General features: G+C 40.3%; 1 protein-coding gene across 1 annotated transcript; it reads right to left on the reverse strand.

The window, feature by feature from the left end:
* Positions 1 to 13,999: 13,999 nt before the first annotated feature.
* LOC121233027 (excitatory amino acid transporter 1-like) lies at positions 14,000 to 93,172 on the reverse strand. The gene is made up of 10 exons (XM_041121609.1): positions 93,001 to 93,172; positions 91,138 to 91,412; positions 75,340 to 75,477; positions 34,861 to 35,065; positions 33,432 to 33,474; positions 23,878 to 24,173; positions 21,970 to 22,203; positions 19,651 to 19,845; positions 18,058 to 18,192; positions 14,000 to 16,592 (listed from the first exon to the last, which is right to left on the reverse strand). The coding sequence occupies exons 2-10, from the start codon at positions 91,316 to 91,318 to the stop codon at positions 16,388 to 16,390; spliced, it is 1,632 nt and encodes a 543-aa protein (XP_040977543.1). The 5' UTR covers positions 91,319 to 91,412; positions 93,001 to 93,172; the 3' UTR covers positions 14,000 to 16,387.
* Positions 93,173 to 144,179: the final 51,007 nt, after the last annotated feature.

A 144,179-nucleotide genomic window follows, 5' to 3' on the forward strand; every position in this document is an offset into this window, starting at 1 on the left:
TGGGGAAAGACTTCATGGGAAAAGCCTTAGGAGTCCCTTGCAGCACAAGATGGGACATCTTGGAACATGGTAAGGCTCAGGTTTCCAAGATAAGTCTCCAAGTGGTCTGTATTCTAATGATTTAGTATGTCTGCATTTATACGTTCTATCTCCTGAACATCTCTTTTGATTATCACATATGGAATCATGGGATCAAAATACTTACCTTGTTTTAAATGGAATTTTGATGAATTTGTGGGCAGGCAATGTTACGTGGCTGTTCATCCACTTCAGAGAGAAAATCTCTAGATTTCAGTTCCTGCTTCAAGCTATGTTCATGTGTTTGTATTAATTGACTGATATAAACATGTAAGTGTGTGTAGAGGCCAGAACACAGCTGCATATCTAAATCACCAAATGGCAGAATGATGATATTTTTATCTCAGAATCTTAAATTGTTTTCCATGTAGCAGTACAATTTTAAGCAAAGGAAGAGACCATAGTATACCCATATGCCCCCATCCTGAGAGCTTGTTACAGGGCCAACTCTTTCCTCCAGGGCAGGTGCACCCTCTGCAACTGTGTAATGTAAGGTACTTTCCTTCTGCTTTATCCAAGAATCAGTTGAGGGGAGAGCAGCACCCTTTTGCTGGCAAAATGAGTGTAGCGGAGCAGCAGCCATTTACAAAGATCTGTCTCTTCCAGAGAGAGTAGGGTACTTTGTGACCAGACAGGTAGTCACCACTGGATTACCCTGTGATGAGTTCTTGCAGGAAGACTGGGAGTGGAAAGTGTTGCGTTAAAGAGTAAAGAAATTTGGCAGAAAATAAACCCCCTTGTGTTCCAGCTTATCCTCAGATGTCAGAGGGGCTGGGGGCGGCTAGGTTTAGATTACCAGACTTAGGGAGTTTGGTTGCGTTAATGAACTAGCACAACTAGATTAATGAGCGGTGCAGTTTATTAAAGCAACAGTACAAGTTCTTTTGGATTGCTGGTGATAAATACACTGTCTGCAAAGCAAATAATAATACAGTCATCTACAAGCGCATTAAATTATGAAAGAAAAGAGCTCTAAAGAATTCTAAGTTTCCCGGGGAAGCACTCGGTACAGTCGAGTGTTTGAATCTCACCCAGTAGGCATCCCTATGGGAGGGGAAGCGAGGTTCAGCCTGTCAACTGATCCCAGAAGTCAGTGATGTCCTCCCGACTTGTCTATGATGGTATCTTCCCTAATAGTCCTCCTCTCTTTGGGCCTTTTAAGTGGAGCTTGAGTGACTCTAGTCATACATACCTTTACTTTGATTGGTATAAAGTTCTCTCGCTTTGCTTTTAAAGGTATATGCTAGAGAAAATTCAGAGCGCATACTCCATAGGGGAGTGGTCGCACCTTGGAGGTGGGTAGCTTTGGGATAGAGGTGTGTTTTGGTATTATAATGAGATGATAATGAGCAAAGTTCACCCAAAGGACATCATGTTGTGTGTCAGTACCCCAGAACTGGGCATGTGTGATATAAATCAGAAGTAGGGCATTAGGTTGACAGAACCCCTATTATTTTACCTCCTTGCTTCAGTGGATTCAATGCAGGGACCTACCATTCTTGTTCCTATCGTTCCAGTTCCCTATCCCTGCGATCACAGAGCCTGGCCGCAGCATCTCCACTCTGCTCCACCCTCCATGTTACTTTTCAGAGTCAGCATACCAAGCTAACATCTAAAGTTACAGGTTATGTTGCTTAGGGAACTACCATGGAACCGATTCTTTACGTGTGCACTGCGTTCCACCCTGGAGGTTCACCTTCCCTTGGGGGGGGGGGGGTGTCATGTTGATAAGTCACCTCCAGCAATCATTCCACAGAAAGTTACATATTGACTGAAATTTCATTTGAATATTATTTGAATAGTTTTGAATACTGTAGAAACTGGTAGGAATTTTGTGCTGTTCTTAGACTTAACAAACGTATTCAGCTGTCTTGGGTACTCTTTACAAAATGTAGATTTGTATGTGTTAATAATAATTCTTTTGAAGTTGTCATCAAAAACAGTAGGCGTGAACTCTGTAGAGAGATTGAAGTGACTTAAGTTTCTAAGTCTGTAGGATCAGGGCTTCAGATATGTAAAGGAGAGTTAAAAAAAATACTTTGAATGGGCAGCAGGTGCATCTATGTGACTGATACACAGTGAAACAATGGTTACACTGGTTACCAGGCTCAGGCAGATCTTGTGTATATTTGTTTGTACAGGCACATGCATGCCATGTACACATTGCACAACAAACACTCACTGTACCGGTTACCAAGTTTCATTCATGCTTGAAACAAGAATTACAGGTTTGCAGGGAAATTATACTGTAAATTATAATGAATAGGTTAGAACATATAATAGTTTAAATATTATTAAATAAAATGGAGAAAGTCCCAGAAAGAATGAGAAGAAATGTAAAAGGTTTGTAAAACATGCTATTAAGACTAAGGGAACTGGGTTTGTTTAAACTTCAAGAAAGACGACTGCAAAACAGTCACAGTCTATCCATATAGCAAGGCTATTATAAAAAAGGAAGGTGATCAATAGTTTTCTGTTCTGTGTGGGAAAAGAGCAAGAAAAAAACCATCATCTTTTGTTGCAGAGAGGGCTTGAATCAAACAGTAGGAGATACTTCTAACTGGAGTGTAACACTGGATATGGTTAATTGAAGATTTTCACAGCCATGTTAGTTTTCGAGAGCAGGTTGGACAAACATCTGTCAAAGATAATGTTGGTTGTACCTGATCTTGCCTCTGCACAGGCACTTAGGCTGTACAGATCTCTCTGAAGCCTCCATTGCTGTGATACCAGTCTAGCCTGAGTTTAGTAGAATGTAAGGACATGGCAAAAATCAGAAGGAAGTGAGATGTGGGGAGTAAATAAAATGGGATAAAATGCAGTGTGGATTCACTAGATGTAGATCAAGCCAAACTTGCTGTATCATTTTCTTTATAAATGCAACTAATTTTCTTGACAAAAACAGCTTACTAGATCTCATTTATTTGTTATTCAATCTAGTGTTTGGTATGATGTCTTGAAAAAAATTATTAACTGAATTGAAGAAGATGGGTTTGTATAGAACCGCTCAGGAGTTTGAGGCACTGGTTAAAAGAGAAACAGACAAAAGTAACATTGAAGGGTGGGTTACTAGTAAAGTTCCTCACTTGAGATAAGTCTTAACAATTCTATTAATGACTTTGATATAAAAAGAAGTCAGGTACTGATTAAATGCAATGAAATTCATTTGTGCAAAGTGCAAAGTCATTGTATTTAAGGACTAATAACAAGAATTTTTGCTGGAAACTGGGAGGTAATTAGTTGCAAATGTTTAAAGGATGACTGCATAGAGAGAATGAGATGGTAGTAAAGCAGTAAATGAGATCTTGGGATGTGTCAGTGAGGTATTTGGCAGCTATTAGGAAGAATTAATATTTTTGTGCATCCCTAACAATCTGAAATACCATTAGCAATTCTGGTCACTTATATGCAAGAAGAGTAAGGGCTCAAGTGAAGAAGACTGCAAAAGATTTACTTTTAGTCCATCAGAAAGAAGGCTGAGAGGGAGCACTATAACTGAACATGTGAACTAAAAGCTACTTACATGCTAGAAAGTACCTGGACTAAGGACAAATGGATATAAAATAGTTTTATAAAAGTAGGAAATAAACAGCTTCCCAATTATAGTAATAGAGGCAAAAAGCCAAATCCTAATTGCTTTTAAAATGGAGCTTGGTAAATTCATGACAGGAGATGTATGATGTAGTATCAATGATAACAGGGCATCTGCCTCACAGGCTCTTGCTTTCTTGCCTTCCCCTCCTCCAGTAATAAACATACATGACTTTTGCTTTCACATGCTGCTGCGGTAATTGGGGACATGAGAACTATCATCCTGGATCATGTGATCTAGCATGCCCCAGGTGGATTTTCCTCCTACTCATCACACAGAGACTGGTGGGGGTGCCCTGAGGCATGAGAATTTCTGTTCCTTTTAAAAATTTGTATATGAATTTATCTGATGTGAGCATGAATGTTCTCATTGTCTTTATAAACATGGAAACTCTTCTGGATTCTGCTGAAATCTTTGCCTCAATGTAATCTGAAGTAACTGTAATGTGTGAATTTTCAGCTGCTCATTTCATGGACTGCCACTTTGCTCCTTCATTAGAAGAGAGCATAAATGGCACATCTTTCCACTTAATGGAGATCTTGGATGCTTAATGTCTTCTTTAATAGCACTCCAACTAATCTTACTCCTTTTATGCTTCTTTCATCTGGAAAGTTTTCCATGCTTCTAATATAATTTCTCTTGCCTTTCTTGGAATTCCCTTTTGCTATTGCATAAGTAAAGAGCAAGGTACATAAAATCCAAGATGAATTTCCACATATCACTTGTACTGAGCGCCATGTCTAAAGGTAACATTGTTATTCTGGAAAATCTGTAATCTGACTATTTTCTTAAAATAGGGCGATTGTGTAGCATAGTACAGTTATTTCACTTATGTATCAGAGCTGTTCTTCTTTCACAACATGCATGTACACATGGGAAAGACCCATGGCAAGCTGATTCTTTTGAATATTGATTGACAACCCTATACTTTTAAAGTTTTTTGCTTCACTTGAAAGGTAAGCAGAATTCAGATTAAAATGCTGATTTAAATAATTTTCAGGGAAAAATACTAGAAAAGGCCACATGCCCTCAATCTGAAACAGTAAAGTTTCACATGATGTTCAGGCTGAGTGTGTACTATCCAAACGGGAAGCTTGAGGAAAAAGTCCCGAGTTACTGAAAATGTTTCTATTTAGGACCACTAGATGTCAGGCTGAACGAAGAATTCACACTGCCTGATTTGGGGTGAATTTCATCCTCGTGTAAGGGATCACTGCAAAGCCTGTGAATCCACTTGAGGAAAGGAGGAGGAAACAAGGTCACAGTCCTTGGACTGGCTTTCTCTGCAGGATTGTATGCCACATCTATCGTTCATTCTTTCTCTGCTTTTTCTCTGTTTGGTGAGTTCTGCCCTTATGAAGGTTGAAATTAGATATTGTAGGGACAGGCATCTTCTGGACAAAAGCACTCTGCTGAAAGGGCTTTAAATTTCACTAATTTAGTGCAGCTTTTAGATGTAAAATTTCCAGTGCGTGGGAGCTAACAAATTCTGTGCTGCTGCTTGTCTCAGCCAATTTCATGATATGAGGATAGATGGCCACTGCCCAGTCTATGAGAGGGACTTCAAGGAGCCCCCCCCCCTTGCTAAACAGGCAATGTATATCAATGTACAAAAAATGCCAATCCTAGCTCCAGAGAGCAATAGGCATGAGGGAAAACTGAGTAAAGAAGGAGAGAGATGAAAAGGGATAAAAATAAAATGAACACAGCTACTATCCTTTACAGTTTGCTATAAATATGTAATTTATTCTGTGATGTCAGCTGAAGGAATGTTTAATCATGGCAGAAGTAGCTAATCGGGCCAATGAATGATGACCCCATGATTGGGTTATAACTATTTACAACCCTGACCTGTTAAGGGAAGGAAATCACGAGTCACGTATTGCCCTCATGCTTGACACACAGGTTAGAATAGAAACATCACATTATATCTGAAGCCCCCAGGATTTTACTACTAATGATATTTGTGGCTATCATGAATTCTCCCAAATAAATGCATTAGAGGGGTTCAGAATCAACTCATAAGTCTGATTTGACATATGATGCAAATCTTTTGCATACTTTTTTTTCAGAACTGCTTTTCAACACAAAACTTATAATGCTCAGTGCCTTGCAGGAGAAAGAGAAAACTTAGCAACTTCATAGCATGCCATTTCTAAATACCCTTCTGCTGGGTTTTCTAGAAAACTTGCTTTTAATAAAATGCTTTCATAGATTTGCTAACTGTATTGGGTTTGCATGGCAAGGTTTTGGTAGCGGGGGGGGGGGGGGGCTACAGGAGTGGCTTCTGTGAGAAACTGCTAGAAACTTCCCCCATGTCTGATAGAGCCAATGCCAGCCGGCTCCAAGACAGACCCGCCGCTGGGCAAGGCTGAGCCAATCAGTGATGGTGGCAGTGCCTCTGTGATAACATATTTAAGAAGGGGGGAAAAAAAAACCTGCTGCGCAACAGCAGCCAGAGAGAGGATTAAGAATATGTGAAACTGCAGACACCAAGGTCAGTGAAGAAGGAGGGGGAGGAGATACTCCAGGCGCCAGAGCAGAGACTCCTCTGCAGCCCATGTAGAAGACCATGGTGAGACAGGCTGTCCCCCTGCAGCCCATGGAGGTCCATAGTGGAGCAGATACCCACCTGCAGCCCATGGAGGACCCCACGCCAGAGCAGGTGGATGCACACAAAGGAGGCTGTGACCCCATGGAGAGCTCACGCTGGAGCAGGCTCCTGGCAGGACCCGTGGAGAGAAGAGCCCAAGCTGGAGCAGGTTTGCTGGCAGGACTTGTGAGCCCATGGAAAGGACCCACGCTGGAGCAGTTTGTGAAGAACTGCAGCCCGTGGGAAGGACCCACGTTGGAGAAGTTCGTGAAGGACTGTCTCCTGTGGGAAGGACCCCATGCTGGAGCAGGGGAAGAGTGTGAGGAGGAAAGAGCAGCAGAGACAATGTGTGATGAACTGACCACAACCCCTGTTCCCCGTCCCCCTGCACTGCTCGGGGGGAGGAGGTAGAGAATTCAGGAGTGAAGTTGAGCCTGGGAAGAAGGGAGGGGTGGAGGGAAGGTGTTTTAAGATTTGGTTTTATTTCTCATTACCCTACTCTGATTTGATTGGTAATAAATTAAACTAATTTCCCTGAGTCAAGTCTTTTTTGCCCATGACAGTAATTGCTGAGTGATCTCTCCCACTTCTTATCTCGACCCATGAGCCTTTCATTATATTTTCTCTTCCCTGTCCAGCTGAGGAGGGGGAGTGATAGAGCGGCTTTGGTGGGCACCTGGTGTCTAGCCAAGATCAACCAACACTAACCAAAGATGAAAAACCATAAAACATTTTCACAAGAACATTTAAAATAATAATTTCTTAATTAATTGATTTTCTTTGTCTTAAAAATTTTTAAACTGAGCTCTTCAGTGATTGATAGTAACAGCAGTTTCATTAACAGATGATGAATTACTGTACTGTCTTTCTTTATCTATTGTTGCTCTCTCCAATCAAAGGAGTGGGATGAATCTGGAAAGAAATCTGTTTTCTGGAGTTTTTGTTTTCTCTTTCCCAATAATTCCCCAAGTTCTTTAAGAGAATATTGCATAAAGTAGCAGAAACATCACAATGACAAAAGCAGTATTTCAGGAAAGTACATGTGGATGAGCTGACGTCTCTGTGCTTCAGACTTTGAGCTTTCTGTGCATGAGTGGATTGGCTGGAAAACAGCAGAGTGCAGCTGTACAGCTTTGTATCGATACTTACCAGGCTACTCTGAAAGAAAGTTGGAATTGCTGAAATTAATTAAGGAATAGAAAAACAGGAGATGAGAAGATGTGACATTTTGTTCACTATTTCACCTGGCCTTTCTTGCATTGCCCAAACTGCAAAATGGTACTTACTGGGAGATCTAGGAAGCAGATCTTGCTGCTCCAGCTCTAGAAGAGACATCTGTGTCTAGGGAAGCCATGTCAGTTTTGTAAAAGATTTAACAAGGGAACTTTGTAACATGCTGCAAAGGAAGATAACATATCATACACATGAGCACACACAGCATTACAAGTGTGAAAGCAGAAAATAGCTCTTCTTGAAAGATGTTAACCATCAATTTCCAGCTCCATGGTTTGCAAAGGAAAAGCTCAGGCCCTGGCCAGATGCCACATAGTGTTTGCTACATCCAGCAGAGAGCAGCTGCATAGCTGGTGGATATGGCCCTGGAAGATCTCATCTGACTCATCTGAATTTTGACATAGAGATTTTTGAGGCAGATCATCAGCCCACCAGGAGGGAACACATGTAAGAAAGGTGCAGTGCTCATCCTTTGTTTGTACTCTGAGGGGCTCTGTAACTTGTTGGCAGGTTAGAGCAGTTGAGAACAGGAACTAGCCTGGGCCAGACTCTGTCTTAGGAGCAAGGAAACTTAAAAGTTTTGTATGTTCTTCTCTTCATCAGATGCTCTTTGGCCACAGCTGACACCCTGGATGATACTTTTCAATTAGGTGTTAATCAAGGGTTCTTGTAGAAAGACTAACATTTGGCCTGACTCTCAAGTCCCTTCAAAATGCATTATGTCTATGTACTGTCTATATGTGTCAATAGGGACAAAGTTCGGCAGGTATAGATTCCAAGTGTGGAAATCTAGCATTTTCATAGCACCTTGAGGAACAGCAGATTACCAGGAGAAAGCCTCTTCAAATCAAACCAATGAGAGTGGAAGAGAGATTAATAATTGTGTGAAGCTCCACAGTGTTAGCAAATTAGTCCATACACCACCATTCCCCCAATATCTAAAAGAGTGTTTCAGGAACTGTGGCACACATTTTCCTGAAGACACCTTCATCTTGCCTGAGAGATGCTCACATAAAGCACAGACAAATGAACACACACACACACACACACACACACACACAAAAGAATCAATATAAGAAGAATGCAGGTGTTCACAGCTGAACCTCTTTAAGGCTGTGCTGAACAAAGGACAAGATGAATGCGTATGTTCTTTATGTGACTAAATTGGATTATAATAATGTCCTGGTTTCAGCTGGGATAGAGTTAATTGTCTTCCTAGTAGCTGGTACAGTGCTATGTTTTTGAGCTAGGTATGAGAAGAATGTTGATAACACACTGATGTTTTCAGTTGTTGCTAAGTAATGTTTAGACTAAGTCAAGGATTTTTCAGCTTCTCAAGCCCAGCCAGCGAGAAAGCTGGAGGGGCACAAGAAGTTGGCACAGGACACAGCCAGGGCAGCTGACCCAAAGTGGCCAAAGGGGTATTCCATACCATGTGACATCACATCTAGTATATAAACTGGGGGAGTGGGACTGGGAGGAATCATGGCTTAGGTACTAACTGGGCGTCGGTTGGCGGGTGGTGAGCAATTGCATTGTGCATCACTTGTATATGCCAATCCTTTTATTATTATTATATTTATTTTAATATTGTTATTCTTATCATTATTAATTTCTTCCTTTCTGGTCTATTAAACTGTTCTTATCTCAACCCATGAGTTTTACTTTTTTTTCCCCCCTGATTGTCTCCCCCATCCCACTGGGGGGGGGGGGGGGTGAGTGAGCAGCTGCGTGGTGCTTAGTTGCTGGCTGGGGTTAAACCACGACAAATAACAATAACATTCTGCAGCTGAAGCAAACGTTAAGTATTGTGCTAAACTGTTCATCAGAGTATTTAACTTAATTTTTTTAATTGGAGGGAAAATGTTACTTGTAAAAACATTTGCCACACGATGGCAGCATAATCCAACGAGACAAAAGTTTTGGCTGTCACTACTGGGAAACTTTTTGCATTTTTTAGGAGCCTGATTGTTAGAGAGCCACAGTACATCTAAAAATGAAGCGTTGGCAGTATCTGAATAGCTCTTTTGCAGTGTGGAGGCTAAGTGGTACAGTGGGTTAGTACTGTAGTCTTTTTCTTCTGGAGACTCAGCCCTACATCCTGGCTTAGCCTGTAAATGAAAGCAAGTTGGGTGGTCTCATCCCAGTCCCCATTTGTGCATATCACAAAACCACCAGGCAATTTGGCATGGCCATGAGTTTCTGCCTGGGAGAGCAGCGGGATTCGAATAGGAGGGGAACTGCAGGTCATGAACAAGGTGAATCAGCACATCTGTGAAGGAAGATTTGTGTAGCACCTGCTCAGACCAAATGACAGTCACCATCTGTCATCAGTACTAATTTTATTCTGAATATATTTGCACTGTGGTTTATTCCCTGTGCATGAAATCCAAGTCAGATCTTTATTTTATCCTTCTCCCTATTGCTATTCATAGTTTTGCCAGTGAAAGGGGCCAGCAAGCACCACAGGATTTGGCCTGTTTTTATGTACAATGATGATGAACAAATTCATTTAAGTCTTGTTTTGAAGTGAAGGTAATATAAATTCTCAAATACACCTCAAGTATCTAGAGCACAGGACATAACAATACAAAGGTCCTATGCACTAGGGGCAAATCCTCAGGGTTTGGATGGTACACAAGACATGATCCAGGTATGTGTGTCATTTTCATTGTACACTCTCCACAATCTTGATTTCTCTGGAAACAACCCTGGTGCTAGGGCAATGCTATTGTCCCCATTTTACTGATGGGGAAACAAAACACAGAAAGGCAGAGAGTCTTGTCTAGGTTTATGAAGGAGACCAAGGGTACTATTGAGACCTGAATCTGGGTTTATGAAGACTTGCTGCAGTGGAGTTCTTGGAGGACAAACTGTAAAAATGAAGGTTAGAGCAGAGACAGAAAGTGGGATAGATGGAGAGAGGAATATGGTACTGCAGAAAATGGGAATCTGGTTGAGGCACTGAAAAAAAAATTATGCAGGAAATGAACACAAGTTTAGGAGCAAGAGTAATAATATTGGAAAAATATCAAGAAAGAGTTGTTTTTTTATCATTTTAAGGAGTTTTAAAAAACTATTAAAAAGCCAATGGTACAATGAAGAAAACATCTGAGCAATCAGGAAAAGCAGAAAAATGTGCAATGTCTAGAGAAAGGAAGTTGTAAAGAGCAAATAAAAAGTGTTCATATAAAAATATATTGCTGAAAAATGCAGTTTTGAAGCAAGTACTTGTGAAGCCATGCCAACTTCTGTAAATACAATTGGCTTTAAAGTGAGGAGATATTATAGAAAAGTTGAAATATTTCATTTTGACATTTTCCTAGCAAAATGGTTCAATATTTTATTTCAGAGTTACAGTTCATTTTACAGCTGAGTTTGTTTTAATTTAAAATAGAGTAAAAGCGATCCAGAAATGAGATAGGATGTTTCAAGAAGTGGAGAACGAAACATTTCATTATACCTGAAAGAAAGAGACTGTTCTTTTTTTTTAAGCAATAAAAAAAAATGTTTCATGATGCCCTGGAAGAATTATTCTCCCCAGTTTTTCAGTTATCTCACTGAAGTGAAAAATCAATTATTTGTGCAGCTCTAGTTGTGTAATGAGGCATGCTGAAGAAAAACTTTGGTTAGAGATGCAAGTGCTCCTGTACTAAAATTTTGGAATTTTAGATACCTCTGGGTATCTGAGAGACATCTAAGGAACCAGGTGGGGGAAAGGAAAGGGCTCACCATGCAGGATTATATCATCTGATTATAGCTCTTTGTTATCAGAAGGAATCTTGCTGCCTCACTGATTTTGCAAGTCTGGGTTTTCAGGTTGGCATGGAGCTGGAGAAGTCTTTCTCCATCTCCCTCTTTATTACTGCATACTTCCAGTTGTAGCAGTACAACCACACCCCCCCCCCCCCCCGACAGGAAATGAAACTTCTCCAGGCAGGGAGGAGAGGAAAAAAAACCCAAACCTTACAAACCCTAGAGGCCACAGGTTGAAATTTGAACTGACCAATCAAGATGCGCCAGGTACACTGAAGTGACCTTTTGGCCAATAGGGATTAAATGACCACAGATCAAATTCGACAAGGGTATAAAGGGGGTCCCGCTGGAGGACATGTTGGAATCAGTCCTCCTCGGAGCAGTGGGTCTGCAGTTGGGGACTCCCCCTTGCGTCCGGGCACCGCCCGAGGTAACGCCTCAAGGGAGAGAGCCCTCAGCTTTTAGTTGAGTGATATGCACATTTTGAGTCATAATTTTTAAATCTCAAGGATTCTTAAGTTGGCTGTGTAGTACTAATTCCCCTTACATCATTGAGCCTGTGGTTTATAAATGTTACCAGAGTTCTAACTAACTTTTTACTGAAGAATAAATCTGAGCTTTAACACCTGTTGGATTTGATTGTGCATGCCTCCGTAACACCAGTATAAGCCGACCTCTTAAAAAGATGACACAAACCCAGACAGGGAGTGATCTATCGGTTCATCTCAGGTTTTTTATCCTGTTCTTGGAAATAGTTGATCACACCAAGAGCAAGTTGATCACACACTGCTGATCACAATTAGCACAGTTGATCACACTAGAAGCAAGATATACTCTTCTGTACCATTTCCATTGTAACTTTATTAAACCAAGCATGTGTTACAGTGTCAGTTGAAAAAAAAAATGCCCTAAATTTCTCATCAGTTGTGCCTGCATTGGAAGACAAATGTCACTTGTGCAAATCCAGTCCTTCAGAAAGGAAGACAGAAGTACTTTCCTGTGCCAGTTGTTGATTTTCCACATGCATGATCACTTTGCTTTATACTGGCCACACACTGTTACAGAGACATAAATTCTTGCCTAGGAATGGTGTGGCTGTTTTGTACCCCAACTTCCAAATGAAAACACTGCTGAAAAATTATGGAATACCAGAGATCTTTATTCTGCATGGGGGCACAGAAGAGTGAGTGAGGCCACTGTGCTAGTAATACCTCCAAGTAATACACTATCTTTCTTTAGCTCTTCCCATCATGATAGTAATTCTAGAAATACAAAGATTGAGTGAATGAATGAGTAGATAACTAAAAAAAAAAAAAAGGGAAAAATATGCTTATGTGCTTTATAACACCATGTCTTCTCTGAAATTTAAAAAAATAATATGGTTGAACATATATATTGTTTTCACTCAAAATACCACAGACAAATTAATAGAAGTCATTGTCCAGTGGTTTGTTGGTGTATGTTCAGGAAGGCAGGACTTCTCCCTGCTGCCTGCATCTGCTCCAACTGTCCTGGTTTCAGCTGGGATAGAGTTAATTGTCTTCCTAGTAGCTGGTATAGTGCTATGTTTTTGAGCTAGGTATGAGAAGAATGTTGGTAACACTGATGTTTTCAGTTGTTGCTAAGTAATGTTTAGACTAAGTCAAGGATTTTTCAGCTTCTGATGCCCAGCCAGCAAGAAGGCTGGAGGGGCACAAGAAGTTGGCACAGGACACAGCCAGGGCAGCTGACCCAAAGTGGCCAAAGGGGTATTCCATACCATGTGGTGTCATGTCTAGTATATAAACTGGGGGGAGTGGGGGGATCGCTGCTCGGGGACTAACTGGTCATCGATTAGCAGGTGGTGAGCAATTGCACTGTGCATCATTTGTATATTCCAATCCTTTTATTATTACTGTTGTCATTTTATTAGTTATCATTATTATTATTAGTTTCTTCTTTTCTGTTCTATTAAACCGTTCTTATCTCAACCCACGAGTTTTACTTCTTTTCCCGATTTTCTCCCCCATCCCACTGGGTGAGGGGGGAAGTGAGTGAGTGGCTGCGTGGTGCTTAGTTGCTGGCTGGGGTTAAACCACAACACCAAACAACACAGCTTTCCAGATGCGATTCAGCTTGTGTCTTTCTTTTATACCTTCCCAGTACTTCTGACAAGACATTCACTTCCACTAGATGATAACTCTGCTAGCTGAAGTTGTTGCCGAATGAACCCTGACACCATCACAAACCACTTATGTGAGAAAAACAGTGGATTGTCTAGGATGACTGTAATGTTGCAACATTGTAATACCCCAGTCAATGGATGTATTTTTCTTCCCATGGCACAATGACCTTTTTGAGTTTTGGACCATCTAATTACACATCCATAATGAACTGGCAGCTTTGTAGTATCTGAATCAATGAAAATATAAATGCTTATTTTTTAAATATTTTGCTGATATCAATATGAATTTATATACTTGAATTTGAATGAGCTTAAGTTGGAATAATGTTGGTTCTTTTAATTTTTAATGGTACTCCCTCCCCACTTCCTTGCCTTCTTTTGTCAGTTTCACTTATTTATTTATTTTTGATCATGAAACCGTAAGCAGGTATTTGAAGTGAGGAAGCCCTGATATATCAAAGCCCTGCTGTATAAAATGGTCTGGAATTTCTGAAATCCCATATTATGAGTTTGTTTGCTCTGAGTTTGTGTGAAGCTTCTGTTACAGAGCCTTTGAAAGAAATCCTAAATTACAGAAAAGCAGTAATGTAAAACTATTTTTATTGAAAATACATCTACAAAGTAATGTTTCTCAATCCACTCTGGGTGCATACCAATGCAAAACCAATGAGGCATGGGGAAGGGAATCTTTCTATAATACCTAATTTCCATAAGAAACGAAGTTAGTATAAAAAAAGATCACATTCTTTGTGACACAATTCATTTTTCTCAGCTGATGTCATAGAAAGACAGCCATTTACATTGTCTTTGCAATGTATTTCCAAACAAAGTCTTAACAAAAATTAAATTGTTATACCATAAATTCTACTGTTAACATTTATACACACATTTTGAATACAGCATCTATATAAAAATATCTCTAATTATGTATCAGAAAATATCTGTCTGTATCCTAGATTTGCATTCTGTTAGCAAAAAAACCCCACCCCATACTTGTTTTCTTTCAGTCAGAGATTCATTTAGAGCTTTGTAGGTTTGACTGCTCAATACTCTGTATTAAATCCTGCTCACTTAATTCACTGGAGATTTCCTGCTCGTGTTGTCTGGGTTACTCAACTGGAGAAGACAGGCAGGAGTTTTCAGTCCTGAATAAAACAGTCTTGTCTCATTGCTCTAAACATGGGAAAAGGTTTGCCTTCAACCAGCATGCTGACATTTTCACTACAGTTACTTGTACACCATATTTATGTTCTTTTAGTGACAAGAGCAACATATTGAATATTTTTTTGAGTGGCAACTGGGACATTGCAAGGGAATCCTTAATTTCTATCAGAATTCTTTGGTGGGGGGAGGGAGAATGAAGAGAACTGAACATTTAAATAAAAAAGATCACTCAACACTATTGTGCCTTTGATTAATATTACTTCATTCCCTCAACTGTAACCGCATTATAAATCTTTCCAGTTTAACCTCTATAATAACACAAGGCAAAAAGGAAAAAATACATAATGTATATTTCTAAAAAACAGCTTCATCAGGGAATAACGTTGAAATGAACAAAAAAAGCTATAGGATTACAAGTGCATTATCTCCCCTTTTTCAGTCTTTCCTTATCTATTCCCTGAAAGACACCTACAATATTGTGCTTTAAAATCCTTTCTAATTAAAATTTCAACATTTATTATAGTATTTACTATTTCACAATTTATATATTTTTCCTAGTAAAAAGTAAAAAAGCACCCATTAGTTTTACTTTCTAAAGGGCTCTTTTTTTCTTTTTAAGATGCTGCTGATAAACACACAAGGATTTTGAAATTTCACATTGAGATAGGGAACCTTCTTCTCCAGATGGAAAAATGTAAATCCAGGTAATAGCTTTATAATTTATCAGTGGAATAGCCAAGCATTTGGGAGGTTTCCAATCAGAAAACCTCCTGTTGGTCTCAGGGATTCAGATTTAGAATCCAGTCCCTTTAGGTTCTGAGCATCTGGCACTGCCTTCTATTCTTATTATTGCTTATTAAGTAGATAATTAGTGTACCCAGAGCATGCTATCTTTTTTTTCAGAGACATGAAGACACTTTTTCTGTTCCAGAGTCAATACAGCCTAGGGCCTTGGTCCTACAAAACACACTTAGATTGTTCAACTAGGTTGTGATGTTGAAATTAAGGGGACAAATACAGAGTGGAGGTACATATATACATACGTAAACGTCTGTAAGTCAGTGGGAGCTGACTAGGCTAAGTTTTTGTCAAGATCAGCTGAGGCTAATGCAAAAAACTATGTCCAGATAAAATAACTTTCTCAGAAATATTTCAACTCAGCTGATAAAACTGCTCATTGGGGGTATTTTTTTCTTTACTTATATATCTTCTGTTTTATCCTTTCAATTAATGTCCTTCTTTTTATTGTCCTGCTAGTATTTAAACAAGGATATAACACTAGAGAAAAAAACATCAAATAAAAAGCAAAAACCCAGTTAATTTACTTAGCCGGTTGCAGTTATCAAGTTAGAAGTAATGATTGTGTGCTTTTAGATGTTAGGAATTTTGCAACAGGTATTTAAAAAAATAAAACCATTTTCAGGCTCTGTTATCTGTTTTTACTTTCCAGTTCATAAAAAAAAAAAAAGAAAGAAAGAAAAAGAATAAGATCACATTTACAGGACTGAGTAGCATATACACTGATTTTACTTTTTTTAAATTTAATTAACAATCTCTCTTTATTTATCCTCAGTTAGTACATGTCTAGCAGGACCAGTGTTGTTGCCTGTTAATTTTTTTTTTAAATGGGAAGCCAACATAAACCTTGATCACTGCTAATTTGGAATATATTTTCATTAATTCTTTCCATTGCTAGCATAAAGGGAGAAAACAAGGAATAAGTGAACTTGGTGAATTCAGGATATAAATGGTTGGAAAAAGCATGTGTTTTCCACACTTGTAGTGTTGGACTCATGTCTTCTTTACCCTACATCTTGGTTTCACTATCTAATGGTTTCTCAGTCCCATTTTCTTGTGAGATCAGTTGGTATGGTTTCTTCATTTCATTCTCCTCTATCACAGAATTACCCATCTCAGCATCCCTGTTCTTCAGCTCATGCCGTGATAAATGTTCAACAATTCCTGCTCCGATGGAGTCTCCCAAGACATTGGTAGTGGTACGGAGACGATCCCTAAGAAGAAATAGTAAGTTAGCCTTGACTTGGTCGCTTGTTCAGGGAAGCATGCAGACTAGCTGTTAAAATGGCCTTTAAATAGCTACTAGATGATTCAGCAGTTTTATGTATATTCATTTATCTGAACTGTTAATGCCATGATTCCTTCTACAGAAATTAACAAATATACTAGGATTTGGAGCTACAAAATGTGTTAATACTCTTGGCAGCTTCACAGCAAGAAACAGCTGTGTGATGATGATGAACGACAAAGGGAGCATGCGGCAGATGCTTCTCGGAGGCATTTCTATACTCTGGTCGTTTGGGTTTATATCCTCTGAACACGTAAGCCAATGAGAATCTACCTTGTTAGGGTCATTTCCCTCCTGACCCTAAACTATGGTCAGTAATTTAGGGTGGAATTCTGCTAAAATGATTCAAAGTAAACTACAACAATTCAGCCATCTTAGAGGGCTCTGCCCAGAAGATGTAAGAGGCAGCTTGATGAGGACTGACTGGCACTGTTATTCGATAAGCGTCCACCTACATAAGGTTATGGGCATGTGGTTAGAAAATCATAAAACCATAGAATCATACAATGGTTTGGGTTGGAAGGGACCTTTAAAGGTCATCTAGTCCAACCCCCCTGCAATGAGCAGGGACATCTTCAACTAGATCAGGTTGCTCAGAGCCCCGTCCAACCTGACCTTGAATGTTTCCAGGGATGGGGCATCTACAACCTCTCTGGGCAATCTGTTCCAATAGTCATTTGAAGACATCACGTTCTGATAATGACATGGGCAACTTCTTGCAGGGATCACTCGAGAAGACTGAAGGGTAAAAGCCTCTGGAAACTATAACTAATAGGGGTTAGACAAAATAGAGGTTGGAGGAAACCTGCCTTTGATTTAGTTCCTGGACCTAAGGGATTTCCCCATATACCTACAGGTGTCAGTTAGTCTTTTACAGACAGAGGAATGGAAAAAATGAAGGGCAATACATTGTGGTGGCTGGATGAGAGAGTTACATAACTGTTTTTCAATTCTGTGTCCATGGAGTAGACATATGAACCTTTCCTGGATTAGATAGTCAGCAGGGCTGCAATGAACTGGGTTGGGTCTGAACCAGCTCTGAGCCTGATTGATGGAAAGGTTTTCATTGACAGCTTACAAAAAATAGAAGACTAAAGCAATTCTTTGCTGATAGAATTACACTGTGTCTGAAAGTTTTCTTAGTACCCTAAGGATCCAGGTTTCTAAGTAACCCTTTTGCATGCAAGAGGAACCATCATTAAGTAACACCCCTCACTGTCTGCTCTAAGAAAATACATTAATCGCATGAAATTGTGATTCTTTTTAACACTTCTTTCCAACTGCCTTCCACAGCAAAAGTACACCACTGATCGCAGTATTGCCAAAATGTCCCTGGCTATTGCATTTCTAAATATGGTCTAAGCCCTTAGTGACTCCATAAAAATACTTACAAGAACCAGTCCACTGCAATGATAAGAGTGATATCATCTGTAGGCAAACCTACTGATGTAAGCACAATGACCATGGTGACCAGTCCAGCTTGAGGAATCCCTGCAGCCCCAATACTGGCAGCTGTAGCTGTGATGCTGTGCAAAGAGATGGCAAGAGCAATTAATTGACTTCCATAATAAACTCTCCTTATCATCTGGCAAACATTAAAAACAGATATGAAGCAAGAAAGCATTTGCTCAGTAGTAAAGAAAAAGATAAGCCCAGTCCCTAATCTGAACGCTACACAGCTGCAGGGGAGTGTGGATCTTAATCCAAAATGTTTACACTAAACCTTTATCCAGAACCCTGGAAACATGATTTTGTTAGATGTTAAATCCCTTACTAGATGCTAAGGGCCAGACAAAAACATTATAGCTACATGCCCCCACCCATTGAACAAACTCACTCCACAAGCTCAAACATGTTAAAAGAAAATCTGAGGAGGTAATTTTGTCCTGGCAGATCTAATGCAAGAACTTTTATTCTCTGTCCATCTCACTATAACTTCGTGTTAGGTGAAGTAGCTGTCCTCCAGCAGTTGGCATTCAGCCATCAGAAAACAGAAAGCTGCCAGAAACCCTGAATCATACAGTCTAGTAACTTGATAGAAATATGCTTGTTCACACCTAGTTTAGGAAGAATTTGTTTTGTCAGGTGATTTGGCAGGGAGAAACTCTAGTACTAATGAATGTGGAACTATTGCCTCGGAGTGTGAAGACAGAGTTTTGCCTTCTGTTGATGAATATTGAATTAAGCTGGTGTTTTTTATGGAGAGAAGCACTTCTGCTTGAAAATCTTCTACATTCCCAGTTCACCATATCTGAACTTTCAGTGTTTCTGAGTGATAAAATACCTGTCTCTCTGTCCTACAGTGTCCCCCTCTCCCCTTGCTGACATTTCTTTCTTCTGCACATGTACCCATCACCCTTTTCTCTTAAACTGTTTGAGTAACATAATAAATTAATGCAGATCAGTTATCATCTAGTGGTACTTAGTGGGTTGTTTGCTGTTCTATTTCAAACATGAAGGCTTGTGTGCTTGAAAACATACCCATCTTCTCTACCTCTATCAGCTGATGTAATAAAAGGTATTACTGCTCCTTACACAGCTTGCTCTACTTGTATCCTGAGACCATCATGACTAGGAAAACATTACCTCTCCTAGCATTAGCACTGTACCATGCCACTGTGATGCTCTTATGCTACTGCTTTGTACATGCATTAGAAACTATCTGGTACTGATTGCAAGTCTACAGCTCCCAAAAGCTGCATGAGTTCTTAAGAAAGAAAATTTAAAAGTTATTAAAAACTGTTCTTGTTGACTACTAAGTCCAGTGATAGGTGTATCATGCTACAGTTTTTTAAAGGTTCACCTAATGGAGAATATCTGCTGGGGGGCCTCTTCTGTGCAGAAGATGTAAATCATTATAGTTATTCAGCTGCTGTAGCAGTTCTCATTTTTAGCTCTAGATGCTTTTATTTAATCCCACATATAACGGCAAGAAGGAGTCATCACAAAGGTGCTTTTATTAGATGTAATAATGGCTTCTGTACCTGATTGTGATAATCTGTCCAAAGTTCAGATCAAAGTTGTTAACCTGTGCAATGAAAATTGCAGCCAAAGCCTCGTATAAAGCAGTTCCATCCATATTAATTGTAGCACCAACTGGGAGTACAAATCTTGTAACTCGTTTGTCCACTCCATTTATTTCTTCTAGACACTTAAATGTAACAGGTAGTGTTGCAGAACTGAAACAAAAAGAAAGAAGGTAATACATGATATAAATTCTACAAAGAGGGAATGAAAAGATTGTCATGCTTTGTGATGACAAGATAGATTGTTCTAATTGTCTTAATTTTTATGTGATCTACCAGAATATTTTTTAAAAAAATGCCAAGGCTGGATTTAAACACTTCTAATGATGGTGGTTCTCCTGATGCTCTTGGAAGGTTTTTCCAATGGTTAATTACTGTCACTCTCTATGTAGTCCCTAGTCTGAATGTGTCTAACTTCAGTATTTTGTCACCAGATTTTGTTATACTTTAGCATGCTAGGCAGAAGAATCTATTTAAAAATTACCACTTCCCGTTTTTGATGTCATTGAGTTATGATTGAATCACCCCTAAGCATTGTTTTCCTGAATTTATACACATTGAGCTATTCAACCCTTCAGTAAACAGCATGTTTTCTCATCTTTATTTGCTGGCTCCCCTGAAAAGGGCATTCTGATGGACGATTACATTATTTTACCACTTGTGGGTTAACCCCGGTAGGCAGCTAAGCAGCACACAGCCACTGCCTTCCCCCCCCGCCCCCTGAGTTTAATTTCTCTTAAACTATGTTGACTGGCTTTAGTTATATTATCTTCCTTTTAAAATCATTATTAATCAAATTCCCTTTTAGGCATTCCACAAATTTTCAAGGATTGACATTAAAATGTCAAATGTGAAATTAGTAATCATCCCTCTCTACCCATTAATATACTGGCATAATTTCTTAAAGTCCTAAAGAGCTTTTTCAGTGATACAAAACTTAATCAGATTCTACATTAATGGTCCCAATAGTGTCTCATCCACATCTTCAGAATAATCCCAAACACCAGGATCTTGAATTTAGTTATATGGAATGGCTGACTGAAAACATCTGTCTTTAGGAGATGCTTTTAAAATCTATTAAAATGGAAGGTGTTTTATGAAAGGTCATATGGTGTAGAAATATATATTTGCTTATGTCCTGGTTTCAGCTGGGATAGAGTTAATTGTCTTCCTAGTAGCTGGTATAGTGCTATGTTTTTGAGCTAGGTATGAGAAGAATGTTGGTAACACTGATGTTTTCAGTTGTTGCTAAGTAATGTTTAGACTAAGTCAAGGATTTTTCAGCTTCTGATGCCCAGCCAGCAAGAAGGCTGGAGGGGCACAAGAAGTTGGCACAGGACACAGCCAGGGCAGCTGACCCAAAGTGGCCAAAGGGGTATTCCATACCATGTGGTGTCATGTCTAGTATATAAACTGGGGGGAGTGGGGGGATCGCTGCTCGGGGACTAACTGGTCATCGATTAGCAGGTGGTGAGCAATTGCACTGTGCATCATTTGTATATTCCAATCCTTTTATTATTACTGTTGTCATTTTATTAGTTATCATTATTATTATTAGTTTCTTCTTTTCTGTTCTATTAAACCGTTCTTATCTCAACCCACGAGTTTTACTTCTTTTCCCGATTTTCTCCCCCATCCCACTGGGTGAGGGGGGAAGTGAGTGAGTGGCTGCGTGGTGCTTAGTTGCTGGCTGGGGTTAAACCATAACAGCTTACAATAATGTTTCTTTTCATCATAGATGCAAAGAGGTTTTTTATTCATATGAAATCCCTATGATTTCATCAACAAAGAGCAAAAATGGCATTTCTATTGCATTTCTGATATCCATCATTGGCTATCAGGATTTTGAGCACAGAATGTCACTTGCCAAGAAGGGTTCTCAAGCTCTCTCAGAATCCCCTCTGAACCTTCCTGTTTGCTGCTCCATTTTGCCATGCACAAACGTAAAACTTCCCTTGCCAGCAGCATCCTTTATCAGCAAGCCATTACAAACTACTTACAAATATCAAACACCAAGGCTAATCAAAGTCACAAGGGTTCCAGCCATAGTCTGCATCACCAAACAGACCTATTTCATCTCTGTTCAAGGGTTCTCATAGAAAATAGACTTCAAATTAATATAATGATAATAATCATCTCTGTCGGAGAGCAGTGGAACTGAAATAAAGTGCCCAAGTGAATATTTGAATATGGAGTTAACCAATTACATTAGGCAAAGTTGTTTCTCAAACCAATAATATTATAAAAACAATATGGCCTTAAAATATTGTATTATACCTGGAAGATGTTCCCAAAGCTGTGACTAATGCCTGGATTAGGCCTCCAATAAATACCCAAGGATTCTTATGAGTGATCAGGAAGTAGAGAAGAGGTAGGACAATGACAGCATGAATTAGCAAACCGATGATAACTGTTACAGTATACATGGCAAGCTGACCACCGATCACACCCGTATCTTCCATCTCAACAATTTTTCCAGCAATTAAGAAGAGGATTCCAAGTGGTGCATACCTGCAAATAAGAAATCAAATTAGTATTGCACTGAACAAAGTAGAAATCCACTCCCCCATCCGTACCTTTTGTGTTTATATGCATGCATGAATGTAGGATTTTGCTGGTAGGATGACTGTAATTATTCAGAAGCAGCCCAAGAGTTTAACTCTTTAACTCTTAATGGTTTAACCTGGATGAAACCACAGCAGTGAATGTTTCTTATAGGCTCTGTTGGTTTCAGAACCTGGTAAGGATTTCAAGAAGACGTATAACATGCCTTTCAGACATGTAGGGAGATGAGCTCCCTTTGGAATTCATGTGTCATTTAAAAGCTAGTTTAGCCAATTCTGTTATAATTCTGTCTGTATGAATGAAGGCTCAACCAACATAGCTGGAGACTATGCCAAGTGCCCAGTTCTATTATCTCTCCAGTGTTGTTTCCCATGTTGTTGGGGAAGGAATCCACACAGAAGGCTAACTTCTGATGATTTCAAGCTACTTCTGGCCATGCCCTATTTTATCCAGTGGGACACTGGAAAAATACTTTAGCATGAAGCCATCTGTATGACAGAGGTTAGCTGCATTGTGGGGCAGCAACAAAGGTGGTATAATCTGCTTTTTTCTATTGGTAAGCACAGCTACAGATGAAGAAGGAGCTAGTGTTGAGCATAAATCTCTAACATAATCCTGCTGCAGCTGGACTTTTGATACAGCCTTATTTCCATAAATGTCCCCTTGTCTTTTTATACTGAGTTACCACAGAACAAAATTTATCCAGCATATCTCAATTGCACTTTCAGCTATCAAATCCATGTAGAAATGTCTCAGCAGTAATAATTCTCATCCACTGCTTTATCATCTTAAGTGAGCTCATAAAGAAGGAGAAAAGATTTTTGCTTTGTGTAGATGTTTCCTGGCAGAATAAAATTTTACTCACTGGAAAAAATATTTTTAGTTTTGTATCTAGTACTACAACATATGTGTGTGTGCTCTTGGGTAGTTTTTTTACGCTTTTGGAGTTGATTTGTTTGGTTGTTTTCTGTAGTAAAGAAGGCAACAAGACATAATTTCTTTTCATAATTGACCTTCTACCTGACAAATAATAAATCTTCATTGTTGAAAAGACTTCATATCTAATGTTTGAAGGAAAAGGTATTGGTTTTATTTACCTGTTGAGCACAATAAAGAAAATAGCAAAATTATGTGTATCTGTAAGCAGTACAGCTACAGTGCAGGGACATACATATACACTACACAACTGCAGGAACCAGTTGTGTTGGAAACTAATGATAACAAGGTCTTGCTGTGTAGAAATAAGATTATGGGAGAGGTTTGTCATTTTCCTTTACTGAAGTCAGAGTAGGTTATAAGGAAACTTCGACAGCATACTGTTGTGATCTCTGTCTTTATGGACATGGAATGGCTCTGTATAAGCTTGGCAAATTCTGCCATATACCTTGATTTTTTTGTGTCAAAAGCTAAACACACTGAAACACACTGAAAGAATAGGTATGTTTGGGCAAATTATTGATATACAGAATTACAGTTCTTGGGTTCATTTACGAAAAAAGCTACAAGGTAGTTAAGATCTTATTGTCTGACTTCCTGCCAGACTCTTGCTATCCAGTGCATAACTGGGATGAAAAAATATTGTTAGTAACTTAATATAGAATTTATCAAAGAGGCACTCACCACATTATTAGAGCTACCAATCTCATGATAGCCTCATTTAAGCTATCAAAGAAGTCTTTTAATGCCTGACCTTGCTCCTTCATGCTTCCAATTACCAGGCCAAAGCTTATTGAGAAAACCACCAAGCCAAGGGCATTCACTCCATTTATAGAACCTGGAACAGGAACTACTTCCTCTTTCATTCGGGTGAGGGTTTCCATTGCTTCTGACACATTACTTAATATGGAAGCCACTGTGGATGTGTCATTGAATGAAATGTCTACTTTAAACATTCTCTTTTCATAGTTAGTTTTGAACTGGTAAGACAAAAAGAAAAGAAAGATAGGAATTCTGTGAATTATAGCAAACAAAGGTAAAAATCACACATTAAATTATTAATTACTATTGTAGGACATTTGAATTCTTTGTGTAATATTTGTTGGTAGAATGTACTGTTATGAAAACCTAGCTTTCCTGAAAGCAACAATAATCCATATTAACTTCAAGAGCTAAAGCTTCACCTTTAGCTTCCAGAACTTGCTTTCTCATAAATATGTCAAAATCAAAGATGCAGATTTGTCGTGCTCACGAGTTTTGTGACAAAAATATTGATTCTTAGTTTGCATTTTAATAAATTGTTATTTTTCCCAACAACATTTTCCCAACTGTTAAATAAATAGGCCTTATTTGGCTAGTTGAAATATTTTCATGTGCTCTGAAGTTTCCTTCCTTTTTCATCTTTTTGAATTAGAAAAAATTAGAGTGAAAGTAACTGAAATATAACATACCTCTTTTTTTCTTTGCTATGGCAAAGCCATTAGTTTTCTCTGCTTTGCAGTAACAAATCACCACTTTCCTTAATTAAAAACAGGATTCTATCTTAAATTGTTCCATTATGGATTGGGCAAATCAATTTCAAAATCTCAATATGCTCCTAAACGTCTACTTTGAAAACCAGTCTTTCACCACCTAATACTTTTCCAAAGAGAAATGTGTATCCTGAATATTTCTCTCTGTGCTCAAAAAGCTCTGCAGTCCTGTCCTGATTAAATTCTTTTAGAGCAAAGAATCCTAAATATCACTAGTAAAATGTTTCTAATATATCTCAGGATGCTAAATACCATATTAAAGCAATGGGATGCTGGTGTCAAGGTTATTCAGCAATTTTGGATTTTTATTCCTTTGGGCCTGCCAACAAAACTGCCTTAAATAAGTCCAGGAGCTGTAGTATTAGTAATATTTGGAGGTTGTTGCACACTCTGAAAATATTTGAGTGAAATGGAGTACTTATGACTAAGATGGGCAACCTGAATATCAGCATCTAGCAACACTGACCTAATTTTCTGTTATTTTCCAGACCTGAATAGTTTTGATGCACTCCTTCCGCATATTTGCTGTATCCCCTGAAGGCTTTAAGTCTTTCAGAACTTCAAGTAAAACTTGCTTAGAGGATATTTATGTAAAATTTCTGAATAAGATGTAGCAGAACAAATCTCCATGGAGTTTAGATATCCTTGAGTTTTAAATGAAATTTGCTAAAAAGTTTTAAGACTTGGGCTGTGGTTAGAGCAGACAGCTGAGCTGTTCCAACAGTTGGCTGACATGGAAAAGCACAGTTTCACTTCCTCACATGCTCCCATCCAACCTGTGATAATTTCTCCTCTGTGTCAGTTCTAGTTTGATCTCTCCATGAGTGAATCCTACTCTTTAAATTGGCAGAAAACTTATCAAGCAAAAAAATGGCCATTTTTTTGGTAAAGGCTATGAAGGTGAATCAGCCTGCTGAGGAATCAGATGAATGCCAGAGAGGGCAAAACACTGAGACTGGGACTACACAGCCAGGGAAGAAAGGATGAGATTGCCTCTTTAAGTGACAGAGAGGTATTAGAGTGGAAATTATCTAGAAGTTATCACTGAAGGGATTTTATTTCAGTCGTGACAGGAGTGTTAAAAGACTGCCTAACACTGTACATCAAACACTTTTTAAAAAAAAATGTGTGTGGGTATGATAATTGTATTATATGTATATTTTTATTACTGTTTTAAAGTAGAAAAAAAAAGTTAGGTAAAAATTCCTTAATACAAATATCTGAAGGGTGTAATTATGCTGGACTTGTGGGCATGCAGATTAGACATAAAAACATAAAAAAGCAAGATGCTTAATGAGGACTGGAATTAAAGCCTAATTTCCTACCATATTTCCTAGTCATTCCCTACTTTCCCTAGACACATCATAACTGACTTTGTCCTGATTCTCCTCCATTACCCTCAGGTCCTTCTCTCATTCCTACCTATTTGACTAGATCAAAAGCAACACATGATATGGCTATTAGACAGTGTTAGATGTGTGCTGCCTGGCTGAATGGCTGCTGCCTGTTGGAACAGGTTAAGAGCTAAGTCATAAACAGCTTTTCTTTCAGTGGCAGCACAATTTTGATTTCTCTGAGACCTGCCCCCCCCCCCCCCCCCCCCACCTCTTCCATCAAATTAGGTTGGAACTGGCCATTGGGCTCAAAAATTATGACAAGGGACTGAGAAAAAGTTGGGCAGCTACAGGGGAGAAAGCACAATCATGTGAAGTTTCTTACCTTTAAAAACCCAGTTAAAAATAATTTTAGGTTATAAGAAGCATATTCCTTCTTTTTTGTGCTGATTCTGGAATTCTGTCCCAGCAGGAGGATGCCTTTAATCCTTTATTAGTTAAGTCTCTTTAGGGATATAATATGGATTTTAGGACCTCACATAGCAAAGTCTGTTTTCATTTCAGCTAGACTGGTACACAGAGATGTAGATCTTATCTGTTGACTCATCCTGTTGTTCAGACTTAAGTATTCAGGAATGTTAGCTTTAGCCTAGGGAGAATAGTCTCTCTAGAACCCTTTCCAGAACAGTGCAGAAACAGTTTATTTAGAGTGACATTCAAAATGGCAATCTGAGCAACAGGAATCAGAGCAACTTTATTTGCTCTGAGACAGTTGTCTGAACTAGTCTTTCTTTCATTATTGCTAAATGAGGTTAAGGATAACTTTGTGGATGTGTCTGTCTTCTTATGCTCAAAGTTGTCTATCAAAAATCATGAGAAGGTTCCTGGTGAAGCAAAAGAAATAAGGGAAAACCAAACACGGGAAATGCAAGGGAGATATCTACCAAGGAAAAAGAGTAGGTTGAGGTTTATGCTTGTTAGTGCTTTTTCAGATGACACTTAAGGCAAAATACAAGATTGCTTGACCACCATAAAACAAATGTTGAAAAAGCCATGTATGGTGAAAAAGCCAACTGTTTATAGGAAGTGACAGGATGAAAGAGAACCTTCAAGAGGATAGGTGTCCTGGTTTCAGCTAGGATAGAGTTAATTTTCTTTCTAGTAGCTGGTATAGTGCAATGTTTTTGAGCTAGGTATGAGAAGAATGTTGATAACACACTGATGTTTTCAGTTGTTGCTAAGTAATGTTTAGTCTAAAGTCAAGGATTTTTCAGCTTCTCATGCCCAGCCAGCAAGAAGGCTGGAGGGGCACAAGAAGTTGGCACAGGACACAGCCAGGGCAGCTGACCCAAAGTGGCCAAAGGGGTATTCCATACCATGTGATGTCATATCTAGTATATAAACTGGGGGGAGTTGGCCTGGGGGGGTAGATCGCTGCTCGGGAACTAACTGGGCATCGGTCAGCGAGTGGTGAGCAATTGCATTGTGCATCACTTGTTTTGTATATTTCATTTCGTTTTATTATTATTATTGTTATTATTATCATCATTAGTTTCTTCCTTTCACTTCTATTAAACTGTTTTAACTCAACCCACGAGTTTTATAATTTTTTTCTGATTCTGTCCCCCATCCCACTGTTTGGGGTGGAAGTGAGTGAGCGGCTGCGTGGCGCTTAGTTGCTGGCTGGGGGTTTAACCACGACACATGTCTGGATGTGAGATTAACACTTCTGATCTCCTCTGTACAAATGAGTTCAGGAACAAATATTAATTTAAAATAGCTCAGAAGAAATGCAGTTATCAGATGCACCTTTCTAGTTCTTTAAGCTTCGGCTGGCTTCAAATTCCACCTATTCATAACATAATGACCCTCCTGAAATTGTTAGACTGATTCTCCTTCTCTTGATGTCCCAAATTCACTTGTGTTTCTTTTGGCTTTTGACATATCTCCAGAGCACAGCAGAAAGAACAGGGAGTTAAATGCAGTATCTGCCTAACAAGAGGCTGCTTAGAACTGCTTAGCCCCATGATAGATAGCATCTTTGAATTCAGCAAAGAAAGATAAATGAAGAGATAATGGTCAGAGTTGAAAGATAAATCCAAAGATTTATTTAGATATCCCTAAATTGCGGGTGAATATAGGAGTATAGAGAAGATTTTGAACAAAATAATCTAGCTTTAGGTAAGTGTGTAATATTTATCAGCAGTCAGTCTTTTCAGATTCTTCTGTTACTGATAACAATCACAAAAGCCCCCAAATGATCAGTGCATAGTGAAGGTAGCAACATATGTCATATGGAAATAACCAGTACCAGAAAGTATGTTGTTTGGATTAACAATCTGCTGTTTCCAGTGATCCCTAGCTGCCACTGATTTAATTGGAGGAGGTCCTGATAGAGACAGGGTGCCAACAGAACTTTGGTCTTTCACAGGGAGAGAGAGAGTAACTAGTGGAGAACAGAGTGAAGCTAAAGCCCAACATTTTCCAGATTATTCTTCTTAACCTAGTCTGCTAGGCAAGGGTAGCTCTTTGTCCCCCTACGCTTTCCTGGGGCATGGGGCTGAATGCCACCACCTCGGCCTGAATTGGTTTTTCCAGTTCTCAGCTGAAAGGTTTGAATGTAAGGATTTCCTTAGCTTTCCTGTGGTAGCGGGGGAGCTACAGGGGTGGCTTCTGTGAGAAGATTCCAGAATCTTCCCCCATGTCAGACAGAGCCAGTGCCAGCCAGCTCCAAGACGGACCTGCTGCTGGCCAAGGCTGAGCCAATCAGCGATGGTGGTAGTGCCTCTGTGGTAAAAACTGCTGCGTAACAGCAGCTGGGAGAGAGGAGTGAGAATATGTGAGAGAAAGAACTCTGCAGACACCAAGGTCAGTGAAGAAGGACGGGGAGGAGGTGCTTCAGGCACTGGAGCAGAGATTTCCCTGCAGCCCGTGCTGAGGACTATGGTGAAGCAGGTTGTCCCTCTGAAGCCCATGGAGGTCCACAGTGGAGCAGGTGTCCACCCTGCAGCCCGTGGAGGACCCCATGCCAGAGCAGGTGGATGTGCCTCCAAGGAAGCTGTGACCCCATAGAGAGCCCATTCTGGGACAGGTTTTTCTGGCAGGACCTGTGGCCCTGCAGGGGACCCACGTTGGAGCAGTCCATTCCTGAAGGACTTCACCCCATGGAAAGGGCCCATGCTGGAGCAGTTCGTGAATAACTGCAGCCCATGGGAAGGGCCCACGTTGGAGAAGTTTGTGAAGGACTGTCTCCCATGGGTGGGACCCCATGCTGGAGAAGGGGAAGAGTGTGAGGAGGAAGGAGTGGCAGAGACAACGCGTAATGAACTGACTGCAAACCCCATTCTCTGTCCCCCTGCAGTGCTTGGGGGGAGGAGGTAGAGAATTTGGGAGTGAAGTTGAGCCCAAGAAGAAGGGAGGGGGGGGGGGAAGGTGGTGTTAGTTTTGTTCTTATTTCTCATTACCCCACTCCATTGTTAATTGTCAATAACTTAATTTCCCCAAGTCGAGTCTGTTTTGCCCATAATGGTAATTGCTGAGTGATCTCTCTATCCTTATCTCGACCCATGAGCCTCTCGTTATATTTTCTCTTCCCTGTCCAGTTGAGGAGGGGGAGTGATAGAGCAGCTCGGTGGGCACCTGGCAGCTAGCCAAGGTCAACCCACCACACTTTCTTTCCTACAGGGGCTTCTCCTGGCTTCTGGGATCTACAATGGGGGGGCCATTTTGGAGGCAAAGGGGCATTTTGTTCCACCATTCTTCTTGTTTCTGGGGAAGAAAATGTGTAAAGAAGGAGAAGAAGCAGCAAGAGGAGGCAGCTTTGCCTCACGTACTTGCTGGGAAAGTAGAACAGGAAAGGGAATCCAAAGGACCAGAAGACTAAATGAGAAGCAGCAGAAAATTTAGGAGGATCCTTCCTAAATGAGTCCTAAGGTCCCAATCTTCCTTCCTGGATCTTCTTCTCCCAGCAGCAATCTTATAAAAGCTTTTTCAACTCCATCTATAAGCCCTTCCCACCTTGGTTACCCCTCTCCACACAGCACTTCCATTTCATTTTGCATGAGAGCAATTCCACATCCAGAAAAGTAATTTTACTTTACTAAAATGAATTACGCGAAGGAAAGCACAATTTTCCACATCTTAGTGTTACAAAATTTGAGTAACAGTTGATCTTTTGGGGTTAAAAAACTTTGAAATGATAGTTGGTCCTGTGTGTTAGTGGAGCTGCTTTGGCAGGTGCTTGCTCTTGATGGAGAAATAACAAGTTCAAAATTTGCTGTGAATCCTAACACAGTCACTAGAGGACCTGTCTGCTGGCCATGGTGAGAAAGAAAGAAAAACCTTCCAGTGGGTTCCAGTGCAGATCTCTGTCAGGGAAGAAACCTGCCTAAGGATGCTATAAGAGAGAATGTGAACACCTAATATATCAAAATATGTGATTTGAATGTGGAGTGTATATGCCAGTGATGGTTTCCAGGTGTGCAAAGCTGTGGATCAGTATTATGCCTTTGAGTGTGGACTACTATGAGGAGTGTGTTTTGTGTTTGGGCCAGCAAACACGGTGTTACAGAACCAGATTAGTGCCAGATGGATCATCCTTCTTCATAAATCTTCTGAGAAACATGAAAAACCTGATGTAAACTTTTGAAAAGAAAGTTATGGAGTCAGATGTACAAAGTCATCTGGATACCTATGAATCTTATACATACTTGTTTCTCCTTTTAAATGTTTTTAGTATAACAAATCTGGTTCAACAAAATAACTTATGCCTAAAAATCTAGGTTTTGGTACCTGATTCAAAAAGTAATAGTATCAGTATGACATTTAAAATCCTGGTGCTTCAGTAAGCGTATCTGCTGATGAAAGTCAGAAAAAACTTTCATTAAATAATTCCTGTTTTTTGAACCATTTTTAGGAGATCCCTTTAAGCTGTAAAGCACATGAGAAATACAATATACTTAATGTAAACAGAATCTATAGGACATCTTTAATTAAGAACATAGCTTTAGGACTGCTAGTCACTCAGTTGAGTTTCCTGTTGCTGTAGGATACTTTATTGAATGAATTTTTCAAGCCGTATCTTAAAACTGATGAGGTAGTTTGTTCCCACGACTCCTAATTGAAGATTTTTCCAGGACCTCACCTTTTAGGTAATGAAGGTTAAAAACCTTACTAATTCCCACTTCAAATTCAGTCATAGTGATTTCCATTTCTTCTGGTATAAACATTTTTCTTTATCTTATACAGCTCTGTTCCCACTTTGTTTTTTGTATCTGAATAGTTTTTAAAGCAAGCTTCTTTTTGCTTTATACACTGTGTTCTTTTGAACAGCAACTCCTCTCTCCATTGTGCTTATTTTACATTAATCTTCCTTGAATGTAATGACCAGAATATATCCAGTATTCCAGACAGTCACATTCCTCTCCAACTCTATTGGAGTTGTCACCTAACATACCCTAGAGCTGAATTAGAGGGGTTTTAATTTTTTTTTCTTTCTGATGGTGACTTCCTGTCTCAAAGCAGAAATTACAGTTAATTTCTAAATGTTTATTTCACATGTGATGAAGAGCTACCAGGAGATAACTGAACATACCAATGTCTGCAAGAGCCAATTCACTTTGTTCTTGTGATTTTATAGTGTTACAGTGTGCCAGGGAGATACTATCTTCTTTGGTGTTTGTTAGATATCATGATACAAAGTGCTTCAACTTTCTTGTCATCTGTAAATTTCATTGTGTGCATCTTGTGGTAATGTCATGTAAAAAAATATCAATTGAGATACACCCAGTCCTTCAGCAGCTTCCACTGCTATCTCCACAAATTTTACAATTCTCACAATAATCTTATCCCCTGCTCAACTATTTCACTTCCCTCATTTTAAAAACTGTTTTACAGAAGTCTAAAGAGATTAGTTCCATTGCACTTCTGTGGCACCAAAAAAAAAGAAAATAAGAAAATGAGCAATCTTGTGGAAGAAAGATGGAAGGTTATTCTGGTACAATCTGTTTCAGAAACCCGTGTTATTCTTTATCTTTTTTTTCATGTATTTTTCATTTTCATTTATTACTAAATCTTTACTCTTTCCTTCAAGGTACTTGTATCCTTTGGTACAACCAAGATCAGGCTAATGGGTTATTAACTGCTTAAATCAATTCCTAAATCTTTTTGAAATTGCAATTTGAAAGGCATTATGATTGCTTTCACCAGTCATAGATAAATAATTTCCCAACTTGACAGATTTATTAAAAATACTTGCTGCTAGATCTGTAACTTTATGCCCTAATTATTTCATGATTTTGAAATAAAAATTATGTCATTCCCTGACTTTATTACATTAAATTCTTTGAATTTTGTTTCTAGTTTAGATACAGACTTTTGTATTTCCATACTGCTCTTCTGCATCACTGTCCTTACTGAAAACAGAGGCATAGCATTTGTTGGTTTTGCACCTGGGACTAGTTTATCTTTAATCTTGACCAAATCTTTAATCTAGAAAGTCACTGCTTTTTGTTGGTCTCTGTTTATGTAACTAAAGAAAATGTTACTGTTTCTTTTCAATTCTTCTGCAAGATGTAACTCAGCTGGACTTTGGAAAGTTTCTACTTTATCCTCTTGCTTCTTGACCTCAACATTCCAGCTTTTTTTAATTGCTACAGCAATAACTGGTAAATAATATCAGTTCAAGATTGTCTGTGGGGTCAATATGAAGCAATTAGATTATGGCAATACACATTATAGGTTTCACTGAAACTATAATGTTCTCTTTTTAAAGGAGGAATGTAACTAGTTACTATTATTTTCTCCGTAGAACAGTTAAGGTTAAGAAGACCAGGCTAATGATAGAGAAATTTGGGAAGCAACATAGAAAGAACATTCCTGTGCACTCCTACCATAGGTAACAGGAAGTCCCCTAGTTTGATTTTGTTATTGATGTCCACAAAATTGTTGCCTCAGTTTCTAACCTATGCACATTTCCCACATGACATTTTTTAACATCTTCCAGTCTTTGTAGAGATGGTACATATCTCAGTATCTCCCAATTTAACATAACACTGTTTTTGAAAAGTAAATTCTGTATTGACTTTAGTGAAGCTTGCTGTAGACTTATGAATTTGACGTTTTGAAAAAACTTATTTTTTTATTTGCTGTGCCAGGTGTGTTTTCTTCACTTCTCATAGCAAATACTGAGACGGTATGATTGGAAGCAAAACACAGATTTGGTTGGGGTTTTTTTGGTGACAGCTGGCAGGATACGTAAGATTTTTGTTTCTGCTGTAAGTACAAGTACATGATATTTCTAAAGAAAATACTATTACATTTCAATTTCTTACTTTATTATATGTTTTAGTTGGAAATAACAAAACATTTTTACCTGTTTAAAGCAAGCTTCCACCAGATTTGGAGGAAACATATTTCTGTGAAAAAGAAAGAAAATAACATGAGAAGTAATAAGACTCTAGTAATACATTAAGTAGTGGTACAGCTAATAAAAGAATTGACCAGCTAATTTTCAAAGGAATCCTAACACAAATATGTAATTGTGTATACAGTGAATAGAGCTTTGCATATAGCATTGGCCTGGTTAGCTTTATCAGGACGAAATGTAGTAGGGTTGAATAGATCCTGTCAATTGCAATCTCTGTATCTAATATTGTATAGCAGGTCTGGTTATGGAGCAGAATATTAGCTAAATTACCAAATGAACAAAGCTCTGTGGATCAGTGTTGACTTTTAATTTTGTATTTATTAATGCTGTCTGAATCCAGATGAATAAAAGAAGTCATTAATATTTAATGCATTTCTACTTTTCAAACAATTTTTGCAGTCACGTAGCCTAGTACATCATGACATTTATCTCTCGATTTAGAGTCTCATCATGATTAAGAAATAAATATTTCTGAAGTTTGAGTATTGTTTAATAATAACACATACACATATAATTATATATGTGTGTGTATACTTGTTACATATGGGGATTTGCTTGTTTGCTTTCCAGAATGGTGACATTTCTGAGGGAATTAGAAGCACCATAACTGAATAAATCTTGATGACTCTGAATGCAAACCTCTTCATAGGCCTTTCTGAAGTCCCCCTTCCTGACAGCATGACTCTTGGAGGCCTTTATCCATGTCTCTGGCTTCTCCAAATGGGTTAGTGGAACACAAAATTTTGGTGGCTTTACCTGTGGAAAAGCTCCCAAGTTCAAAACCTCAGCTTCCCTACTCCCTGGAATACATATTGGCTCTATAAAAGAGGCACTGCAGAGTCTCTGAGCAAGGAGAAAACAAACTTGTATATTTGTGCCCCTCTATTTCAAGCATTTTACTTGCCTGTTCCTGGAATTTATTTCCCATCCATACAATTTAACAAGGTTGAGTAGATGCACCCAGACTGGCAGCTACAATTCAAAATTAAGATTAATAGCTAAATCAGGGATTCAAGTGAAGTGATAAAACTGTCAAAAGTTGGAAGTAAGGGAAAGCAGAGGAAAGTAAGGATTGTGCTATGGAAGGAGGGGAAAATACCCATGCAGATAGCAGAACAGAAGTCTGTCTTTTGTGCGTGAAAGAAAGAATCTTTTTTTCTTTGAATATTAAAAGCAGTTTCTTCCCTTGCAACAGCCTGATTTGAAAATAAATCCATGTATTCTTTTGTAGCGTTGTAGGGGTTAGAGATATTGGTAAGAAATTTGGCTAATTTAGGCATTCACTGTCTAAAATTCTCTACTATCCTTCTCACGTGAATCTAAATATCACTGTCATTATTATTGGTACAGAAAATGTGCAATATCATAGCCATACCTGATTAAATCAAGAAAGGCATCTGCTGCTGTCACTTGCACAATTTTGCCTTCTCTGTGCATGTTTTCTTTAGTACCTTTCCCAGGGTGGATGATGACCACAATGATTATACCAATCAGTACAGCAATGATCGTAGTACTCATGTAGTAGACTACTGCTCGGACTCCCATCTTCCCTGATGCTTTACTATCCAGGGCAGCAATTCCTAGTAAATTTAAGCACAAGGACATTCACCTCATACTGTTGTGAGTAAAGACTATAAACTCAGCATGATGAAAATGGTTTTGTGGGAAGAGTTTTGATGACCAGTACATTTAAAGCTACCCAAGGTAAGTTGGCCCTCTTTTGCAGCTTGTGCTGCCACTGTCTTCCCATCCCACCCCTAATGCTTGTAATTACATAATTTTCTATTACAAGAGTTACAGCTTTCTGTGCTTTGTTAACACTTGTTAAAAACAAAGATTATTGGTCTGATGCAGTGTGGCACTCCCTATATTCCAGTGAGCCAATTCATGTTTTTTGATTAGCATAGTTACCATAGTCTGAAAAATGTACCTTAGAAATGTGCTGCATGGAATTTGTAATGGTAAGAAAGAAAACAGAGTACACTCAAGTAATGTTGATAATGTTTGCTACAATTAATGCGTATGAAGAGTTTTCTTCAATCCCTAATGGAATGACCTGAGTTTACCTCTGTCCCAAGCCATGGGAGTTTAAAATAGATTAAATGCTGTTAGCTTGTTTCAGAAAATCCTTACTATTGTATGAATAAGCATTTAGAATCTTTTATAAGCTTTGCAAAACTTGCAACATTACTCCTAATTCTTGGCTCATCTTAATGCATCTGATCTAATATGAATACTAGGGTGCTCAGTATGGCATCTGCTAAAGTATTTGTTCATGAGATTGCACCAACAGGGCTGCATTGTGTTTTTTAAATGAAGGTGCAGTTCTGACAGGGAAAGAGCTCTGAATTTCTGAGAAGGAGTGTCTCATGAGGACTGCCAGAAATGGAAATGCTCTTTCTCTTTCCAAACAGGTGCAGTTTACGTTCCTCTCCTTAAAATGCCCCTTTGCTCCTTCTTAAAATTTCAGGTAGTCAATAACTTCCCTATACTTCATCTGGAGGGCTACACCTCCTGTCTCAAAACAGTGCTGGTGTTTCTTGTTGGAATCATGCTTTCAAAGTGCAGAATGAAGAAAGAGGTCAGGAAAAGATCTCTTTGCTTTATTATCTCCTCCTATGTACCTCTATATGGCACTGTCTAATCCAAACTTTTGCGGACTGCCCACATATTTATCTAGATGCCATCTTTGAACGTATAGAAGATAATGAAAGTTGCCCACCTTCCGTTCTGGATACTTATCTCAGAAGAGAAAGCATTTAAAATAAGGCAAAAGGACTGTGTGAATATAAATAATATGGAAACATAAAACTAGAATCATGGCCTGGCAAAACTAAATATTTTCTCAAAATGCTTATCACTGTAAATCTATCATACTTCTGTCTATCTTCTAAAGGAGGAAATATGTACTACTGGAGTCACAGTGAAACTACCCTAGATAGTCACTGATGTAACTGAGATCAAGGCCATGTTCCAGGCTCTAATCAAATTTTCAAAGTATAAAACCAATATCACATGCTTCATACTTACCCTTTCATTTCAGCTAGGACTTGCCTGTCCTTCTGGCAGAAGCAATTGGAGCCAGTAAGATTTGTACCCACAAAATGAATTGCAAAGGGTGATTATTAGATTTGCACCCTGAATTGCTTGATTTATATGTGCCATTGTAGTGGAAGAACAAAGTGTTACAGGCACAGGAAGAAAGTGAAAATGGAAATCCAACATTTGAAGCACTTCATCATTTCTCTGCTCAGCTTCTTCATCAGTAAAACTGGATGATAATGCTTGTGGTAAGTTTACACTTATGTTTTGAAATTCTGTGAGGAAAATGGTAAATGCTACCAAGTAATAAATAGTTATTTTTACAAACAGGAAGTAAATCCTATAGCCAGTCTTGTTGGTGGATGGAGTATTGCTTGGTTTTTTTAGAGTCCTCAAAATAATGCAAATGCAAATACAATTAACCAACGCATAAAAATAAAGTTAAGAATTGTTGGAGTCTTTCAGAGCGTCTACTGAGTTGTACAATGTTTATATCAGACAGCATTTGTTACAAATTTTATTTTTAAAGTATCAGTATATAACTTAAAAAGACGTGTAATTTAAAAAGTGAAAAATGAATGCATGCATTCTAGTCCTGTCAACTTTGTCTTTATATATTTTAATTGCTGTTTTATGTTCTTGCTATTTCTAAAGTAGCAGCAATGGGCTGTGTAGTTTTTTCATTTTAGCTAAGATTGACTTTAAACTTGGTTTACATCATGAGCGTGAAAAGGTAAATTTAACCTATATAGTTTGGTGAGAAGATTTGGAAATGCACAGATGTTAAATCAGTCAGTTCCTGGTATCCTGCCCTTGCCAGGTAATAGATTCAGGATCAGATGCTGAGCACTGTCAGTCTAGAGGGTTCGCAGGCATATGTGCTTACTGCTTTAACCAAGCCTAATTTTCTTTGTACTCCACACTTGATACTAGGTTGAGTCTCCTACACTCCAAAAATCACTAGGAGTCAGTGTAGGGCATACCTTACCACTAAAGATTGCTGTGTTGAAGGATTAGAGCTTGTGATCCTATTTCTTTCTTGGACTGATTTTGGGATTGAGTGGTGAACTGTGTGCCAGTGATATATCAGGGAGCAATAGTCATGCTCTTTTATTTATAAGCTGCTTTCCAGCTTGGTTCCCTATTATGTGTGACTACACAGCCCGCGTACTAGTTTCGGCTGGAATAAAGTTAATTTTCTTCCTAGTAGCTGGTATAGTGCTGTGTTTTGGATTTAGGATGAGAATAATGTTGATAACACACTGATGTTTTAGTTGTTGCTAAGCAGTGTTTATACTAAGTCAAGGACTTCTCAGCTTCTCATACTGCCCTGCCAGTGGAGGCTGGGAGTGCACAAGAAGCTGGGAGGGGACACAGCCAGGACAGCTGACCCAAATGAGCCAGAGGGGTATTCCATACCATACAACATCATGCCCAGTATATAAACTGGGGAAGTTGGCTGGGGGACACTGTGGCTCGAGGACTGGCTGGTCATCGGTCAGCGGGTGGTGAGCAATTGCATTGTGAATCACTTGTTTTGTATATTCTATTATTATTATTTTCCCTTCCTTTTCTGTCCTATTAAACTGTCTTTATCTCAACCCATGAGTCTTACTTTTTTTTTTTGATTGTCTCCCCCATCCCACTGCGGGGGGGGCGGGGAGTGAGCGAGCGGCTGTATAGTGCTTAGTTGCTGGCTGGGGTTAAACCATGACAGCTCCTTATTTTAGGTTGCTCAGTCTCATTTCTACCCTTGTTTATCATATAAATGACTTCTCAGCTTGAAAGTAGGGGACAGCAATTCCTCTCTTCTTGAGCTCTGCTTGTGGCATGTATAGCAGTAAGCATTCAAAGCAGAGGGATGACAGGCGTAAGTATGAACAAAAGGTATATGAGGAGGAAGCAATTTCTCACCTCAGAGAGCCCTTACTGGGGAGCTGCTGGGCAGCCTTCCCTCCCACTGACATTAATGGGAACTCAGGGAACTCACAAGAGGGACATTCAGTATCTTCCAGGGCCAAAACTGCAAAAGCTTCCAGCATACCAACAACAAGAATTATCTAAAAAATATTTAAAATCTGTTTTTAAAACATGAGAAAATGAAGGGGGTTGTTTTCTTTACATTTTAAGATGTTGACAAGATTTCTTAGAGCTGAATGGGTCTCTGGAAGGGTTTCATGTCAGGGTCTGGGAGCTTTCATGTATCACAGACCATTGTATCCTCAGCGTGTCCTTTCACAGCCAGCCAGCAAAACTCCCATTGTCCCGCGGGAGATGTATGTGCCCCTTTCATTCTGCTCGCTGCTCTCTCTCTCCTCCACATGGCTGCTGGCTCCAGCACCTCTGCCTCCTCTCTTCCCCTCCCCTCCCTTTCCCCAGGGAGCCTGGGAAACTTTGCTGTACCACCGGTCCTCACGCACATGGAAGCCTTGAAGTTGTCAAGGCAACCCCAAGCAGAGCGCCTGTAATTTCTCCCAGTGTGTGTGGGCACACAACATGAATGGGAATGATTTTTTTATGTATTGCTGGGGAGGGGGGGGGAGAGAGGGAGGGAGGGAGGGAGGGAAGGGAAGAAAGAAGAGTGCAAGTCTGTAAAACTGCAAACAAACCCAAGCCCTTATCCCTGTCCCCTCCCTTCACCTACTCTTTCTTTCTCTTGAGAAATAAGTGAGGAATCAGTCACACTGTGGGTGAAATAAAGACATAACAAGGAGTTCTCCAGAGCGTCAGGACAAAAAGCAAAGCACTATGTTGTTCTTTAACAAAGGCATTAGAGAAGAAATGAAAATATTTTAGGATGAAGGAAAGGCAGCAAGAAAGTTAGTAGGGTATTGTAAGAGAAGGAGAAAGAGAGAGAAAGGATGCAGGGAAAAGGAGAAAAAATCTAGTTAGGACAATTTGTTAAAAATGCTGAATTGTTAATCTGATAGTCCTGATTGTTCACCTGATTTATCATGGTTCTGCAAATTAGCATGAACTAAACATGCAGCAACTTTCTTGAATAGCTACTATACTGTTACTGGTTTTGTGCCAATTATATATATATTTACTGTACTTAGGTTTCTAGATTATACAGAATTCTAGAATTTATAAATCCAGAGTTGCTTCTATTGTTTTTAATTTTCTCAACATTGTAAGCATGCTGTACATAGTCTATGCGTAATCTTGGATTATACTAGGGCACACTAATGCAGAGGGATGATACTCCTCAGTAAGATCAAAGATAAAATACACTGAGCATATTCTGTTTAGATAACATTTAAGCCAATAATAGCTTGGGTCTGCTTGTTCAAAAATAAATTCCAAGGAATTATTTTAAAAGCCAAAAAGCAAAGCCTATGCTAAAAAGTCCTACAACTTCAGAACACTTTCTCCTTTTAATTAGCACAACTGCATCAACTGATTTCTTGCAGAACAGCCCAATGTCCTCAAGATATGTTATGAACTATTTAAGTCTGAGATTTGAGTTTAAGCATATATCTACTTTTCCTGTTACAGTACTTAAGAGTTTCTGCCTGTGTTTTTTTTTTAGAAAGGGATATACATATTTACATAATTAGAAGGAATATGCATATTTACAACAATGATAACTGGTCAGCAGCTGGTATGACTGAGGACCTCTTTCTGCATGTAAACCCCTAGTCAGCAAAACATTCCTGGACTTAAATTTGTCCTTAATGTTAATCACTAACTAATGTGGTTTGCCAAATCAGGGCCCATAACTAGCAGTTTTTAAATGGGATGTTTTTCTTTACACTCACTGACCTCAAATAGTCCCAACAGTAAGTAGTATGCCACTGAAGAACTGGGCAAGTAGCAAGATTCATTTTATTTTGCTTTTCCTAAAAAAACAGTCACTACTTAGGACTGATCATAGTACCCTCAGTGATTTTATCATTTGTCAGAGCAAGCAAGGCTCTGTCACTGGGGGCAGGGGGTGTGCATGTGAGTGTATACATATATGCATGTGTATAATTTCAGTTTGAAAAAATTAAAATGTTCAGCTACTGCTTTTAATGTGAGAAGTCCCTGTTTATGCAAGCTTTTTGCTGCCCTTTTGTCCTGGTTTAACCCCAGCCAGCAACTAAGCACCATGCAGCTGCGCTCTCACTCCCCCCCCCCGCCCCAGATGTATGGGGGAGAGAATTGGGAAAAAAAAAAGTAAAACTCATGGGTTGAGATAAGAACAGTTTAATAGAACAGAAAGGAAGAAACTAATAATGATATAAATAATAAAATGGCAATAATAATAATAATAAAAGAATTGGAATATACAAAACAAGTGATTCACAATGCAATTGCTCACCACTCTCTGACCAATGCCCAGTTAGTTCCCAAGCAGCAATCCACACCCCCCAGGCCAACTCCCCCCAGTTTATATACTGGACATGACATCACATGGTATGGAATACCCCTTTGGCCAGTTTGAGTCAGCTGTCCTGGCTGTGTCCCCTCCCAACTTGTGCCCCTCCAGCCTTCTTGCTGGCTGGGCATGAGAAGCTGAAAAATCCTTGACTTAGTCTAAACATTACTTAGCAACAACTGAAAACATCAGTGTGTTATCAACATTATTCTCATACTAAATCCAAAACATAGCACTGTACCAGCTACTAGAAAGAAAATTAACTCTATCCCAGCCGAAACCAGGACACCTTTAAAAACTTTTGGAAAAAATAAGAAGTTTATGTATTTGCTTTCCTATACTAAAATTTGTGTGTTTTGTGTAAGAGAATCTAACATTTTGCCCACAATATTTTAAACTTTTGGTTTCTTTAAAATTACTTTTGAATCATATTGATGAAGATTTTAAATATATAAAATGATGAACCAGTTCTGAATGAATGTGTAGAACAAATCGTCCATTCTGGTCCTTGTAAATATTGACTACTGGAAATAAAAAAGAGAGGCTTTCTATGATCATTATGAATTCTTTCCTTATTCATCATATTAGAACTGAATTGATAGCACTTCCTTACTAATGTAGATTTTTATATAAATTTCCTTTAGGTGTTTCAGACTCAGTCTTTAAAAACAAAACATTATGAACCTAACATCTTTTTATTGTTCATTATTTTCCTGTTTATTTTTATGGTCTCTTCATTAGGAAATTACAATCACTTGTTAAAGACTCCTATGGTGGAACAGCAATAATGGTAAGTGTCAATTCAGCACTGTTGCCCTAATTTTGTTTCTTTAAGGTTGTCTTTCACTCTCCTAATGAAGCAGTCTTAAATGGGCTATTCCCGACCCCCTACATCCACTAAGCACTGTGTGATGAGTAAACTCTCAGTATGAGACCATGAGAACAATCCCTTTTGTGTATGTTGATGAGGATCTGTGGAAATGAATAACACTGTGCAAGGTTACAATCAAATATGCTGATAGAAAAATTCTAAGGAAAAGCAATAGTTAGGTAAAGACAGTTGAAGTATTGCCTGAGTTTAATTAACATGATTAAGCTCCAGAGCTTTATTCTGATAGCTGCTCAGCATGTCCTGAGTGTTGCTGAGCATTCCCAAAAAACAAAATTTAAATAATATTTAAAACTTTGAAAATTGAGGCCTTCACAAGATCAGGTCTAAAATTAGTCCAAACTCTAGGTTATTATTTTTAATAGCAGTAGCAGTAAAAGAATAAAATTGCAAAGAAAAAAGCTAAGTAACATTTTCCAAAACTATATGCATTGGTGAAGTTAATTAATATTAAATTAATACAGCTAATGACTTCCTGAAGCCGCATAAAATACATGTCTGAAATATAGCTCTGTATGCCTTTTTGCATGAACTGATGGGACAAGCTGTCTCCAAATCTCAGTTTAACTTATCCTTATTTGAATATGGAAATTTAAATAATGAAATTAGATATTTTAATAATTTTTCCAGGCCTATTAAGAACATTGGACAAATATATCACAGGAAAATTAATAATTAGTAGTTGTATTTGATCCAAAATTATGTGATCGTGATTAAGCCAAGCTGACTAATGAAACCAATGGCTGGGATATAGTAATGCAATTTAACAAGCTAATTAAAATGGCTGAGTGGCTCCTAAAGGACTAGACCTGCCCCACAGCTTCATAGTCCTACCCCATCCCTTGCCACCAGAAAACTTTTAATTTTGGTTTTTGTAGGGTTCATTTTTCCTGTCAGTTTGTCATTCTGAATCATCTCAGAATGGTGTCATGTGAACACCAGAACTTGTACAAGGGAAGCAGAAGGACAGCATGTCCAGGAGCAGAAAACTAGCCCTTTTGGCAACAAATTGCCATTACTTCACATTGGCTGTATTGTTAAACTGCATCCTTTGCTCTTTGGTGGCAGCTAAAACAAGTTAGGCATTCCTTACTTTCCCCTGCTTATCTTTAAGCTGGCTCTGTTCTCACCACATAGCTGAGCAAACAGCATCCACCATTTGATGACAACGAGAGAAAAAAGGTGTGTGAAAGAGCACCTGGGCTCAGGAGAGCTCTGGAGGGCCATGGCTACTCAAACCAGCACTGCCTTCAAAAAAAAAATCAGCATAAAAATATACCCTTATGAAGATACACAGATGTTCCTGTTACATTTAAGAAAAAATCTCACTGCATGAGTGAATCAGAGAAATCACAGACCTTAACAGAAAGGTGGGACTTAACAACATGTAGAAGAGTCCACATAAGCACTTAAATAAAGTGGTGTGCCTTTCTTTGTGGATTCTCTACCACCACAGTTAGGAGAAAGGTTGTATATGATGAAAAAAACTTTTTATAGAGGATGCTAACCTAATGTTCCATACATACTTATTTCTGGTATTCATAGTGCGCTTGGTTTGAATTATACCTGAATGTGGACACTGGATACCTCTCAGTGATTCTGAAAGCTTTTGCACATGCAAAACTGATGCAAATTGAACATTGTGCTTTCTGTTGGTCCCATACTTCTTGATGGAAACAGTGTAAAAATATGCTAGAAAATAGGTGCAATGTGTGCTAGCTGCAAATTTTTTCCTCCATCCCTTTCTAACTCCTGTTGAGGGAAAATATTTAGTAACTGAGCATGTTTTTTCTTCCTTCATCCTCCTGGCTGCAAACACATGTTCTTCTAACCACAGCTTCGTCATTAGAAGGAATATGTTTGTGAAACCATGGTAAGATACTGTCAGAACATCACTGACTGGTGTGAATGGTAGAGGCCCAAATAATCTCTAGTGGCTTTACAGTGATTTTTACCTTTCAGTTAACCACAAATGAAAGACCATTTTGTTGTCATTCATCACTGATAATGCTCTTTCAGTGGAATAACATTACTTTAACTTTATGAAACTCAGCTTGGTTTCAGTGCACCAAGATTAGTTGTTATCTTATAAAAAAATATGAAAGCAATCTATGGTGGAAAGTATTTCCTGGGCCATCAAGTATAGTATTCTTATACAGCAGGCAAGTATATTATACAGTCTTGGTTATAAATGTATTGAGCTTGAGGTTCAAATCAGTTGCTATTTTTACCCTAACTATTTTCATGGTAGGGTATTCCACAGCCTTGCTCACTTCTTACTTTGTTTGCTTCCATGGTGCTTTTTTAGACATGCACAAATAACTTGATTTTCTTCCTTTAAAATTCTCTGTATTAGGACAGTGTCAGTCAGTGAAGGCAGGGAAAAATTCAGTAAAACTCCCCAGACTGTGCTTGTTGTTGCTTAAATAATTTATAGACACCAAAGTATTACAGCTCCATGTAAAATGAAATATGTAAATATGGTAAACTTAGATGCTGCATTTATTGAGTGTCAGTGATATTTGTGTTACTGCAGGAAACCTCTTGCAGGAATATGCTGTACTGTTCTGAAAAGTGTAGTTGTTTTACTTTTCAGGGTTGCAAGATAACAGAATGCATTTGGAGAACTGGTAGGAAAGTACATTTCCTTAAATTCACATCTGCCTGAGAAGGACCCTGCTGTGGGGTTGTTTAGATACCCATTTAACTCTTTGCATTATTCCATCTTTTGCTCACAGTATTGGAATGTGCCAAACAATATGCTTTTTGAAGGGAAACTAGGGAGCAATTTATCTTCTTTATGTGCGCTAAGCAGAGCAGGAGGGAGAAGCAAGCAGGGATTCACAGCAAGCCATGGAGCAGTGATTAGTAACAGCTGACAGCCTCAAACCAAGACTCTCTTTCTTTGATTACCTCATTGTAATAACAGAGTACAAAGGACTGACTGTCCTCAAGCCAAGAATCAGAGACCCAAGAACACAGAAAATAGCAGCTCACAATTTTTTTTTGGTAACAAAACACTGCTGCTACCTGCACAGTGCAATTCTAAAAAGACATCCTTTTATGTCCAGACATTTTGACTAACCTTTCCTGAAAATGAGATTCTTCTGTTGGGCATAAAGCTGCTTATTTTCTGTATCAGGAGTGAAACAATGAGCACAGAACATTTGCTTAAGAAAAAGCATAATGTAACATGGTAAATTATTTCAGTTTAATTAGAAAAAAGTTCATTGTGGTAGCTGATAAGCCAAAGCACATTAAGATACCTTGAATACTACAGGAAATGTTGCTACGAGACTGAAATAAATATGCTAGTAGTTGTAACAGACTTCTACCCTATTCCCCAAGGATGAAAATGCTACTTTTCACTTATTCTTAACATATTGCCAAAAATATCTACTTTAACCACGCATCCCAGCAAGATACCACTGATAAAGATACCTTTCCCTTCTGAATGGTGTTAAGCACATTACTTAGTGCTTCATAAAATCCATAATGCAATTTCTTAAAATACATGTGGAAGCTTTTAATCTGCTAAAACGCTGGTCTGAGTTTTGGCAGACCGTGCCTGGGGTCCTTCAAAGACATGTTTTTGTATGTGCAGCACTTATTAAACAACATTCCACAAATGTACAGTGCTTCTGTTATCTGACTGGCTGTATACCATGTGATGAAGCTGTAAACTATTTGCTATGCTAAATCACTCCTGATCTACTTTAGCTGCTACTGAAAAAATAATGACATACTTTAGAATACAGATGTGAGATTAAAGGTATCCCTAAAGGCACAGTAGCTAGTAATGCAGTCTAATGTAAAAATGCTTTTACATCTTCAGTATGTAACAGATGTCTGGAGACACTTCTGTTGAATTGCTAGAAAAATGAAGCAAATATAATTCCAGTCAGAGAGGTGTAAGATTTAAAGAATGGAAAATTAATGTTGCCTGTCTAAAAAAAGATAGAGAGACGTATCTCTATGTGCAAAATGACACGGGATTTGGAGTATGAGATTGTACTGATCTGTAATTTGTCACAGCTCTATGCTGGAGGTATCACCTTCTCATTCAAAATGTGATCCAGTACTGTTGGCCAGCCAGTTCTTGGCTTCTTCACTAAAACTTCCAATAATAAAGTCTACTGCAGTGATAGTGTCTTTTATTTGGATGATTCTCTACTAGGATCTGACACTAGTTAAGTTCATTTTATAGAGTTCATGCAGCAGCCATCATTTGGAAAGAAGTTTTGCCCAGTTGGATGTGACTCAACTAAGATTTGAACTAATGGTAGTGTGTAACTACTGCATCTGGTAACAACCTGGCCATTGGATTTCTGCTTGGAATTTTAATTTTAGTACAATTTTCAAACTCTGAGATCATCTTTCTTTGCTAATTCAGCAATATTAAGATAATTTGGAAAAGAACGGTGTGACATTGCCTTTAGATATGTTCAACAAGACTTTATTACTTGATTTTTTTGAGTAATCTGAAGTTACTCTAGTAACTACCCATTCACTAAAGAATCCTGCATATTTTTTTGTTGCAGTAGCTACTATCTATCCTTGTACCAGGTTTATTAATAATCAAAGTTGCTCTGGCTTCTTTTTTTTTTTTTTTTTTTAGAAATCTTGTCAGTGACACAACACTGATTGGTGCATCTATGTCTAACTTAAAAGTGATAAATTTTCAGTTTGCTTTCAAGCTAGCAGTTAATTCATCTGCTGCTGTTTTATCCACTGATCTTCCAAAGAATTTATCTGAGCTGCTCATGGAGCTATTGCTTTCCTTTTTGTCTATGCTACACAGACCCTGCTGGTGTTTACATGTTCTTGTAATCCTTTTAGTTTATTACATTCCTTCCCACATGCCAGGCATTTTTTTAGTTTATACATTTTTGCAACATATGTATGCTTCCATGGGCTGTTTTTGATGGATTCACACTTTGTTCTCTGACTTTTCTCCTCTCACACCTCAAGTATAAATTTAATTTCTGCCAAGTTGTAGTGCTATCTGCATTCACATGAAGCAACATAAATCACTTTGAATGGAGCTCCACGCTGCTGTTGCTATCCTCCTCCCCATATTGATATAAAATTAGCTCAGTTATCTATCTACAACAGTGAAGCCAGCAATGTACACATAGCATCTTCTCAGTCTGGGGAAGTTTGTCCTGAAAAACATCATCTGCAATATTATAATGATTTTGGTGCAGGACCTAGTGTAGCGGGGCCTCAGTCTCTCTGATAGTCCAGGTACAAATAAGATGCACCACTACATAGTATTATCTATCTGTGTCAAAAGGAAATGCATGGAGCTCTTTCATGTCTCTAAGTCATTAGTTGCATCAGAAATTGCAGAACAGTAACTGATTTGGCAATATAGAATATTTTTAGATTCTCATTTTTCAAAGAATCACATTAACTTGGATTTGATAAGAAAAATTCTGCATATAAAATTTTACATTACATCAAAAACTGAATCTTGTGTTAATAAAGAATCTAGAAACAATCTGAGACTTCCTTTATCAAATATAGCGAAGTCTGTTTAAAGAGTATGGGATCTGATGCAGACATCATTTGAAAAAAATTGTATAGACATTTTTAAATTTATGAACTAGCAGCCTTTTAAAACACCACTTATAATCCATAAGTTAATATCTTAATAATAAATAAGAACATCCTAATGCATAACATCATTAGCATTTTTCCATTTTTTTCATGGACCATAGGAGTAAATCATAATTTAATCACACCCTAAATACCCCCCAAGAATTTAATGGGTAAAAATCAAATCAACTTTAGGAAAAAATTACTTCCTATTTGTGAATTTAAGGTCCTCTGGTAATATGCCTTATGAATACTAAGGAGTCATTACTTTAGCTGCAATTAGTCTATTGCATTTTAAATTGTCGTTATAATTTGGATTTTTTTCATAATTCAGTAATTATGTTAAGGCTGTTCTGAGAACTCATTATGAAAGTGGGGAACTGGAGTGTCACGTGAACAGGCTTTTTTTTTCCTTCTTTTCTCTCGTTTGTTTCAATGACCTCTTGAACTTTGGATCACTGATTCGGTTACAGCCTTGCAACATCAAAGCCGTACATTTTTTGCTTTGTCTTCCTCCACCTTACAGACTTGTAGGAGGCAATGGAAAGAAGTTAAGACTTCCTCTGGAATGCCTGACAGTAGCAATCAGTAATTTTTAATAATATTATTCAGCTCTTTTCCAGGATGTTACAGTGCTAAGTACGGCTGAAAAATAGGTTTTGGCTTCCACGATTTAAGTGTTATACAGTTACCATCTGGGCATCATCTGCTTGCAGGCAGGATTGAGGATATGAATTTCTATGAGACATCTGAAGTACCAAAGAAAATATCAGCTGATTTTAAACTAAACAGATGAAAAAGAAGGTGTTTTTTTAGATAGCTGTTATTATTGGACTGTGATGTTCTGCAGAACAGAAAAGAAGCCTATTTGCTTTTTAATTAACTATTAAACATCCTATCTTCCTATTTTCTTTATGGATGCAGGCCCTTTGCACAGCTTCATTAGCCTTGAGACAGGTATTAGCCAGGCTTAGTAAGATAATATTCTCTAACTTTGTTTTCGGGGGTTGGGAGTTAAGACATACTGCAATTGTAAATATTGAACAAAGCTGATTTTCAGTGCAAGAATGTATTAATTAATGAAATAGCCATTCATTAGATGAACTCTTGACCAAAACCTATTTTTTCTCTAACTCTGAAAAGGAACTACATTCACTGGAGAATTTATCTAAGTATTCAGATCTAAGTTAGAAGTGGGTGGTGAAATGTCAGAATAAAGTAAGTATTTTGCTTTGCATATGAGTAGAGAGAAAATAAGAGCTGTTTACATAGGAAGGAATCAGCATGTTAACTCTAGTGCAAATAGTGTACTTCTAGTACTATGCTGTACTTTTCTTTTTTCTTATCTACCACCAGTAAAGAGCTAGCAGTACAGTTGCCTGAGGATGGAAAGGTGAGAGGATGAAAAAAACATGAATTCTGCTTAAGTATATAATTATTACAAACCAGAGCCTGATCCTGAAAACATGCTTAACTGAGGTATCTAAGTAAATGTTTGTGTTAACGTACTTAGTCCAAAAAACTCTTCACAACTTACGAGACACGAGGCCCTTCAAACTCTTCAGTGAAGTAGCAAAGATGAATATTGCTTAAAGAATAATACCAGAACTGATAACTAGCTACTCAGGAATTACAAGTCATGCTCTCCAAATATTGGAATAACTTAGAAAACAACATTTTTAAAAATAAGTACTCTGTTGAGTTTTCAGAATATAGTCAGGACCTATTTTTGAGCTTTTCTTCACAACCAGAGGGCCAGGGACTTAATTTGCTTTGATACTTGACTTCCAGAGATGATGGGTCTTTAAGAATAACATTAAGATCTGAAAGCTTCTGATGGCATGAGAGTTGAGCACTCTACTGTTTTCTTTATTCCCATGTTTCTTACTCAGTATTAGAACTGAATTGCTATTCAATTGTGTCAAATGGTGAAGAATTTGATCTTTTCACTTCCCACATGATATGGCCACATAAATAAGACAATTTCTTTTTGCACAAGTCTGTAGTGGTGCAGCCCCCTGGGCCACCCTGATATTTCAGGATAAGCCATGCATGCTTTGGGAAAACCTCCCATTGTGCTGTTGATTGTGAGGACTTAAAGGCCAGATTTTGCGAGGTTTACTGACCGTCTGTTGATGAATGCCGGCACATAAAAGTGAGTAATTCGTGAAACTCACGAGAGGAAAATTTTAATCGTAGGTTAACTTCTCTGTGTGTGTGTGTGCATGTGTATGTGGGTGGTATCTGTGCGTGTGCATTTGCAGTTTGGTTTGGAACTATTTTGCCCATCTCTCTGTGATTTGGTTTGGAACTATTTTGTCTGTCTGTGTGGTTCAGAACTGTTTTATCTGTCTGTGCGTGTGTGTGATTTGGTTTAACCTCCAACCCTGCTGTAAGTTTTGGGTGATCCTTGCCATTTTTGAATCTTTAACTAAATTGCAAATTTGATTGTAACAAATTCCATTGAATCACTGTTAAATTGGCTCATAATTAAGTACTGTTAAAGTCATACAACCTAATCTTGTGATCTATCTCAAAAAATATTAATAAATCCTAATTTGCTGCTAAACCAAATCTGTGTAACAAAATCTCATTCACGACAGTCTTTCTGTGTTCTAGTAGTTTTTACTTCTCTTTGTAGATCAATGTTGGTATAGCTGATTTTGATAGACTCCTTCAGAGAAAAAGGTCCCTTCAAGAAACTATCTATAGAAGGAGTACATGGGACTTTTGTATCTGGTGAGCTGAGGAACCACAATTTAAGAGCTTGCCATCCCAGCTGCTTTTCTTGCCATTTTGCTAGATACAACTGTCTTCACAGCAGCAGGAACTGAAAGTTTGTGGCATAGAAAACTGCCCTGTTTTGCTCAGTGTGCAAACCTGAGGAATCTGTGTTTGCACTGACTGCACGTGTCCCTCTTTCAGGTGGCAATGCCATGCTTTACAATGATGAACTCTTGGCCAAGATCAGAAAAGCAAAATATACAACCTCTGTTGATCTGAGAAAGACTGAGACAGGCCACTCAAGAAAGGCCAGCCTTGAGAACAGGTAGGGGCTGTAGGAATTTTTTCCCCCATTTCTAGAATTCAGATGGCACTTTCTTGGGTGGCCTAAGTAAAATATCTGAGGCAGTGCATAGAAGTGGCAGAGTATGCCCAGACCTAGCCAAAACTGATGCTTTCTAGAATAATAAAAAAAGTCACCACAGTTATTTCTGGGACTGGTGGTGATGTCAGAAGGACAATCTGTTATTGAAACCATAGGGATAAGAATGGAAGGCCCCTACACTGAATCCATTGAAGCAAGGAGGTGAAACAATGAGGTTCTGTCAATACTATCGTCTTATTTCTGATTTATATCATAAGTGCCTAGTTCTGGAGTAGTGTCAAGAAAAATGTCTGTCCTTAGCTAACTTAGCTTGATTTTAATATTAAAAATGACACCCACTTGTGCATAATGAGTATGTAAATGTAAGACCACCTTAATAGAATGAGTTGGGTAATTATTTAGACATGTGTAGAAGTACTTTTTTTATATAAATTGTTTGTAACCAATCATGTATTTTGTTACCACTTTTTCCTTGATCCTGATGTATATATAAGATCTTGTTTGCATTTCAAGTGTGTGCTAGCTTTGTGGAGTTACCACCTAGCACCCATCTCTGTACAGACATGAAACAAATATCTCGGCTCTGTGTGTAATCAGCTCTTTGCACACCAGGTGAAGAACCCCATTTTGGGACAACAGTGGGATGTTATAAGAGTTTTGCATCAAACTTCAGCAGTATAACAGCATCCTGGACTGACTTGCATGAAGAAAATTAAATCAGACTGTGTGAGCATGAAAAAGTTCACATTGAGAGACTTTCCACCCAATTAAAAAAGGCCAGCAATTCTGTAAGGACATTCTAGGTTTCAGCAAACATTTTGCTGTGTTCATGGCTGCCTCGGGTGCTCATCTGGAGACAACATTGCAACAAAGGAATAAGGAAAAGGTATTTCACCCTTTGCCATGTCTCTGCAAAAAGTTATCAACCATGAAAAGGAACTATGACACAACTAGAAAGCAATTCCTACCAACCAGGCAAGCTCTTAAATATTTGCAGGGATATATTCTGAGACACTCTTTATGCCATATACAACACCATTGTTTATATTTTGTTGCATTCATTTCCCAAGGTCTGAACCAGAGGATATAGAATATATTCAGAAACAGGCTGGAAGAGAAAGTAAAGAAAAATATGCACTAACAGGAACGCCTGGATGAAAGGAATTGTAGCTGATGCAGGTTCTGCTTTGTGACTCTAACATGCAGCTCAAATCCCAGATGTTGCTGATCCTTAGTAATATCTGTAGTCTTAACAAGTCTTTCCCAGTTAGAGATTTCTGCCTCGAGTGTCTCTGTTTTCTCCTCATATTCCATCACCAGTGAGAGCAGTGTCATGCGTCTGGATACTGGGATGAACAACTAGCTGGGCAGCCTTCCTCATCTTCCAGACAATCCAATATCTTACTGGAACCCAGATCGAAGGCTTGAGTCTTGTAGCACCTGTGGTGCATAGTGACTTTCCTCATTCTCCATTGCTCAGAACTCAGGTGGGGCATCCAGCAGTGCTATCAAGCGACAAGTATTCAATATTGGATTGGTAGCCCTTGTCCTTATGGGAGATTTCAACTTCCCAGACATCAACTGGGAATACCATACTGCTGTGACAAGCATGTCTGGGGAATTCCTGAAGTTTGTGGGAGATAATTTCTTGACACAATACTCAGTGAGCCAACTAGGAAAGATGCCCTCCTAGACTTGTTGTTTGTGAATAGAGAAGGACTCATGGGAGATGTGATGGTAGGTGGCTGTCTTGGCCACAGCGATCATGAAATGGCTGAGTTTAAAATTTTTGGTGTACTGAGAAAAAAGTTCAGCAGAGTTGCTACCCTGGTTTTCAAGAAAGCAAACTTTAAGCTACTCAGGGAGCTACTTAGCAGTGTCCCCTCAGAATCTGCTTTTGAGGGCTTAGGGGTCCACGAGTGCTGGTCATTTTTTAAGAACCACCTTTTAGAAGCACAGGAGCAGGCAATCTCATTGTGTCAAACGTCAAGCAAGCGGGGCAGAAGACCAGCTTGGCTGAACAGGGAACTCCTTGTGGAGCTCAAGCGGAAAAAGAAATGGTGCGATCTCTGGAAGCGAGGTCAGGCTTCGCAGGAAGATTACAGAGCTGTGGTTCGCATATGCAGAGAGAAGACACGAAAGGCCAAAGCTGAACTAGAGTTGAAACTGGCCAGTGTTGTATCTGACAACAAGAAAGGCTTTTTAAAGTATGTTAATAGCAAGAGGAGGTCTAAGGAAAACATTGGACCTATACTTGTTGAAGATGGTCACCTGACTAATAGGGATGAAGAAAAAGCAGAGGCAGTCAATGCTTTTTTTGCCTCAGTCTTTAATAATACTGACAGACCTTGGGCTGCCCGGTCCTCTGAGTCGGAGGACCATGACTGTGGGAACGTGATTTCCATTTGTGGACACCAAAATTGTAACGAACCATTTGTATCAGTTGAATGTTCACAAGCCCATGGGGCCTGATGGAATTCATCCCAGAGTACTGAAGGAGCTAGCAGATGTTACAGCAGGACTCCTCTCAATCATCTACCAAAGGTCTTGGGAGTCTGGGGATGTCCCTGCTGACTGGAAGCTAGCCAACGTTATTCCAATTTACAAGAAGGGCGTGAGGGAAGACTCAGGAAACTACAGACCTGTTAGTCTAACCTCAGTACCTGGAAAAATTATGGAGAAGATCATACTGGGTACTATTGAAAGGCATTTAAAGGACAATGCAGTCATCAGGCACAGTCAACATGGGTCCACAAAGGGAAAACCCTGTTTAACTACTTTGATACCCTTCTATGATAAGGTCACCTGCCTAGTGGATGAAGGGAAGGCAGTGGATGTAGTTTTTCTGGATTTTAGTAAGGCTTTTGATACTGTCCCTCACAGCATCCTTCTGGACAAGTTGTCCAACTGTGAGATGAGCAGGTACACGGTGCGCTGGGTGAAGAACTGACTGAAGGGCAGGGCTCAAAGGGTTGTAGTGAATGGGGCTACATCTGGCTGGCGAACGGTCACCAGCAGTGTTCCTCAGGGCTCAATCCTCGGGCCAGTTCTCTTTAATATTTTTATCAATGATCTGGATGCAGGAGTTGAATGCACCATTAGCAAGTTTGCTGATGATACTAAACTGGGAGGTGCTGTTGACTCTCTCGAGGGACAAGAGGCCTTGCAGAGGAATCTAGATAGATTGGAGCACTGGGCAACCAATTAATGGCATAAAATTTAATAAGACTAAATGCCAGATTCTGCACCTGGGATGGAGTAATACCGGGCACAAGTATAAATTGGGAGAGGAGTGGCTGGAGGGCAGCCCTGCAGAAAGGGATCTGGGGGTGCTGGTTGATAGTAGGCTCAATATGAGTCAGCAGTGTGCCCTGGCAGCCAAGAGGGCAAACCACATTCTGGGGTGCATCAAACACAGCATAACCAACCAGTCAAAAGAGGTGATTATCCCACTGTATTTAGCATTGGTGCAGCCTCACCTTGAGTATTGTGTGCAGTTCTGGGCCCCACAATTTCAGAAGGATGTTAAGGTCCTTGAATGTGTCCAGAGGAGGGCAACAAAGCTGGCGAAAGGGCTGGAAGGCATGTCCTATGAGGAGCAGGTAAGGACACTGGGGTTGTCTAATTTGGAGAAAAGGAGGCTGAGGGGCGACCTCATTGCTCTCTACAGCTTCCTGAGGAGGGGAAGGGGAGAGGGAGGTGCTGATCTCTTCTCCCTGCTATCCAGTGACAGGACAGATGGGAATGGTTCAAAGCTGCATCAGGGGAGGTTCAGACTTGATATTAGGAAACATTTCTTTACTGAGAGGGTGGTCAAACACTGGAACAGACTTCCTAGACAGGTGTTCGATGCCCCATGGCTGTCAGTATTTAAGAGGCATTTGGACAATGCCCTTAACAATTTGATTTAACTTTTGGTCAGCCCTGAAGTGGTCAGGCAGTTGGACTAGATGATCGTTGTAGATCCCTTCCAACTGTTCTAATTCTATTCTATTCTATTCTAATATCTCTGCCTCCAGTAATGATGATAACGATGAATCTGCCTTATAGAAGTTTATAATCCAAATTGATGTTTGAAGGACAGTGTAGCAGATCCAGCAATTACAATTGTGGTTTAAATGGAAATAATATGTTATAGGTCAACAACTGCCCATTATCAAAACATGGAAAAAGACAATTTAGGGGTGAAAACAAGGGTAGATGACCTGAGGATAGCATTACAGTCTCCTGTTTCTGAGAGATAACAACCTTCTGCTTATGGTTTGGTCTCCAGTTGGTTCTTCTGCAATCATCAGTGTAGCTGATGCAGTGATTCAGAAAGTACTTTGTGTCTGTCAGGTTTTATAGCATTGATGAAAGGATGATATGTGTTTCTTCTGCTGCTGTGCAAGTACTCCCAGTAGTGTTCCTGTTGTCCCCAAAATGCACCCTCAGAAACATTCTTGATTTTTTAGATGCTTCTGGTCTTCATGTGTGGTTATGGCAAAGAAACTGACAAGGAAGCAAGTATGATGAGGTAAAGAGGTGAAAGGAGTAGGAAAGTGAAAGCTGTGAAAGCATGAATGGAGCCTCCATGTATCTACGTATCTCTGGGTATAACTCTTCACAAATTTTTGGGTTGTTGTTTGTTGTACTCTGATATGGCTCTTACACTGTTATTTGTCACCTTCCCAAGAGTGGCATAATTAAGAGCTGTTGATATTTTTGTGCATAGTTCTTTCCTTCTTTCTTGACATAAAGGTTTGCTTAATCTGTTTTATTTTTAAGTCTAATTTCATGTCAATGGAGTGAATTTGCTGAAGGTGAGATGATTCCCAGATCCTGGAAGAGTTTTTCCTTGGTTTTGAACTGGCTCACAAAAGAGCTATGTTGTCTCAAAACTGAAACTGTTGATGGTAGTCATTGCCTTAGAGTAATTGGTAGGTGAAATCTTAACAGGTGAAGACAGAGAGACCCCTTCAATCTGATATGAAATTCTAAGGAGTGCAACAATAGAGGTTTTAACATAAATGTATTGTGAAATGATTAACTGGGCTAGTTCAATGGTCAGTCCAACCCATTTCTTTGTCTTCAACTCCACCTGGCAACAGATTCTTATTGAAAGACTATCAGAAACAGAAAAAGATAGTGTTCACTGCCCTTGCTTGCCCTCCCTGCATCTAGCCACCAGTGGGGACTAAATTGCTAGTTCCCCAAGTTTAATAGTCAATGATGGCTGTATCTGTGAACTCTCTAGTTTTGTTTTGAAACTATTAACTTCTGGCTTGTGGCAATGTACAACACAATTAAATTGTGTGCTGTGTGAAAAAGTACTTCCTTTTCCTTATCATAAATGTGCTCCCTAATTACTTCATTGGACATCCCATATTTTCTTTATTGTGAAAAATCATTATAAGATATAATAATAAACAGTTACTCCATCTAAGCCTCTACAAATTATTCATGATTTCTGTGGATTTTTATGGAGATCTTCCACAGTTGTATGTTTTTGAAGCCAAAATGTTGTCGTCTGTTTAATCCCTCCTTGCATTTCACTGGAACTCCATACCACTAATAAGCCTTGTCACCTTCTCCGGACTGTTCACAGTGAGTCTGAGAACTCTTGCCTGTGTACTAATGGCCAACTGAGAGCTCGTGATGAGGTGTAGTATGGGTGTAGCATGTTTGATTTTCCCAGGTGTATTACTTTGCGCTTGGCACCATTTTAGTTCATCTGTCACTTTATCACAGAGTCATTCATTATTGAAAACATCATTCTTTACAGTTTCAATCTTCAATATCGTGAATAAAATGCTTGCTCTCAGTGTCCTAATTCCCAAACTGCTGAGGAGACTTTTTTTTGCATTTTGGACATTTTGCAGTATAAAATATAAAACCAAGTCTTTTCCATTTACAATCTAATGTAGCTAACTTTACATTTCATAATATTTTTTGTGGGGTTTAATTTTCAGCTATGTTGTTTTCCTGTAACCAGTTCATATTTCTTTGTATTAAACTAAAAAAAAATTGTTATGAATTGTCCCTAAGATATTTTTAGTCCTTCTGCCTTTGATTGAAATAGAAATGTTAATAAAGAGACAGTGTGGATTTACAATGGTCCATCAGTGCTCAGACAAAATGCTTTAACTCTTACATGTTCTTCCAAATAGCTTTTGCTTTTTGTTTTGCCAGCAACTTGCCTGTCAGCAAGCAAAGTCTTGATGTTATGCATTTGAACTAAGATAAAAAAAATCAAAACTAAGGCTTTGTGGATGGGAGGTTGTTACCTATTATCAACTCAATTGGAATCCCATGGAGAATGCAAACTGAATAACAGCATGTAACAACCTGTTATTCAATACTTTGTGAAACAACTAAAAGTAGCAGTCCACTAAGAAAAGTTACATTTTACGATGAAATTTAAATCAGCCTTTAATTAAGGACCACTAGCAAACTCGAATGATTTCAGATGGGTTTTTTAGTTTTGCTGTCTCTAATTATTGCAGACTTCCTTCTTGAATACCCTTGCTGTTTGTGCATTACTGCATGCAGAGAATAAGACTTCAAAAACTACACTACTACTTCAAAAACTACACTACTATGTTCCACCATTGAATGCTGTACATCATGCTTAGGTTTTCTTTTTTAAGGTATAATAAAATTTTATTTTATACAGAGTGTCATTATATGCAGGAATTTCATCTCTCACTGTGTTTTAATTTTTAGTGAGATCTGGGTTCACTTAGAACTGTTCTCTCAGGCTCTTGTGAAGATAGATTGCTGTGTATTTCCTATTGCAAAATTGTTTCAGAAATGTTTCAGAAGTGAGTTATATTTTCATTTTATGATCCTTTCTGTAGCTCCTTGCTTTTAGTATTTGCACTTTCTAAGAGGCTCCACCCAAAGCTGAATTTATTGTACAAATATGTATGACATTTCATTATGATTTTCTAACATCCATGCCTTGCACAATGCTTTCTGACTTCCAACTGGATATAGTTTGTTTCTTCCTGGAGCACTTTCCATGCAAAAACTTGTTCAGGAAACATATTCAGGAAATCATAGTCAAATTGATTGTCAACACACACTGAATCTGCACATAGTTCTTTTTGTGTTTCGACTTGAAAATTGATGCTTCTAGGTGCTGAATAGTTTACAACCTACCGTTTCTCCTTATTGATTTTCCAAAATGCAGCTGCCTCCTACTTAAACTAATTTTTTTAACTTTTAAAAGCTTTTGTCCAAACTATTTTAGAATTACATGACATGATTATTAAACTTATCCTGCCCACGTTCCCTTAAAGACTGTGGAGTGGAACAGTATAAGAAGGTTCCAATTTTTTCATCTTTGAGTGCCTGTCTAAACAATGATTATTAGAGGCTATATGCCAGACTTCATAGACATTTATTTTAAACAGCAATACAGGTACTGAAGAGCCAGTGTTTAAAGTAATTATGTGTATAAAGTTTCATGTTTGTATATTTTTATCTGCTGTTGGCCCTAATCTACCATACAGATGCTAGCTTGAAATGAAATTATTACAGAACATGGATCAACACTAGTAATATTACATCGTTTCTTTATTCCCACAGGAAATTCCATTTACATGATGACTGGATCTTTACAAACTTAGTAATTTGCATGGCCACATTTTTACCCAGTCTTGGTTTTGGAGACACACAAATCAAAGCATGAGTTTTCCATTATTTGTGGAAAAAAGTATTTGGATGTTCAAATTAAATAGCACTGTTGTCCAGTTATGCAAATTGCATATGTAAATACCTATATGAATACATAAACTGATGTGTGCATGAAATGTACAAGTGCATAAAATTACAGCTGCCATGCAATTCAGCTTTTACAACATTGACATGCTTATATAGTATTGGATGGGGGAGTGTCCTGTGTCCTAGTTTCAGCTGGGATAGAGTTAACTGTCTTCCTAGTAGCTGGTACAGTGCTATGTTTTGAGTTCAGTATGTGAAGAATGTTGATAACACTGATGTTTTCAGTTGTTGCTAAGTAGTGTTTAGACTAATGTCAAGGATTTTTCAGCTTCTCATGCCCAGCCAGCGAGAAAGCTGGAGGGGCACAAGAAGTTGGCACAGGACACAGCCAGGGCAGCTGACCCAAACTGGCCAACAGGGTATTCCATACCATGTGACGTCCCATCTAGTATAGGAACTGGGAAGTGGGGGCGGGGAATCGCCGCTGGGGGACTAGCTGGGTGTCGGTCAGCGGGTGGTGAGCAATTGAACTGCGCATCATTTGTACATTCCAATCCTTTCATTATTGCTGTTGTCATTTTATTAGTGTTATCATTATCATTATTAGTTTCTTCTTTTCTGTTCTATTAAACTGTTCTTATCTCAACCCGTGGGTTTTGCTTCTTTTTCCTGATTTACTCCCCCATCCCACTGGGTGGGGGGGAGTGAGTGAGCGACTGTGTGGTGCTTAGTTACTGGCTGGGGTTAAACCACGACAGGGAGGAAGAGGGAAGAGTTTTCTGAAAAAGAAGGTAAGTTATTTTTTTAATAGCATTTTGTGTATTAAAAGAAAGGCATAAGAAAAAAAATAACACACTCCTAGGATGGTCATGGATTGGTTAGTCATAGCAGGCTTACTACTGTAGGAGATAGCTACAGGGTTCCTCTGTAGAAAGCTTCCAATACAAATATACAGGCAGCTCAAATACCTTGGCAATCCAAAAGGTGCTTTACTCATAGACAATCTGTCAATTCTGTTCTTTTACAATCATAGAATCATTTAGGTTGGAAAAGACCTTTAAGATCATCAACTCCAACCATTAACATAAAACTGCCAAGTCCACCACATCTACCTCTTTTAAATACCTCCAGGGATGGTGACTCAACCACTTCCCCAGGCAGTCTGTTCCAATGCTTGACAACCCTTTCGGTGAAGAAATTTTTCCTAATATCCAATCTAAACCTCCCCTGGCACAACTTGCGGCCATTTCCTCTTGTCCTATCGCTTGTTACTTGGGAGAAAAGACCGACACCCACATCGTTACAACCTCCTTTCAGGTAGCTGTAGAGAGCAATAAGATCTCCCCTCAGCCTCCTTTTCTCCAGGCTAAACAACCCCAGTTCCCTCAGCCATTCCTCATAAGACTTGAGCTCTAGACCCCTCACCAGCTTCATTGCCCTTCTTTGGACACACTCAAGCACCTCAATGTCTTTCTTGTAGTGAAGGACCCAAGACTGAACACAGTATTCGAGGTGCGGCCTCACCAGTGCCAAGTACAGGGGAACGATTTCTTCCCTGCTCCTGCTGGCCACACTATTTCTGATACAGGCCAGGATGCTATTGGGCCTCTTGGCCACCTGGGCACACTGTCAGCTCATATTCAGCCAGCTGTTGACCAACATCCCCAGGTCCTTTTCTGTCGGGCAGCTTTCCAGCCACTCTTCCCCAAACCTGTAGCGTTGCATGGGGTTGTTGTGACCCAAGTGCAGGACCCGGCACTTGGCCTTGTTGAACCTCATACAATTGGCCTTGGCCCATCGATCCAGCCTGTCCAGATCCCTCTGAAGAGCCTTTCTACCCTCAAGCAGATCAACACTCCCTCCCAGCTTGGTGTCCTCTGCAAAATTCCTGAGGGTGAACTCGATCCCCTCATCCAGATCATTGATAAAGATATTAAACAGAACTGGCCCCAATACTGAGCCCTGGGGAACACCACTTGTGACCGGTCGCCAACTGGATTTAACTCCATTCACCACACCTCTTTGGGCCCAGCCATCCAGCCAGTTTTTACCCAGTGAAGAGTATGCCTGTCCAAGCCATGAGCAGCCAGTTTCTCCAAGCAAATGCTGTGGGAAACAGTGTCAAAGGCTTTACTAAAGTCCAGGTAAACAACATCCACAGCCTTTCCCTCATCCACTAAGCAGGTCACCTTGTCATAGAAGGAGATCAGGTTGGTCAAGCAGGACCTGCCTTTCATGAACCCATGCTGACTGGGCCTGATCATCTGGCTGTCCCGTATGTGCCACGTGATGGCACTCAAGATGATCTGCTCCATAACCTTCCCCAGCACCGAGGTCAGACTGACAGGCTTGTAGTTCCCTGGATTCTCCTTCCGGCCCTTCTTGTAGATCAGCGTCACATTTGCTAACTTCCAGTCAACTGGGACCTCCCTGGTTAGCCAGGACTGCTGATAAATGATTGAAAGTGGCTTGGTGAGCACTTCTACTAGCTCCCTCAGTACCCTTGGGTGGATCCCATCCGGCCCCATAGACTTGTGCGTGTCTAAGTGGTGTAGCAGGTCGCTAACCATTTCCCCTTGGATTATGGGGGCTTCATTCTGCTCCCCATCCCTGTCTTCCAGCTCAGGGGGCTGGGTACCCCAAGAACAACTGGTCTTTCTATTCAAAACTGAGGCAAAGAAGGCATTAAGTACATCAGCCGTTTCCTCATCCTTTGTCACTATGTTTCTCCCTGCATCCAATAAAGGATGGAGATTCTCCTTAGCCCTCCTTCTGTTGTGAATGCATTTATAGAAACATTTCTATTGTCTTTTACTGCAGTAGACAGATTAAGTTCTAGTTGGGCTTTGGCCCTTCTAATTTTCTCCCTGCATAACCTCATGACATCTTTGTAGTCCTCTTGAGTTGCCTGCCCCTTCTTCCAAAGGTCATAAACTCCCCTTTTTTTCCCTGAGTTCCAGCTGAAGATCTCTGTTCAGCCAGGCCAGTCTTCTTCCCCGCCAGCTCGTCTTTTGGCACATGGGGACAGCCTGCTCCTGCGCCTTTAAGATTTCCTTCTTGAAGAATGTCCTGCTTTTCTGGACTCCTTTACCCTTCAGGACTACCTCCCAAAGGACTCTGTCAACCAGTCTCCTAAACTGGCCAAAGTCTGCCCTCTGGATGTCCAAGGTAGCAGTTCTGCTAACCACTCTCCTTACTTCTCCAATCGAAAACTTTTATCATTTCATCATCGCTATGCCCAAGACGGCCTCTGACCATTACATCACCCACAAGTCCTTCTCTTTTCACGAACAACAGGTCCAGTGGGGCCCCTTCCCTAGTTGGCTCACTCACCAGCTGTGTCAGGAAGTTATCTTCCACACACTCCAGGAACCTCCTAGACTGTTTCCTCTCCGCTATATTGTATTTCCAGCAGACATCTGGTAAGTTGAAGTCCCCCATGAGAACAAGGGCTAGCGATCATGAGACTTCTCCCAGCTGCTTATAGAATATTTTGTCTGCCTCTTCATCCTGGTTGGGTGGTCTATAACAGATATCTGCCTTGTTGGCCTTCCCCCTGATTCTTACCCATAAACACTCAACCCTATCGTCACCATCATTAAGCTCTAGACAGTCAAAACACTCCCTAACATACAGGGCTACCCCACCGCCTCTCCTTCTTTGCCTGTCCCTTCTGAAGAGTTTATAGCCATCCACTGCAGCACTCCAGTTGCACGAGTCATCCCACCATGTTTCTGTGATGGCGACTAAGTCGTAGCTATCCTGCTGCACAATGGCTTCCAGCTCCTCCTGTTTGTTGCCCATGCTACGTGCATTGGCGCAGATGTACTTCATTTGGGCCTGCCCCCTTTTTTTGAGGAGAAGCTCTAATTCCCATGTGATCATTCTCAGGTGCTTCAGTGGTTTCTAACACATCAATAACCCTTGCATCTTTGCTGCCACGTGGATTTCCATCCCCTACCTCCACTGAGATGGCAGACCAAAGGACCTCACTAGCACACAGTCCCTCAAACATTGGCTTGCTGCCCCCAGGCTTATCTCTAGTGAGTCTGGTTTTATCTCTTTCCCCCTTCAAATCTAGTTTAAAGCTCTTTCAATGAGCCCTGCTAACTCCTGCGCAAAGATCCTTTTCCCCCTTTGAGACAGCTGTACCCCATCTGTCGCCAGCAGGCCTGGTGTTGTGTAGACCGACCCATGATCAAAAAACCCAAAATTTTGCTGGTGACACCAGGCTCAGAGCCAGATACTGATCAGCTGGGTCTTCCTGTTTCTTCCCTCATCATGCCCTGCAATTGGAAGGATAGAGGAGAACACTACTTGTGCTCCTGATCCCTTAACCAGTTGTCTGAAGGCCCTGAAGTCTCCCTTGATTGCCCTCGGGCTTCTTGTTGCAACTTCATCGCTACCTACATGAAAAAGCAATAATGGATAATAATCTGAGGGCCGTACCAGGGTAGGAAGCTTTTTCTTTACATCTTTAACCTGGGCCCCAGGGAGGCAGCAGACTTCCCTAAGAAGTGGGTCCAGTCTGCATATTGGGCCTTCTGTTCCCTTCAGAAGGGAGTCTCCTATGACAATTTTTTTCTTTATGGAAGCAGTTTTGATGCAGGGCATAGGCCGACTTAACCTCGGCAACACCTCCAAGCTAGATGAACTGTCATCCTTGTTATTGTTCGGTTCCACTTGCAGAGCCTCGTACCTATTATGCAAGGGCACCTGGGAAGGTGGGGTAATCACAGAGGAGACACGCCTGCTGTGCCAGGCAGGAACTTGTTGTCATTGCTCCCTATCTCTTAAGTCACTGTGTTCAGCCAGGCAGAGAGAGGATAGAGAATCCTCCGTATCATGTGTCCTGTCTGCCTGTTGGGCCTGTCTCAGGGAAGGTAGGATGTGATTCCAGTAGTCTATCGCTTTCTCAGACTCCCTGACACTCCTCAACCTACTCACCTCCTCCCAGAGCTCTGCCACTAAGGAGAGGAGTTCCTCTAACTGGGCGCACATCCCAGAGGTGTGCTCACTACTGCTGTCTGATACTGGCATAAGAGTAGGGCACAACCTGCAGCCTGCCACCTGGGTGGCAGCACGTTCCCACCGGAGCTCTGTCTGGGCAGCTGCGTCAGCCATGGTGGGTGCAGAGCTTATAGAGGCCATGGCTTTCTGCTGGGTGGATGCCATTGCTCCCTGGTCAAGCTGGCAGGGCTTCAGCTCCCTGCCATGCGAACTGCCGCACCACATACTGTTTGCCCGCACTGGTTGCTAGCGCTCTCTAAGGGCTTCTTTTATATGTGGGGGGGGGGGGCTTGGCCACCGTTGCTCCTGGCCCCACCCAGGTCCCATCAGCCACTGTTGGGCGAGCTGCAGGCTCCTGGCAGCTCTCTCGGCTCCCCCTGAGGTTCCCCCGGTTCGGGAAATCCCCCTGTGCACTGTGCTAGAGCACTTTGCTGCAGATTGTGCCGGCACCGGAGCTGCTTGCCTCAGCGACTGAATGCTAGTTTCGGTTACACAACGTTTAAATCTCCTGCCATTGCTCGTAACTAGAGTCAACAGATCAGTATAAAACTTCTCATTGATTTAATGGGTTTTGATTGCTTTGACTTCTAAAATAATTTCTTTAGGACATGCAAAAATCAGAGAATTTGGGGAAAGTTGGAAAATTTCCAATTTTTAGAATTTGGAAAATAGATTCATTGCTCTGGTGACCAGCTAAATTGAGCAAACACTGCCCAATTGTTTCTCACTTTTCACATATGAACTATATGAACTGAATCAGGAATGCTATATTTCTTAACCTGAAACAGAGAAGAGTAAGACTAACTTCTGTTAATATTTTTGGCTTCCAGGTTTACTGTGAGTACCCAAGATGTTGCACAGGCAATATAGATGGTTATAGGTCTGTTCTGCCAGAATGAATTAAAGGGAATTACTGCTAGGCCCCTCCTTTTTCTTCATGAGAGAAGGATAATGCTGGCTCCACAGCATTTGTTTCCCTCTCTGGAATCCTGTTGAATGAGAGTTTTTCCATCTGTTGAAATTATCATAAACATTTGTGGCTGATATGAGACAGCACCTGGGACCTTGTAGTAAGTGACAGCATTTTTTCCACCATAGACTGATCAGTGAGTAGACAGGAGAACACTGGAACTACATAGACACTTCATGCAGTATGGCTCCTGCTTCCACAAAGCTAGACACAGGATGGATTTCCAGCCTCTTCTGTGAAGAGGTGATGCACAGGTCTCTTTACAAGACCTTCCTATTGTTTCGTGTGCTCCGATGTGAGCAGTTAGGAAGAGCAAATTCAAAATTCTGGCCCTTTATGTTTACTGCTATTAATTTACTACGTTAATAAAAGACATTATGATTGTCAAAATGAAAAATGGTAATAATTTACTAGAGGATAGATGTTTTGATAAGATTTAACGGCATTTGCATCCAGTTACACTTGATGGGTCATTTACTGCCTCATTCCAAATATTGGAAAGGCAAATATAAAACCTAATTTTTAAAAATTTAATAATATGGGACTGTAGTATTTTCTAGAATGATGTCTTTACAGAGGACTGGGTACAGCTGCTATCTGGATGTGGGAGGCTGTGCCCAGGATGTTCCCTGTCATGCAACATAGTTTAGGTCCATCACACCAAATGCTAACTTCAGCAGAATTATTTTTTTTTTAACTTCATGGCTAACACATTCCTGTTAAACAGTTGTATCTAGTAAAAAAATATGGTCCATTTATGCATATCTGATTATTGGTGATATCATCATAGCTAGCTGCAAGCAGTCACTAGGTAACTTTGGGTGTAATATTTCTAAAGTAACTGTCTCAGTGATGGCCCCATACCATTCTTGCTGCAAATATTTGCTTAAGTTTATTTCCATCTCTACAGCAATATAACTAAAATAGCTACATTGTGTCTGCTGAGCTGTGACAACCTAATCTACATGTCTCCATTAAAATTTCCATCATATATAGTCATCTTTTCTGCCTACTAGCTATAAAAAAACTTTACCAGTACTACATCTAAAAGGAGAAAGAAAGCAGAGGTACAAAAGGGAAACATAGAATCATAGAATATCTCAAGTTGGAAGGGACCCATAAGGATCATCAAGTACAACTCCCTGCTCCTCGCAGGACTAACTAATCAGAAAACTACTGTACAAACACTCCACTGAGCTGGGCAAGCATTTTGCAGAGGGGAGATTGAGATATAGAAAGAGTAAAGTATCAGACTCATGGCTGAGTGCATACAGTGTAATGAATTGCAGTCAACAGCAAAGGCACGATACTACTTTATGCGTGCTCCTAGCCATGGCAAACATGAATTAAATGCATTACCTTATACTTCAGAAATGTTACATGAGAGACATCATGGTATCTTAAAGCCTAAGTTAAAAGTCATGGAACCCAAATCTATTACAGGAATACTTCATCACTACCATGTTCAGTCTCAGGAGGCTTAAAACAAACTGTATATGTTATTTTCCTCATGAAAAAATTGATAGCACTTAGCAGGTTGTGTCTGTTGCTTGGATAGAAGACTTTTCAACCTAAATAGGCCCCGCTGACTTTATTTTTTTAATAAATTATGTAGAAGTGGTAAACCCTTCCAAAAAGGGTCAACATCCTTATTAAGTTATGTTCACAGAAATCCTAATTGAAGAAGAGAAGGGTGCAGATTAAGTCTTAAGAAGGCAGTTTGAGGACAGGGCACCACATTCTTATGAGCTTTGAAAACTAGAAGGCAGGACCCTTCTGAGGACACCCAGTATCTCAGTGAAAATCTTAAGGGTGTCCAAGCATGGGCAAGTCTGGAGGCTGTGATATGTGAAAGGGAGATCTTTAGGTGAGTAGACTAGAGGTTCTTTGACATCAGTGTGAAAGCAGGGAAAGTACCTAAACTCCAAAAGTCTCCCAGAGAGTTTGCAATGCATCATGTCTCTTGGATACAAATCCAGTGGGGTTTTTTTAATCTGCCAAACAGAAAAGCAAGAAATGGCAACTTTTTTTCTTCTCATAACCATTTTCAAGAAATCTTTATCTGGCTCGCAGAATAAGCAGCACAGGAGTATCACACAAAGCTATTTCTAGAAGTATCATTTGCAACTACTAAGAATACCTGTTTTGTTAGTATATTATTTAGTAGGTCTCAGTCATCAGTCTTGGAAAGAAGATACAATTATAAGCTAAAGAAAGAATGCAATTTTACTACTCACTACCACCATGAACAATAGTTAGCAATGGAATTATAAAATAAAGAGTCACAAAACTGCTTGTGAATACAGTTCAATCCCTCTTTGATTCCCCAGTATTTCTCCAGGATGTCAAATCACACTGCCCAAACAGATGCTTTCGTCATGATTTATTTCATGTAGAGGAGCTAATGTTGCAAGAATAAGATGCCATACAGAAGTCTAGAATCACAGAATCATAGAATATCTCAAGTTGGAAGGGACCCATAAGGATCATCGAGTCCAACTCCCTGCTCCTCGCAGGACTAACTAAAACTAAATCATGTGACTAAGAGCGTCGTCCAGATGCTCCTTGAACTCTGACAGTCTTGGCGCCGTGACCTACTTCCCTGGGGAGCCTGTTCCAGTGACCGACCACCCTCTCAGTGAAGAACCTTTTCCTAATGTCCAATCTGAACTTCCCCTGACGCAGCTTCGCAGCTTCATTCCATTTCCTCGTGTCCTATTGCTGGTCACCAGAGAGAGGAGATCAGCACCTCCCCCCTCTGCTGCCCCCCTTGAGGAAGTTGTACACTGTGATGAGGTCACCCCTCAGCCTTCTCTTCTCCAAGCTGAACAAACCAAGTGACCTCAGCAGCTCCTCATAAGTCTTGCCCTCGAGGCCTTTCACCATCTTGGTCGCCCTCCTCTGGACACACTCTAATAGTTTGTTGTCCTTCTTATATTGAGGCACCCAAAACTGCACACAGTACTTGAGGTGAGGCTGCACCAGTGCAGTGTAGAGTGGGACAATCACCTCCCTCGACCAGCTAGCTATGCTGTGCCTGATGCACCCTAGGACACGGTTGGCCCTTTTGGCTGCCAGGGTACACTGCTCACTCATATTCAACTTGCCATCAACCCAAACCCCCAGACCTCTTTTCATGGGGCTGCTCTCCAGCCTCTCGCCTCCCAATTCGTATGTATAACCAGAATTACCCCGTCCCAGGTGGAGAATCTGGCACTTGTTCTTGTTAAATTTCACACGGTTGGTGATTGTCCAGCTCTCTAGTCTATCCAGATCTCTCTATAAGGCCTGTCTACCCTCAAGGGAGTCCACAGCTCCTCCTAGTTTAGTATCATCAGCAAACTTACTTAATGTACATTTGACTCCTGCATCCAGATAATTTATAAAACCATTAAAGAGCACTGGCCCTAAAATTGAGCCCTGCAGAACCCCACTGGTGACTGGCTGCCAGCCTGATGTAACCCCATTTACTTATAACCCTTTGAGCTTGACCCGTCAGCCAATTGTTCACCCAGCGTATTATGGACTTGTCTAGCTGTGTGCTGGACAGTTTATCCAGAAGGATACTGTGAGAGACAGTATCTAAAGCTTTGCTAAAATCCAAACCCACCACATCTACTGGCTTCCCTTGGTCAACTAGATGGGTGACCTTGTCATGAAAGGAAATTAAGTTAGTTAAGCAGGACTTTCCCCTCATGAACCTATGCTGGTTATGACCAATGACTGCATTGTCTCTCAAGTGGTTTTCGATAACTCCCAGAATAACCTTCTCCATAATTTTACCAGGCACTGAACTGAGACTGACAGGCCTGCAATTACCAGGGGCTTCCTTCTTACCCTTCTTGAAAATTGGGACAACATTTGCCAGCTTCCAGTCAACTGGGACCTCTGCAGATTCCCAAGACCATTGAAAAATAATGGAGAGAGGTCCCGTGATGACATCAGCCAGCTCTTTCTGTACCCTGGGATGAATCCCATCAGGCCCCATAGATTTATGCGCATCCAGCTGGAGCATCAAGTCTCAAACAAGTTCAGGGTTGGCTGGGAGTTTATCATCCCTCCAGTCACGGTCTTCCAACACAGGGCTCTGGGGGGTCCCAGGGCCCATCATCGGTGTTGAAGACAGAGGCGAAGAAGGCACTAAATGTCTCTGCTTTGTCTATGTCCCTATTTGTGAGGTGACTGACCTCATCAAGCAAGAGCCCAATGTTATCTCTGATTCTCCTTTTGCTATTAACATATTTTAAAAAGCCCTTTTTGTTGTCCTTCACAGTGCTGGCCAGCTTGAACTGTAATCGAGCTTTGGCCGCACAAATTTTCTCCCTACAGTGGCGAACAGCATCTCTGTAGTCCTCCCATGTCGCCTGTCCTTGCTTCCAAAGTCCGTACACTTTCCTTTTCTGCCTAAGTTCTAGAAGAAGATCCCTGCTCAGCCAAGCTGGCCGCCTGCCCCGCTTGCTTGACTTCCGACACTTTGGAATTGCCTGCTCCTGCGCTCTTAAGAGATAGCTCTTAAAAAGTGACCAGCATTCATGGACCCCAATACCTTCAAAAGCAGATTTCCAGGGGACCTTACTAACTAGTTCCTTCAGCAGCCTGAAGTCTGCTCTCCCCATATCCAGGGTCAATGTTTCACTGGCAGTTTTTCTTCTATCACCAATGATTTGAACCTCGGCTACTTCGTGGTCACTGTGACCAAGACAGCCACCAATCACCACTTCGCCCATGAGTCCCTCTCTGTTTACAAAGAACAAATCTAGGAGGGCACCTTTCCTCATCAGCTCCCTTAGTACCTGCACCAAGAAGTTATCTTCAACAAGCTTCAGGAATTTCCTGGACCTGTTTGTGTCCGCTGTATGATATTCCCAGTTGATGTCTGGAAAGTTAAAATCACCTATAAGGACAAGGGCAGTTGATCTAGAGATATGCCTTAATTCCTTGTAGAATAATTCTTCGGTGTTGTCCTGGCTGGGTGGTCGATAGTAGACTCCCATAACAACATCCGCTTTATTTACTTTCCCCTTCATCCCTACCCAGAGGCTCTCAACCCTGTTGTCACCAACTGTAAGCACCATACAATCCAACCCCTCCCTTACATACAGTGCCACCCCCCCGCCTCGCCTGCCCTGCCTGTCCCTCCTGAAGACCCTGTAACCATCCATCACAGCACCCCAGTCACAGGACTCATCCCACCAGGTTTTGCTTATGCCAATGATGTCGTAGCTCTGCGACTGGGCCAAAGCTTCTAGCTCCTCTTGTTTATTCCTTATTCTGTGCACATTAGTATAGAGACATTTCAAATGTGCTCCAGTGTACTCATCACATCATGGAGCAGACTGAAGGACCTCACTAGCATACTGTTCCCAGTTTTTTCTACTAGGCAGTAACCCTCCCCTGCAGTCCCAAAAGAAGAATGGTTCACCTACGCGTATCCTTGCACAGACTCCTTGTGCCACCTTCTTTTGTAAAGGGATCATTTAGACAAAAAGTCTCTCATGCAATCTTATCTTTTAGAGTTATTTCTAGCTGTTCTCCCCAACTTTCTGTGCCTCATTCATAGCTGGCTCCTATCAAATTCTTTAAATGCTTTATGTTCATCACTTTCTTAAACAAAAACATACAACTTGCATATATCCTAGCTGCATTAGTAGGATAACCACCACCACTAAACACACACGCTCCAACATCCTTGAAGAAAAGCTTGTGTCTTTCCAGCATAATGCCAGGTACTTTCTGCCTTTCAGAAGCTCTCATAAAATAAAAGAACATGTTGCAAGGTAATACTTGACATTTACCCCAGGAAGACAACACATCAGAGCGCAAAACAATAACTGAAATTGGGAAAGTACCTGCAGCAGAATTGATTCCAAGACAGTGTAAGAGGCAGACAGAGAAGACAGTTGTTACTCTGCACCTTCTGCCTCTGAACAGCTGTTATGCCTATATCATTTCATATCAATAACTATCGGTGACAAATACAGTAACAAATCTTTCATCTTCACATCAAAAAGAGATCTTTCCAAGGGGTACTGACATGAAAGGGAAAATCCAGCTTTTTACAACCAGGTTTTCAGAATGCTTAATTTACATATGATGCAGGTGTGGGAGCAGCTCAGAACACCTGGCATTTGTTTTCAAGAGTGACCATTAGAATTTGTTGTGCTGTATGTTTGCCAAGCCTTGAAGAACTAGTTTTACAAGGTCAGGTTGGAGGATGGCCTTGTGTAGGCCTGGGAAGATGTGGCTGAAGACAGTCATGAGTATGTGTATGGAATGTTTTTATCTTTAACTGTTCTAAGGACTGGCAAACATCCCAGCTGGGTCAGATATGCCCTCCTGTGCTAGTAGTATTGGCTGTATGCCGTTAGTTCTTTCTAGATCTTTGTTGAAACATATATAAGTTGGATTCTTTTGTGAAAAAAAGGGAATCTTGCACAGAGAGCTTGAGCGCTTGATTCAGTCGCCGCAGATGGTGCAAGTTAATTAATTACATAAAATTAACAACATTTTTTTCAAAGCATTGTGACCAAAAGGGTAACTTTTATATTAGTATCTTTGTAAACAGGAGTCTAAACTCAGGATTTATGTATAGGAATTAGGGAAGCTATTTATTCCACATACATTTATAATATGTTGCTAGCAGAAAAACCCCACAAAACTAGTTGAGAAAGTAATATATTCAGTAAGGAAAATCAGGACTACTCTGACAGGCTTGGTGCCATGACAACTTCCCCAGTATCAATAGCTTTGCTAAAATCCAAACCCACCACATCTACTGGCTTCCCTTGATCAATTAGATGGGTGACCTTGTCATAAAAGGAAATTAACATGATTTGCCTAAGGTTATACAACATGTCACAGCATTAATTTTCCACATTTTACATCCATAAATAGCTTTGGGAAAAATTTGGTTTTTCACCAGTTGAATCTGTTCATATCCACATGCCATGTTTTTCCTGACTTAAGTGATGGAGTGGCTTCAAGACTATTTCAAGTTCAGTTGTTTCTTTGAATATTATCCTTCTTTCATTATAGGTAATTTCAAGCAACTGCAACTGCAACTTGGCTGTTAATTGTGACCCCTACTTGTCTTTTGTTTTATTATTTGAGTCACTTTGTGTGCCTTTGTTCTTATCTCGGTGAGGGGATAGACCATGTTCCTTACTGCTTGTTTTTAACATTGTCACCATTCATTGCAGTTCATTGATAGCTGAAATCGAGAGCATCATATGTACATCTGAGGTTAGTTAAGAGGCATCCACACATGGAAATTCCAGCTCTTTGCACTTTGTTAACTGTGCTGGTTTTGTGGGGGATAGTTAATTTTCATCATAGTTGCTAGTATGGGGCTACGTTTTGGATTTGTGCTGAAAACAGTGTTGATAATACAGGGATGTTTTAGTTACTGCTGAGTAGTGCTTACACAGAGTCAAGGCCTTTTCTGCTTCTCGCACCACCCCACCAGCGAGTAGGCTGGGGGTGCACAAGAAGTTGGGAGGGGACACGGCCAGGACAGCTGATCCCAACTGACCCAAGGGATATTCCATACCATATGATGTCATGCTCAGCATATAAAGCTGGGGGAAGAAGAAGGAAGGGGGGGATGTTTGGAGTGATGGCGTTTGTCTTCCCAAGTAACTGTTACACATGATGGAGCCCTGCTTTCCTGGAGATGGCTGAACACCTGCCTGCTGACGAGAAGTAGTGAATGAATTCCTTGTTTTGCTTTGCTCACACGTGTGGCTTTTGCTTTACCCATTAAACTGTCTTTATCTCAACCCCCCGAGTTTTGTCATTTTCACTCTTCCGATTCTCTCCCCCATTCCATTGGCAGGGAGTGAGCAAGCAGCTGTGTGGTGCTTAGTTGCTGGCTGGGGTTAAACCACGACATCAACTCTTTCTATAGTTTGTGTAGTGGTAAATACAACGAACATTGAAAAAGTCTGGGGACAAAACCTTGTGTCTCTGAGCCTGCCCAAAGGAAAGTCACTTGTGTCTCCTGCAGTTGTTGTAGTCTGTTATTGAAAGGCTGCATCAGAGGCAGGGAAGTTTCTGTATCTTCCAGAATCCATGAAGGACAGTCATGTCATGATTGGAAGTAGAAAAGGGAGTGAATATAAACAAAGACATACTACAAACTGCATACGAAGATGTTTTTCTTCTTTGAGGTAATCCTTCCATACTCAGCCTTCTAAATTGTTTTACTATACAGCCTTCTTTTGCTTAAGAAAATTCAGTCTTTTTCTTTGTGTTTGTACAGATTCTTGCACACAAAATCCTGGTCTGTGATTAAGATTCATTTGTACCGTATCAGTGTTACCCCCATTAACAGTTTGGATAAGCATTATCATATAATGCACGGTGTGTTGTACTGGTATTCGTGACCGGGATCTTTGCTTGATTCTATTATTGCTGATTTGCTGTATAATCTTTGGCAAGCCAGTGGATCTCTCTGTTTCACTGTTTCTACATTCCCTTTCTCTTTCCCCAGCTTGATTTATGTTAGTAAATTTTTCAGGGCAGGATGTTTTCTTACTGTTTGTGCAATGTGCAGCAAAAGTCGGTCTCAGATCTTGACTGGGGTTTTTATGCTCTGCTATACTTTACCAGACAAAGATATTTGAAAGAAATACACAGAATTTAATCCTAGTTTACTTGCATTTAAAAGTAGTGGTCCCTATACAACTAAATTCCAAGCTTCTGAACATTTGGGGGAAATTTTGGGAAAGGAGATGCAGCATGTCTGTTAAACTGAGCTATAAGCAGAACTGTGCAAAATATTTGCAAATAATCCTTAGAAAATTTCTCTAGCTTTAATATTTGTCACAAATGTTATGTTCCAACTATGCTTTTTATAAAGACTGGTCATGAATCATTTTTGTGAATTTGATTTCAAGAAATATATCATTTAGTTAAGAAAAGGTACCTCATTCTGATGCCCTTATATTCGGCGAATAACTGTCTTCCTATCTGAAACATGCAAATAAAACTTGTGGGCCAGTTTTAAGGACTGGAATTTTGATTTCATTATGATCTTGATGTAAGAGCTGAAAAAATGTTAATGCATAGTGCTCTTAATGCTGGTGCAAATCCTGCAGTCTTTGCCTATTTCATGACAAATTGAATTGTTAGCATATGCATATATGTTTATTTTATATACTTTTTAGGGACTATGTATATTTTAAAATAATTATGTCAAGCAAATTGTTTATGTCAAATGCTTCAAGTTATAATGAAATAAGAAGGTATAAAATATTTTGAACTCCTATAATTGCAGCAAATTCAAAACAGAAATGGAGCAAAATTGTCAGCCTTGTGTTTGTATAAGAATTCAGGCTAGATTTGGTCATAAAATAATCCAAATGGGAATTTCATCTATTTCTTTGGTTATTTATGCTGCCTCCCATATACTGTGCCTTAGTTTTGCCTTTGACTTTGTAAGACATACTGATTGGGATTGCTGACTTAAGAGTTCTTCCATTTGAAAGACTGTAGAGAATAAAGACCAGCATAGAGTATGCAGTTGGATTTGTGTCTAAACCACAAAAAGATTAAGAATACAGCTATTCATATAATCATATTTTCCTATAAACAGTAAAAGATCAAAGGTATGCAAATAACCTCTATTTTCTCCCAAGCAGATTTAGTACATGCCTGGTAACATACACATCAGAAGATAGAATCTCATGGAGAAAACTGCATACCTGCTTGAGCCACGTGCAATAATCGTAAGTCATAAGGCAAATTAGAGTAAATTGAATGTGATTCTGCATTGTTTTTTTCATGAAAGTACTAAAACAGACCATAGAGAAATGTGACTGGGTTGACTTCACCTTTTATAGTTTATTTTCCCAAGAGTCTGTGAATAACTGTCAGAACTGTTTATCTGTATAGCAAAACTCTTCACTTTCTCAATTTATCTGTCACATAACAGCTCATAGCTTCTATAATTATTACTTCATTGTTATTGTTCTAATTTCTTTGATATTAAAAAAATTTGCAAAGGAATGTAATCATGCCTAGCCTATTTTTAACACCTCAGAGACCATATGTTCTGATATTGTCATAACCAGTTATATTGAGCACACTTACATAAATACAAATGGAAACCCAGAACATTGTATCTGGGAGACACTGTCATGCCTGCAAACAGCAAAAATATTTATTCAGATCATTTACAGTTGGAAGAAGTAATATTACCAGCATGCAAGACCCTGGAGGAATCGTATGGTTACAGCTTTGCCAAACAAAATACGTGAAATAAGAAATTTGGGTCATGGATGCCAAGAGTGATCTTAAGACTGACTTGAGAAGCATAAGACTTTTATCCAATGAATAATGTGTAACACCTCCCCCCCCCCCAAAACAGTAATATCTATAAAATTGCACAGTAGTATACCTGTAAAGGATATAGTTTATTATTTAGATATTGAATAATACCTGTATATTTACATGAGTATGAGTTCTGTAGCAAATATATGAGCATCTTTTTTAAAACCATTTGTGCACTAAATGAGGTATTGTTCAGTGTAGAAAACCATTTTTCCAGAGTTTTTAGCAATAAACTGGGAAATTTCTTGTAATCCCATGAAAAAAGTCCTGTTATATTTAAGGATTTTTTAAAAAGAATTAAATCTGTCATTTGTGAATTGCATTGAGTTTTCTGTGCTTGTTCCCTGCCTGACTAAGGAAGTTGAAAATTTTGTTATTTACCTTGAAAATAAATGTCTCTACTTCAAAGGGAAACTCTAAGAATAATCCACTTAACATTGTGAGGCACTTGTATGATAAGACGACAAATCTCATAGATAACATTTCTCTGCCAAAAACCTTTATATAATAATGTAAATGATTGTTACAAAAAAAGGGCATTAAAAAGGATAAAGTGCTCCAAAGAATTTAAAAGAAAAAAAAAATCAAAAAGAAGGGTATTGTTTGAATACAGAAATTGGGAAAAGCATCTTTTAGTTTCTGTGTATATTAAATCAAACCTTTTGTTATATTGTCTCTAAAACAGCAGTAGCAGCGGTATCTCTTTCTGCAGGTTATAACACTTCTGTTCTAGCACATGAAATGTTAATTTTTTTAATGATTTGGTGTGTGCATCTTTATCAAATTATTTAAAAGAAAACTTCAGCACAAAGAAACTGTTTCTTTTTTTACCTGTGACTAAACTGGATACAATTAGTGGCAGGACCAGCATTTGCAGCATTCTCATGAGTAGTTCTCCTGGAAATGAAAAGTACTTGACTTCCCGATAGCTCATCTTATATGATCGGAGAGAAAATCCAAGGATTATACCTGAAGAGAGGGAAAAGATATCATGACTTACTCTTCTAAAGTAGTAGTAACATCTGAACATGAATATCTATATAGTACTTACTTGATGTATCTGATTGTAACATGCAGTTTTTACTGTGCCCCAGACTGCACTCAAATATCAACTACCTATACGAGTAGTCCTACTGAAGCCAGTAAATTACTTTTTACTGTAACAGATTCAGAAGGTTATTTCTGTTGCTATTTTTAAAAATCTGTATTATTGTAAAAGGTACATTTTGAGCATTAATGAAAAGGAAACAGTCCCTGCTACTGCAGCTGAGTGCTTTGACTTCTGGGATTTTGAGTGTAATCATATATGCACTGCATATACATACTAGCCACCAACCTTCAGAAGTCTTGTCCATGCCTGTTTTCTCTGTGGGGGCCTGATCCTGTAGATGTGCTTCAGATTAGATGAGAGAACCCAGAGAGATTTACTTGAGAATCCCCTTGTGGTTAGGTCTTTACACAGCAAAACAGTATCAGGAGATGCCTACCTTCAGAAACACAGGCACTTGCAAAGAAGCAGCTAATCCACGTTGGAAGGTTTTACTGGATGATTAAGTGGTGGGTTTCAATACCTGAGGGAGTGGGGTAAGGGAGTGCCTGAATCCATCTGTCTTGCTGGGAACAGATAAATGGTGCTTGAGATAAATTTACAAATGGAAACTATAGATGAGCTGATATGTGTGGCAACCCAAACTTCTCAGCTAGAACTCCTCAGATTTTGTCCTGTACTTGGCACCAACTGCTTTATTTGCTTATTTGGTTAATTATTTGGTTAATTGACACAATTAGTTACAATTTACTGAGTGCTAAATGGTTTGGTACCTATCTGATGTAGGTCTTCTATATCCAGCCAGGCTGTATCTGGAATGCTCCTTAACCATACAGATGGTGAAACTCAACTATCCCTCTTTCCCACTCTTGACTACATGTTCTTGCCCACTGCCTAGTACTGGCATTTGTGCTAATTGTGGCTGTATAGAAAGTTGGATCAGAGAATTGATCCTACTGCAAAAATAACTTATTTTACTGGGTTATTTTTTTGGCCAGGTCAATTCCCTGAGGTAATTTGTTTGCATGACTCCACAAGTTTTGGTACCTTCACAAGGGAATAGTTAGAAATGTGCCTTAGAGAAGAGTAGGACTGCCCTTTTTGGCAGATAGGTAGACTTATGTTTCCTAAAACTTTTCATGAAACTGCATCGTCATTGATGTTAGGCAGCAGCACACTCAAGCTCACTTCTAGAGCTTGTTAAAACTTAGGTATGTCCTGAAAGTGCCATAATATTGAACACTTGTGAAAATTGCTAGTTCCAATTCTTGATCACTTTGTGTTTTTTCTTTTTTTAAATCAGATTTTAGACTGGTACATCCATAGAGCAGATAATATCTTCATGCCAAATTTTACTAGCTAAAATATGCTGTTATGCCTCCTACACTAGCTTATTGCTATCTGCTGATGTAAGGAAACATCTATAACTTTGATCTTGGTGACCCCTGTCTGTCTGATCATGCTGTTAGGGACTTCAGCAGGTTGGTTAAGTTAGAGGAGTCCAGAAGTGTCTTGTGTAGGACAGAAATTCTCAATATTACAGGATGGGAGAAAAGTGATTAGAGCACAATTGGAACAAAGCATGGATTTCACACAATGGAAGAGAGTGGTGGGACTAGAAGGCATTTGTTTTAGTCTCATTCATTTTCTATGGACTCAGGTAGTCAAAGTGCATTTTGCACAAATGATTTTTTTAGGTAAAAGTAGATCATAAACAGCATGGAGGAAGGGCCTCTGAATTGTTCTTGATTAAAAGACCTGCCTTAGAGTTCCCTTCTTTTCAATAAGGTTTTAAATTCCACTGCAGTGTTACTGATTATTTTCTCAGATATAAAGAATCCATCTTGGACCCTTTGTTTCTGCACTTAACGAGCACTACATTTTGACAAATGGATAACAAGCAAGTAGAGCTAGACCAGTTTCTTACTTAGGCCACAGTCCTGCAATTAGTTCCACATGGATTAATCTCTGCACTAGTACAAAGCCTCACTGATGTTAGTAAGGGTTTCTGAGGCTGCTATAAGAACTAGTCCTTATGCTATACTATAAGGGCTTGATTATCTGGTCCACTACTGTCCAAGCAGTACAAAGTGGCCTAAGAGAGAATCAGGGCCTGAGTAGATGGCTGTTTGAATGAATATTATTGGTAGTGAGAGTAAGTTTCTGAAGCTCCATGTAAATCTGTTGAGCCAAAAATTATTCCTTTTTTTTGTCCTAATGTGCTCTGCACATAATTACAGGGTGGCCCAGCACTGCAGTTTACAAAAAGAATTTCTGCAATGTGGAAAAAATGTGCCCTGGTAGTGTATTCTGGTGAACTGGGTCAACACTTGATAGTTACTAATTCTTCAGCCTTAATCTTAGCACTGCTATTAATTTATATGCAGTCATGCCTAAGCCATAAGAACCTTTCTCTGACTCAGTTTCCCTACTTGTAAAATAGGTATAGTAGTAGTTTCTTCACAAATCTTTCTGAAAATTAATTGTATTCATAGTGATCTTAGCAGCACAAGGAATTTAAGCAAATTATTTCCTCTTTGTAGTCTGTGATAATGAAAGCAGAACAGCATGATTTTACCAGTCTCTCTTCATTTTAGAATATAGGGAGATGAGACTTTATTTTCCATTCTGAGTTTAAATACCTGGATACTGGATATTACATCCTGTCTATCAAGGTTTTATTAACAAAAATGATGAACTTGAAACAGAAAAGTCAAACCTGGCAAGATAGCTTTGATTTCTTTGAATTCACTTCTCAGAGCCAACATTCACAGGTTTTAAATAGTGAGATAACAGCATACAATGATGATTTAAAGATAGACACAATGACAAGGTATCAAACTAAAATCAGGAAGTAAGACCTGGTAGGAGGTACTAAATCTTTGGAAGGTGTGCAGTATTTCAACAACCATCCACATCTGTGTGTGTGGTAAGAGTTCACAATCAAGACTGAGAAGATAAAATACTGGAGCTGGCCTTTCTCAGTAAAAGTTTCAAGTTTCTGATTATTTCTGAAATTGTAATGAAACAAAGCCTTGTGTGAAATGTTCTCCCACAACCTGTTGTGCAGGTTTCTGTCTACCCTTTGTAACAGAAAAGAACAAGTAATCTACATTATCAGAACCTGACTTCTCAAATGATAAATGGTGTACCATTTCTGCATGGCAGGAAAGAGTAGATTTCTCAACAGAATCTGTTAGGCTTTTTCTGAACAAAAATCAGTAGCGCTTGTTTAAGTTAAGGAGATGAATTCTGTACATGTGTATAGTCATATAACAGAACCATATTGCTGAATAATTTATACAGTTCATAATGAAGAAGCAAATCAGGCTAGACTTATAAAAAGATTTTTGAGGTCTACTTGTCAGTGATACAGTCAAATTTATGGAAAATGTGATTTTGCAGATAATCCTGATGACAATCAGAACAATCCTTGAACTAAATTATTATATTGCATTTTTATACCAATGTAGATGTTCAAAATAAAACTCAATTTATATGAATACAGTGAAGAGAGGATTTAAAACTTGAAAGGAGCAAAAGGCAAAAATAATTCTGACAGTGACGGGAATGGGATGGAAATGGCAAAAATGGAAGACATGATTTGGGATTGCTTATTCCCAAAACAGGAAGACATTGATGAATTGGCCTAGGGTTTTCACTTCTAGATGCTGCAGTACCAGAAAGGAAACAATAAAGTCTTCATATCAGGCTTTAAAAACTATGGATACATCTGGAATTGCTAAGAAACATATAACCTTCTATATCAAATTTCTTAAATGGATTAACATCAGTGCAATGAACTGAGTATTAAAATCAAGGTCTGAAGCAGCAAGATAAAAATTAATGGAATCATAGAATAATAAAATAGTTTGGGTTGGAAGGGACATTTAAAGGTCATCTAGTCCAACCCCCCCTGCAATGAGCAGGGACATCCTCAGCTAGATCAGGTTGCTCAGAGCCCCATCCAGCCTGACCTTGAATTTTTCCAGGGATGGGGTCAGTGTTTCACCACCCTCATTGTTTCTTATAGAATCATAGAATCATTTAGGTTGGAAAAGACCCTTAAGATCATCGAGTCCAACTGTAAACCTAACACTATCAAGTCCACCACTAAACCATGTCCCTAAGTGCGACATCTACATGTCTTTTAAATACCTCCAGGGATGGTGACTCAACCACTTCCCTGGGCAGCCTGTTGCAATGCTTGATAACCCTTTCGGTGAAGAAATTTTTCCTAATATCCAATCTAAACCTCCCCTGGTGCAACTTGAGGCCGTTTCCTGCTCATGGGTCAGGGCAATCCCAAGCACAAATACAGGCTGGGCAGAGAATAGGTTGAGAACACCCCTGAGGAGAAGGACTTGGGGGTGTTGGTTGACGAGAAGCTTAACATGACCCGACAATGTGTGTTTGCAGCCCAGAAAGCCAACTGTATCCTGGGCTGCATCAAAAGAAGCATGACCAGCGGGTCGAGGGAGGTGATTCTCCCCCTCTACTCTGCTCTCGTGAGACCCCACCTGGAGTACTGTGTTCAGCTCTGGGGCCCCCAATATCATAAGGACATGGACCTGTTGGAGCAAGTCCAGAGGAGGGCCATGAAGATGATCAGAGGGCTGGAACACCTCCCCTATGAAGACAGGCTGGGAGAGTTGGGATTGTTCAGCCTGGAGAAGAGAAGGCTCCAGGGAGACCTTATAGCAGCCTTCCAGTACCTAAAGGGGGCCTACAAGAAAGCTGGAGAGGGACTTTTTACAAGGGCATGTAGTGATAGGACAAGGGGGAATGGCTTTAAACTGAAAGAGGGTAGATTTAGATTAGATGCAAGGAAGAAGTTCTTCACTGTGAGGGTGGTGAGGCACTGGAACAGGTTGCCCAGAGAGGTTGTGGATGCCCCCTCCCTGGAAGTGTTCAAGGCCAGGTTAGATGGGGCTTTGAGTAACCTGGTCTAGTGGAAGGTGTCCCTGCCCATGGTAGGGGGGTTGGAACTAGATGATCTTTAAGGTCCCTTCCAACCAAAACCATTCTATGATTCTATGATTCTGATTCCTCTCATCCTATCACTTGTTACTTGGGAAAAGAGTCTGACACCCACATCGCTACAACCTCCTTTCAGGTAGTTGTAGAGAGCGATAAGGTCTCCCCTCAGCCTCCTTTTCTCCAGGCTAAACAACCCCAGTTCCCTCAGCCATTCCTCATAAGACTTGAGCTCTAGACCCCTCACCAGCTTCATTGCCCTTCTTTGGACACACTCAAGCACCTCAATGTCTTTCTTGTAGTGAGGGGCCCAAGACTGAACACAGTATTCGAGGTGCGGCCTCACCAGTGCCAAGTACAGGGGGACAATCACCTCCCTGCTCCTGCTGGCCACACTATTTCTGATACAAGCCAGGATGCTATTGGCTGCCTTAGCCACCTGGGCACACTGCCGGCTGTTGACCAACACCCCCAGGTCCTTTTCCTCTGGGCAGCTTTCCAACGACTCTTCCCCAAGCCTGTAGTGTTGCATTGGGTTGTTGTGACCCAAGTGCAGGACCTGGCACTTGGCCTTGTTGAACCTCATACAGTTGGCCTCACCCCATCGATCCAGCCTGTCCAGATCCCTCTGTGATGACACATACAAGCAACCTGGACAGACTGAGAGGAAGGATTTCCCATTGTAGAATACAAGACTGTTGCCATATCAGTTGTAAGTATTACTGGAATCCTTTATTTATGTTTGATTTATCATTCAGTGAATTCTTTTGATAAGGAATTCAGGTTCATGACTAAAATTCATGGAATCATGTTACCATCTTTTTAAAAAGATAGCTAGGATGCTTTTCAGTCACTAGCTGTTTGATTTTTTTAGTTGAGCCACTTCATCCCTCAAAACCTCAATATGACTAAATTGATGGATCCTTCCATTTAGTTTACTGGTCAACAATGTCTTTCAACACATAAATTTCAAAAAGTGTTTTATTTCAGTTGATTAAAAAGAGGTCTGATGTAAGTCTTTTCATTGCCTAACTTTTTGTGAGTTAAGTCATTTGAAGGATACAGTGGGTGGTCTGTGATTCTGAAAATGTAGCATAGAGGATTAATTTAGATGTAGCTTCCATATAGGTTATGATAACCCTCTTCTCACTGTTAGGCGTTATTCAGAATGGCAGAATTTCCCTATCTTAAAAGTCACTAAATTGGCAAATGGAAACTGGCACCTGAAACAATACTTAATTACATAGTAAGTACCTGAATCCAAATTGTGACCTTCAAAGTACCTCTATATAAAAAAGCTTAGTTGTGGAAAATCTATAAAGTTAATGGGCACTTCTCCATTTGTTTTGGGAGACCCCTCACTTCTCACCATCCTGCTTGTGTTTTTCTCAGAATTGCCATGACCTAAACATCTATTTGCCTACTTCCATGCTAAGTCCTGGGGATCTAGAAATGGAGCACGTTTGACACATCCATGCAGAGAATCACCTGGATTTTGGATGTCCTGTGTTCTTGTTCTTGCTCCAAGGATTACTTCACAACCTGGGGCTCCCTGTTATAGATGAGTGTTTTAGCCATTAGGTAAAACATCATGCCATCTTTTGCTCTCTTGGCATATGTATTTGCCTTTAGAAATCTTGCATTTCCTTCTGCCTGAGGAGACAATTCATGGAATGGTGGAATTGCATCCTCCTGTAACTTGCCTTTTGAAAGGAAAAGAGTGAGCCAATTCCTCAAGCACTGCTGACACCATTCCCAAGGTGAGGGCTCTTGTGCTTCTGGATATTCACTGGGTGAAAGTATCTGGCATGGTCCTGACTCAGTCAGAAAGGAGTGGGAGTAGGAATGTAATCCTGGCAAGTTTTAGGCAGTTACATGCTTAGTTTGTGGACTTGTGGGGTTACCCTTTTGAGTCTCTCAGCTCTTGCCCATGCACTAAAAAGACACCCAGCTCTGAGATTTGGATTCCATATGCAGCTTCCTTTGCTTACATTTTAGGCTTTGAAGGACTAGACTGTACATCCATGTTTGTTTAATGTATGTATTCCCAAGTCAAAATTATTTTAAAAGACATCAAAATGTATGTGGTAGTCTTATTTCTCAACTGCCTTTGGTTAGTACTCCCAATATTAATACAAAGGCAATTTTAGTCTTTTTTTAATTTAGTCCTAGTGGATGGTAAAAACAGAGCATTTACTGGAGCCATTTTGAGGGAGCAGCTTATGTTTCTGTGTAAATAATGCTTAACACTTAACCCTCATCTTTTATAGACTTTTTTTGAATAAATGAATTTTCAGGTATGCCAAGTTGCAGTAAATGGTGAAAACCAAGCACACACTTTATAACTGTCAAGCTGATTTCCATTTATCATCGTCTATCCATGCCAATAGAAAGTATGTAGACATGTCAAATTTCAAGCAGGAACAATGCATTTCTTCAATTTACAGAATTGAACAAGATTCAAAAGGTGAATATAACTACTGCTAAGAGAAAGGACATGGGAGGACAACTACAGAATATGGGTAACAGTAACACCTTGTTATCCTGATTCTCCTGTTATCCTTCTGGTTTTCTTTGCCTCTTTTCCTGCTTTTAACTGTTTTCCTCTTCACTGTTGTACAGTTCACTGGACCTATTATTTTCCTCTTTTGTTCAAAAATGCCTTATAAAATCTATAAATAAATAATATAAATAAATAATAATATAAATAAACTTCTGTATGGCTTTTAAAAAGTTATACACTCTGTGGTTTCATCCTATTGATTAAAAGTAGAGTGTCAGTACAATTTCAAGACTGTTGGCTTGACATAATAAATGGAATAATCCAGGTCTTACTAAAATTTCTCTGGAATAATTTCCATTTGTTCTTTCCCTATTTTCCATAGTGTCTTCCCTATTCCATACTCCCTATTTCTTGTTGTGTCAGTGATCTAATTTAAAACACCTTGGTCAGGAGCCTAGTTGTTTTCTAATATACATTGTAGACATCATAGCATATTCTCTGAAGAACACATTTAAAGAAATTAGTGTATGAGGAAGAAATCTCTTAGCTCCTTACTATTTTTTTATCACTTGCATTGCCTTATTGCTCCAAAACTCCAGGTTTAACTGGGCTGTATTATGCTGAGAAACAAATATATGACAAAATATGCTAAATCTCAAAGATGCTGATTTCTAATCTGAAACTGAATGAAATACAAAATCTGAATGGAATGCGCAGTAAATGAAAGGAATTGGGAGGATGGACAGAGGATATACACAACTAATGTGACTGCATGGATTATTTTACACAGTTGCTGGTTCCAGAATGTGATTTTTTTTTAACAAGGCATGAAAAAATAAAAAAGTCAATCAATATCTCTCAGCTGCTATTTATCCTGATTTAAAAGTCAATACTACAGTACAAAGTATCAGAATGCCTGCATTTATATCTTTTTTAGCAGTGTTATTAAAATCCAGAAGATCTAATTTCTTTATTTACCTCTCTTTAATATTGGATTTCTTTCTATAGTTTTTCAAATGCACTTTATCTTGATTCACCTAAAGAGATAAATATTTTATGAAGCTACTTTTTTCTTTGATATCATAAAATCTCTGGAAACTTTTAGATGCCTGTTTTTTTCAAGAAATTATGTGAGAAATTTAAGCCAGATGAATGAAAGTTTCAGGAATTCATAAACAACTGAACATGCTGTCTTCAGCTACACCTTCATTTTGCCCAACTTGAAGGCATTCCAGTGCAGATGACAACTCATTCTGGCTTTACAATAGCTAAGGTACTAGGAAGAATCTAACAATGTTAAACATTTACTAAGCATACAAGTCAATGGCACCTTGCTTATGATTTTGTACTGCTTTGCAGTTACCATGACTACAGTGCACGCCTACTGAAAAGTGGAAAGAACTGGCAAGCCCTAATACTTGTTCATTTGATACTGAAATGTCTTTTTAGTCCCCTGAGATGCTCATACAAACACAAATTGTACCTTGACAGGCTTTAAGATGACCACTGTTTCTGTTGTAACATATCTTTTGATTGCATGATTGCCATATTCTACTAGCATTCAGAGAAATTTCTTGTAAAAACTCTTAGGAACCATGTAAACATCCTAAATACCTCATGCCATTACTGTACTGCATTCCACCCAGGATAGCCTTGAAATCTGCTTTGTAAGAAGTGGTATTACATAAATAAATTTAAATTGAATTTCTAGAGAGAGTTTTGAGAAGCTCACCAGTGCCTACATTTTTGTTGCCTCAAGCCTTCAAAAGACTGATTAACAAATAAGAAGGTGGTGATAGTTTAAAGAAAAAAAAACCTAAAACATGAGAAGTGTGGTATGCTTGCTATTCAAGGACTGTTTAGATTATGTGTACTCAAGGTAAAGCTTAAAGATGCTTAAAGAGTCACAGACTTGCTAATTAAGGACATACATCCTCCTTCGGCATTAAGAAACAAAGACCCTGGTGTCCTCCTATGATGCATGACCATAAAAGGACAAAAGGAGCAGAGGTATTCTTCCCCAAACGACCACCAAAGACCACCAGAGACCCCGCACAGGCATAGAAGACACTGGGATGATTGCTCAAGAGAACAACACGTCATGCTTGCTCAACATAATGAATATGCAACAGTTAGGTGGACCATATGTATTAGATAGGCGTGGTGTTTTAACTGTAATGTCTAAGTATGGACTGAAAACCTCAGTAGGGGTGCTCCATTTGTGGAAATCTTCCACCTTGCACCCTGCACAGAATAAAGCAATGTCTCCTCTCTAAACATACTTTGTGTGTTTCAGGAGTTACTTTCTGATCAGGTAACATTTTCACAAGCTGTATGAAGAGTGCAGTGAATGTTTATTTCTCTGAATTGTTTTATGACTGCTCAGAAACATTACTTTTCAGCACTACTTTGCAAGACCACTGATTTGACAATTTAGAGCAAAGAAGAAGATAGTAAGGTTTTATTTAGCACATTTTGTACCTTTACTGTGTATATATGCACAGCTACTGTCTCCAGAATGCACAATTGTGATTCACAAAGTAGCCAACTGTATTGTTGTTATCTATGCCACATATGGCAGTTCAACAACCACTGCTGTTTCATTTCAGTAACACCAGAGTGTACAATAAGAAATTAAGATTGCAATAATAAATTAACATAATTTTATTTTGAAAGTAACTGCTAAACTAGCTTACTGTTTATATTTCACAATCTGACTTTTATTACTAGCTACTTAATAGCAGAATTAAAGTTCTTTGTATTTCTATACTTTTTTTCCTTTTGGAAAAGGATCATCTCCTTTGAATTTACTCTGGACCTTACGGTGTCTGTTTAAATTTTTTCCCCAAAAATATAAATATTTTTAAACTTCAAATAGAATTAAGGTTTTGCTTAGCAATGTTTTCAAGATATTACTTAGGAAGGTTTTGTCACTTGATGAGAAAGAGCAGTTGTGCTAGGCAGGTTCTTTAGGAGAGCATTGAGACAGAGGCAGCCTCTGAGTTCAGCATAAATAGAATTAATTTCTCCCTAGCTGTCCCTAAACTGTCTTGATTTTCTTGTATATATCTTAACCTTTTGTCTGGTATCACATTTCTCTCTTTATGTTTTACCATATTTTCTCACCTCCCCACAGCTGTTTCTCCTACAGTGATGAATCATTACTTTGTTCTCATGCAAATTTTACCAAGGGTGCCTTAGGCACTGTCACCGTGTTCATTGTCAGTGTGTAATGGGGTCAAATACCCTTCTCTGGGTATGTCAGCCTCGGTCTTCAGTGGATACAGAGGATCTGCCAGTAGCAGAAAAGATGTCGCTTCAATAGACAAGAGACTGTCTTTTTTGTGGGTGTTATCCAGGGTTCTGTCTACCTGTGTATTACAGACTTGTACCTCTTTGGAGTAATTTTAACTTATTGTTCAGACAAGCAATGTGTTGAGATAGGAGAATCTGCTACTCTGCACAGCTCTTCACTGTTCAGATATTTTAGGTTGTGGAGTTGGGTTTTTTTGGTGGTTTTGGGTTTTGGTTTTGGGCTTTTTTTTTGTCTTCTGTATTATGAAGGAGCAAGGAGCACCTGCAGGCTTTATTTAACTCTCTGCTTTTTCAGGGACATAGGGACATTGGTAATGACTTCATCTCTCCTGTCTTCTTCCTGCACTTTTAACTAGGTTTTTTTTATAAGGATGTTGGAAAGTTTTGGGATCCTATGGTGCATGCTGTTGTTGTAGAACAGAAGTTGTATGGGCCTATCTACATTTTACATCTATTGTGAGATTGCCTGCAATTACAGAGGACTGGGTTCCATGACACAGCCAGTCCTGCACTCCCGTCAGTGGACAGGTAGCCAGAAACCAGAACTGGATCCATCTCCGTCCCCCTTGAATGTCCCAGTGGACAACTGTGGCATATAACTTCATCAGTGTAAAGAGGATTTTAGCTAACAATTTGGAGCTATGATGGCTTTTTAACTATGCAGAAATTGCTCTTTATAGTACTTGCTCCACAACCTCTCTCTACTTCACTGAGCCCATCAATTAAAACAGTATTTCTCTGTGAACAGCTTCTCAGGATCTCTGCTCAGCAGCTCTGTGTGTCTCGAGCTTTCCTTCCATACAAGTTCAGAATCCACAGGAGATTCTTTGGCATTTAGGAATCCTGCCAGAGTAGTCTGGACTCCTGTGGCATTTTTGGAAAATGGGAGGTAGGTAGCAGAGAATGAAGACAGTCTGCTGAAGGAAGGTTATCTGAAAGGAAGGCATTTTGAGGACAGGATGATGAAGCTACATAGCGTGGGAGAGAGGGCAGTGCCTGAGATTTTGCCAGTAATTTGACTATCACTTCAAAGTTTGTAAGACTTCCTGCAGATTTTCCATGAGCCACCAGGACCCCTAGCCTACCTTAAATTGCTCCTGGTCATTGTGACACTCTGAATTCACCAATGGTCAGCTTCCCAAATTCACCTCACATAATTGTTATCTATTGGCTCTTGCCAAGATTCACTGCAAAAAACTAATTTAATATTTCTAGGTGTGCCAGCAGAATCTGAAACACTTCATCATAACTCACTCACTGACCATGCTTTTCTCAAAGTTTCTCAAAGGGCTTGAAAGCAGTTTAAATTTCACTAAAAATAGCAACAACAATGATAAGGATGATGTGTAGACACACCCTAACTATGCAAAATGTGAAGTCAGAAGGACCTTTCTTGAGGTTTTTGGGAAACAGAGAATAGTGCGTAAGCAATTCTCAACACGAGTTATAACTTCTGGCATCTTTATAATTAGGTTTTTAAAGATTAATTGTTTTTGTATTGCAGCAGCTAGTGAATTCAGTTTAGAATTCAGTTCAGAATCAGAGTAACAGCAGAAGTTAGGGTAAACAGCTATATTTCTCCTTAGCATGTGAACGCCAGAAAATGTCTGCTCTGCCTGCAAAATATCAGTATGCAAAACAAACAAATGCATGTTGCAGCTACCCACTTCATAACAAAGTGCATGTTTCCACACACACAAACTCATCTAACTCAAGTGCCTGTTATAAACTACAGTCCTGAAACTGGGCTAAGACATATGATCCTATCCACTTAACCTCTACCAGCATCAATTCTGCTCAGCAATGAAGTTGGAAATTCTCTATTAAATAGGCTTTTTCATGTCAGTCCCTTGACAAAAGAGGCCTGAAATAAATGTTTCTGAAGAAATGTTGCGCTCTTTAAAGCTAAAATTTTGCTTTTCCTGAGTTTAGTCTTTATGAAAATTCCTGGACCAACAGCCCTAAAAACTGATGTCATCTGTCTGTTTAGATTACGGAGAGCATTAAGCACTGTTTCTTGTAAATGATTCAAACCTGACCTGAGTATAGTTTGGTTTCCACCTACATTCACATCCAAGCATCTCTGATGAGACAATCAGTGGTACTAATTGGTGGGTTAATTTTGCAATGTTGATGTCCTGGTTTCAGCTGGGATAGAGTTAACTGTCTTCCTAGTAGCTGGTATAGTGCTATGTTTTTGAGCTAGGTATGAGAAGAATGTTGATAACACTGATGTTTTCAGTTGTTGCTAAGTAATGTTTAGTCTCAAGTCAAGGATTTTTCAGCTTCTCATGCCCAGCCAGCAAGAAGGCTGGAGGGGCACAAGAAGTTGGCACAGGACACAGCCAGGGCAGCTGACCCAAAGTGGCCAAAGGGGTATTCCATACCATGTGATGTCATGTCTAGTATATAAACTGGGGGGGAGTGGGGGTGGGGAGATCACCGCTCGGGGACTAACTGGGCATCGATTAGCAGGTGGTGAGCAATTGCAGTGTGCATCATTTGTATATTCCAATCCTTTTATTATTACTGTTGTCATTTTATTAGTGTTGTCATTATTATTATTAGTTTCTTCTTTTCTGTTCTATTAAACCGTTCTTATCTCAACCCACGAGTTTTACTTCTTTTCCCGATTTTTTCCCCCATCCCACTGGGTGGGGGGGGGGGAGTGAGTGAGCGGCTGCGTGGTGCTTAGTTTCTGGCTGGGGTTAAACCACGACAGTTGATTACTGTCTGCTAGGAAAGGGATCAAGCCCACCATCTGATTTTCCACAGATCACCGAACAACTGAGATGATAACAATTTAGCCCTTGCCAAACTAGACAGATGCAGTTCAACCACTGAGTGTTTTCCAAACTCTTTAGCCAACTCTTCTCTACTTCTTCCCTATTTCCACAACAGAAAAAAAACTGTCAAAAAAAAAGTTTTACCTTTTTTATGTGTGAACTTGTTGTTCTAATCATATATATACACCGTAAAATTGCACCACAAATAACAAATGTGAGAAAATTTTGAATATTCCATCATAGTAATGAAAAGACTTTTTTCCAGATATTATACCAGATATGTCTATAGGTTCATGAGCAGAATTTGAGCAGCCAGCTCATCCTAGGCTGTACATTTTCATCAGTTCTCCAACTTGTGTTCCAGCCTTACTGGCACTCTGCCATTGCTGTAGGTGGTAGTGGAGCTGTGGTCAGATGTTTGCCGCTAGTCATCTAAAGCTAATTGGAACATGCAATAACAGTAAAAACACTTTTCCAGCCTACGTTTCTGTTCTCACATTGCCAAATTTATGGGATTCACATGAGCTAGATGACAGTGAAAAAATTGCAAGAGTGCTTTGGTCTTGTGCAGTATAGACAGGTGACAATCTAAGAATTGCATTCCTTTGAAGTTGGACAGTGTTTCAAAACCTGCTTAGTTTGTTCTGCCTTTCCTGATCATTGTAGATAAAATGCCTAATTTTTTTACCCCGATATTAATGGTTTTTTTGCATTGAACAAATTCTTATTTAGTAATTAAAAGCACTTGTGATCAAATACCGTTGATAAATATGAGAGAATGACATTTCTGTTATAGCAACAAAGTACTTTATTTTACCCATATGAAAATTAATATAATTGTCTCCCAGAAAAAGACCATCAAACCTAAAATTAATTTAAAATAACCCTGCAGGTGTGGTATCAAGCAACAATAATGGTAAAGCCCTAAAATTTTAATTCCTAAAAAAGTTGTAGAAACATAGTAAGCAGATTTATGCAGAACAGCATCATCAAGGATGTAGGTGTAGGATATATAGTCCTATCTTTAAGTGCTAACATTTCGGTTTTGATTAGCAGGTTCACAGTTTTATATTTTAAACTAATTAGAAAATAAAAATGAAAATAGTACAGTAAAACCATAATGTTCTTTCTCACACTATAAGGAATGGTATTTCATGAAACATCTGGTGTCATTTAGAACATTAATCTGTAGTTAAAGGAAAATTACCAAAACTGATCACATAATTATATAAAGGAAATATTTTTTAAAAATTGTATGTTTTTCTCATAAGATTCTCTTTCTAATGTAAATTCAAAATGTGTAGCTATATTTTAAATTAACATTTTGGTGCATTCCAAATCTAAATGCTGTTTGATGTTCTGGATTCCTCTCCATACACTCTAAAAAGGCATTTACTCAGGTGCTATCTTGCAGTCCTTTGAACAAGTAGCATTTCCATTGTTGCCCCAATTGCATCTGAAAGATGCATGTGTAAGATTGTGAGCAACTGAGAGAACATAAGCTTGTACTTAGGTTTGATTGTTTTGCATTTATTAAGGGAAAACTGAAAAGACTGAGGCTCTAATATATACCTTTGCTTAGAAATGCCACCCTTTAATTTCATTCACTGAGGACTTCTGTTTGTCATTGCAAGGTGTTAATTTTGGGTAGATTAGGCAAATAAAAGTTATATCCTGAGCATTTTGCTGCAGCTGGTTTTGGTAGAAAAAGATTTAATTGAGAACATTCAATTCAGTTATTGTACCTGATTCTTTAAGAGAAGAATCCATAAAACAGCTGTTTTCTTTCACCAGAATTTTCCTTAGGAATACTAGAATAATTAAAATGGCTCTTCCCAAAACTTCAACATGCAGCTGTCAAAGCCAAAACTCTCCAAGCCAGAACATTCTTATCAGTGCTGAAGAATTCGGGATCTCATTTGTAATGCAAATCCTCCTGGCAAATCGTCATTGTCAAATGCATTGGAGAACAGAATATTGCTATTGAACAAATTACTCACCAAGAATCACAGCAATAACGGTGAAGAGCACAAAGGCATTCCTCAATAAATAACTTTTAACATCATCCTTTGTTATGCTCTGCACTTTTTTTTTTGCCGAAAATGTACGTTTCTGGACTCCTTGTTGAAAGCGTTCCATCCTACTTCCAGTTTTTGGATCTTCTCTGTTTCCTTTAGTCATCTATCTCGCAGAAAGTTTTCTCTTACAATTAACTTCTGTCTATATCCCTTCAGAAAAGTGGAAGATCCTTTTCCATGGGAGGTACTGGAGAAACCTGTATGACAAGAAATATCAAATATTGCAATAAGATTTTACAGGAATCATTAGCTATATGTTTACATGGAAGCAAATATTCTTCATGTTTCAGTAAAATTTATATTATTTGTAGTATCTAAGTTGTTGATTGCAGTTTTTGATAAATAGTCTCAATGACCATTAGAAGAACTCTTTGAAAGGATTATATGGACTGATCAGATATATGTCCTGTGTCTTCAGAAATTAATCTGAATTTGCTGTCATGCTGTAAAACCCAGGAGTAATTTTTTTTGCAGTTGCTAGAGATATACTAATGTAAAATTGGTACAATTCATAGAAGCATAAGGTGCTATAATATTTAAAACTATGTCAGGCTTGCTTTTCATCTGTTTAGCAGGTCCATGTTATCTGAAAAAAATTCTAGTCACCTTCGCATTAACCATTGGAGAGAAATTTTTGCTTGAACTGGAAAGTTTAAAACGTTCTGCACTTCAGATGTTTTTAAATGGTTGAATGTATTGGCTGAATTCCTCCTTTTCACATGGCAAAACACAGCAGGAATAGTTTATTTATCCCTCAACCACTATTGAGAAGATTTCTCTTTGACAATTTTATGTTGATAACATTCATCTTTGAAGTCTATAAATTATTCAGAGCATATCTACAAAACATCAGAAGTTATATCCCACTTAGCTTGTTGCTTCAGACTGTAATACAAGTTCACATTGCAAAATAATGCTTAGCTTGGTCTGACAGCAATTATGGGGATATAATCTGATTTTAAGAAATCACACACTGAATCAACCTTAAAATGTTTTAATATTAAAAATCCTTCATTAGGATATTATTTTTCATTTTTAAATGAATTTTTTTGTGGCTGCTTGGTATGAATTTATTTCATAATGGAATCTGTACAAAGGTGTTTTCCAGACTGAGAATCCTGTTTTCTGAAGCATTATTTAATACACCAGCATGTTTTTATGAAGAAATTAGAAATTCATAAACAGAGAGTTAGTTGCTTCCACTGAAATCACTCTCCGTTTATACACAGTCCAACTCTAACATCTTACTTTTAATAAATCTAGTGCCTAAATACCTTTTTTTAGGAAGCATTTAAAATATAAATACACAAGGTTTTCAAACAGCATGTTTTAGAGGAGATACCATGTTGTAACAAATTTATTTTGATGGGATTTGATCACTGCTTTTACTATATGTTTAAAGATTGGCACTTTAGTGCAATATTCTCTCTGAATTTTAACAGAATGATATGTGCTTTGCTTCTTTAGAGAGTGAAAACATTCTTAGACTGAGCTGGATATTTAAATTAGTAAGTATTCTAGCTTGGACACGACTACTGTGTGCAAGAAGGATTTTTTTCAGAACAATTAATTTTCAGTATTTTGTAAAAAACCAGATTCATTCACAGTGCTTTTTCTTTCTAAGATGATTAATGCAGCTAATCTGTCCTTTATAACTTACATTAAGATCAAGAAAGAACATGGGTACAGCCAAAAAGATCATTACATTAAGTAACATAGAAAGGAAGAGAGTGAAAAATTAAGACTCCGTACTCAAAACACCACCAAGTGAAATGATTGGCTCACCTTTTCAGATCTTCAGTACTCTAAAAACACGGTGGTGGCAGTTAAGGTAGGGGTTTCCCAGCAAATACAACAGAGCCGCAAAGTTGAGTGAGCAGGAGACAGAGAAAACTAACAATCTGCATGTGCTCTGGAATACAGCAATTTACTATCACTGTAAGTTAAGGAAAGGGGAGGAGACTGTTAGCTGAACTCTGAAAAAAAAACCCACATCATAAGAGAGGGGAAAGCTGAGCTTCTGGAATATTGATTAGTCTTGGCACAGTGGAAGCAAGGTCACTTTCTTTGTTTTTCCTTTTAGACCACTTTCATGCTTTGTCAGTTCAGCTTCATTAGAAATGCAAAATCAGAACCCAGGAAGAATTGAAGGATGGCGCACACACACAGAGAACAGGGGAGGCTGACTGGAAAGCTGCTTCATTAGGTATTCGAGACTGGAAATCTGAAAAGCCTAAAAATAATTATATAACACTATTACTGTGCTTTTTAAAATAAATGGTAAAATATGTGAGCATGCTAGTTTGTTCTAAAAAGAGACATGGTGTGAGTCTATCACTTATTTTCCAATTCTTAAAGACAGTTATTCATTAACTACTCTTCCCAGGGTAGGGAACCAGACATATCTTTCAAAAGCAACTGGAGCATTATCAAGAATAGAGAAAAACATAATCAGCTATAATTCTTCATGTGTTTCTTGTAGATATTCAAAACACATGATGAGACTTGCCTCTTGTTTAGCAATTTAAACTCACTGGTACTAAGCCCCATTCAGCCTGTTTCAATGGCATGGAATGAATGATGAAGGGAAAAGCATAAAACATCCACTTTTGAGAAATGTGGCCTTCAGTTTTTTTAGTATTTAAAAGTTTGCACTATTGAAAAGATATTTGTAGAGAGATTCAGGGGAATTCCCAAAGACCTTTCACTTTTTAGAGGAACATTTTTGTTTTAAATTTTGGTAAAGTCAGATTAAAATATTCAATAATTATATTTCAGTGCATCTTTCATGAGATTTTAAAGTGTATTTTCTTATAAGATGAACAAATATTGTAAATGGAATTTTATAAATGTATGCTAAACATATAATTAAGAAGTTTGTTTATAGATGATGTGGCTTTTAATGTTTTTTTCCTGCAAAGCCATTTTAAGCATACAAAAATAATTTTATGTACTAGACACACAAAAAATAGTTAGGTACGAAATAAAATTAAGAGCAGTGTTACTTCCATGCAGTCACAGTAATGGTTTTGCTAAAGTGTTTTCTAATTTATATGTGTTTCAAATAATTATGTATAACGTAGAGAAAAATAATCTTACAGTATAATGCAAACTTGCTTGTGATTAATGTAGGTTTGCATTTGGATTGAAAACCACAGAATCCTGATCTTAGGTATCTAACTCAAGAACAAAAGTAAACATCTGAATTAACTTATTTATTATTCATTTACTTAAAAAAGCAAGAAAAATTGCTGACCACTTGTGTTGCAATGTCTATCTCATTTTTATTTTTCATGGTGCAGTTTTTAAATACCTTCACCATTTTGCCTGGAGATGGGAATTGACCTCTTAACTGACCTTTAGCCTTTAGTGATCTGCTTGTTTGATGTTTCTTTTTGGAGTATGGCATGCTTTCTGTGAAACCTCCCAGATAAGGACTTCATTCTGCCATCTGTTCATATGAATAGCAATGTTCCAGTTACCTTAATGGGACAGAGGTCAGGCCCCAATGAGGCGATCCAAAATTATGTCATCATTTAATGCTTTCTTTAATAATGGAGTCTATGAGAAACGAGGATAATCCTGTGAGACACTTAGCTATTCAGTGAGACAAAATGAAAATAGACAATAAGCAGTCGTACAGCTTAGCTTAACTTCAGCAGTGATACTTTCATTATTAGCTCTCAGTGAGCAACAGACATTCTTACACAGTGCTTAGAAAAACAGAATATTAAGTGCTTTTTGGCAACATGTTCTTATTAAAAATTTTCTTTCCAGCTTTTTTCCTCTCTCCTTCCTTTCCTGACATCCATTTATTTTATTGATTTTCTTAGCTTTGATAGTGAAATAAGGAAACTAAACTATATAAAGAGTGCTATCATTTATATAATAAACATGTGGTTTAGATATCCCTGGATAACAATAAATAAGTCACAGTTCATAGTACAGTGTCACCCTGCAATACATAAAATTACAATGCACCTACTGGAATTTCCTTTTACATATACAATAGATTTAACAGATTTAGTATACAATATTTAAGACTAGGACTAGGAGAAATTTAAAATGTTACTGGTTAAGTCTGTAATTTTCAGTAGTATTATTAGTTTCTAGGAAGAGCAACTTAAAACATAAAAGTTACTAGAAGCACTGTAGATTTTAGATTGGATCAGCCAACACTAAGAATATAAGAAGGCATTGGTATACTTTGTAGTGTAACACAGAGCAGCAGTCATTGGTGTTACCACCAATTTTACATTGACAAAATAATTTCTACATGCTTCAGGGTTTTTTCAGTAAAAATAGACAAGGAATGACCTAAGGCCTTGATGAGCCTGTCTATCTTGTCACATTAGCTCAGCACTCTTAATTTGTGCTTTGGGTTTCAGTTTCAGCCCTTCTTTGACAATGCACCAGGTGGCTTGCAAAGCAGGGAAATGCAAATATAGGGTAAGGACTAGCTTTAACTTGAACCTTGTCCTCCCAAGCAGTGTGGATTCAGCCAGCTGAAATCATGTGTCATGGTAAACTCAAGCCCTGTTTGGTTGTGGCTAATGAAATCAGCCAGTAAATGTACTTTGCATGTCGGCAAAGTATCTGAGTGCCTTTGTAAAATAAGTAAGGGTATTAGAGTGGAAGCTGCTGTTCAAACATAAAGTATTGTTATTTTCAGCTGACTAGAGCTATCAAACAAAAACCCAGGGAAGTCAGTTGTAGCAAATGCAAGAAGTGGAAACGAAGCAACAAATTGTACAACTGTTTCATGTCCCAGATGGTAATAAATCTAGTATGAGAGTGCATGGATCCCAGCTGAAATAAGCTTTTTAACATTCAAAATAACCTGGTGTTCACATTAATAAATCAGCACCATAAATTAATACTGGCTGAATCTTTGAAATTTTGGAGTTTTAGGTAGAAGCTCAGTGAAGTATTGTTGAAACCACAATGGTGAAATTGGAATTAAATTCTTGTGAAAGAATATGTTTATTCATAGTAAATGGTATGTCTGTATGTCCCCAGTCTTCAGTTAAGTTGGACAAAATAAGAATATATATGACTCCCTCGCAAGCTTCAATCTAGCTTAGAACTGTTAATTACCATTATACCCTGTTGTACCAATGAAGAAACTGAGTCTCTAAGGGGTCAAATTTAATCCATACAAGTTAGAAAAGAGTTGGCAGAGCTAAGACAGCCTTAGGCCCCTGAATATTTCCACAGGACCATGGCATTTTTTTTTTCCTGAGATACTCGATTGACTCTTGCTTTTTTGAGCATGCTAACATGAGAAATTGTGGTTTGGTGTTTGTTTCTTTTCAAATCTGTTTATCACAGTGGGATTTGACAAATACCTCAGTTTTGGCCAGCCAAATGTGAAAAATATACTTTATTTTTTATTAACACCTAATGCAATGAAAGTTAACACATTGCTTTATTGAAGACAGCGGGAAGAGATAGTGTGCTGTTATTTATATACTTGTGTGTGCTCTGCACACATCAAAAAAGGCATAGGCTGTGTTCTGTTAGCAAATATGAAGACCTGCAGGAAAAGATCTGTAGATCCATAGTTGCTATTGAGGACCTGACATTTGCACTGTATACACTGCAGGAGGGTTACTTTGAATTAGTTCTAACTTTGTTTTGTGGCCCAAACAGCTGTTAGTGCTTGGACTGTATGATCTGGTTTTGTTTTCTCCTAAAAGAATCCAGTTTGCACCTTCTAAGACCACTCCATGATATGAATCAAAGCATGTTGCTGTTGGTCACTTTTAATAGAAAATTTCCTCTACTGATTACTCTGAACTTGAGTTTATCTTCAATACATTGCAAATCATTGGTCAAACTCAATTATCAATAAAAATTATGTTGTGAAATGTTCTGTTGATGGTAAAGATTATTTATTATTATTATTATTATTATTATTAAAAATTCTACTATTCCATCAAAAGAACATTTCAAAAGCAAAGTGTTTTGCCTGAGATTAAGCAGAATGATTAGTAGTAATGACCAATCTAATCAGCAGGACAGTTTTTCAGTGATCTGTTTCTACATTTCTATTTATTGTCCCATTACAGTCTTAACATTGCTCACTCAAGCCAGCTAACAAATCCTCTTGGTTATTTTTATTCCTACATTCTGAGGCCTTGTGCCATGAGAATAACTGATTTTATGCTTTGGAGCTCTGTCAGTTTTCAGTTGGAAGTTGTACAACAAAAATGCGGCATTCCTTTCTGCTCTGTGAAAATTCCCAGCAGAGAAACACGAACTTCTAGTATCTCCATTCAGCATCATAGGCTGTCTGGGCTTTAACATATACTGTATGTCTGACTGCAGCTGAATAGACAACCTTGTTTCCTTTCAACACAGGGAGTCAGATCACCCACCCACTCTTGGGAGAAGGGGGAAGGGAAATGGAAGTTATACCAGTAGAGGATGTGGCTCATGAACTTTTCCCCTGAATGTCTTATCAAGAATGTGAATGTCTGTATGTACAATGGAGCAACTCTCACCAAAGAATAGGCAAGGTTGTCTAGGAAGGATGGGAGATAGGATGGGATTGTGTCATTGTAAGAAATCTAGTAGCATCGCATTGATAGCTGATAGAGTTTCAGATCCAAACTGCTGTATAGTATGGCTTCACTGGCTTTCCCACAGCTAGTAGCAACCACTTAAATGGGCTGAGAGGGACAGACAGGTTCATTTGAAAAGTTAATACGGCATTGTGGCTAGTTACAAAAGAGCATGACATTGGAGCCAGAAACTTGCTACCCCCTTTCTCCCAGGTCCTTCTGTTTCCTCTTCCTGATTTCTTTTTTTTTTTAAACCTTTTCTCTGATCAGCTGTAAACTTCAGTAGCTTGTGAATTGACTGAGCTACTGAAAGTCCCCTGGGGAAGCTCTGGCTGGAAGTATACACTGTCACAGGTACTCTACTACCTCTGATCCCTGCTGGTCACGGTAGCAACAAAACAATGATCCCACATTGGTCCTATTTTGGGATAATAGCACCGTTGGTGGGTGTCCCACTGGCTGAACTGTTTTCTGTCTTTATTCCCTACCAGACTGGTTGTTGAAGAAGCCCATTTCTTGGATCCTGTGATGCTCTTTATACTGGATGTTCTTTACACAGGGTACAGGCTTATCGCTAGTACATGTGCTAGCCTGTACAACGGACATGGTCTCAGATTCCTTTTTCATCGCTTTATTTTCTTGACATGATCTCCTTAAACAAATCAAGGGCAGATAGGTGAGAAACAAGGCTAAAGAGAAATGCTCATTTCTAAATTAGAATCTGATATTATCTGCATGAAACACATTTCATATAAAACATTGCTTTTCATTTGACATCTTTGTCCATAGTTATTTTTATAATGAAACAATGGTTTATCAGCTGTTTAATACATCCTAGTGTGTTGTTAGAATAGCAAATAAGATAAATACAAAGAAAACCACTCATTTGTATGAAGTTCAGTTAAGGAAACTCATTTATTTGGAGCAGTAAGCTAACATGACTTTTTAAATACACATTTACTACTACAGCATAATAATTACTGCAATCAAGACACATAAAAATCTTTTGTAAAAATAATTATTATTTAAAAGCACACAGCTCAAAGTTGCTGTTATAATAATGACTATAATAGCAACCGTTTAGCATTTGGACATTTTTTTGGCAGGAGGGCTTTGCATTGTTTATTGTGAGAAAGAAACAGGCTCTGAGAAAACATGCAATTTTTCAGTAAGGGAAAAAGCAGCATCAGGTTTGGAAAACAGAATGGCAGAAAGTTGTCTTTGCTTCTGTCTTTCCAGTCCACATAGGCTGAGATAATTTAAAGTCATTACATTCTCCTGGATAATCTCTGTTTCATATACCATGGAAGATCTCAAAATATCTGTTTCATAGTATCCCTGACATACAGACATTCAGGCTGTGTGGTAGGCAGCATTTATTTTTTTGCTGTGCTTTTCATTCTGAAATTCCATTCACTGTTGGGATCCAGGGCCCACAGAACTCATTGGTAATCTGCAATTTACTTAAAAGAAAATAGGAACAGTCATTTAATATTTATTGCTCATTGTTCTTCTTGAAATGTGATCAAATGCCTGTCATCAGATCTATAGAAAAATTAAGCCTATGAAGGCATTAGATAGAGTGAACAAGTATGTTTCAAAGGAAAGATGACATATCACTGGTGTTATATATTAGTTGAATTTGTTCTGTTCGGAAGGACTAGGTTCTTCACTCAGTGTCTGAGAGGATATGGATATTACTGTTGTACAAAAGAAATTCAGAAAATTGTAATTCAAAATTGAGAAAAAACAAGAAAGAAAAATTTATTGAGTTCATATTTTAAAACTGTCTTTCTTTATCAACACAAGGGATTGATACACTGTACATCATTGTTTTTATTTAGATTTATTTGGTATACAATGAAAGCTCTTCTGCCATATATTATAAATGCATCCGTAGAAAGAACACAAACAGTAGTCTTTTCATTCAGACCAGAAATTGTTAAAAGATGTAAATCAAATATTTCAGACATAGTATAGTATCCTATCCTTCATTTACAGATTCACTATACAATACATATCAGGTTTGCTTTTTCATGCAGTCACTCACTCCATCCCTTCTGCTCCCTTCTGAACTTCTACCCCAAGAGAATGCTACCTTCCCCCCCTCTTTTCCTTGGTAGAGCAACTACTCCCCATGTTTTTGCAGGTTCATTGCTCTCCTTCTCCCTTCTACTTCCATTAAGTCTAGCTCCCCTTTTACTCCTTAGTCCACCACTACTTTCCTTTGAGTCAGAGAAAAATGATTAAGGACAAGTCTTGGTTTCATTTGAATCAGTGAATCCAAGTTTTGAGGGAAGCTTAGATCTTGGCCCTATTTGGTTCTTAGACACCTATTCCAAATCATCCCTTATTTTATGCTCCTTTTGTGTGTAGTCTGTAATACTCCTTTCCTCTTTGTTCTCTCATGTTGTCTTTTCCCTATAGGCTTTCTTGTCCTGCTATTTTGTTCTTTTTCTTTACTTGACTCTATCTCCTTTTTCACCTTGAGCTTTTCTCTGTGTTCTGCTTATACCGACTCTCAGTTGTGTTGGGAAATGGGATTGAAGGTCTCACTCATACTGACTTGTGTTCATGGAGGAGTTTGTATCACAAGTGTATAGTTGGAAGTGTTTATATATCAGTGAATATGTTACCGAAAAGCTCGGAATGAAGAACTTATCAACACCAATTTAGTGTAGATAAGCAGACACTTCTTTATTGACGGCCGGGTGCGCGGGCGAGTCCTCTCACGAACCACGCACACCTGTCACCAAAACAATACACCTTATATTAGGACTTATTGATACATATTCATTAGATTTCCAAGAAAAGTTATACATATTCATTAAACTTCCGGGAAATCATTAGCATATGTAAATGTCCTTTACGCAGGCGCACTGAAGGTCTCTCCGAGGCGTGGTAAGTCTTGGAGGCGGGTAGCTTTTGACCAGGAGGTGTGTTTTGGTATTATAATGAAGCAAAGTTCGTCTAGAGTTTATGATTTCTTCATCGATGTTATGGCAACAGGTGCAATCCATCCTTTTTGACAGTAGCTATGCGGTTATCTCTAACGGCTCTAGCCAGGGATCTTCCAGGAGCTTTGTACTGCACATTCTATCCTTGGGGATCGGCCGCTGCGTTCCAAACAGGCCGTTGTCAGGTAACGTACTGACAACTCTTACACCACCCCGTTGTCAGGTATTTCTTTATCTTGTTATTTAAGTTCTAAATGTTCCTACTAGATGATTTTAGCCAATTTCTCCGGCCTTGATACGGGGCTATACAGGGGATTTTACAGCAGACACTGGTTGGTGGTTAAATATATAAAATACAACATACATATGATTTTGCTAAAATATTAAAACTAAATATGATTAATTCTAACTAATAACAAATTAATGACAAATCAGTAACATTTCCCCCCTTTGAAAGTGTTGAAAATTATTTCAATACTTTCACATCACCTATCTAACATTTATTTATTATTATTCTGAGAGTCAATATTTGTTTCGGCATATACTGGTGGTGGACTGTATTCTGGTGGAACAATTGGAACTTTTCTCATGATCATGCGATTTATTACAATTCTATTGATAAATTGTCTCTTCAGACAAGCATATAATAGCATGATCATCAAAAAGACAATTAGTAACAGAAACAAAGTTTTGATTATAGACTGTAACCAAGAGCTCAGATTTCATCTCAATCTACTAAAAATTTTTCCTAACCAATCTTCTGACATATTTCTCGAATAGTTTCAGTTAATTTGAGATCATTTTTGAATGTTCTAAACAAGCAGCTATATTTTAAGGCTGTAGCTAAAGGAGGAATTCTTTCGATTGCTGGGTCTTTAGTACTACAATAATAAATTTTTTCACATCTTCACTAAGATACTAAATTTTCTTTTTTTTATAATGAACTGCCCCTGTCGTCTACTGATGGCCAGGTTGTATTTAGTCACTGGTCTTTGTTTGTAATAGGTGGTTTTGTTTTTATGTTCTAGGGTAGTTAAATTTATAGTTAAAATACTCCAAGGAATAGATTCTTTCACTGCTCTTGGTATCGGTAAACAAGCAGTAATTTGGGTAACATTTTGTAAGCTGGCAAATCCTTTAATCAATCTTAATATCAAATTTTCTTCGGACATTTTTTTCAGGAATGTCAATCGTTTTGTTTCTACTTGTCTTTTGTTCCTGATTATCAAATCAGTCCGGGTTTCCACTATCATTATCTGCCGAACTAATATAAAAAGAACAAACACAAACAGATATGAAAAATTAGACATGTTTCAGAGTCAGTTTTAAAGTCTTTGGATTCCGGCTAATAATCTTCCATGGAATAGGTGCCTTCTTCACTTGAGTGTGGTGTATCCAAGCATCCGATTCTGTAATTTTAATAGCCGTGAAGGTGGTTAACAGTATCTGGAAGGGTCCTTTCCAACGTTCCTGCAGGGGTTTGGAAGTCCACGTTTTCACATAGACATAGTCTCCTGGTTGTAAGTCATGCACTGGAACTTCCAGGGATAATGGTCTATTCTACACCACTGCTCTCCAAATTGCAGTCAAAGTTTTTCCTAAGGAAAGCAAATAGTTATATACATCTTGTTTTCCTTTTACATGCATGTTCGGGTTTGGTTCTGGAGATTCATAAGGTTTCCCATATAATAATTCATAAGGATTGACTGAGGTTCCACTCTTTGGCTGTACTCTGATTCGCAATAATGTCAATGGAAGTGTTTGAGGCCTTTTTAAATTAGTCTCTTGACAAATTTTGCTTATTTGTCTTTTAAAGGTTTGATTCATTCTTTCTACTTTCTCACTGGATTGTGGCCTCCATGGGGTATGTAAATCCCATGTGATACCCAGAATTTTGCTAACATTTTGGACCACTTCTGCAACAAAGTATGGACCTCTGTCAGAAGAAATTCCAATAGGAACTCTAAACCTTGGAATTATTTCTCGTAGTAACCATTTTACTACTTCCTTTGTTCGTGTGGAACGACAGGGAAAAGGTTCTGGCCATCCTGTAAAAGTATCAACCCCCACCAGGATGTACCGATACCCATTCTGCTCAGGTAGTTCTGAAAAATCTACTTGCCAATAATCTCCAGGCTCTGTACCAGATTTTATTCGACCCATTTGAACCTTTTTCCTGATTATTGGATTATTTTCAAACATACTTCATATTTTGTAGTTATTATTTTAGCTATTCCTAACATTCTGAGTGATACCACTTGTTTTTGTAAGGAAGTTACTAAGGCCTCTGTTCTCCAGTGACACTCCTGATGCTTTGTTTGAATTATTTTTCTCATCAAAAAGGGTGGAACTATTACCTGTCCTTTAGGTGTTACCCACCATCCGGCTAGGTTTTTCTTAGCATTTAATAATTGACCTAGCTTATCATCCTCCTCTGAGTATTTTCGTTTTTCCCTAGGGAGAGTTACTGTTTTGGAGGGAATTAATGCTATTTGCAATGCTCATTCTTTTGCTACCTTTCTTGCCGTTTGGTCGGCTAAATTATTTCCAGTGATTTCCTTTGTGTTTCTAATTTGATGTGCTTTACAGTGTATGATTGCTACCTGATCTGGTTTCTGAACTGCTTGTAATAATTGTAAAATTTCATCTTGGTGTTTAATATTTGATCCCTGGGAGGACAATAATCTTCTTTCTTTCCACAATGCTGCATGGACATGTACCACTCCAAAAGCATACTTTGAATCTGTCCAAATATTTACTTTCTTCTCCTCGCTTAGTTCTAAAGCTCAAATCAAAGCAATAAGTTCCGTTTTCTGAGCTGAGGTGGTACTTGGCAATGCTTCTGCTTCTATAACTGTGGTGTCTGTTGTTACCGCATATCCAGCGTATCGAACTCCTTGTTCTACAAAGCTGTTACCATCTGTGTACAGTTCCCAGTCCGGTCGCTCTAATGGTACATCCTTCAAATCTTCACGACTGGAATAAACATACTCAATAGCAGCCAGGCAATCATGTTCCAATTGTCCTCCTTCCTGTATGGAACTTAAAAACACAGCTGGATTTGCCAGGTTAGTTGCTTTTAAAATTACATCATCTTGTTGAGTTAATATTACTTGGTACTTCATCATTCTGCTCGGAGATAGCTAGTGTCCCCCCTTTTGTTCTAGAACAGTTTTCACCATGTGTGGGACCTAGACTGTTATTGTTTTTCCCAAAGTCAATTTCCGAGCTTCTTGTATAATCATCACTGTTGCAGCCACTGCTCTAAGACAATTTGGCCACCCTTTACTCACTGTGTCCAGTTGTTTGGAGAAGTAGCCAACTGGTAGTTTCCAGCTCCCCATCTTCTGGGTTAACACACCAAGTGCCAGGTGTTGTCTTTCATGAACGAACAGCTGAAAATCTTTAGTTAAATCAGGGAGGCCTAAAGCAGGTGTTAACATTAAAGCGTGTTTTAACTCTGTAAAGGCCCTTTGCTGTTTTGGACCCCACACAAAGGAAGAGTTCTTTTGGGCCTCATATAACGGTTTAGCTATTAGACCGTAGTTCATGATCCAAAGACGACACCACCCTGCCATTCCCAAGAACGCTCTAAGTTCATGGATATTTTTTTGGCTCAGGTATACTACAGATGGTTTCTTTGCGATCTTTCCCAATTGTCTCTGCCCTTTCGAAATCTCAAAGCCCAGATATATCACAGTCTGACATGCTATTTGAGCTTTCTTCCTGGATACCTTGTACCCATTTAGTCCCAGAAAATTTAAGACATCAATGGTTACCTGTATGCAGGTAGATCTTTCTTCTGTAGCAATCAATATGTCATCCACATATTGTAGAAGTAAATGTTCAGGCTTTGGTTTGTCCTGTTTCCAGATTTTAAGCTCTTTTGCCAGCTGGTTTCCAAAAATTGTCAGGCTATTTTTAAATCCTTGGGATAGTCTTGTCCATGTCAGCTACATCTTTCGTCCAGTTTGTGGATTTTCCCATTCGAAAGCAAACAACTTTCTGCTTTCCTTCTCCAAGGGTGTGCAAAAGAAAGCATTTTTTTAAATCAAGCACTGTAAACCACTGATGAGTCTCCTTTAATGCTGTTAACAATGTATAAGGATTTGCAACCACAGGATATGTCTTTGGCTATTTGATTCACTGCTCTCAAATCTTGCACTAACCTGTATTCTCCCGAGGGTTTTCTAACTGGTAAAATAGGAGAATTATATTCAGATTCACATTCCTCCAAAATTTTATACTTCAAAAATTTGTCAATCAATTTCTTTAATTCTTGTTTAACTTCTGGTTTAATTGGGTATTGTTTAATTTTTACTGTTCTTGCATTTTTTTTTTTTTTTAGATCTCTTTTTTACAGGTGCTGTTAATTTTGATTTACCAGGAATATCTGTTTCCCACACTGTAGGAATCACTGCAAAATCTACCTCTGGTGGAATTTCCTGCTCCTCCACTTTTTCTTGTATCATTAAAATTTCTCCTGTTTTTGACTCAGGTATCTTCAAAAAGAGTTCTCCTTCCTCAAAAACAATTTGTATATTTAATTTAGATAACAAATCCCTTTCTAACAAGGGTATCGGGCATTCTGGTACATACAAAAATTCATGTATAATTATTTTATTTCCAAATTTCAAATCCAGAGGTTGCAGGAATGGTCTGTTTTCTTCTTTCCCTGTTGCTCCTACTATGTTTGCTGTTTTTGTTCCAATTTTTCCTTTACAAGTATTTAATACCGAAAATGTCGCTCCTGTATCTATTAAAAATTTGACTTCTTTTTCTTTCAGCTTAATTATAACCAGAGGCTCAGCTGGGTTCCCCTCTGGTCCCCTTCATTCATCCAAAACCATCATTCTGGCTACCTTCTTTTGAATATTTCCTCCTGAACACTGCACATTTTTAGGACAATCTTTTCTCCAATGTCCTTCCTCCCGACACAAAGCACACTGATTCACTCCTAAGGGGGTGTTAAAATTCCGATTGCTAAAATTCATAAATCCTCTCCGTCCACTGTCACCTCGTCCTCTTCCTCTACCTCGTCCTCTGTCTGCTGTTCCTGTCATTACGGCCAGTAATCTATTTTCTCTGATTTTCTTTTCCTCTTTTTCCCTGTTATTATATACTTTCCATGTTGTCTCCAACATTTTATTCAAACTCCTTGAATCTTCTCCCTCCAGCTTCTGAAGTTTCTTTCTTATGTCTGGTGCCGACTGTCTTATAAAAATCAAAGCCAACTGTATCTGAGCCGCCTCTATTTCTACTCTTAAATCAGTATATTTTCTGGCAGCTTCCTTCAATCTTTCCAGAAACGCTGAGGGAGATTCATTCTTATCTTGCCTCACCTCATATAATTTAGACCAATTCAAAGATAGCATGTTTAACTCCATATAAAATCTATTTCTGATACCGACTCAGCCTTTCTCTATGTTCCACGTTATTTGGATCCCACTGCGGATCCCCAGACAGAAAATTCTGTTCTAATGTTCCACCTATTGTCCCACTCAATACTGTTATTTCTGCTTGTGCTTTGCCAGTTTTTAGTACCGTCTGCTTTTCTGTATCATCCAACAAATTATCCAAGATCACCTGTAAATCACTCCAGTCTGGATTCTGCGTTCTAATTATAGTATCCACTACTCTGCCAACTCTCTCAAGATCTCTATATACTCCAGCTGCCTGCTTCCAAGCCATCAAGTCCACAACCAAAAAGGGCACTTTTACATACACTGGTCCATTGTTACCAACTCCCTGCCTCAAGGGAGCTATTGTTTGTGCCTGCTGTTGGGTCCTTCGAGAAATGGGGGTATGAATCACAACTTCAGATGGTCCTTCCCCTGCATCCTCTATTCCACTGCTTTCTGGTTCTTCCATCTGTTCCCTATGCTCTCACCCCCAATCCTTCCTCTCCTGGGAGGGGATATATCCAACTCTTGGCCCTTCATCCTCTTTGGGGGCAATATCACATGCCAGAACAACATTTCTTCTCTTTCTTATTATCAAAAGTTATAGCCATTACCAAATTGTCCCCTACTAACTAGCTTGCACTCATTCTGCCAATCTTGTCTCTGCCTTAAGTAAAAAAAATAAATCCACATAAAGGTACTTCACTCCATTTCCCTTCTCTTCTACAAAACAACATTAACTGCAGAATGGTGTTATAATTCAGGGTCCCATTCACGGGCCACCTTTCCTGATCCTCTAATGTATACAGAGGCCACCAATGATTACAATAGTCAATCATTTGATTTTTACGTAAATCATCATGCAATTCACCCCAATGTGCCAACAAACATCCCAACGGAGATGTTTTCGGTATCTTTCCATCAGTGGACAAATTTCCCATACCTATTAAATAATTTGGCAAATGCCATTATGTTATACCCAATACCAAATATCTATTAAATATATAACAAATATCAAAAATCAATAATCAATTATCAGATGTTAAATACCAAATATCAAATGCCAAGTATCAAATACAAAGTTTCAAATACCAAATACATATATCAAACACCAAATATTAAATAAATACAAATAACAATTGTTGCCAGGTAATGGAGTCCACCTACTTGCCCAGGGAACAAAGCCGACTTCCCTAAGCAAGAGTCATAACCAATATCCCCTGGCAAAATTATTAACCAGCAAATATATTCACACTTTATAACTTCCAACCTCAATAAGAGACACTACAATCGTTGCCAAGACTCACTTCATGCTCAATTGCACATCCCACACTTACAACACTCACGATACTTCCGAGTACACAATATATCTCACTTTTTTTTTTTTTTCCCTTTTTTTTCTTTATTTCTTTTTGGGTTTTTTTTTTTTTTTTTTTCTTTAGAATTTGGGACTCAAACCCAAAATTTCCAAAATGCTTTTGAAGCTGGGACTCTAACCCAGAATCCTCAAAAGTTGTGGGACTCTAACCCACTCCCAAATTGTCCAACCCAGCAATAGCTTTCGCTTATGTCTTACGGGCAGACGCCTAGGCTTCTACTTCCTTCAGGATCCTTTTGTCCAACCTTGCGCAGCTTTCGCCGCGTCTGACAGGCAGACGATACCGGTGGGACTCTAACCCACTCGGGGGGACTCTAACCCCAAACAATACCGGTGGGACTCTAACCCACTCGGGGGGACTCTAACCCCAAACAATACCGGTGGGACTCTAACCCACTATCCTTAATATTTAAAAGAAGTGTCTTACCAAAATCCAGGGGACGTCGCAAAGAGCCTTATGGATCGGGGATCGATGGGTATCCCCGAGAAATCCTCGGTGCCGGCAGGAACCGATCGAGTCCCCGACTCCTCCGGTCTCTCTCAGCGAGGTCCCATCTGGGTCGCCAAAAACTGTTACCGAAAAGCTCGGAATGAAGAACTTATCAACACCAATTTAGTGTAGATAAGCAGACACTTCTTTATTGACGGCCGGGTGCGCGGGCGAGTCCTCTCACGAACCACGCACACCTGTCACCAAAACAATACACCTTATATTAGGACTTATTGATACATATTCATTAGATTTCCAAGAAAAGTTATACATATTCATTAAACTTCCGGGAAATCATTAGCATATGTAAATGTCCTTTACGCAGGCGCACTGAAGGTCTCTCCGAGGCGTGGTAAGTCTTGGAGGCGGGTAGCTTTTGACCAGGAGGTGTGTTTTGGTATTATAATGAAGCAAAGTTCGTCTAGAGTTCATGATTTCTTCATCGATGTTATGGCAACAGGTGCAATCCATCCTTTTTGACAGTAGCTATGCGGTTATCTCTAACGGCTCTAGCCAGGGATCTTCCAGGAGCTTTGTACTGCACATTCTATCCTTGGGGATCGGCCGCTGCGTTCCAAACAGGCCGTTGTCAGGTAACGTACTGACAACTCTTACACCACCCCGTTGTCAGGTATTTCTTTATCTTGTTATTTAAGTTCTAAATGTTCCTACTAGATGATTTTAGCCAATTTCTCCGGCCTTGATACGGGGCTATACAGGGGATTTTACAGCAGACACTGGTTGGTGGTTAAATATATAAAATACAACATACATATGATTTTGCTAAAATATTAAAACTAAATATGATTAATTCTAACTAATAGCAAATTAATGACAAATCAGTAACAAATATGCACTTACATAGCAGCATGCTGAGAATTGGTTAGGTATAAATCTTTCCCTCCTCCAACTAAACAATAATAGAGGGTATGGACAGCGAAACAGATTTCTATTTTCAGCTGCAAGGATGTCAGCTCTTCCCCTCCAAACAGGGATGTCTCTTCCGCCTACAGACTGCATGCAAAAAGGAAATTATTTCAATTAATTTGTTAAACCAAAGGGAATGTGAGAGTGAAGAGCCAGATACCTTTCAAACCAAAAATGTTTAGGCCAAAATAGGGGGAAATAAGAGACAATACATTTGAAGTGCTGCTTTATACAAGTCTTTCACATGGCTCCAAAAATGTCTGTATTTCTTCCACTTATGTCTACCACCTAGTGCTAATTTCAAAATAGTGATGTATTGGGTGCTTTACTTAACTGCTCTGTGAATGGGTCTCATTCACCAGAAGTCCCAGCTCACTCCATATGGAGGCAAAACTCCCAGTGAAGACAATGGGAATCCAGGTCTCCTGACTCACATTTTGCTTAGGCAAAACCCCCATTGTCCAGTGACTGCTTTGCTCGATGAGCAGTGATTCAGAAGTGCTGAATAGGAACCCAGTCAGCTGTACTTTGATATTAATTTCCTGATGATTCATTAATTCTGTAAAATCACTATCGAATTCTTTGTACAATTATCCAACAATTTTGGTTTAGCTAAAACATTAAGAACACATCACCTATTAGAACGTGTCATCTTGAGAAAAGTATCCCTAAAGCAGTATTTTCTCTGAAATCTGAATACTTCTTGAAAAGTATTTGCTACTCTTGACTTCCTGCTAAGCCCAGGAATTTGAAAGCATTTAATTCTTTGATCAGGTTTCTGATAAGTTATTAAAGACAGAATTCCAGTGATTAAGTGACTCAAAATAGGAGAATAAAATAAGAGATGAATGAAATGAGGCAATCACATTGAGCTGCTTTTGTCATGCTGTATTCAAACAGCCTAAAATGAGATATGTGAACTTTGTATAATCACAAGCTATTAAAGTCTACAGTGATTCAGTAACAAATGAAACTCAGAATTCCTGTTTGCACTCAAAATGTAGTTAGAACAGTTGAAATCTTGTTTGAACTGTAGGAATAATATTTTACTGTGATGGACCTATGTAAATACCATGAAAATAAAATATGCTTTGCCACAGACAAAATTTTTTTATTCTGTATTTTATTAGTGACGTGTGAACAACTTCATTACTTTTTTTCCTCTGACACCTACAGGTTCCTTAAATGTAGTGCAAAAGAAGTGTAAAAATGCTACTAATTTCACTTCCCACTAATCCCAATGATGTGAATGCTTGTGTAGGTTGTGTATATTTAATGTTTATTCTCTAAACATTTTGATAAGAGGCTGTTTTTTACACATTTACACTGTACTACAAAATTATACTCTAAATAGATATGAACCATAACCTTAATATATTTTATATGCATTACCAGAAACTGTAGGAACCATCTGGAACAATGAGTCACACCTTCCACAGATAACTCACTGCTCTGCAAGATGTGAGAGCAATGATCCAAAAAGTATAGTGCTGTGCATACCACAAAACTTCCCTTGGATTACACTAAAAATGTAGATCTTTAGTACAAACCCCTCAAAGCCTCAAAAATGACAGCATAGTATAGGAGATATGAAGAGCATTGTATGTGTATCAGATGAATATATTAGGGGGAATTTATTAAATGGAAATCTTCAGATAATCCTGGAAAGCCATTTTGTCCAGTATTCTGAGATGGAGATTAGCTAGGTATCAGATTTCCATCACCAGTAATCAATCAGAATTTTGCTTTCACTGGGATTCTGGTTCTTTCCTTTTCCCCATTGGGTATCCTATCATCCTCTTGTATAAGATCATTTTTAGACTGTCGTGGTTTAACCCCAGCCAGCAACTAAGCACCATGCAGCCGCTCACTCACTTCTCCCCCACCCAGTGGGATGGGGGAGAAAATCGGGAAAAAGAAGCAAAACCCACGGGTTGAGATAAGAACGGTTTAATAGAACAGAAAAGAAGAAACTAATAATGATAATGATAACACTAATAAAATGACAACAGCAATAATGAAAGGATTGGAATGTACAAATGATGCGCAGTGCAATTGCTCACCACCCGCTGACCGGCACCCAGCTAGTCCCCCGAGCGGCGATTCCCCGCCCCCACTTCCCAGTTCCTATACTAGATGGGACGTCACATGGTATGGAATACCCTGTTGGCCACTTTGGGTCAGCTGCCCTGGCTGTGTCCTGTGCCAACTTCTTGTGCCCCTCCAGCTTTCTCGCTGGCTGGGCATGAGAAGCTGAAAAATCCTTGACATTAGTCTAAACATTACTTAGCAACAACTGAAAACATCAGTGTTATCAACATTCTTCACATACTGAACTCAAAACATAGCACTGTACCAGCTACTAGGAAGACAGTTAACTCTATCCCAGCTGAAACTAGGACAGACATGATATTCATATAGAATATTCCAACATTTTTCATCCTTCAAGAGAAAGCTCTCTGCTGATGGATCTTATCCTTGTAGGTTTTTTTACTTACTTTTAATAACATACTGAGGTGCTTTTTTTTTTTTTTTTGAGGTAACCTTTTCCTACAGATTTTTCCTGTTGCTTATAATACTGGCTGTTGTTGTAGTCATATGCTTGAGTTACAGCCTAGCCTTGGTGATACTGCTCAATTTAGGGTTAAACATGGTACATCGTCCTTTAAGGAGGACCAGTACTCCATAGCTTCACTATGCAAGCCTGATTACTTTGTATAAACTATGCATGCTTTGCTAAGGACTATGTCCTTGAAGAGGGAACTAAAGACTGACAAAAGGAAACATCCTGCCCCAGAAGGCGCCAAAGGCCAGATGACTGCCAAAGATGACTGGCCAATGGTAGATGAGATGGTGACTACTAACCAATGAATGTAAATTTAGGTGGGGTTTTACTAATCATGTGACAGAATAAATACATTGTAGTTCGTTGATATGGTGTGCCAGCTTTGTGGAGTTACCACCTGGCACCCATCTCTGCGCAGACATGAAATAAACAAATATCTCAGCTCTGTGTGTAAGATTGGTTTATTGCACACCGGGTACCAAACCCTGCTTGTGGGACAAAAGTTTCTGGCAACCCAGATGGGATGGCCATTTTAAGCCTTGCCCGATTTGTCCTGCTGTTCCAGACCGGTAGACGGGACCTGGAAGGACTCCAGCGTGCACCGACGTCTTGATCAGGGAATCCGCCGGTTCCTCTCTGCAGACGGTTGACAGGCAACACAACGGTGCAACGCTGATATGAAATATTTGAAAGGAAGCAAGGGACTACAGAGGTGAGTAGCCGTTTTTTTTTTTTTTCTGTGTAAGTCTAGACTTGCTCTGTATAAGACGTGCCCAGAAAGGCCCGCAACAGAGTTTAAATAGAGGAATCCTAGTCCGACAGGGGGTTGGACATCGGTATAATATGGGTGCGGTTGCTTCTACCGAAGTACCCCTGTGTACTCCTTTAGGATGCATCTTGAAAAACTGGAAAAAGTTTGGATGGTATCCCCTAAAGAAAGATAAATTAAAAGCTTATTGTGCACAATGGTGGCCGATGTATGAATTGGATGGTGGAGAAAAATGGCCAGAAAATGGATCATTAAACTATAACACTATTTTACAATTGATGTTATTCTGTAGAAGAATGGACAAGTGGGATGAAGTTGCATATGTCAATTTGTTTTTTGTTCTGAGACATGATCATGTAACTCGTAAAAAATGTAAATTGTTGATTGAAGATGTTGATGGGATGTATGTATTAGCAGAAAGTGTTAATAGAAAAGAAAAAGAATGGAGACAAGGAATGTGGAGAGAAGTGTATTAAAGACGGTGTGGAGGCTGAGGATGTGCAAATATTGGTTTTGAAGGGGAACTTGATGAATGTAGAAAGAAGGGCTGAAAGAAGGCGATCACATGATAGTAGTAGTGGTAGCAACGGTAGTGATGATGGTGATAATGAAGAACATTTTAGTCTGGTCTCTGGGAGAACGAGGGGATAGCGTCCCATTATACAAGCTCCCTTGAGACAGGCAATGGTAATGGAGGGGCAACCAGTGTTGGTACATGTCCCGTTTAGTACTTCAGATTTATTGAATTGGAAACAGTCGGTAGGGTCTTATCGGGAGAATATAGAAGGAATGCATCAACTATTAGAAACTATTATGTTGACTCATAATCCAAATTTGGGGGATATACAAGCTATGTTGAATACTTTCTTCACGATAGAAGAAAGGTGAATGGTGTTGGAAAAGGCAAGGGAGGAGTGCGAAAGGAGAAATGTAGTAGGGAGTATGGATGACTATATGCCAAAGACAGAACCTGACTGGGACCCGAACAGAGCTGGAGGGAAAACTATGTTGAAACCATATCAACAACTGATTTTATATGGGGTTCAACATGGAGTCCCAAAACCTAAAAATGTGTCAAAATTATACGAAGTGAGACAAGAGCCTGAAGAAAACCTTTCAGCCTTTTATGAGAGGTTATGTGAGGCTGCCCGCAGATGGACTGACTTAGACCCAGAGGATGAAGCCAATAAGAAAATGTTTCATATGCTGTTTATAGGACAATCTGCTCCTGATATTAGAAAGAAGCTGCAGCATGTAAATGGAGGAAGAGGAATGTCTATATCTCAGTTGATAGAAATAGCATACAAGGTTTATAATAATAGAGAGGAGAGAGAAAAGAGGGAAAAATCTAGGGAAAAGCAAAAAGGAATAAAATTACAAGCCCTGTTGTTGGCAGCAGCAATTGCTGAGGGCCCCAGTGGGAACCAAAGAAGAGGAAGAGGTAAGGGAAGAACTGGATGGAACGGAGTAGGATGAGGACAGAGAATTAACTCTCCAAATCGTGCCCCTTTGGGTCCTAATCAGTGTGCTTTTTGCAGAAAAGAAGGACACTGGAAAAATAAATGCCCACAGAGAGAAAAATTACTCGGAAAAGGGGAGCCAGAATCAAATACTAACCTAGTTATGCTAGGGACATCTGATACTGAGTGAAGGGGACCAGGGGAGAATATCAAGATTGCCCCAGCCGGTCTCCTGGTTCCTGTAAAGCTGGGGAACAAAGTTATAGATTTCCTGATAGACAGCAGAGCAACCCATTTGGTAGTAACTAGTTGTAAGGGACCTTTAAGTAAAATGTATATGCCAATTGTTAAGGTCACAGGAAGACGAGCTTTTAGGCCATTTTTAAAACCTATGGAATGTACAGTTGGAAATACTACTTTGACTCATGAATTTCTATATATGCCAGAATACCCCTCCCGTTATTGGGACGAGACCTATTGTGTAAACTGAAAGAGCAACTAACATTTTCTGATAAGTCTATTCAGCTACACGTGCCTGAAGAAACAGCATGGAGAGCTCAATTGTGTCTATTGACTGAAAAGAAATAAGAAGAGACCAGAATCCTAGAGGACATTTTGGATGCTGTAATACTCCTGGTATGGGCCTGCAAGAAACCTGGACGAGCCAAGAACGCTACTCTGGTAAAAGTCAAATTAAAATCAGGAGCTCAACCGGTAAGGAAAAAACAATATCTTATGAAATTAGAGGCCAGACTGGGCTTAGAACCGTTGATTAATACTTTTGTGCAGTATGGACCGTTGCAGGAATGTCAATCAGAGTGGCATCTTGCCAGTTAAGGAACCTCAAACTCAAGAGTATCAGTTGGTACAAGACTTGAGAGAAATTAATAAAATTACAGTTGATGTACATCCAGTTGTCCCAAATGCCTATAGTTTGTAGTCAGCAATACCTGAAAATGTTGTATATTTTTTTGTGGTGGGTTGACCCTGGCTGGATGCCAGGTGCCCACCAAAGCCATTCTATCACTTCCCCCACCTCAGCTGGACAGGGGAGAGAAAAATATAACAAAGGGCTTGTGGGTCGAGATAAGGACAGGAGAGAGATCACTCACCAATTACCGTCACGGGCAAAACAGACTCAACTTGGGGAAAATTAACTCAATTTATTACCAATCAACCAGAGTAGGGTAATGAGAAATAAAACTAAATCTCAGAACACCTTCCCTCCACCCCTCCCTTCTTCCCAGGCACAACTTCACTCCCGGATTCTCTACCAACCCCCCCAGCGGCACAGGGGGACGGGGAATGGGGTTTACGGTCAGTTCATCATGTTATCTCTGCCACTTCATCCTCTTCAGGGGCAGGACTCATCACACTCTTCCCCTGCTCCAGCGTGGGGTCCCTCCCATGGGAGACAGTCCTCCACGAACTTCTCCAACATGGGTCCTTCCCACGGGCTGCAGTTCTTCACGAACTGCTCCAGCATGGGTCCTTTCCACAGCGTGCAGTCCTTCAGGAGCACACTGCTCCAGCGTGGGTCCCCCACATGGACACAAGTCCTGCCAGAAAACCTGCTCCGTGGGCTCCTCTCTCCACAGATCCGCAGGTCCTGCCAGGAACCTGCTCCAGCATGGGCTTCCCATGGGGTCACAGCCTCCTTCAGGAACCCACCTGCTCTGGTGTGGGGTCCTCCACGGGCTGCAGGTGGATATCTGCTCCACCGTTAACCTCCATGGGCTGCAGGGGGACAGCCTGCCTCACCATGGTCTTCACCACAGGCTGCAGGGGAATCTCTGCTCTGGCACCTGGAGCACCTCCTCCCCCTCCTTCTTCACTGACCTTGGTGTCTGCAGGGTTGTTTCTCTTACATGTTCTCACTCCTCTCTCCGGTTGCCGTTTTCTCTCTGTCCCAACTTTTTTCCTTCTTAAAAATGTTATGACAGAGGCGCTACCACTATTGCTGATTGGCTCGGCCTTGGCCGGTGGCGGGTCCATCTTAGAGCCGGCTGGTATTGGCTCTGTCGGACACAGGGGAAGCTTCCAGCAGCTTCTCACTGAAGCCACCCCTGTAACCCCCCCCGCTACCAAAACCTTGCCACACAAACCCAATACAATTTTACAGTGCTAGACGTAAAAGATGCCTTCTTTTGTATCCCCTTGGAAGAAGAAAGTCAGAAGATATTTGCTTTTGAATGGGAAAGTCCTACCACAGGGAGGAAAATACAATTCTGCTCTACTGTGCTGCCACAAGGATTCAAGAATAGCCCAACGTTGTTTGGTAATGTACTTGCCAAGGAATTGGAAAGTTGTCAAGGTAAGAATCCTTCCATTACTTTGCTACAGTATGTGGATGATATCCTACTTGGGGCAAAGACTGAACAAGAATGTAAAACTGCAACTACAGATTTGCTGAATTTTTTGGGACTGGCTGGATATCGGGTATCTCAGAAGAAGGCTCAAATGATACAAACCACTGTAACTTACTTAGGATTTAAGATATCTCAAGAAAAAAAAAACTAGGAGCAGAAAGAAAAGAAGCTATTTGTCGGATAGCTCCCCCCCAATCTAGAGAACTACAAGGATTTTTGGGAATGGCTGGATGGTGTCGACTCTGGATACCAAATTTTAGCCTGATTGCCAAACCATTATATGTGGCTATGAAGGGGCCTAGAGAAATTTTGGAATGGACACCAGAGTGTCGGAAAGGATTTGATTCCATTAAAACTGAATTAATGAGAGCCCCTGCTCTGGGTCTGCTGGACTTAAGCAAACCCTTTACATTATATATGCATGAGAGGCAACATGTAGTATTGGGAGTCCTGACTCAAACTCTGGGAGACTGGAAAAGACCGGTAGCTTACTTCTCCAAGCAGCTAGATGAGGTAAGCAAAGGATGGCCTGCATGTTTGAGAGCTGTAGTGTGGACACATATTTAGCTAACGGTCACAAGAGCATTCCAGATGCCTTTAGAAGGCCTTGAACAGAATAAACAAGAAGACAAAAATAAGAAAGATACCAATTAGAAGAACACAGGTGCGCATTCCACGATAAAGGGAACTTGGCACAAAGAACCTCAATTCGGCAGTTTATCTTGACCAATTAGACTGAGACAAGTCTCGCATGTTTTAGTTAGTATAACCAATTATGTCTTATGTTTATGTGCGTGTACAGTGTTGATATAACCAATCATTAAGTGTAACTAGGCGCGTGGACAGCGCGTGAATAATGTGTGTAACCAATAGTAAAATAGCTAAACGCATGTACGGATGTAACCAATGTATAAAATGATGTCTGATGCTCTAGTAAAGGGTCTTCAACTATGATCATATTGATCTGTCGTTGAGTCCATGATTATGCTCCCGCACTGTAGCTGTGGTGGTGGTGTTAGTTAAGGAAGCCTGGAAATTAACCTTGGGGCAGCCTATCACAGTTTTTGTACCCCATGCAGTGATAACTGTGCTTGAACAAAAGGGGCATCATTGGATCTCTCCTAGCAGGTTAGCCCAATATCAGGCAGTGTTGATTGAACAGGATGATGTGATTTTAAAAATGTCTTCGACCTTGAATCCTGTCACTTTAATGCCGGTAGATGAGAAAGGGGAACTGGAACATGACTGCTTGCAGGTTATGGAACAGGTATCCCCTAGCTGACCTGATTTGAAAGATGTACCATTAATCAGTCCAGAAACTGAACTTTTTACACATGGAAGTTGCTTCATGGTGAATGGAGAACGGAAAGCTGGGTATGCCATGGTAATCCTACAAGAGGAGGTTGAAGCACGAGCATTGCCACCCAATACCTCCACTCAGAAAGCAGAGATCATAGCTCTAACTCGAGCTTTGGAGCTATCCAGAGATAAAAAGGTAAACATATACACACAGACTCTAAATATGTGTTTGGACTGGTCCACGCACATGGAGCCATTTGGAAAGAGCATGGATTGTTATCCTCTCAAGGAACCCCTATCAAATATGGACCAGAGATTTTAAAACTGCTTCAAGCTGTTCTAGGACCAAAAGCAGTTGCAATTGTACATTGCAAAGCTCACCAGAAAGGACAAACAGAGATAATCAAAGGAAATCGAAAGGCAGATGAAATGGCTAAAAGAGTTGCAGAAAGGGGATCACTGATTGGGGCATTGATCCCAACAAGAGAAGTTCAACAGGAACCTCCAGAATATTCTGAAGAGGAGGATTGGCTTGCCAAATATTTGGAATGTACCAAATCAGAGGAAGGTTGGTGGGTAACTAAAAAAGGACAGGTATTGATCACTACCCCAATGGTAAGAGAAATATTGAAGAAAACCCATAATGAATCCCATATGGGAGCAGACACTTTGGTTGCGAGTGTTAAAAGATATGCTGCAGGACCAAAAATGCAAAGACTAGCTGATATAATTGTACGACAATGTCAGCAATGTTTCAAGAATAATCCAAAAATTCAAAGAAAGCCTCCTTTCAGAGAAGTGAGACGAGGTCAAACGCCGGGGGAATACTGGCAAATAGATTTCTCTGAATTACCAAAATGTAACCAATTTAAATATCTTTTGGTAGATACTTTTTCTGGGTGGCCTTCCCGTGCTGTACCAACAAATCTAGAGAAGTAGTTAGAATCTTGCTCAAAGAAGTGATTCCAAGATTTGGCATCCCAGAAGGGATGTCATCAGACAGTGGGCCTCACTTTATAGCTGAAGTAGTTCAGGGGGTTGCTAAGTTCCTACAAATACAATGGGATCTTCATACACCTTGGAGACCCCAATCAAGTGGGAAGGTAGAAAGGATGAACCAAACCCTAAAGAGACAGATCTCAAAGCTGTGTCAGGAAACACAGATGAAGTGGGTAGATGTCCTACCTATAGCATTAATGAGAATTTGGATCACTCCTAGAGTAAGAGAAAAGGTGAGTCCTTTTGAAATACTGTATGGAAAACCATATCCTGCAAACTCAATGACAGGAAAAGGAGACCAAATGCATGCAAAAGGAGAAGAAATGTTGGTGTATTGGCTTTGTGTGGCAAGGTTTTGGTAGCGGGGGGGGTTACAGGGGTGGCTTCTGTAAGAAGCTGCTGGAAGCTTCCCCTGTGTTCGAGAGAGAGCCAATACCAGCCGGCTCTAAGCCAGACCTGCTGCCAGCCAAGGCCGAGCCAATCAGCAATAGTGGTAACACCTCTGTGATAACATTTTTAAGAAGGGAAAAAAGTTGGGACAGAGAGAAAACGGCAACCGGAGAGAGGAGTGAGAACATGTAAGAGAAACAACCCTGCAGACACCAAGGTCAGTGAAGAAGGAGGGGGAGGAGGTGATCCAGGCGCTGGAGCAGAGATTCCCCTGCAGCCCGTGGGGAAGACCATGGTGAGGCAGGCTGTCCCCCTGCAGTCCATGGAGGTTAACGGTGGAGCAGATATCCACCTGCAGCCCGTGGAGGACCCCACGCCGGAGCAGGTGGGTGCCCGAAGGAGGCTGTGACCCCGTGGGAACCCCGTGCTGGAGCAGGCTCCTGGCAGGACCTGCGGATCTGTGGAGAGAGGAGCCCACGGAGCAGGTTTTCTGGCAGGACTTGTGACCCCATGGGGGACCCACGCTGGAGCAGTGTGCTCCTGAAGGACTGCACACTGCAGAAAGGACCCATGCTGGAGAAGTTCGTGAAGAACTGCAGCCCGTGGGAAGGACCCACGTTGGAGAAGTTCATGGAGGACTGTCTCCCGTGGGTGGGACCCCACGCTGGAGCAGGGGAAGAGTGTGATGAGTCCTCCCCCTGAGGAGGATGAAGCGGCAGAAGATAACGTGTGATGAACTGACCGTAAACCCCATTCCCCGTCCCCCTGTGCCGCTGCGGGGGTTGGTAGAGAATCCGGGAGTGAAGTTGTGCCCGGGAAGAAGGGAGGGGTGGAGGGAAGGTGTTCTGAGATTTGGTTTTATTTCTCATTACCCTGCTCTGGTTGATTTGTAATAAATTGAGTTATTTTTCCCCAAGTTGAGTCTGTTTTGCCCGTGACGGTAATTGGTGAGTGATCTCTCTCCTGTCCTTATCTCGACCCACAAGCTCTTTGTTATATTTTCTCTCCCCTGTCCAGCTGAGGAGGGGGAGTGATAGAACGGCTTTGGTGGGTACCTGGCATCCAGCCAGGGTCAACCCATCACAGTTGGTTAATTATTTATTATCCCTGTCGCAGACTTTGTCTTCCTTACATAGGTACCTTAACCAACAAGCCCCTTTGCCTTTAGACTTGCTGGTACATGAATTTTAACCCGCAGATGAAGTTTACATCCGTACCTAGAAAGGTGAGCCTTTGAAAGAAAAATGGAAAGGACCTTACCTGGTGCTACTTACCACTTATACTGCTGTGAAAGTGAAAGGTATAGATTCATGGATACACTATATCCGCATGAAGAAAGCTCCACAGGAGGAGTGGATCTCTAAAGAAACAGGACAACTGAAACTGAAACTCTCTTGGTCCCAATGAACTGTAACTGGGACTCTGAGAAGTCATATATTGAGCTAGATTGCTAGATTGTATGCAAGGCCTAGTATCTTTGTATTGTGTCTTGATAGTTGTTTTCATACCTTTGTCAGTGTATTTGTGTAAGTATACAGATTTCTTTAGAAAAAGAAATGAACGAACTAAGGGGGGTAATACTCCTCTGTTACCTATGGATAGGGATAAAGTTAAAAGACGCCCGAGTGTCTTGTGGGGAACCAGGAAATCCATGGGAAAAGAACTTGCATTTTGAATTATTGCAGGAAACAGTACACATCTTACGGGTTTGAAGAAACGTTTAAGTGGTTGACTTCCTGGTTCCCCAGTTTAGGTTTGTGGGTTAAAAAAAGATTATTGAACTATATATAATAATTGCTTTAATAGCTTTTGCAGGTATTTATGCATTGGTATCATGTTGCTAAATGTTGTTCTAAGGTTTATGAGAAAATAATTTGAGGTGAGACTGATACAAGAGAAACCACATTGAGGTTCCTCTTTTATAGTCTCAAAGGGGGGAAATGTAGTCATATGCTTGAGTTACAGCCTAGCCTTGGTGATACTGCTCAATTTAGGGTTAAACATGATACATCGTCCTTTAAGGAGGACCAGTACTCCATAGCTTCACTATGCAAGCCTGATTACTTTGTATAAACTATGCATGCTTTGCTAATGACTATGCCCTTGGAGAGGGAACTAAAGACTGATAAAAGGAAACATCCTGCCCCAGAAGGCACTGGGAAGGCCGGATGACTGCTGAAGAAGCATGAACTAAGGGAAAGGTAAAGGTGGCAGGGGGAGATCACAACCTCCAACTCAATTCAAGGCTGGAAGAACTTACCCCCCAACACCTGCAAGGAGCATGTGTGCTAATTTACATAGCAAGTGAGGGTAATTTAAATGTAACTGGCCAATGGTAGATGAGATGGTGGCTACTAACCGACGAATGTAAAGTTAGGCGGGATTTTACTAACCACGTAACAGAATAAATATGTTGTAGTACATTGATATGGTGTGCCAGCTTTGTGGAGTTACCACCTGGCACCCATCTCTGCGCAGACATGAAATAAACAAATATCTCAGCTCTGTGTGTAAGATTGGCTTATTGCATTCCGGGTACCGAACCCCACTTGTGGGACAACATTGTGGTTGATATAGGGTAATCACAGGCCTTTTTCCCATTCCAAATATTGGGTTCGTCAAGATTCTTGCGGTAAACATCACAAACTAATCTTCATAAAAGCCCAAATTTCCATACAATCTTGAAAGGTAAATATAAATTCAAAATTATTTTTTTCTGTGTCAGACTGTTTCTTGAACTGTTTTCCTCACATTGATGAGATGAATGTAAAAGAATCTATATCACATCTCTTTTCATAAGTAAATGGTGTGTTCTAACCTTTAAATTAATTCTTTTTTTCATTGTGATTATGTAGATTACAATGAGAAAGCTGTTTGAAGAGGCTTACAAAAGATCTTTTAGCTTCCTCTTGATTTTTAATTTTTTTTTGAAATTTATTACTGAACTGCTTTCCAGATGAAGGTTTTCAGCTTTGAACTTCTAAGCACTGTTAGAACAATTTACAGTTCTATTCATTTTCTGTGTGCTTCAGATAAGAGTCCTGGAGAAGGGACATATTCAATTCCCTCAGCAGGGCATCAGTAAATGATAATAGCCTCTCCCAATCTCAAGATCTCAGAACTATTGTCTTCTGGTACTTTTAACACAGTACAATACAACACGATTTTCAGAGTCCTCATACATCACTTCCAGCTGACCTCTCACCCAGGATGCACAGCAACCTTCAAGTAGCAAGATAATTTCTATTACAATCTCTCTTTCTCTTTTTTCTTTTTTTCCCTTCTTTTTATTAAATTGCACACTTTAGTTCTTATTCAGCAGAACATCTCTATAAAGAAAACTGTTTTCAGAGCATGTTATATTTTTTTGATTTCCTTGACATGCTCTCTGAAAATAAACATACACACATATATAAAACTTCTGTGTAAGTAAGAGTATGAAAGTATATAGTATATGTGTAAAGTAGAACCCCAGCAGTCATTCTGAAAATACTATTTGTAACAGACTACAAATGTTATTGTATATTATGGTACACTAGAGTATAGCAAAATAAACATAAATTTTTAGTTATTTTTTCATGATATTTTATTTTTATTTGCTAAAGACACTATAAGCAATATCAATAATATTTTGCTAAGTTATTTCTAAATTTTAAAAAATGAAATTGCCATTTATGACACTTTTGAATCTTTCATTCTTAGCAAAACAGCATGTACCCTTCACATCTATCCATAGTAAAGTTGTCTATAAAAGAGTCAGGTACATTTTGACATAGTAGATCATTCTTGAAGAAAGAGTAACATTCAGTAGTGTGCTGGGTTGACCCTGGCTGGATGCCAGGTGCCCACCAAAGCCACTCTATCACTCCCCCTCCTCAACTGGACAGGGGAGAGAAAATATAACGAAAGGCTCATGGGTCAAGATAAGGAAAGTTTAATAAAACAAAAGCAAAGGTTGCATGCGAAAGCAAAGGAAAACAAAAGGTTTTCTCTACTTCCCATCAGCAGGCGATGTCTGGCCACTTCCCAGAAAGCAAGGTTTCAGTACACATAGCAGTTGCTCCAGAAGACAAATGTAAAATAATGAATGCCCCCACCTTTCATCTCCCATTATTTAGCTTTTACTGCTGAGCAGATGTCATATGGTATGGAATATCCATTTGGTCAGTTTGGGTCAGCTGTCCTGTCCCCTCCCAAGATCTTGCCCACCCCCAGCCTGCTGGTGAGGAGGGGGGAAATGTTGGAGAGACAGCCTTGATGCTGTGCAAGCACTGCTCAGCAGTAGCCAAAACACTGGTGTGTTATCAACACCTTTCTAGCTACCAATTGTGGCAGTACATCCCGCCCCCCCCATCCTGCCAGCAGGAAACAAAACTTCTCCAGGAAGGGAGAAGGGGAAGGAAACCCTGGAGGCTGCAGGTTGAAATTTGAACTGGCCAATCGAGATGTGCCAGGTACACCGAGGTGACCCTCCTAGCCAATAGAATTAAATGACCACAGGTCAGATTCGACAGGGGTATAAACGGGGTCCCGCCGGAGGACACGTTGGCAGTCCTCCTCAGAGCAGCGGGTCTGCAGTCGGGGACTCCCCCTCGGGTCGGGGCACCGCCCGAGGTAACTCCTTGAGGGGGAGAGCCCTCAGCTTTTAGGTGAGTGATACGTGCGTTTTGAGCCATCGCTTTAAATCTTGGGCATTCTTGAGTCGGCCGTGTAGTATTAATTCTCTTTACATCATTGAGCCTGTGGTTTTATAAAATGTTACCGGACTTCTAACTAACTTTTGCTGAAGAATAAATCTGAGTTTTAACACCTGTTGGATTTGGTTAGTCGTGCATCCGTAACACCAATACAGAGCACAGCACTACGAGGGCTGTGTGTGGATTGTCCGGCTCATAGTTCACAAACGAGTTTCACCATGTCTAGTGCACACAGGCGACTCATGGGGGGTTACAAAAGTGACCCAGCCTTGGGTTGCCTTGAGGCCCTGTCTCTCTGCAGAGACAACTCACGGGGAGCTGTGTAGACAGCTTAGCCCTGGGTTGTCTGATAAACCCTAAAGTAAACAGGGCAGTGGCTGCACCATTCAAAGAACCAAAACCTGAACTGAGCCTTGAAATCCCTTAACAAATAGTATGCCCTGAGTCTCAGTCCAACCACTATTCAGTTGCTGAGGAAGCAAGGTAAAAAAAAACCCCAAAACTGGAGGGTTTCAGCTTCGGTTTCAAATGACAACCTTGTGTATTCAAACAATCACAGACCAACAAAGGAAAGATAAGGGGAAACTCCACTCAGATATACATAATCCATTTAGGCCTATATCATAATGCACTCAGACGTAGTCACACACCATTCCACAAGTCAGGGGATAAAAAAACTCTAAGATTCAGGTTGGAAAGGGGGGGAGTCACTTCTCTAACCATGCAGTTGGCTTGCGAAGGAAACCCTTCTCCCCCCTTGATCGGGATGCCGGTCAAGGTAACTTCCCTGGGATTGAGAGCCCTTACCTGGAGGGGTAAGTGAATATTGTTTATGCTTTAAGTTTGTAAATGCGTTTGTGGTTGTCTGTGACTTGCTTGTGGTTGTAATAATGTACTACTCTTGCCTTAAAAAATTGCAATAGTGCATTCCTCCATTGTATCTGTAAAACCTGCAATAGTAGCGTGTTAAGTCTGTAAGTGAAGTTCAAGTCGTTTGCTTGAACCTTGCAGTTAAGTCTGCAAGTGAAATTCAAGTCGTTTGCTTGAACCTTGCAGTTAAGTCCTTTTCCGTCACAGGTTGCTATGGGGAAAATTAACTCCATCTCAGCCACACCCAATACAATCTCCACCCCTTATTCCATACTATTTGCATCATGCTTAGGTCCCACATAATTTAATACACACATATATATCTTCTAGCCAATTCATTGTATTTAATTCTTATTACTGAAATCCCTTCTTACCAACACTTACAACTTAAACTACATACTTAAACTATCTTTATACCCAACATACCAAGTTATACATTCTCATTAACTACTATCCCCTGTCCTTTAACAGATAGATATTACTCTCCCATTCCATGGGCTTCTTCCACTCCTCCAGATGTTCACAAACAGGCTATGACTTGGGCCCCATCTGTCAAGATGGGTGGTCAGGACAGGAGAAGCAGCATGTTTGATTTTTGGGCACCAACACCGGCTTGGTTTGGGTCATCATTGCACTCATCTGCTTCCTTGCGAAGTTCACTCTTCATCGGTTCAGGTCATTCCTGCTACATTACTTTCTACAACATACAACTCACATCACAGATTATTTTTCCCCCAAGGTTAAATCTCCTTGAGGCACACACTGGGTCTCCCCATCCTTCTGCATTATCCACCAAGTACACCCAGGTCTTTGAGTGAAGACAATCCCACAAATGGGTTTGCCTTTTCCCAAGGGAGGAGCAATCCACACCGCCTTCCCCAGCCACTTCCCCATGTGCACTATGGGGGCCTTATCGCCTCCCACAGTATGTAGGGGTTTTGTTTGGGCAGGACCAGGACGGTTAGCAGATCCTCTGGTGTTAACCAGCCAAGTGGCTTCTGCTAAATTTGTATCCCAGTTCTTCCATGCCCCATTGCCCAGCACTCTCAACATAGTCTTTAACAGTCCATTATATCTCAATCTTTCCAGACACTTGTGGGTGATAGGGGATGTGGTACACCCACTCAATGCCGTGTTTCTTGGCCCAGAAGCTTATGAGGTGATTTCGGAAATGAGTCCCACTGTCTGATTCAATTCTTTCTGAGGTACCATGTTGCCATAAAATTTGCCTTTCAAGGCCTAAGATGGTGTTTTGGGCAGTGGCATGGTTTACAGGATATGTTTCTAGCCAACCAGTAGTTGCTTCCACCATGGTGAGTATGTAGTGCTTGCCTTGGCGTGTTCGTGGCAGTGGTCCAATGTAGTCAATTTGCCAGGCCTCACCATATCGAAAACCCAGCCACCGCCCTCTGTTCCAGGGAGACTTTACTCTGGTGGCTCACTTGATTGCAGCACATGTTTCACATTCATGAGTGACCTGTGTGATGGCCTCCATGGTCAGGTCTACCCCTTGATCACGAGTCCATCTATATGTTGCATCTCTCCCTAAATGTCCCGATGTTTTGTGGGCCCACTAAGCTATGAATAGCTCACCCTTACGCTCCCAGTCCAGGTCCACCTGAGCTACTTCTATTTTGGCAGCCTTGTCTACCTGTTCATTATTTCGATGTTCTTCAGTGGCGCGGCTTTTGGGCATGTGAGCATCTACATGACTTACCTTTAGAGCCATGTGTTCTACCCAGGCAGCAATGTCCTGCCACAATGCAGCTGCCCAGATGGGTTTACCCCTACGCTGCCAATTGGTCTTCCACTACTGTAGCCACCCCCATAGGGCATTAGCCACCATCCAGGAGTCGGTATAGAGGTAGAGTACCGGCCACTTTTCTCGTTCAGCAATCCCTAGGGCTAGTTGGATGGCTTTCACTTCTGCAAACTGACTCAACTCACCTTCTCCTTCAGTGGCCGCAACGACTTGTCGTGTGGGACTCCACACAGCAGCTTTCCACTTCTGATGGTTCCCTACCACATGACAGGATCCATCAGTAAACAAAGCATAACGCCTTTCATCTTCTGATAACTCATTATATGGTGGTGCCTCTCAGGCACGAGCCACCTCCTCAGGCGATGCTGCCAAAATCTCTGCCTTCTGGCCAGTCCCATGATCTCTTCCAGGATTCCTGGGCTGTTGGGTTTCCCCAGTCAAGCTCGTTGCCGTGATCACGCTAAAACCCACTTACTCCATGTAGCAAACTGGTTGTCATGATGTGGAGAGGGGATGTTTCCTTTGACCATCCAGTGTAGCACAGGCAATCGTGGTGCCAAGAGGAGATATGCTTCTGTACCAACAACTTCTGAAGCGGCTCAAACCCCCTCATATTCTGCTAGTATCTCTTTTTCAGTCGGGGTATAGTGGGCTTCTGATCCTTGGTACCCTGGGCTCCAAAACCCTAATGGTCGACCTTGGGTTTCTCCTGGTGTTTTCTGCCAGAGGCTCCAGGTGAGACCATGATCCCCAGTTGCAATGTAGAGTACATTTTGTACATCTGGTCCTGTCCGGGCAGGCCCAAGAGCTACTGCACGAGCCATTTCCTGTCTGATATGCTCAAAGGCTTGTTGTTGCTCAGGGCCCCATTCAAAATAGTTCTTTTTTCAGGTTACTCGCTAGAGAGGGCTCACAAGCTGACTATAACCTGGAATATGCATTCTCCAGAACCCCACAAGGCCTAGGAAAGCTTGTGTTTCCTTCTTGTTAGCTGGTGGAGACATAGCTGCTATCTTGTTGACCACATCCCTAGGCACATGACGACGTCCATCCTGCCATTTTATTCCCAAGAACTGAATCTCCTGTGCAGGTCTCTTGACCTTGCTTTGTTTTATGGCAAAACCAGCTTTCAGAAGAAACAGAATTATTCTTTTTCCCTTCTCAAACACTTCTTCTGCCTCGTTGCCCCACATGATGTTGTCATCTATGTATTGTAGATGTTCAGGGGCATCACCCTGTTCCAGTGCAGTTTGGATTAGTCCGTGACAAATGGTAGGGCTGTGGTTCCACCCCTGGAGCAGTCGATTCCAGGTGTATTGGACACCCTTCCATCTGAAAGCAAACTGTGGCCTGCACTCTGCTGCCAAAGGGATTGAGAAAAATGCATTGGCAATGTCAGTTGTAGCATACCACTTGGCTGTCTTCGATGTCAGTTCATAATGGAGCTCTAACATATCTGGTACAGCAGCACTCAGTGGTGGCGTCACTTCGTTCAGGCCATGATAGTCTACTGTTAACATCCACCCTCCATCAGACTTTTGCACAGGCCATATGGGACTATTAAAAGGTGAATGAGTCTTGCTGATGACTCCTTGGCTCTCCAATCGATGAATCAACTTGTGGATGGGAGCCAGGGAGTCTCGGTTTGTGCAATATTGCTGCTGGTGCACCATCCCGGTAGCAATTGGTACCTGCTGTTCTTCAACTCACAGCAATCCCACAACAAAGGGATCTTCTGAGAGGTCAGGCAGGGTACATAGCTGTTTGATCTTCTCTGTGTTCATGGTGGCTACACCAAAAGCCCATCAGTACCCTTTTGCGTCCTTGAAGCACCCTCTCCTGAGGTAGTCTATGCCAAGGATACAAGGGGCCTCTGGGCCGGTCACAATGGGGTGCTTTTCCCACTTGTCCCCTGTTAAGATCACCTCAGCCTCCAATATAGTCAATTCTTGGCATCCCCCTGTCACTCCAGAGATCCAGATGGGTTCCGTGCCCCTGTGCCCTGATGGCACCAGCGCACACTGTGCACCAGTGTCTACCAAAGCCTTATACTTCTGTGGGTCTGGTGTGCCAGGCCATCGAATCCACACAGTCCAGTATAGTCGATCATCCCTTTCCTCCCCCTGACCAAAGGCAGGGACACTCTATTCCTGTTCCTGGTAGGAGTATTCACTGTCTGACCCTTGCAGTACCAGACCAGAAGTCCCCTCACCAGAATCAAGGGAGGTGATTTTAGTTCTTCTATGCCTGGAAGATCGCCGAGTGCTGCCTTGTGTCTCTACAGCAACTATGCTGACAGCCTTCTTGGGTGGTGCCTTCTTAACAGCTGCCTTCCCTCTCAGTTCACGTACCCAGGCATTGACAAGGCAATTGGAAAAGAGACACAAGCCTTCAGCCTCTGGAGGTGACTCCTGTCAAGCGTGAAGGAAAGGTACCCCTTCAAGGAAGATGTTATATGTCAATCAGGCAAGTGGACCACCATGGAGAGAGGTATCCAGTACCTGAGGGAATTAGCCGTATTAGAGATGATTTACTATGACTTGGACAATGCACAGTTACCCAAAGATCCAGACAAAGTCCAATGCACACGACCCATGTGGCAGAAGTTTGTACAGAGCTGTCCCGATCCAATGTCGGGGAAGGTTTCGATATGATCCCAAGAGCAAGATTAAGACACAAACAAGGTCAAATGCCGTATACCCAAAAGAGTTTTTATTATCAAAAGTATCAAAAGTAGAAAATAGTAGCAATAGGATAGAATGGAAGAAAAGGCAGAAATCAAGTAAGCAGTCGGGAAAGAGTTGCAAGGATAGTCACCACCATGGATCCAGCGGCATCCCGTTAGTCCTCAGTCTTCAATTCTTCAGTGGTGGGTGCACACCACGGCTTGTCTCCACGGTCTTTTATAGGGCATATTTCGATGAGGTATGCACATATGTGTTGTTCATGCACTGTTCACACACTGCAGGTTTCGTCTGTCACACGACCTTCGTGTGATCAACACCAGAAACCAGTATCTTATCTCAAAGACTACAGTTTCCATGAGAATGGTAGCCTCCACAGTCTTACATGCTTAGACAGGCCATCTCAGAGACAAAGGGCTCGAGATAAGCAGTCCACAATACTTGAGACGAATGGTTTGAGAAGTGTCTCACACCTAACAGTCTTTGAGACAAACAGCTCAAGATAACAATTCAGTCTCTCACACCACCCCATGGCTCAAAGATTGCTTCGGGACCCATGGTGATTTTGAGAAAAGATAGCTATATAGAAAAGCCAGAAAAGAGTATTTAATACAATCTGTACCGACAGCGTGTTTCGACACACAGCACGAATTTGTTTAACACCGTCAGGTGAAACAGTAGTTACAAATTGCATATTAGTTACAACACATTGAATCAATTGTATAAAACATGGAATGATACATGGTAAGAACAACAATATGGCAAAACCACACAACAAGTAAAATAGGATTCGCTTAACCCATGGACCTCCAGGGAGCCAGGAAAACATATCAATGTCCCATCCTTTCCATGTCTCATGGGCCAGCTTTCGTATTCCTGTGGTAATTTGCTTAACAATTTTCCCGCTGTCATCATTTTTTAAACAACAGTTAGAATCATTTAGTTTACCACAAACACCTCCTTCCTCGGCTAGCAGGTAATCGAGAACCATGCGATGTTGTAATATTGCTGTTCGCATTTGTGAGGCTTGATCCGCCAATAGATCAAGGGCATGGGCTGTCTCATTAATAACGATCTCTAGGACAGCTTGTAACCGGATGATGCAATTTAGATTATAGATAGGTTCTCAAGCACCGCTAACCCACTCCTTGGGGTTCCAGGTGGCAGGTCCATAATGTTGTATGATACGTTGAGGTGTCCGCTCGTCTTTGCCCCACGTTTGACCACTCCCACCTGCTATAGAGGTATCAATGGATCGTCGATATCGATTGAGATCATCATATACCTTAACACCCAGTCCATCCCCTTCATCCTCCGGGAGCAGAAAAAACAAGGGGCAAATTACCCCCACATAACACGCTCCAGTCCAATTTGCTGGTAGCAGTTTGTAGGCACGTAGGCCACACGCTCAGTAGTGACCCTTTAAGGCTTGTGCACCATTTTCAAACAAACTGGTAGGTGTCCGTGGTGATTGGAAATATGTTGAATTACCTACTCCTAGAGGATGATCTGACGGACTGTTCATCAACAACCTGTCCACAGTTTTTCCCACTTCTGTGGTGCCCCAACAGATAGGAAGCCCATCCGGACCTATGCTCAAATGTCCCTGACAGTGGTCTTTATTATCACTTGACCACCAAATTTGAGTCCCATCAGGGAGACGAGAATATGTTTTATCAGTGAGTCTGCATTTCCAGGCACCAGAACCGCGGTGCCAAAAGCAGGTAACATTAAGACGGTTATTAGACTGATTAGTGGAAGACCAAAAATGGGAAAACTGTTTCCTGTGTCCTGTTTGATTCACCCAAGCCCATCCGGGCCAGCGAGGTACAAAATTTGGGGAACTGGAACTCAAAAGGCGACAATATGCCTGGTCGTCCCTTTCTGGCAGTGACACAGCTTCCCTATGGTTTGAACAATCAATTGGTCTACAACCGTCAGTGAGGCAATGGTTGTCATAAGTATAGGTCCAGTTGCACTTGCTATTTCCCATGGGTATTCCCCACACATCTTTTTGTGTTCGGTTCAGACAATATTCGCCTTGGACTGGGTATCGTATTGTCCAGGGCTGTGTGTCTTCACCCCAGTAAGAATCATTTTTGACCTCACTGTAATTACTCACTAACCATTTTGGGGAAATAGGGACAGCAGTCCATGGCCAGCTTTCCAAACCTAAGGGCCCACCACATACCCAACAATTAGTCAGGTTAAAAGTGTTGGCCACTTGCTGGCCTAGAGCCATAAACTCATTTTGCCACCCCGAGCCGAAGAGGGGGGCACAGCAGTTTCCCCAGATATTAAAGGTGGTGACAATGGTCGACCAAAACAACGTCTGCGGTGGTATATCAAGCATCCTATAAATATTAACAAAGCAATCACTGATAAAACTACACAGACAATCAACAGCTTCATGTATTCCTTCAGGCAGGCTCTAGAGTCTTCACCTGAAAGAGAAAAGAAAAACAGACTCGGTTCGTTCTAAGGAACCGTAAGTTAATTGTTATTAGAAGGATGGAATAATCCACCTGGTATTGATTTTATGTTCTTTTCCATGAGCATCTTTTGCTTTCCAAGCATATTTATTCATCAGGGTTTCCAGTACCAGAGGTACGGCTCCCACCGTGGGGAGTTCAACTAGGACTGGCGGATACCGTTCCGCACAGAGGCTCTCTGGGCCACCCCGTCAGGGGGTGGAGTTCCTGCTAAAACTGGTTTGGTTACTTTAAATGGGCCTCTAAGCACTATAGGCTGTTGTCGAACAGTCCATTCAGCCTCTCTCAAGGCTAAACTGACTACAAACAAACCTTTCTCCCAAGCAGTATAATTTTTTTCTGCATCCTTAAAACTGCGAGAATAGAACCCAATAGGTCGAGTGGGTCCTTCGGGGCCCTTTTGCCATAAATGTATTGATAGCCCACTCTTGGCAAATCCCCATTCAATATGGACAGGATCTATGGGGTGAATAGGACCGAGAGCTTGATAGGCAGTCGCTTCAAAAACTAGCAACTGCAATGCCTCTTCGTGGGGCTTAGTCCATTCCCACTGAGCCCCTTTTCGCAACAAGTAATACAGGGGTCTTGCAATAATTGAAAAATCAGGGATATGTTTCCTCCAAAACACAAGTAATCCTAGTACATGCTGCAAATCCTTTTTTGACTCTGGTATTTTAATCTGATCCAATGAGGAAAGGGTGTCGGGGGGGATACATGTCATTCCTCCCTTCCACCAAATTCCTAAAAACTTTACTTCGCTTGAGGGTGTTTGTATCTTCTCTGGTGGAATTTTCAGCCCCAAGCTTTCCAAGTGAGAAATTATATTATCCTGAGTTTTCTGAATCTTTTCTGTTTCATCCCCACCCACAAGAATGTCATCAATGTACTGATAAACACTGACCCCCTCCTCTGTCTGAATTACTTCTAGCTCCTGCTGAAACGGGGAGCCAAAGGAACTGGATGTAGATAAGAACTGTTTAATAATTATCTAGCTTATAATGAAGTTAAAGAAATTTCAATAGAGGTAGACATGGCCCAAGAGGATGAGAAGTGGTGCTTAACGTTTGCATTGTTGGCCCAAGAGGATGAGAAGTGATGCTTAATGTTTGCATTGTTGAGGCTGGCTGGGGCAGGAGATAGTCCCTGATAAGAAGCAGCAGTCGACCCCAAAAACCAGCCAAGACCGGCCTTGTGACTTTTGGAACTAATTTTAATATGAAGCGGGGATAGATCATGCCTATGTATAGGCATATTGCGAAACTCCATGTATATGTAACACTTGACTGTATAAATTTGAAGCGAACTGCCGAGTCAGGCGCGCAGGACTTTGGTGGGACTACCCCCCCATGCTGCCCAGCGCTGAATAAACATACCTACTTTACAATCTCACTGATTGTGGAGTCTGTTTCCACACGTCACTGCGCTAGTGCATGATGAGCTAGAGTGGGGGAATGCTTATACCCTTGTGGGAGTCGGGTAAAAGTAAATTGCTGACCCTCCCAACTAAATGCAAAGCGGTCTTGGTCCTCTGTTTGCAAGGGGACCATAAAAAACATATCTTTAACATCCACTGTTGCCATTATTGGGTGGGCTCGTTCCTGGATTGTAGCTATAAACTCAGCAATATTTGGTATCGCAGCTGTCAATGGACTGGTATTTGCATTAAGTCTGCAATAATCTACAGTCAATCTCCACTTGCCATTAGGTTTTCGCACTGGCCACACCAGGGAGTTAAAAGGAGAATGGGTTGGAATCACGATACCCTGTCCCTTTAAGTCCTCTAACACAGGTGCTATTCCCTCTCTGGCCCCCAAGAGTATCGGGTAGGGCTTAACATTTGTAAGCTTTGAAGGGGGAAGCAGCAGAGCGGCTTGTAACAGCCGAATATCTATTGTGAGAGAGCCAAATGACCACTGTCTCCCTTTATTATCAATCCAGGTCTTTCCCTTTAAAACATCGAGTCCTAAAAGGTTAAGTGGAAACTCCCCCACAACCATTGTCACTGTAGTGGCACTATCTTCTCCTGGCAAAGGCAGGCTGACCATTGCTAATGCCTGTGGCTGAACAATGCCGAATGCATCTGCCACAAAAAGCTGCTGTTTGGAGGGTGTAATTCCACAATTAGCAGCGTCTTTGGTTTTAATAGCTGAAATTTGAGCTCCGGTATCTAGCAAAAAGGTGACTGGGACTTGTCTTGGCCCCACAATGCCTGTAATTAGTAAATCACCCAGGCCGTTTTCAGTGAGCTGTCTGATATACATCCAACCTTCGCCCCCCTGCTCACCACCGAAAGGCGAAGGATCTAGTTTCCCGCCGGCTTTTGGGGGGCATTTGGTTCTGATAAATCAATCAGGGAGGGTGCGCTGGGAGTAGTATTCTCAAAATCCACTTTTCTATTTGCTGATTTATCAGGCCACGCTGTTACCAATTTTTCCAATTTGTCTGTTGGCATCCCGTCCATTAAGTCACGCGGGATCCCCTTCTGGTATCCCTGTGCTCACAGTCTATTACATTTGTTCGGGATATCTCCCCCCACCAGCGGTTTACCAAGGGGTGTTCTCTTATCACTCCCAGGGCATGGAACTATTTTTACTTCAGCCCGCCTCAAGCCCCTGGAGTCTGTTTTGGTGGCTGGAGGGTTAACAGGACCATACTTGCACCTGTAATTAATTAATTCCTGGGCCATTTCTCCCCAAGTCCACATTTTCTTATCTGGGGGTCAACGGTGCCGATCAGGCGAGAATCCTCCTAAAGCAGCCAACACTCTCGCCCTGGGGCATCGCCTATATCTTTCCTTGTAATTGTATACCAATTGGTTTCAGAGAATCAGGGAGTCCCTGTATAAGGGGAGTCATTCGCTCAGGATCCACCGACATCATCATTGGGGACTCCTGTGTAGGCTCCAATTTTCGATCATACATCATTTGCAGACAAGCTGCCTTTTGCACACTCTCCACTAATTGATCAACAGTCCCTGTAATCACGAGGGGATCCCCCCTCTCCAAGGGGTTCAAACCCCCCCGCCCAATAGGCTGCCCGTTGGGTTAAAGACCAGGGGGCACGGTGATTCCCAGTAGTTAAAAACACTCCCGGTCCCCAATACCCTTCTGCCTCCTTTTCACTTAACAGAATCTGGTCCCCCCCGACAATGATACTCTCCACACATACTCCGTTTCTGACTCCTTAGGGGTTTGGCCAAATTCCTTTTTTAGTTTCGCCAACTCAGTGGCAGTATAGGGAACCTCTTTAGTTGTAACTTGGGGGAACTGGTCTTGCTCATCATCATAAATATATTCAGTTTTGACTAAGGGTCGCAATGAAGGCAGCTCCAACTTCTCCACTCTCTCTTTTGCTGCCTGCAGGTCCTTAAAGGGGTAGCCAATTTTTTATCTTGGAGGAATTTCCTCACGAACAGTATCCACAAGGAGCTGCTCCTTAAGAGCAATTTGCAAATGTTTCACTTGGTTCTTTTCTGCTTCAAGTTGTGCTTTTAATCCCACCACTTGTCCCATAAGGGACTGAACAAGGTTTTGGAGGGATTCAATAATTTGAGATTCTGCGGTGAGGTGGTGTCATGGTTTCAGCCCAGCCGGTAACAAAGGACCACACAGCTGCTTGCTCACTCCTCCCGCCCCCCTCCGGTGGGATGGGGAGGAGAATCAGAGGGGAGAAAAGAAAAAAACCACCGGAACCTCGACGGTGGAGATAAGGGCAGGTTACTGGGACAACACACAAAAAAAAGAGAAGTTACAACAACAATAATGGTACTAATAAAAGAAAATACAAAATGAGTGATGCACAGTGCAACTGCTCACCACCCGGAACCCGACACTCCGCCACTTCCCCCACCTAAAGCCGAGAGCTCCCCCCAACCCGCTCCCCATTTATATACTGAGCATGATGTCACATGGTATGGAATAGCTCCTTGGCTAGTTCAGGTCAGCTGTCTCGGCTGTGCCCCCCCCCCCCCCCCCCCGCCACCTCCCAGGTTCCTGTAAAAATTAACTCTATCCCAGCTGAACCCAGGACAGGTGGCAATCCCTATCCTCCACTGCTGCGGCCAGACTGGCACCGAGAACGGCACGGACAATTGCTTTTCCTTTCCCTGACCGCACTCTAGCGTCTTCCTGTAAAGCGACCATCCTGTTACTGATTTGTCATTAATTTGTTATTAGTTAGAATTAATCATATTTAGTTTTAATATTTTAGCAAAATCATATGTATGTTGTATTTTATATATTTAACCACCAACCAGTGTCTGCTGTAAAATCCCCTGTATAGCCCCGTATCAAGGCCGGAGAAATTGGCTAAAATCATCTAGTAGGAACATTTAGAACTTAGATAACAAGATAAAGAAATACCTGACAACGGGGTGGTGTAAGAGTTGTCAGTACGTTACCTGACAACGGCCTGTTTGGAACGCAGCGGCCGATCCCCAAGGATAGAATGTGCAGTACAAAGCTCCTGGAAGATCCCTGGCTAGAGCCGCTAGAGATAACCGCATAGCTACTGTCAAAAAGGATGGATTGCACCTGTTGCCATAACATCGATGAAGAAATCATAAACTCTAGATGAACTTTGCTTCATTATAATACCAAAACACACCTCCTGGTCAAAAGCTACCCGCCTCCAAGACTTACCACGCCTCGGAGAGACCTTCACTACGCCTGCGTAAAAGATATTCACATATGCTAATGATTTCCCAAAAATCTAATGAATATGTATAACTTTTCTTGGAAATCTAATGAATATGTATCGATAAGTCTTAATATAAGGTGTATTGTTTTGAAGACAGGTGTGCGTGGTTCGTGAGAGGACTCGCCCGCGCACCCGGCCGTCAATAAAGAAGTGTCTGCTTATCTACACTAAATTGGTGTTGATAAGTTCTTCATTCCGAGCTTTTCGGTAACAATCCGATCAACAACGCTCTGCAGATCATACCAATTTCACTGAGCCCAGTCTACCCCAGGCACAGAGGGTCACAGTTTATGTTTTTCTAAAAAATCAAACAAAACTTCTTTCCCCAAAGGGGCAATTTTACTATCACTCATCTTACACAAAGTGGGGAAGCAGTTGTCTCAGGAAGGCAGCACGTAAAGTTTCAAACACAACACAACACAAGCCTGCTCCCCTTATGTTCCTGAGAGGTCTCACATATTTGAGAAACAATACGGCACTCTCGTCTCAAGGGATCCTGTCCGTGAACGCCAATTTTAATGTCCCGATCCAATGTCGGGGAAGGTTTCGATATGATCCCAAGAGCGAGATTAAGACACAAACAAGGTCAAATGCCGTATACCCAAAAGAGTTTTTATTATCAAAAGTATCAAAAGTAGAAAATAGTAGCAATAGGATAGAATGGAAGAAAAGGCAGAAATCAAGTAAGCAGTCGGGAAAGAGTTGCAAGGATAGTCACCACCATGGATCCAGCGGCATCCCGTTAGTCCTCAGTCTTCAATTCTTCAGTGGTGGGTGCACACCACGGCTTGTCTCCACGGTCTTTTATAGGGCATATTTCGATGAGGTATGCACATATGTGTTGTTCATGCACTGTTCACACACTGCAGGTTTCGTCTGTCACACGACCTTCGTGTGATCAACACCAGAAACCAGTATCTTATCTCAAAGACTACAGTTTCCATGAGAATGGTAGCCTCCACAGTCTTACATGCTTGTCAGCTTCAGCCTGTTTCCTCTCCTGGATGCCTCAGTGGCCTAGTAATTGTCCTTATGGACAGAGGAATGTCCTGCTTAGGCCACCACAGAGTCAAAGGGCTCCAGATAAGCAGTCCACAATTTTTGAGACAATGGTTTGAGAAGTGACTCACACCTAACAATCTTTGAGACAAAAAACTCAAGATAACAATTCAGTCTCTAACAGGAGCACACCAGCTTCCTGTGCCAGCTCACTGGCAATAATGACCTGGAAAGACAGAGGCACCGATGGTGGATGAAGTGGCTCACCAACTCCGTCAATACGAAGAAAATCTCTCCTCCTCCCTACAAGCCTGCATTTTGGCTGTGGAGGGGCTGTCCTGGGATTTCCAGCAATTCAAAGAGGATATGTCCTACTCCCCACCTGTAAGGACCAATGTCTCAATTATTAGGAGTGAGCGTTCCTCTGCCCAAGAGAGAGAATATAGAAGGTACACACCACGAGGTGCCCTGTGGTTTTACCTATGTGATCATGGAGAGGACATGAGGAAATGGGATGGAAAACCTACCTCGGTCCTAAATGCACGGGTACGTGAGCTGAGAGGAAAAACCACCACAAAAGGGGATCCTTCCAGGAGAAATGCCGCTCCAGTTTCCAAACAGAGTAGAAGGGCTGATCTTACTTCTGATCCTCTTGAAGGGACTTCTGAGCCAATTTTACGAGAAGTGAATACCGGATACTCTGGCCAGAATTAGAGGGGCCCTGCCTCCAGCCAGGTGGAGGAAAGGGATAACCGGGTCTATTGGACTGTGTGGATTTGATGGCCTGGCACGTTAGACCCACAGGAGTACAAGGCTCTAGTAAACACCGGTGCACAGTGTACTCTAATGCCACCAAGTTATAAAGGGGCAGAACCCATTTGTATTTCTGGTGTGACAGGGGGATCCCAAGAGTTAACTGTATTGGAGGCTGAAGTAAGCCTAACTGGGAATGAATGGCAGAAACACCCCATTGTGACTGGCCCAGAGGCTCCGTGCATCCTTGGCACAGACTACCTCAGGAGAGGGTATTTTAAGGACCTAAAGGGGTATCGGTGGGATTTTGGCATAGCTGCATTGGAGATGGAGGGAATTAAACAACTGTCTACCCTGCCTGGTCTCTCTCAGGACCTTTCAACTCTGGGGTTACTGACAGTTGAAGAACAACAAGTGCTAATTACTACCACAACGGTGCACCAGCAGCAATATCGCACCAACCGAGACTCCCTGATTCCCATCCACAAGTTGATTTGTTGACTGGAGAGCCAAGGAGTGACCAGCAAGACTCACTCACCCTTTAATAGTCCCATATGGCCAGTGCGGAAATCTAATGGGGAGCGGAGACTAACAGTTGTCTGTTGTGGCCTGAATGAAGTCACGTTGCCCATGAGTGCTGCCATGCCAGATATGATAGAACTTCAATACGAACTAGAGTCAAAGGCAGCCAAGAGGTATGCCACAATTGACATTGCTAATGCATTTTTCTCCACTCCTTTGGCAGTGGAGTGCTGGCCACGGTTTGCCTTTACTTGGAGGGGCGTCCAGTATGTGGACACATATTTAGCTAACATCGGTCGCAAGAGCATTCCAGACGCCTTTAGAAGACCTTGAACAGAATAAACAAGAAGACAAAAAAAGAAAGATACCAATTAGAAGAACACAGGTGCGCATTCCACGATAAAGGGAACTTGGCACAAAGAACCTCAATTCGGCAGTTTATCTTGACCAATTAGACTGAGACAAGTCTCGCATGTTTTAGTTGGTATAACCAATTATATCTTATGTTTATGCGCGTGTACAGTGTCGATATAACCAATCATATTTTATGCTTGTGCACGTGTACATTGACTTTGCAGAATATGTGACTATAAATATGTGTGTGTTTTAGCAATAAAGGGTCATCTGCTTTCAACTTTACAGGCATCCATCTACTTCAGTCTCCTCAAATGGTGACCCCGACGTGATTGCGGGCCGAGAAAACGCTGGAATTGCTGGAAGTGCGTCCGGAGGAGACTCTAGCCGAACGATCGTCTAGCCAGCCGGACTGAGCGGACAACTTTCTCCCGGGAGATCAATCACCCTGCTCGTTTGGAAGTAAGGTGAGCGGCTAGAAGGATTAAAATGGGTGCCCAGATGTCTGTGGAAGAAGGGGCAATTGTACGAATGCTTTCGCATATCCTCTCCGTGAGAGGGATTAAGTATGATTTAAGTACTTTACGTATGATGCTGAAGTGGCTTAAGGACCATGGTGCCCCCACTTCGAATGTAGAAGTCTTTGAAATTAAAAATTGGGAAGAAATGGGAAAAGTAATTTGGGACTTCGTATCGCGTGGGGACGTGAAGGCTCAGAAAATCTCCGCTACGTGGAGATTGGTGCTGGAAACGTTGAAAGCCCTTAAGGCAGAAAAAGAGGTGGCTGCTGCTGTAAAAATTTCAATTGAAGATACCCCGGAAAAAAAGAAAAGTGTATGTGGCGAGGTGGTAAATAATTCCGACAGTGATGAGCAATTAACCACCGAGGGAGATGTCATTAATGGAGGCAACGATCAACCTTTAAGTAACCTGCCTCTCGAGCAGAGACCTATCCCCTCTGCACCTCCCTATGAGGCAGATACATCCCCAGGAGAAGCTATAAAAAAGCAATGGAAGGGCATAAATGATAAAATGTTAACCGAAGGTCTAAATCCTGTGGCTTTTCCAGTTACAGTCAGGCAGAATGCCCCAAACGTGTGGCAACCTTTCAATTGGGATTTAATAACAGAAGTATGGAAAACAGTAATGGCTAATGGACTGTCTGCTCCGTTTAGTCAGGCGTTATTGGAGAATATATTTTCTGGTCAAATTTTAATGGGCTTTGACTGTACACAACTGGCTACAATGATTTTAACCCTGACTCAGCGTCTATTATGGAAGGTGAAATGGGCAGAATTATGTGATTTAGCGGCACTAAGAAATTTGGACCGCCCAGAAGGAGATCCGCGGTATATGATCACTTCTGCACAAATGATGGGGACTGGTGACTTTGCAGATGTTAATAGGCAAGCAAGGCTACCGGTGGAAGCATTACAAGAATCAGCTTCCTTAGCTCTGAAGGCAATGGTAACCTTGCCTGAAGCTGGAAAGCCACAACAATCATTTACAAGTATAAGGCAGGGTAATACGGAACCTTATATGTCCTTTATTGATCGTCTGCGAGATGCTATTGAAAAGCAAATAGATAATGCTGATGCCAAAGAAGCATTGATAATAAAACTGGCCGTGGAAAATGCAAATGCAGACTGTAAAAAAATACTACAATCGATGCCAGGAAGAGTGACGCTAGTAGATATGATAGAGGCCTGTAACAAAGTTGGGTCTTTGGAGCATAAAACTACATTAATGGCCAATGCTTTTGCTGTAGCCATGCGAATGGATACAAAAAATGTTAAGAAATGCTATAAATGTGGACAACCGGGACATTTGCAATTTCAGTGTAAAGAGGGGCGAAACAAAGTGGAAGTTGGGCCTAATATACGCCCTCGTTATCATAAAGGGAGACATTATGCTAACCAATGTAGATCTCGTTTCACAAGTGAAGGTGTAGCTCTGCCACCTCAAGGTACCCCATCGCCGGGAAACTACAAGAAGAGTGCGAGGAGCGGTGCGATGACCCCAACAGCTCCAAAAGGATCCCAGAACGGCGCCAAGAAGGATGTCTGGCAGAACTGCCAGCCCGAACAGCTGGAAGTGCCGGAGTGGATGTCTCAACAATAGAAACCATCTTACTATGGAACTCTCAGGTACACCGTGTGCCAGTAAACGCACAAGGACCATTGGGTAATGGGCTTAGTGCCCTGTTGTTGGGACGGTCTAGTATAACATTACAAGGAATTTTTGTGCTTCCCGGGGTGATTGATGCGGACTACACAGGTCGCATTTATGCTATGATTTGGACGCCGTCTCCACCAGTATCGATACAGGAAGGAAGCAGAATTGCACAGCTAGTCCCTTTTAAAGCAAATGTACCATGTAAGGTTAATCAGCAGCGTGGCAATGCAGGGTTTGGATCTACGGGATTAGAAGCTCAAATTATGTGGTCAATGGAGATCAATAAACCAAAACCTAGTATATCAGTAGAGTTACAAAATGCAAAGAACAGGCCAGAAAAAATAAAATTACAAGCATTAGTGGATACTGGAGCAGATGTAACGGTTCTGTCGTGGGAGGACTGGCCTGTCACTTGGGAGCTTTCTGAGATGGATTCGAAACTGTTCGGTGTGGGAGGATTATCAAAAGCTCGACAAAGCAAATATATGGTTCAATTGATTTGTCAAAATTCAGTTTCTTATATCAAACCTTATGTAACCAATATCCCTATGAACCTGATAGGCAGGGATGCATTAAGTCAAATGGGATGTGTGCTTAGTACGGGAGACAATTTTGTGGCGCGGCCATTGACGGGCGACCATGCCTAAAACTGAAATGGAAAACAGAGGAACCGGTTTGGGTAGATCAATGGCCGCTGACTGGATCTAAGGTCGCCATCTTGAAACAGTTAGTACAGGAGCAATTGGAACAAGGGCACTTGGTGAATACCACGAGCCCTTGGAATACACCAGTTTTTGTCATTCCAAAAAAATCTGGGAAATGGAGACTGTTGCATGATTTAAGGAAAATAAATGAAGTAATGGAAAATATGGGAGCCCTTCAATTAGGGTTACCCACGCCTACTATGATTCCACAAGGATGGAACATTTTGATTATTGATTTAAAGGTTGTTTCTTTACAATATATTTAGACCCGAAAGATGCGGAAAAATTTGCCTTTTCTATCCCCACCATAAACAAACAGGAACCCATGGAACGTTATCATTGGGTAGTTCTGCCACAAGGAATGAAAAATTCTCCAACCATATGCCAATCCTATGTATCCCAAGCTCTAAAAGGGTTTAGACAACAAAATCCAGACTTGATTACTTATCACTATATGGACGATATCTTGATAGCAGGGAAAAGAGAGTTATCCGAAAAGCTCAAAGAATTGACTACAGAATTGTCTGATTTTGGTTTAAAAATAGCACCAGAAAAGGTACAAAAAATGCAACCATGGAAATATTTAGGCTGGAAGATTTTAGAAAAAACTGTAGTTCCACAAAAACTGGAAATTACAGACAAGATTGAAACATTGAATGATGTGCAAAAATTACTGGGGACAATCAATTGGGTTCGAACACTGTTGGGAATAGATAATGAGCTTCTGACCCCTTTATTTGAAATGTTACGAGGCGACACTACCTTAACGGCACCTTGACAATTGACCCCTCAAGGTAAACAAGCATTGCAACAGATAGCAGATATAATATCCCAGAGTCAGGCTTTTAGGATTAAAGAAAATCTTGACATTAATCTTAGTGTTTTAAACCGAGAAAAACAACCCCTCGGGATCATATATCAATGGGAGGGGAGTCACAAAGACTTGTTAATAATAGAATGGATCTTTTTAGCTCATCAGGCCCGAAAACCCATATTTTCTTGAACTGAAATGATTTCAGAATTAATTATAAAGGGGAGACGTCGGATTATTGAGATTTGTGGACAAGAACCACACACGATTGTCGTTCCTTTGACTCAAGGATATTTACAATGGTGTCTACAGAATAGCCTAACTTTACAAATTGCTTTTGCAGATTTCGAAGGAAAGAGAGATATTCATCTTCCTGCACACAAAATGTTTACCTTGCTTCAAGATATACAACTAGAAGAAAAAGAATTGTGTGCAGAGTTACGTACTGATGGTCCTATAGTATTTACGGATGGCAGTGGAAAAACAGGAAAGGCAGTAGTAGTTTGGAAAGAAGGTTCAGGTATGGAAAAATCACATTGTCACATGTGAAGGCTCCCCCCAAGTGGCGGAACTTCAAGCTGTAATAGAAGTATTTAAAAAGTGGCAGGATGTTGAGGTCAATATTATTGCTGATTCTTTATACGTGGTAGGTGTAGTAAAACGCTTGAGACGGGCTTATATGAAAGAAATTGATAACGTCACATTGTTTGAAAAATTTAAGATGTTGCTATTTCTGTTAAACCAACGGACAAAGTGTTATTATATAATGCTTTCCTAGTTTCAGCTGGGATAGAGTTAACTGTCTTCCTAGTAGCTGGTACGGTGCTATGTTTTGAGTTCAGTATGTGAAGAATGTTGATAACACTGATGTTTTCAGTTGTTGCTAAGTAGTGTTTAGACTAATGTCAAGGATTTTTCAGCTTCTCATGCCCAGCCAGCGAGAAAGCTGGAGGGGCACAAGAAGTTGGCACAGGACACAGCCAGGGCAGCTGACCCAAAGTGGCCAACAGGGTATTCCATACCATGTGACGTCCCATCTAGTATAGGAACTGGGAAGTGGGGGCGGGGAATCGCCGCTCGGGGGACTTGCTGGGTGCCGGTCGGCGGGTGGTGAGCAATTGCACTGCACATCATTTGTACATTCCAATCCTTTCATTATTGCTGTTGTCATTTTATTAGTGTTATCATTATCATTATTCGTTTCTTCTTTTCTGTTCTATTAAACTGTTCTTATCTCAACCCGTGGGTTTTGCTTCTTTTTCCCGATTTTCTCCCCCATCCCACTGGGTGGGGGGGGAGGGAGGGAGCGGCTGCGTGGTGCTTAGTTGCTGGCTGGGGTTAAACCACGACAAATGCATGTGCGAAGTCACACCAGTTTGCCTGGCTGGATCACAGAAGGGAATAAACGAGCTGATTTACTAGCTAATCCTGTATGGACTGGGCCAACCCCCAATAAACTTTATAGGCACGTGGAGCTCATAGTTTTTTCCACCAACCAGCGAAAGTATTAGCCAAACAGTTTCAAATTTCTATAGCAGATGCCAAAGCCATCATTCAATCCTGTGCTGAGTGCCAGAAATTATCTGGACACAGAGATGGCGCTGTAAATCCTAGGGGTCTGCAATCCTTGCAATTGTGGCAGACTGATGTGACTCATGTACCAGCTTTTGGAAAATTGTGTTATGTTCATGTTTCTGTTGATACATATTCCTTGATGATATGGGCCACAGCACTTGCGGGCGAAACAAGTCAATATCTACAAACACACTTACAACAAGCATTTGCAGTAATGGGTGTCCCGGCCCAGATAAAAACAGATAATGGACCATGTTTTATAGCACAACGGACTCAGGAATTTTTTCAGCAATGGG

Source organism: Aquila chrysaetos (assembly GCF_900496995.4).
Source record: "Aquila chrysaetos chrysaetos chromosome W unlocalized genomic scaffold, bAquChr1.4 W_unloc_3, whole genome shotgun sequence".
Lineage (NCBI taxonomy): Eukaryota > Metazoa > Chordata > Aves > Accipitriformes > Accipitridae > Aquila > Aquila chrysaetos.

Coding starts and splice junctions, on each gene's coding strand:
- LOC121233027 (XM_041121609.1), bottom strand. CDS start 91,318: ATGACTAAAGGAAACAGAGAAGATCCAAAAACTGGAAGTAGGATGGAA. Junction 35,066..75,339: donor TGTATCCAGTTTAGTCACAG/GTAAAAAAAGAA, acceptor TAAATTTACTAG/GAATTGCTGCCCTGGATAGT. Junction 19,846..21,969: donor GCTTTGGGAACATCTTCCAG/GTATAATACAAT, acceptor TTTTTGTTTCAG/TTCTGCAACACTACCTGTTA.